This window comes from Schistocerca serialis, chromosome 11 (genome assembly GCF_023864345.2).
Source record: "Schistocerca serialis cubense isolate TAMUIC-IGC-003099 chromosome 11, iqSchSeri2.2, whole genome shotgun sequence".
NCBI lineage: Eukaryota > Metazoa > Arthropoda > Insecta > Orthoptera > Acrididae > Schistocerca > Schistocerca serialis.
Genome location: NC_064648.1, coordinates 47,824,657 through 47,958,009, shown reverse-complemented (window position 1 = coordinate 47,958,009; position 133,353 = coordinate 47,824,657). Strand labels below are relative to the sequence as shown.

Below are 133,353 nucleotides of genomic sequence, written 5' to 3'. Positions count from 1 at the left end.
TGCCGCAGGGAAGTGTCATAGGACCGTTACTATCCACAATATACATAAATGACCTTGTGGATGACATCGGAAGTTCACTGAGGCTTTTTGCAGATGATGCTGTGGTGTATCGAGAGGTTGTAACAATGGAAAATTGTACTGAAATGCAGGAGGATCTGCAACGAATTGACGCATGGTGCAGGGAATGGCAATTGAATCTCAATGTAGACAAGTGTAATGTGCTGCGAATACATAGAAAGATAGATCCCTTATCATTTAGCTACAAAATAGCAGGTCAGCAACTGGAAGCAGTTAATACCATAAATTGTCTGGGAGTACGCATTAGGAGTGATTTAAAATGGAATGATCATATAAAGTTAGGATGACACGGCGGTCGGATAGTCCCGATGGGCCACTTGTGGCCTACAGACGGAGTGCTTTATATAAAGTTGATCGTTGGTAAAGCAGATGCCAGACTGAGATTCATTGGAAGAATCCTAAGGAAATGCAATCCGAAAACAAAGGAAGTAGGTTACAGTACGCTTGTTCGCCCACTGCCTGAGCACTGCTCAGCAGTGTGGGATCCGTACCAGATAGGGTTGATAGAAGAGACAGAGAAGATCCAACGGAGAGCAGCGCGCTTCGTTACAGGATCATTTAGTAACCGCAAAAGCGTTACGGAGATGACAGATAAACTCCAGTTGAAGACTCTGCAGGGGAGACGCTCAGTAGCTCAGTACGGGCTTTTGTTAAAGTTTCGAGAACATACCTTCACTGAAGAGTCAAGCAGTATATTGCTCCCTCCTACGTATATCTCGCGAAGAGACCATGAGGATAAAATCAGAGAGATTAGAGCCCACACAGATGCATACCGACAATCCTTCTTTCCACGAGCAATACGAGACTGGAATAGAAGAGAGAACCGATAGAGGTACTCAAGGTACCCTCCGCCACACACCGTCAGGTGGCTTGCGGAGTATGGATGTAGATGTAGATCGTAAGACTGCTCACGACATTTTTACACATCCAAACGGTCGGCTTCTAGTGTTCTAGTATTCGCTGTCTGATATGTTATCCAGTCTCACCGTCAACTTCCTTTATTTCACACCCAGCTTCTGTGGTTTTTATATAACCAGTCACTTTACTCATTTGTTCTGCTTGAGATGTTTGCCATTATATGGATGATTTCATTTTGAATTGTCTTCGACAAATAGGATACTTGTCCTCTTTTAACGTGAATTAACTGGTAGTAGGATTGTATTTGGAGATCATAATTATCTAATTAAGACAAGTTCCTTGACCAGGTTGAGGAAAATTTTCAGCGAGATCACTCGGTGTTTCTTTAGAACCTCTAAAGCCAAGAGAGTTTGTAGCGAGATACACGACAGCGTCCATTGCTATGCCCAAAATATTTCTCCATTTTTCTTTCTCAGAGTGAATTAATCTCGCAATCTCGCGATCGGTGCCCTGACACGATTTCATTTACTGCAGACGGGTTTTCCATTTTATAAAATATTCTTTATTTGTTGTGTTGCTTCGTGCTCAGATAATCTTTCTGAAGATTTTTTTCCAATTAAGCAGACCCTCGCTGCACACGGCTGATGTAGAGGAGCTGTCGTATAGCTTGCGAGCAGCACACGTAAGCTGCATTTTTTGCTTTCGAACAAACAAACCAGGATATTTCGATATTTTCCTGATTACCCATTTTCAGAACTACGTGTGATATGTCAAATGCCTACGTTGCATTCAGTGGACCTAAACTTGGTTTTCTTGGTGTATATCATTTAGTAATACAGCTCGTTTGCTGAAGAATGACCTCTGTTGATGTGCAATGTTTCCACAGTCCGGCCATGTGCCTGGCTCCCATAGATCTATAATGTTGTCTCTGCCACGCATCTGCAGTTAGTCAGGAGGTGCTAGCTCAGCGTCATGCTCCTGCTGAGATAATACCGACGATGAAGTCTGTTTACCGTCATCTGAGACCTGAACCTTCGACTGTTCAGTCGAATTATCTTCCTGTCCAAATTACAAGAATTGTTCGAAATACCAGAAATCATAGTATCAGAAGTACCACTTCAGCTTAATGATACGCGTGCTCTGCAAAGCGATCTTCTCATCTTGGAAGCTGATTTATTTATTTCTTCAATTTTATCCTTATTTCTTTTTCTGTTATGAGCCCCAGAAAACTTGTTCCTTGGTGCACTCATCATTTGCTCTTTACTACCAAAAATATAAATTTATTTTGACACTGACACCTCGTTCTTACATACAAAATGATGATGACGTTTGTGAGTTGTTTTTACTTAAAACACCCTTTAGTAAACCAACATCTATAAACACTCAACAAAAATCAAATACTGTGTGCCATTACACCAACACTCTGCCACTGATCTCCGGCCCCGTTGCCGAGCAACCGGCTCCAGCCTCTCGCACACCCGACCTATACTCACAGACTCTGACACTCCACGACCGCTCACCCACTCGCACACTGCTTTAGTTTATGGTCGCTGCACGGAGCGTATGACCGATACTGTGTAAGGGTACAGCTATGTAAGGCTACTGTACCCTTACAACGCGTTCGTAAGCAGCCTGTCTCATCACCTGCATCCACTCATGTCCATTGTGCGTTCCGACGGACTTGGGCAATTCCAGCAGGACGTCTATAATTGCTACAGAGCGGCTCCAGGAGCAGTCTTCTCAGTTTACATACTTCCGCTGGCCGCCAAACTCTCCAGACATGAAAAATTGTTAAGCATATCTGGGATGTCTTGCAACGCGCTGTTCCGGAGAGATCACCACCCCTTTGAACTGTTACGGGTTTACGGACAGCTCTGCAGGATTGTTGGTGTCAGTTCCCTCCAGCAGTACTTCAGACATAAGTCGAGTCCATGCCACGTCGTGTTGCGGCACTTCTGCGTGCTCGCGGGGGCCCTACGCGATATTAGGCAGGTGTACCAGTTTCTTCGGCTTCAGTGTATATTAGTATCAATTAAATTGACAGTCGGGGAGGAGTAAGTGGTTCTCGGTACCCGAAACTGTCGAAAGACAAGGCAATAAAGAAAGAGGAAAGTGTGCGAAACAGTGCAAAAATAGATGTGCTAAGCAATTTTGAGTTGCTAAATAATTTTTCTGGACGAAACAACACTGAATTATTGAAATGTGGTAGAAACGCATTGCAAAGCCGACTCGTTAGAATTCAGTGATGAGGTTATTCATTTTAAAGCGTACGTGAAGAGCAACGAAATTAAAACCTCCTCCCTAAGTCCTCTATACAGAGTGTTGCGTGAAGACCCAGAGCACTCTTTCTCACACCTCGAAAGACTCGAGAGTTACTTGCAGTCGTTCAGGTCGCAGGGTTGAGTCAACAGTGTTGCCATCCTCTCAATGAGCCCCGCCATAACACAGCAACCTCACTGTGTGAAGATGTGATAGACGAATTTGCTATGAAGAAGGGACTCCATAAACAACTTTGCCTGACTTGAATGTGAGTAGTTCAGGAAGTATGTATTTATAATTATTATTGATATTATTAATAGCAGCAGCAGCAGCAGTTGTAGTATTAAATTCAGCACCAACTAACATACATCTGAACGTAACTTGTGTCGAAATGAGGGGCGAAAATATTTTTCGCTGCTTTTTCCGACGCGATGCAGCGCAGTATTCATTTTTAGGTTTCATTATTTTGTACTCAAGGTACATGATCAGCGAGACTTCGATTCATGCAACAGAATTATGATTTTTTGGGTCATAATTTGAAAGTATACGCATTACAGTGGATTTCATATGTTTCGTATCGTTTGAGAATAATGTTTCACAATAATAAGAAAAATATTGAGGCATAAATAACAAGGGTGTACGCTACCCAAACTCGTCAGATTGAGAATTTTTTTCTTTATCTTTGACAAATATTGGCTTACATTTTGGGATAGTTTGACATTACGAATTCTGTGAATTGTTGTTCGGGTATACTTTCATTAAAAGTAGTTCGTTGCCTGGTGAGGTGCGTTGCTTTCCTGTCCTGCGCCTCCTTACAGCCTCTCTCTCGCTCTGAAGATCGCGACACGTCCGCAAACGTCCCCCTGCTGTCTGGTCACCGCATGCACGTGTGCAGCCAGCACTGAGCGGGAGAGAATCTCAGCAGGTGGCTACGACAGGGCTAACCTACAGTTCACACGTCACTGTGCAAGCGTGACGTCGTTTTGACGTCACAGGGAACTAGAGAAGACCGCAGGAACTTAGGCTTCTCAGCGACCGTACTGTACTACTTATCCAAAATTGCGTATTATGAAAGTATGCCACTTCAGGGCAACGGCACATGGAAGATTTGTAAAAACACTTCATATTTGGTACGGTTTGTTATAACTGAACGTTATATAAAGACTTATCGGCTTCTAAAGCCTTCATTAAATGAAAATTTCGCTACGAAGGCTGAACTTCCATCAGTTCATTGTCAGGTAACGGTTATAAGCGTTGAGGTAATGAGGAGAGGCTAGCCAGGAAGGTGATTCGTACCCTGCCATATCCAAAAAATTTTTTTGTCACCTTCAGGTTTGTGGGACTTCTTTATTAAGCCAGTAGAAGTATGTTTTGTAATATTTTATTTTGTGTACGTATAGTAGTTCTCTCTCTCTCTCTCTCTTTCTCTCTCTCTCTCTCTCTCTCAGGTGTGAGTTGTTACTGTCAATAATTTACAAATTAAGCATGAAACTTGCAAATACGAATACATATTCACACGTTGATCATCCCGCAAAACAAATCACCATTCAAAATGAAAATCATAGAATTAGTTGGACAAAGCGGTTTCTACCCCACTCTCAGTTGTTGCCAGATGTATCCAAGATGGCGGTGATGACGTCATCTAAGATGGCGGGATGTAGACTTGAATTTTGGTGGGAAGATAGGTCCATTGGGCTACCTCCACTAACCTAAATCCCCCCCCCTCCCCCAAAAAAATGACGGGAAGTTCAAATTCCATCAGGATAATCCAACACACCACGGTTATCTCTGCTAACCTAAGAAACTGGCAGGAAAATAGTTCAATTGGTCTACGTCCATTAACCTAAGTCATCCGAACGCCACCTCATCCTAGGGATTGGCAGGAAGTTTTAATTTTGGAGGGAAGATAGATCAGTTGGGGTATCTCTACTAACCTAAGAAAATGGCGGGAAAATAGCTCAATTTGGCCACCTCCACTAACCTAACTTACATCCTCCTCCTAGGGATAGGCGGGAAGGGGACTCAGCCTGTGCTGCAACTGAGTTTTTATTTAGACAATTTTATGCAGTACAGCCATCCAGTTTGTTCACCACGAGGTCTGGACTCCTAGCGACCTAGTGCACATTAACACAAGCAGAGGGCACTGTCATCTAAGATGGCTGTGCTGATGTCAGCTGATCACACGAGTACGAAGATGGTGGCATACAGTGTGTTCACAACGTGGTCTGGCGTAGAACTGGTCTAGTACACACTACTGTCACCAGAAGGCACTGTCGTCCGAGATGGCTGCCTTGACATCAGCTGACCACGCAAGTACCATTATCCAATATGGCGGCATACAGTGTGTTCACCATGTGGTCTGGAGTTCAACTGATCTAGTACACGGTGCTGTCACCAGAGGCTGCTGTCCTCCATTCCGTGATGTATCCTAACATGGCTGTTTGGAGGAGAGAACGACTCAGCCTGCGCTGGGTTGCAGGAGAGAGTAAGGAAGGAGTGTACTTTGTTTATTCTGGAACAATTTATTTAGGAAGGGATTTTGAGAGGTACTATGTTTATCACACTGATACAAAACACACGCTCTGACACGCTGGCGGTCACGCCACACACCGACAGATCTGTAAACTACTCCTAAATAACGCACTACAAGCAACTCCTAAACTACCGAAATAATTGCAGTACAGACGTAGAAACTGCTAAATAATGCAGTACACTGATGCGCAGACTCGAAATGAACTCGTAAACTGTCTAAATAACGCATAGCACAGACTACAGACCTGCTAGCAAAATAATGCAAAACACACTCAAACAACGCGCGCCAGCACCGCCCACCGTCATGTCCACTGGACCGCACAGGAGGCCGCCTGCACCCCCACCCCCTCGCGATGTGACGTGGCTGTCAGCTGCCAAGTCATGCACAGCTGCACTCAAGCATGCGGCAGCGACGTCCCGTTCATAATTGGTCCCTGAGAAATCCCTCCCAAAATACGTGTTTATCTGGACACCATTGCTGACGCGACCGGACGAGAGTGAAGACCTATTTGCAGAGCGCGCTCGCACTGGCCCCATATGGGAGACGCCTCCGGACCACGCGCACGTGTGTTTAACGTTGCTGGCGCAATGGCGCATAGCTGCGGTAGGGGGCCAGTGGGAGCACCGACCGCCACTGCTTCACGCAGACGATACTTTCAGTGGTAAAAGTATTTTGCACAGGTCGCTAAATTGCACTGACAGTTAAACCTGCAAAAGTTGTCTACAGGTCATTAAATACATACGAGACTCACAAGAACATTGGAAGCCAGGTATATATTTACAAGTGTAACTACATTTAACTATTATGAGATTGAGACTACAGTCTGACACCAGTCGATGTACAGGTAATGTCTCCTTTCAACGGTTGTGGTTAGGGAACGAATATCAGTATCTATAGTGCACATAATTTTCCATGTAAAAAGTCTCTCTCATAGGCTCGCTGTTATCAATGTGCTGAATCTATACGTCACGCATGATCGGACACACACTCATCTTCTCTAGTCATGCCACAGTATAAGCCACAGTAACTTTACAATGCAACATATAAATATTATACACAGACAGTGCAGACACCTTTTGTATCTGTGCAGCAGCCGAAAAATTATGGTATGCCTACACTCACCCCAGCTATATGTCTCAATTCTCCTCAATCCCAGGAAATTCTCTGACAAAGTCTTACAATCAGCGCTTCTGGAAGATGCTACATCGTGCCAAGATTCTCTCTAACAAGTGGTATGAAGGACAGGCGTCAGGCACTGTGTGTGGTAATGAATACCGCATCCGCCGACTCAGTGCTTGGGTAGACACCACCGACGTGGGTTGCTGTACTGTAATCATCATCACTATCGACAGAACAACAAGGAAAATGCAAATTCGTTCTTCCTCGAGGTTCGAAGTTGGCAGTCAGTCCATCTTGCATTGCCCTTCATGCTTTCAAGATATGCAAACGTCCTCGCAACCGTCTAGAAACTCCTATATCCCAGCACAAAGCATGAATCGAGCATTATGATTGACTCTTATCAAATTTTCCCTCTGAATTACTGAAGCAGCTGGTGTGGAAGCACCGTCCACCATTTATTTCTTTCTGCAGACGTGACTTTCAACGGCAAACAAATATTTTACACTGATCGCCATATTGCACCGACAACTAAACCTCGCAAAGTGCAATACGAAGGTAATTCCAAAAGTAAGGTCTCCTATTTTTTTATAAGTACAGACCTCTGTTTGTGTGGCAGTTGGTCACACTGTTATGAAGAGTGCTTCACACGCTGTGTGTAATCAGGCGCACGCCACGCTGCGGCGCTCACTCTAGTCTTGGCAGCCGTTGAGAATGGAGCTCCCGTTGGATGTTGAAAGCAAAGAGCACTGTGCCGATTGAAATCCATCGCCAACTGACGGAAGTGTATGGTGAGTCGTGAGTGGATGTCAAAAACGTTCGTAAGTGGTGTAGAGAATTTGCAGGTGGTCGGACCGAAATTCACGACGAACAAAGGAGCGAGAGACCATCAGTTTCTGAGGTGTGCGCGAGATGGGTGCCACACATGCTGACTGAGGACCACATGCAGCAACGTGTTGATGCTTTCCGCGTGTTTCTTCACCGCCTTGCAGCCGAACAGGACAACATCCTCCAATCAATTGTGACGGGTGACGAAAGCTGGGCATACCACTTTACACCTGAGACCAAGCAACAATCGCGCCAGTTCATAATTTTCTTAACAGCATGGCAGGGAAGTGGTATGACATGGGCATACAAAAACTGCCACAGCGTCCACAAAAATGCATCGACGAGAATGGTGATTATGTCGAAAAATAGCTGAGTGTTCAAGCTGTAAACTGATGTAAACCAATGTAGAAATGAACAGGTCTATGTACTTGTAAAAAAATAGGATACCTTACGCTTGGGATTACCCTCATACATATTGTCAAATACAGAAAGACTCTTATTCAATTGCACTGCTCTCCCACTGAAGATAGGAGCTCGAATATTAGAGCATGAAACCGACCTCCAACCCAGCAATATATCACTGTGTACTATGTCAATGTATTAAATATGGAATCTGTATCCTCTGGCATACAAAATCATCCCTTTTACATCAGAAAGCCCTCAGTGGACCTAAGTCACTCTCAGAACTGTTGTGCAAAGACTGACTTGTTCCCCCCCCCCTCCCCCGCCCACCACAATACAAATGCGTTACTGTTTCTGGACCACAATACAAATGCGTTACTGTTTCTGGCTTGGACCTGCCTGCTCGCTTGCGTTTCTACACCCATGTCCAGACTCTGGGATTACAAGAACACATGTATTTTCGCATAGTTTGCGTAATATTACACAACTTTCATTGTACTTCTCGATATCAAGCACATATCAGTGTAGCTTGCAAAGCAGTATCGCTCGTGCAACATAATTCCGAAGATATACACTGGAAATTATTTCTCTACAAACCCAAAACTTTAGCACTGATTCCGCCTGCGAAGACCTTTATATGAGAACTCGAAACAAATAGACGAAAATGATATTTCCACTCACGAATACTGATGTCAGTGATGTGATTCGAAATCATCCCTATAATTTACGAAGTCAACTAAGGTGTTTCTCATGTCTAGAGAACCAGCAAACATGTCCTCCATCTGCTAGATGCACACATGACAATGAGTGTTCTCTCTCAACTAAATAAAGATGTGAGATGTGAAGAAGCAGTCAACCAGACAATTTACATGGGACGGAATAACGGACCAGCGCAATTACACGTCCCTATTCAATCTCCTCCAATTTCCACACGATCACGAAAGATGCCCAACGCATACTAGTTCGCTATTCAGCCGTCTAGAGGACGAGAAACTTAACTCAGCTACATTCCTGCATTCCAACAGGCCTTTGCATTCAGACAGCTCCTGTCGTTAACTGGAAATGTGAATCATTCCTGCACACGTCACTGGCATTGCAGGCCAAGCTCACATAGACAGAATCATACTACGAAATCGGCCTCATATATATTTGATCGCTATACTTACAACTAAATGTTATGACTGAGATCTCAGTTGAACGACATTCGACAATGAGCTAAGTATCGGAAATACACTCTGCCGACAGGTGTTGTTCTGGAAATAGAAATATCACTACCATTCTTATAAGGTGACATACTCTTCCTTTGCTATCACAGCACTCCAAGTCAAATCCATACTCTCCTATGACTGGAAATAATCATTTCCTTTCCACATGTCTGACCACAAGCACATACTTTATGAGCCTGATGCTCAATGTGTACCTATCATGCATCTTCTACTACTACTAAGTATAATACTTCACCAAGAAATGATTGCCTACGATACGAAATAATACTGAGACAAATTTAACGATGGGTGGATACGTGTCATAAGATTTTCTTGTGAGTGATACCACTGTGTCCTAGAAAGATACTCGCAATCGTCTCATAAAATAAAAAAAAAGACAGATCGCTACAACTACTCTATGTTACTGTCACAAGCGGTCTTGGTTCTACAGGTGCACACAATTATCCATGTTAAAAGTTGTATACTTGCTTTATAAATCGAGGTACAACATTACCTCTGAATCAGGTGGTTTTTTGTCCATACAAATACCGAGACGGCGATCGCTCGAATGTATATTATCAGACCAGCAGTGCATTTAAACGTTGCCCACGATGCAACCTTGTAATAAATGGCTGAATTTTGAAAGTGATTCAGCTAAGGAATGTGGTGTGACGCAGGTATTTGTGACTCCCTCACGCCACACCAGCTAGATATTTCTCGACCATATGTAACGTATTCTATCTCGATACCATTTCAGATGTTCTACAATATATCCACTGAGTTATAGGCTGTGACTGATTGAGAAGTAGTAGATGGTATGCAGATTGAGGTCGTAAGAAATGTATACTAGCTTTTCAGATATCTAACGCAACGCTATGCGCTAGAGAGGATGTCTATGATTTGGAATCAAGTCCCTCCGTTCAATATCTGAGTTCGATCCTATTGATAAGCTGTTTAATGATTACAACCACTAGTCATTCACATTTCTTGCACTCTCATATCTCTGAACGAGTCACCTTTCTCGAACCTGTGTGCTACAGTAAAATTCGCACCTTTGTCTTAGTCCGTCCCTACACATCTTGCAACTGCTACCATTTCTTGCAAATTATTTCATGCGACTGACTGCCGTCTGGAATGACTGCAGTAATTCTTGTTGCGGCTCCCTCTAACTGGATAGGCTGGTCAGTCGACAATCTGTGCCAGTCGCATACGTTATGAGACGCTTTTAATGCAGCAGAGGAACAAATGTGAATAGTAGAAAAAGACTTTCAGCTTTATTCTTAGTAATCTCGAATATATTTTTATAAATCAACGAAACCATTGATCCTCAGACAAGTGTTGCTGCACTGTAATTTTTCTTCAGTCACACGAAATTGTGAACACCCATTCGTTTTTTTATCTGGCACCTAAAAATTGTTACTGATAGCTTCCACGGCATGTATACTAACTTGTATTGGCGTTTTTTACTAGATTTCGAAGGTGTGTTGTCAAAATGCCGTGGCTAGAATTCGTGCTTCGAAGTCCACATCCTTTTGGGCTAGTTACTTTGATAAACGTACGCTGTCCAGGAGAAATTAGTTATTGAAGCGCATCTCTGTATTTCACTGTCTACCAAAATTTTCGTTTCTTACCGCTTCCACAGTATTCACTGAGATGTGATGGGACTTTCTTACGGGTTCCATTTGCTAACCTGCAGTGGATTACTTCCGGAACTGGCTCTTCTCGGTCTGCTTCGTAGTCGCACAACTTCTGGTTCCTCACACCTCAGTGTTGTTATTGATGAAACTATTGCTGCGTCCGGTACCAGTTCGTTACTCACCTTTCCTTGGACGGAATACACTTCAGCTCTGCCCGTCTTCTCTGCCGCAACTTCTCTTCTGCTAGGACAGCAAACTTTATGGAACGTAAATGCGGGACAATCTTGTGGATGTCTTTGGAGATTGAGGATAAGCGATTGAAGGTGTCGGATCCCCTGAAAGTACGCAGGGAATGTACGTTCGAAGGTAGTAATTTGTTTTAAATACACATTTCCGACATGAGTGACATTTTATTAACTCTGGCTTTTGGTTTAGAGTTTCATTGCATTTCTCACAGCTCCCCACATTCTATTTTCCATTAGGCATTGCGTTTCGGCTTCAAGTTGCTCATTCACTAATCGACGGAACCACTCGCCACGAGGCGCGTCCGTCGCTGGCAGACAGGGAGGGCGCTGGACGTGTTGTCGGGCCGGCTGCCTCTCTGTCTCCGGTGCCTGCCGCGCGTCAAGTTTTCGGAACGCCTCTGACCACTGGTGCTCTGTGGTCGCCTACGTCTCGGCCTCCCTCTCCAGAACACCGTGGTCCACGTGATTTGTGACGTAACTTACGTCGTCGAATAAGTCGCGCTCTGTGAGGGAACTATGGCGGGTACGTCTTACGTCGATATATAGCAGTTGCGGTTGTTTGCGCAACTGATTCCGGATTCCAGGAGTTTCATCTCCCAACAAGACAACCGTCCCTTATGGGATCATCGATGTCTGTCGCTACCCAAATGACGAGCTTTTGCATCGCTGGATTAGCTTTAGAGGTGGAAGATGATGTCGCTCTGTTCCTTTGGACCTCCAGGTCGCCTTGTGACTTTTGTCCTTAGAGGGTTCATTAGTGGACCGTGTTAACGTGTCCCCACTGCCGAGAACACTGGAACAGCTCAGAGAACCCGTCAATGTTTCTGTGCTGACCACTGGGAGGATGTCGCTGCATCAGTTACGGAACGATCTTGACCACCGCTTGGGCGTGTTTCGTGTCACCAGAGGGGCACTCACAGAACGTTCGTGGAGTCTTTTGGCCATTCAGGGTGTAGTATCAAGGAAGGCGCCGTGGATCCCACAATATGCTGCGGCATAAATACGGGTATTTTGCACCAAAAACATTCATTTCATTGTGTAAGATGCAGGTAAGTTTTTAGGTGAAAAGTTCATAAAATCTATACCACACAACAGTCAGGGAAGGAAATAGGAATAATGTGATGAATTACAGCTCCATATCACTGCAGTCTATTTGCGGTAGAATTTTGGAACATATACTCTATTCGAACGGAATGGCTGACTGAAATGACGAACCGCATTACTATCTCCAACTGCGAAATAATTTCGGGAGATGGAAGAAATTGCAGGGCTACTGTTAACGACTATTTCGTTTTCACAGACCCACGTTTTGCGAAGAATTCTGTGTACAAATTTGATCGATGCGTGAATAGAACTGTAAACTCACCTAGTTTACATTTTGCACTGCACAAATGTTTTATCAGTGTCTCTGGCGACGCGAAACACAGCCAAGCGGTAGTCAAGATCGTTTGGTATCTTATGTATCAATATCCCGTCAGTGGTCAGCACAGAGACATTGACGGGTTCTCTGAGGTGTTCCAGTGTTCTTGGCAGTGGGGACACGTGAACACGGCCCCTAATGACCCCCCTAAGGGGAAGGTCACAACGCGTTAGATCAGGAGACCTGGAGGTCCAAAGGAACAGAGCCACATTATCTTCCAGACCCATGGCCAATAAAGCGATGCGGAAGTTCGTCATTTAGGTTCAAATACTTCAAATGGCTCTGAGCACTATGGGACTTAACTCGTGAGGTCATCAGTCCACACCGGCCGGCCGTCATTTAGGTACCGACAGACATCGATGCTCCCAGAAGAGGAGAGGAGGGGGGGAGGGGTCTTGTTGGAACATGAAATTCGGGGAATCGGGTATCAGTTGTGGAAACAAGCACAACTGAAACACAGCGAAGTAAGAGGTACCCGCCATATTTCCTTCACAAAATAAAAACGGCCCATTCAGCTTCGTCTGTGACACTGCACAGAAAACATTAACCCTCCGCGGATGTCGTTCATGAGAGGCAATTTCATGAGGATTTTCAGTACACCACACTCACACTGCGGAGATAAACTTTTTCAGATAAGTGTTAGCGGCTTCGTCGCTGCATATCAGCATGGAGGCGGAATGTCCGTCCTACACTGGTCCCTGCTGAGCTGTGGCGTAAAGCGGAAGGCGCCGTCACTAACTTTCCCCTTTTAATTGTTGTACGGCCTGCATACGGTGTGCTTTGAAGAGTGAATGCCCGCGCATGGTCTTCCACACACTTTGCTGCAGTTTTTACAGTTCGCAGCTTGTGCATGCTGTTGACTTTGTTGTACTGCGTACAAAAATTTCGCCCTCCCCCCTCCCCCGCCCACCACGGCTGAACTGCCACATTTGATCAAATGTCTGGCATATTCCATCACCAAGACTCCTATTGCTCTTGCTTTGCTGGCATTTAGGTAACGAGTTCGAATTCGTAATGTGAGGTGGTTGGCACAGCTTAAACTCGCTGAGTTTGCGGTTATATTCATGTTCCTGTGATACTGTGCATGTGATATTCAGGACAATTTATAATTCAGAAAGCGAGTGAATCACTTATGGTAGCCCTGTATTTCGCCTTCTGTTTGTCGTCTTCCGTTTCTGCGGGAATGTGGTCACTGAGTGACTCAACTCGTGATCCCGATCCGCTTGCTGATTTTATATAATGCCAAAAATTCTTCAAATTCTTAGTAAGATCGATTTGCAATATTGTATTTACGAATTCTTTGAATAACGCACATAATATTTTTACTCGGAATCTTCCTCCAAGAATACCCCCTGACGCTGTTTGCCATCCAGGTACTTCTGCGCCCTTACAATTAACCACTGCAGCGCCTGATATTTAATTCACAGAATGTACTAGCACTTGGCTACTTACTGATCACACTGTGCTTACACTTAATGTACTGACTGTAATGTCAGTACATATAATGTGTACCTTACTGTTGGGAATCTTTCCGTAGGCAATCAACAAATACGTACGTACAGAGTGAGTATATGATTGCATTTATAGGACCCATATTACTCCTTCGTGGTACACAATTTAATTATGTACGTACATGCAACCAACGCAATTTCGCGTGTGACTGATGTATACATTGACAATGATCCAGGTAGCGTTAACACGTTGCGTGTAAGTGTTCGAATTCTAAAATTAGATCTCGAAGTACATTCTGTGCAGACTCAAGTACGAAAAACCACTGCAATAATGCTTCATTCTTCTTGCAAAATAATGCTAAGAAATTTATATATCAGTGATCGGTAACACGTGAATACCTAGCGTATGGTGAGCTATCAGTGTTTTTATTAATTAACTTGTGATTCACGTCTAATCGACCATTAGTCCACTTATAGCATCAATGAAGCGTGGTTCCTTTCCTTATGTAAAATTCTTATTACAACTTCGAAATGCCACAGCAAGCGATCTAATGTTCTTTAAAGCACAGTCGGCCCTCTACTTATCTCTGACTTGCACAGATAACATAATTAATTTTCGTTACCACTCACGAATGAATCCGTCTCTCGTTTATTTTCGGTTAAAATGCTGAATACTTAGGCAAATCTAGTTACAGCAAGTACTATTCTACTTACAGTTTATCAAAATATGCCCTCGACCTTCATGCCTTCTTTCTTTTGTCGTGTAAATTTTGCTAACTCCAGGCAAACAAGTAAACTGCCAAGTCAGAGACGTAATTTTAGTCTCCTTATTTATCAGTTTCTAATGGAAGTTTTTCTTTCTCTTTTCCTATTATGAAAATTAGTACTAAATATTTTTATACATATCGCCTGCGCAAATTAATTATTTCCTCTTTTTACTTTGTTACATCATTAAAATATGCAAATGATCATTACCAACTAGATAAACGTAAAACATGCCAACTGTATCCGTGGACGGTTACTCTCTAATGCGGCTAAAAGAGAATTAGTATCACCTTTGTAATCTCTATTTTCGTAGGTGTCTTTAAAAAAAAATTTAAAATTTTTTTCTATTAGACTCGAGATTAATTATGAAAAGTTGGTTTACTTAAAATGAGAATAAGAGACGTGATTTTTAATTTTTTATTGATCAAATCTTCATTTGAGGTTTATTATCTTTATAGCAGTTTATCGTCGGCTGAGTACCAACAAAGCTAAATACTCAAACCAACAACGATAGTGAATAACAATGAAAAATACAAAGAAATATCCTAGGCACGTCCTGTTTGGCCACGGCCTAACAGATACCGCCACATCCTCATACACCGCGGCGAGGCCCGGATTTCTGAGTGGAAGAGGAACTGCTGGGAGAGAACCCACGACCCCTTCCGTGGGTCCAGTAGTCAGGACTCAGCAGCCGACTCGTCGGTCAAACACTGCCCCAACATGTGCAGACACCGCCCAGGAGGTCTTGAAACAGGTGTGGCAGTGTCTGTTCTCACAGTACGAGATGCAATAGCCAGTCTTTACATGACGAATGGCGCAGTTTTCATAAGTTGATGCAAAACTTTATCAACAAAGTATTTCTCGAACGAAACTTTTCAGACAGGACTGAACAAAAGGATTCGACGTCAACAGTTTCGTGTGGTGATCAACAGCGTTAATCTTACTGTAGTTAGTTTGACGCGGCAGAAATTAAACTTGATTTTGAATTTATTGTTTTGGGGGAAGAGACCAAACAGCGAGGTCATTGGTCTCTTCGGATTAGGGAAGGAAGCCGGCCGTGCCCTTTCAAAGGAACCATTCCAGCATTTGCCTGGAGCGATTTAGGGAAATTACGGAAACCTAAATCAGGATGGCCAGACGCGGGATTGAACCGTCGTCCTCCCGAATGCGAGTCCAGTGTGCTAGCCACTGCACCACATCGCTCGTTAAACTTGTTATTCGACCCTAAAGTAACTGCAGCTTGCACGGATGACGTTATGGTATACCGATATTGTTGCGTTGTAAGTAATCACGCAGGTAACTTGAGTGTTTGGTGGATTTTTTTCCTTGGACGTAAGTTTCAATACAAAGTCAGCAAATGTGGCACCAAAGCGCCGGTAATGTAAAACCGAATACGGCGACTGCTCAGTGTGTTCTGCCTCAGCCAAACACAGCACAGATAACGCCCTCTTATTACAAAGTTTTATAAGTAACCAGTGTCAAAATGACGCTTACTGCAGATACTGCTGCCACAAAATAACCGTTCCGGCCATCTTACTTGGCGCAGCACAAGAAAGCAGACAGAAAAATTTAACCTCTACTAGTTAATTACTTTATGTACTTATGACCTATCAGATTCTCTGTAAGACTGAAATCAGAACAACTATGGAAAATAGAAGCGGCGACCATTTCGAGTTAAAAGGACTTGCAATGCTGGAAGTGCAGCTAAAGTGTTTAAGGATACGTTCTGAACCTATGATTCGTTGGAGGCTTGCGATCGTATGCTGTTTACACACGTGGCTCTGTGTAGATAATTTCTGTATCGACCAAAAAGAGAGGTGGACTGTGCAAAGCATCGTTTGAGTTAAAGTACAAAGCAGGGCCTCAGGCGCTTACGATCCGTCGTGTTGTTACTGAAGAATGTTGAGCGGACGTAGAGGCAAGCGGAGGACTGAAATTATGTATTCGGATTGCAGCGGTCTGTCCCAGGAAGCGTTGCGTGTGTTTGCTTCTTGGAAAAAAATAAAAAAACTACACGAAGCGAGAAAGTCAGGGCTTGCAGCGTTCGTTGCGTGGGGTAGTGGCGGGGGGAGGGGCGGGGTCGCATGACGTCAGAGCCGGGGGAGAGGGGAGGGTTCACGTGATGTCAGAGCCGCTGCCCCACCACTCGTGGAACAGTGGCTGGCGTGGCGGCCCCTATCTGCTTCCCCCGTAGCAGGGCACCGCACCGGCGCAGTTCTGACGGAGCAGCCAGTCGGGTGACAGCGTGCGAAGCAGTCCCGCACCTCGGCGAGGATACCAGAGAGAGGTAAGGCGGGCAGCTGGCCTCTGCTGGATTACTTGTGAGCTGCGGATCCTGTTCTGTACGCTTTACTGTGGTCTGCCGCGTAACTCGCGACAGAGCAACGCCAACGAACTACTCTTGTCTAATACATTGTCTTACTTCAAAAAATTAGGATCAATACGATCAAAGGGATGGCGAATAGTGTGATAAATTAGCGTGTCGAGTTTTTAATAATTTATTATTCGTTATTTATCGCCTTGTTACAGTCGTTTAACCACTGATAACTTGAGCGAGATTAACGTGGAACGAGCGGAACATAGCGCCACGTCCAGTCGGGCAGTGTTTCGATGTACCAGTATCGATTCCAACAGAATTCTCGTAGCACAGTTGCTCAAAGCGAAAGCCACGCGTTTCTGATCACGTAACTGCAACGAAATAACCAATGTTCGTATCATGCAAGTATGTGAAAACCATCAGAGTCAGCACTTGGGACCGAGTGAGTTTTAGTGCGACGCGGCGTCTTCCAGCACTGATTCCAGCAGCCGTGGTTGTCTGTAATGCTGGACCGCCAGCCCGCAAGCCGAGGGCGATTGCAGTTTGCCCATCTAGCTGACAGACATTTACTTTTCAATATTTCGCCTATTATCGCCGACTTTAAACTTCTACAATGCTGTCGTAATGTACTCATTCAGGGGTGTAATCTGACTTGAAGGGCTTCACACACTAAGAAAAGTATCACAGTTGGAAACTCGGCTTGTCGCGAGGTAACGTAACGCACGGCGCTGAAATACGCTGACGTCATTCAGCCAGTATTTCAGAACAAGGGCAGTCAGCGGCTCGCAACAAACTCCAGACGACATTTCAAATACTTGAGAAAATTTTCGCTAATCTCCCCCCGTCACACACACACACACACACACACACACACACACACACGTGAACTAGCACATTTTCATGCAGTCAGCTTAGGCATCAGACATAACGTTATAATGTATTAATACAAACTGTATTCGCAACACAGTTTGCAGACGGTATCCCCACACCCCATAGAAAGTATTTGCAAAATTATATGATCGTACGACACTCTCAAACATTTAGCCGCGAGAAAAACTTACTTTTGTTTAAAAAGGAGGGCAAGCTAGTCAGACTATTGAAACCTGTGTTTCAGAATGAGAGCACTTGGCGACTTAGAACACACGTTAAGAGTAATTCCAAGCCGTTCCTTAACTTCTCGCTTACATGCTCAACGTCGGATACTACACACGTTAACTCATCTGCGAAGAAACCCGTCGTCGGAAGCTGTTTGTGCGTGGGCGCTCCGAATCCAGTAGTCCACTCGCGAATCAGAACTCGTGGCGCCATGCCGACATGCTTCTGGCGATGAAACGCAGCTCTCGCGTTCATTTCCGTATTTTACAATTTTATGGAATTACCGTTGTGATGCACGATCGATCTGTTCCTTTCCCCAATATCCTGGTTAGACTGAGGCGAAGATTTGGTTAGTAGTTGGCGAATTCTTGAGAAGTTATCGTAATGATTGTCCTTCGATAGTAAAGCGAATACGAAAGGTTTTATTTCATGTTCTGTGACGTCACGTCTCGTCTTCTGAGATTTGCTGATGAAAGGGAAGCGATCACACACTACACTTTTCTTTTCTTTTATTTTATTTTTCTTCTTCTTCTGCTTTTACGGCCTCATTGGACCACTTCAGTCAATCATTTCTGGTCCTCTTCTTTGGTATTTTCCCCTTCCGAGTGGCCCAGTATCTCTTCATTCGTTCCGATGCTTTTCGTCGTTCCTCATCTGTAAATACCCTTTTCATTGTATGTCGTTTGTCAATTTTTGGTTTAAATCTTATTTCTGTGTCCCTCAGCTTCTTTAAATTTGGCGTTTTGTTCTGCAAATCATCCAGAGTTATTTCCAGTTCTTCCATATCCTCTCTTATTTCCTTAAGCCATCCTCCTTGTTGTTTCAAATTCCAGAGTTTCTCAATAATTTTCCTTGATAATCTGGTTTCTGGTGTCCTCAGAATGTGACCACAGAAAGAGATCCTTTTCTTTCGTATAGTATCAGTGATGGGCTCCAGTTCTCTGTATACCACTTCATTTGGAACTATCCGCCATTGCCCAGCTTCTTGATATTTCTTATTTATGCATGTTCTAGCAATTCTTCTCTCTACTTTTAAAATTTTGTCAATTCTGTTTTTCTGGGTGACTTTAAAAAGAGTTTCACTTCCGTATGTAACCTCTGGTTGAACCACCGTCTTGTAATGTTTTAATTTTGTTTTAATTGATAGACATTTTTTATTGTACGTAGACCATGTTAGTTTTTGAGCTTTTATCATTTTATTAGTTCTTGCTCACCATGCAGGTTTCTCGTCCAATTTATGTGTTATAATTTCACCCAGGTATTTAAATTGTTTCACTATTTTAATTTCCCTATTGTTCACTGTGATGTGATCTATTACAAGTGGATCCGTTACCATTATTTCAGTCTTTTCAAATGATATCTGGAGTCCTAATTTTTGTGCTATATTTTGTAAGCTTGTTATTTGTTTCGTGGCTTCCTGAATATTATTAGCTAGTAATGCTAGGTCATCAGCAAATCCCAAGTAATTTAGGTTTATTTTATCTTTCTTAGTTCCAATTTTAATATTCATAGGATTTTCCTTGTACCATTCTCTCATTACATATTCAAGAGCACCATTGAATAGCAATGGTGATAAACAATCTCCCTGTCTCAACCCTGTTTTAATCGTAAATGGTTCAGATATTTCTCCTCTAAATTTTACTTTGGATTTGGTGTTTGTTAAGGTTAACTGTATCATTTTTATTAATTTAGGATGAAGTCCAAAATTCCTTAATATTTTCATCATTGAAGATCTATGGATGCAATCATACGCCTTTTTTGCACTGTACAACACTTCATCGCTTTGTTTGGCTGGTCTCGTGTTAATATTCGTCAGATAAGAGAGCCTGGTTTGTCGACAAATATAGGCATCAGAGATCTTTGAGACGCGTCGTGTTCTGTGCGGCTTGTTGTGGAGAAAAATGGTTGGAATCGTGCTTGCGCGGTAGTCGTATCTTATGTGGCCAAAGAATGAATGCTAGTGTTTGTTTGACACATCATTTACTAACTTCTCTATTTCACGTTCAAATGACACGATGAAAGTGCAGTGTAAATTTTATGTGCAGCCTATGACGACGGCAGAATTTAGATTTAATTTGTGCCATTTCCAGTGCTATAATTGGGAGAATCGAGGTAGATATGTTATTAGTTTCCGACAGAGGACTGAATAACGATAGAATTACATTTGTGGAGGCATTTGCTAATTATATTTAAATGAAACCTGTAGTAAATACTTTGTTTAGCCACGTACTGTTACGGAAGCCTTACACGTAATTGATGGTAAGTCACTGACGTCACCCTTAGACACTGTAGCATGACAAACTACTGAAAATGTGTGTCAGTTACACTGCACATCGTCATATAACGCAAATTTGAGTTCAAAACTGTAAAATTTTCAATTTCAACTTTGCAGATGGGTAGATCAACACAGCGACTGCCCAGTTCTCTCCCCTCATCCAGTCGCAACACAGGACGCGTAACGTCACGGAAAACTGACTGTCTTCACACGAGAGAGACAGGATGATTTGATAAGTTGCACGAATTTTACTAATAATAAGTAACCAGAAATCGGAGCTCTAAATGTTTTTCACTTCTGTGACATTGAACTGTGTGCAGTGGTTGAAGTATTCATACTCGCCTATCGCGAAATATGCAACGCAATTGATGCTCCGTATTAAAGCCCCCTCCAAAAAGGTCTCGTGTGTAGCCTGATTAGTTGTGCAGAATTGTCGGGAAATGTGACGTTGACGCATGAACAGTAACTCCAGGCAAAAGTTTCATAAAAAAGTTTAACCGCGAATGTGTGGAATCCGCGGTTTCAGACACACATCGATTGCCCATAATAAGGGAGTAAGATCACTAGTGTGGCTTAGGAATGTGTACATTGTTTCTGGGTGCTTTTAATTCTTTCGGTGTTTTGTGCATCAGCAAAATATTTGATAGTGTGGTGGCTCACATGGTACTTGGGCTGGCAGTAAACGTGACTCACGTGGAGGCGGTGGCGGGGTATCGCCATGACGCGTTGCTGACGCCACCCCGCGTGGAAAGTAACGCTACTGTGCCACGGGGTGATCACAGTGTGAAGTTCAGATACTCGCAGAGGTCCAGTGTGGACTGCACCTTATGTATGGCAGCGAAACACGGTGTACTAGTGCGCCTATGCGGAACCGATTTACACTGGAAAGAAATTTTTTCCAGTGTTGCGAATAAGTAGTGCAATGGATGAAAGAAAGACGTACAGAAATTTTTCCATATGTAATGGACTGGGAACGGAACGTGGGCAGGAAGGGTCAAACAAGTGAGAAAGGCAGAATGTTGAGCTTGTTATTAACCGCCACTTGCTCAATTTGTTCAGTATGAGCACCAGAGACTTCGGCGAGATGTTGCACAGCGACAGATTCGCACCTGGTACCCAAAATTGGAACTAATTTTTTTCCGATGCGAACAGGTTTCGCATTAACGCATCAGCATATCTGCCAAGTTTCGTTGCCATGCGAAAACTACAGACCACACTGGACCTCGGTGAGTGGCTGCATTTTACTTACGGCCAACCAGTACGTTGAAGAAAAAAGCGATTAGTGAAAATTTCACTGTCACCTTTGTGGTCCATTTTGTCATAAACCATTTAGTAGTTAGTCGGTTACAAATCTGCAGTTGTCTGACTTCCGTCGTATGTTTCATTTTTCTTACAGTATCAACATTCGTTGGGTTCTGCAAATACCTGTATTTCCAGTACAGGCGTCTGTCAAAACTGGAGCAGGTTGAAGGTACCCATACCAGGCTTCGACGTTGCCCCGTGACGTAATGATGTGCTGTGTGACGACATGTATGTGCACACGGATACAGGAGAAAACATAACTGCTACATTATTTTTTGTTACGTAGGTTGTAATGGAAAAGTGATCTGTTGCATATTCCGAGGTCTAGGCTAGGTTGACAGGTTACAGTATTGTTGTCAGTTAGCGGAGCCAAAGAAATGGAATGTTCTAGTGACAAGAAGTCTTGCTGTGGCACGTATTTTAAGCATGTTAGATTTCGAAGAGTGTTTCATGTCCGTTTTGATGTCATGGATTGAAATATAGTAGCAATCGGCATGTTCAGTATTGGGCACCGTTCGTCCCTAGTGCAGAGGTACGTTTACACCTGCGTAACTTCCCGCGTGCACGAGACGCACGCAGCCTTTGCACGGAGAGGCATCGGTGCAGCCAGCCTCGCACGCCCCTGACACGTGAGCACGGGCCACCGCGGGAGTCTCCACACGTACCAGACGGATACAGACCGGGCTGCTCCGTCCACGGTTGTGTTTCGTTTGCTGTTTTGCTGCGTCTTACTATTAAGTTCCCGTTTTTCGTGTGCTTTCATATTTTCGTTAACTCATTGACCGAGTGGCCTGAAAAGTAACAAATAGATCTGAAGAATACTGTCGTCCATACTTACGACGCTAGTAGCTATTGGTAACATCCAGTATGGCTTCTGAATATCATGAATAATCAAGTTCAACTTTTTACTGCTAATGTTACAACGAAACGTGTTTTTCAATGCAGTAGCAACACACATCGATTACTAATGGCCATTTGAATAATATTGATGTAGATTCGACGCACACTATAGTGGAAATTATAGTGCACTGAAGCCCGCTATCTCTCGCTACAGTCTAGAAAACAAACATCATGAGAAACTAGGCTGTAGTAGAATTATAAACATTATAACTTAAGTACAGCAGTCATCCACGAGAATGATATGCACAGTTTATTTACACAAAACCATTGCCGGTTTCCGATTTTCAAAAATCCGTTGTCAGATGGCTTTCAAAAGCTCTTCAGTACTTGCGTTAACCGCCATTTAAAAGAATATTCCTTTCTGTACAAAATATCAAATCTTCACGATGGGTTTTTCTCTGGAGATGTGAAATTATCTAGTAAATTTTCCCATGCCCATTGCTACATCGCAGCTTTGTGTTCGGAGACCACACTACTAAATGAAAGGCAACAGTGAACTCAACTAGAGATTCAGTAAGCCTTCAATCAAAAATAAATAAACGAGAAGCAGAATCATTCGTGAGCGGTAACGAAAATTATGTACATTACGAGTACAGAAGTCCTAGTACATTATGTGAATGAAATATTAAGCTCTCCAGTGATTAATTGGAGAAGCACAGGAGTACTTTGATTGTTACCATTGTCAGGAGTATCCTTGGAGGCAGGTTGTGTGTGCAGATATTATCTATGTTATTCGAAGAATTTGTAAATACAGTATCGTCAACCTGTCTGGCTAATAATTAAAAGAACTTTTGGCCTTACATAATATCAGCAAGCTGAATCCTTAGGCAAATCTAGTGATAGCAAATACTGCACAACTTACACTTTAATCAGAATACGCCCTCGACCTTCACGCCCTCGGCCGTTGTGGCCGAGCGGTTCTAGGCGCTTCAGTCGGGAACCACGCGGCTGCCTCGGGCAAGGACGTGTGTGATGTCCCTAGGTTAGTTAGATTTAGGTAGCTCTAAAGTCTAGGGGACTCATGGCCTCAGATGTTAAGCCCCATAGTGCTTAGAGCCATTTGAACCATTTTCTTTAGTCGAGTAAATTTTTCCAACTCCAAGCATTAAAGTTAACTACCAAGTCAGAGTTATACTTTTAGTCTCCTAATTTATCAGTTTCAAACAGCTATTTCTGTATCTTTTCCTAGTATGTAAATTAGTATTGAACATTTCTTTATACCTATCGCCTGTACAAATTATTTCGTGTTTTTACTTGTTCACATAAAAAAATATGCAGATGATCATTAGCACGTAGATAGACGTAAAACATGCAAATTGTACCTGTGGTCGGCTACTCTTTAATGCTGCTGCAAGAGAATTACTTTAATCTTCGTAATCCCTTTCGTGTACGGATCTTTCGAAATATTTTTCTTTGAGACCCAAAATTAATTAGGAGAAATTCTTATTTGAAACGATAATGAGGGAGCCGATTTTCATATTTTTTTTGATGAGGTCTTTGTGTTTATTATCTTTTCAGCAGTTTATCGTCTGCTGTGAACGAGTGGCGGCAAAGCTAAAACAATGATAGTGAATAATAATTAAAAACGCGAAGAGAAATCCAGGCGCGTTCTGTGTGGCCGTGGCTGTGACAGATACATCTCCACATTCTCACACACCGCGGCGAGGCGCGGATTTCTGAACAGGAGAGGAACTGCTGGGAGAGAACCCACGACCCCTTACGTCGGTCCATTACAGTCAGGATAGAGGAGCCGACACGGCGGTCAAATACTGTCCCAACATCTGCAGGCACCACCTAGGAGATCTTGAAAGAAAGTGTAATAACAGGTGTAGCAGTGTTCATTCTCACAGTACGAAATGTAATAGCCAGTCTTCACATGAGGAATGGCGCAGTTTTTATAACTTCATGCAAAATTTGATTAACGTGGCTTTTCTCGAACGAAATATTTTCGACAGGACTGAAGAAAACTACTAGGGCGTCAACTCTTGACAGTTTTGTGTGGTGATCCACAGTGCTGACCTTGCTGTAGTTAGTTTCTTACTGTAGTTAGTTTCTTACTGTAGTTAGTTTCTTACTGTAGTTAGTTTCTTACTGTAGTTAGTTTCTTACTGTAGTTAGTTTCTTACTGTAGTTAGTTTCTTACTGTAGTTAGTTTCTTACTGTAGTTAGTTTCTTACTGTAGTTAGTTTCTTACTGTAGTTAGTTTCTTACTGTAGTTAGTTTCTTACTGTAGTTAGTTTCTTACTGTAGTTAGTTTCTTACTGTAGTTAGTTTCTTACTGTAGTTAGTTTCTTACTGTAGTTAGTTTCTTACTGTAGTTAGTTTCTTACTGTAGTTAGTTTCTTACTGTAGTTAGTTTCTTACTGTAGTTAGTTTCTTACTGTAGTTAGTTTCTTACTGTAGTTAGTTTCTTACTGTAGTTAGTTTCTTACTGTAGTTAGTTTCTTACTGTAGTTAGTTTCTTACTGTAGTTAGTTTCTTACTGTAGTTAGTTTCTTACTGTAGTTAGTTTCTTACTGTAGTTAGTTTCTTACTGTAGTTAGTTTCTTACTGTAGTTAGTTTCTTACTGTAGTTAGTTTCTTACTGTAGTTAGTTTCTTACTGTAGTTAGTTTCTTACTGTAGTTAGTTTCTTACTGTAGTTAGTTTCTTACTGTAGTTAGTTTCTTGCTGTAGTTAGTTTCTTGCTGTAGTTAGTTTCTTGCTGTAGTTAGTTTCTTACTGTAGTTAGTTTCTTACTGTAGTTAGTTTCTTGCTGTAGTTAGTTTCTTGCTGTAGTTAGTTTCTTGCTGTAGTTAGTTTCTTGCTGTAGTTAGTTTCTTGCTGTAGTTAGTTTCTTGCTGTAGTTAGTTTCTTGCTGTAGTTAGTTTCTTGCTGTAGTTAGTTTCTTGCTGTAGTTAGTTTCTTGCTGTAGTTAGTTTCTTGCTGTAGTTAGTTTCTTGCTGTAGTTAGTTTCTTGCTGTAGTTAGTTTCTTGCTGTAGTTAGTTTCTTGCTGTAGTTAGTTTCTTGCTGTAGTTAGTTTCTTGCTGTAGTTAGTTTCTTGCTGTAGTTAGTTTCTTGCTGTAGTTAGTTTCTTGCTGTAGTTAGTTTCTTGCTGTAGTTAGTTTCTTGCTGTAGTTAGTTTCTTGCTGTAGTTAGTTTCTTGCTGTAGTTAGTTTCTTGCTGTAGTTAGTTTCTTGCTGTAGTTAGTTTCTTGCTGTAGTTAGTTTCTTGCTGTAGTTAGTTTCTTGCTGTAGTTAGTTTCTTGCTGTAGTTAGTTTCTTGCTGTAGTTAGTTTCTTGCTGTAGTTAGTTTCTTGCTGTAGTTAGTTTCTTGCTGTAGTTAGTTTCTTGCTGTAGTTAGTTTCTTGCTGTAGTTAGTTTCTTGCTGTAGTTAGTTTCTTGCTGTAGTTAGTTTCTTGCTGTAGTTAGTTTCTTGCTGTAGTTAGTTTCTTGCTGTAGTTAGTTTCTTGCTGTAGTTAGTTTCTTGCTGTAGTTAGTTTCTTGCTGTAGTTAGTTTCTTGCTGTAGTTAGTTTCTTGCTGTAGTTAGTTTCTTGCTGTAGTTAGTTTCTTGCTGTAGTTAGTTTCTTGCTGTAGTTAGTTTCTTGCTGTAGTTAGTTTCTTGCTGTAGTTAGTTTCTTGCTGTAGTTAGTTTCTTGCTGTAGTTAGTTTCTTGCTGTAGTTAGTTTCTTGCTGTAGTTAGTTTCTTGCTGTAGTTAGTTTCTTGCTGTAGTTAGTTTCTTGCTGTAGTTAGTTTCTTGCTGTAGTTAGTTTCTTGCTGTAGTTAGTTTCTTGCTGTAGTTAGTTTCTTGCTGTAGTTAGTTTCTTGCTGTAGTTAGTTTCTTGCTGTAGTTAGTTTCTTGCTGTAGTTAGTTTCTTGCTGTAGTTAGTTTCTTGCTGTAGTTAGTTTCTTGCTGTAGTTAGTTTCTTGCTGTAGTTAGTTTCTTGCTGTAGTTAGTTTCTTGCTGTAGTTAGTTTCTTGCTGTAGTTAGTTTCTTGCTGTAGTTAGTTTCTTGCTGTAGTTAGTTTCTTGCTGTAGTTAGTTTCTTGCTGTAGTTAGTTTCTTGCTGTAGTTAGTTTCTTGCTGTAGTTAGTTTCTTGCTGTAGTTAGTTTCTTGCTGTAGTTAGTTTCTTGCTGTAGTTAGTTTCTTGCTGTAGTTAGTTTCTTGCTGTAGTTAGTTTCTTGCTGTAGTTAGTTTCTTGCTGTAGTTAGTTTCTTGCTGTAGTTAGTTTCTTGCTGTAGTTAGTTTCTTGCTGTAGTTAGTTTCTTGCTGTAGTTAGTTTCTTGCTGTAGTTAGTTTCTTGCTGTAGTTAGTTTCTTGCTGTAGTTAGTTTCTTGCTGTAGTTAGTTTCTTGCTGTAGTTAGTTTCTTGCTGTAGTTAGTTTCTTGCTGTAGTTAGTTTCTTGCTGTAGTTAGTTTCTTGCTGTAGTTAGTTTCTTGCTGTAGTTAGTTTCTTGCTGTAGTTAGTTTCTTGCTGTAGTTAGTTTCTTGCTGTAGTTAGTTTCTTGCTGTAGTTAGTTTCTTGCTGTAGTTAGTTTCTTGCTGTAGTTAGTTTCTTGCTGTAGTTAGTTTCTTGCTGTAGTTAGTTTCTTGCTGTAGTTAGTTTCTTGCTGTAGTTAGTTTCTTGCTGTAGTTAGTTTCTTGCTGTAGTTAGTTTCTTGCTGTAGTTAGTTTCTTGCTGTAGTTAGTTTCTTGCTGTAGTTAGTTTCTTGCTGTAGTTAGTTTCTTGCTGTAGTTAGTTTCTTGCTGTAGTTAGTTTCTTGCTGTAGTTAGTTTCTTGCTGTAGTTAGTTTCTTGCTGTAGTTAGTTTCTTGCTGTAGTTAGTTTCTTGCTGTAGTTAGTTTCTTGCTGTAGTTAGTTTCTTGCTGTAGTTAGTTTCTTGCTGTAGTTAGTTTCTTGCTGTAGTTAGTTTCTTGCTGTAGTTAGTTTCTTGCTGTAGTTAGTTTCTTGCTGTAGTTAGTTTCTTGCTGTAGTTAGTTTCTTGCTGTAGTTAGTTTCTTGCTGTAGTTAGTTTCTTGCTGTAGTTAGTTTCTTGCTGTAGTTAGTTTCTTGCTGTAGTTAGTTTCTTGCTGTAGTTAGTTTCTTGCTGTAGTTAGTTTCTTGCTGTAGTTAGTTTCTTGCTGTAGTTAGTTTCTTGCTGTAGTTAGTTTCTTGCTGTAGTTAGTTTCTTGCTGTAGTTAGTTTCTTGCTGTAGTTAGTTTCTTGCTGTAGTTAGTTTCTTGCTGTAGTTAGTTTCTTGCTGTAGTTAGTTTCTTGCTGTAGTTAGTTTCTTGCTGTAGTTAGTTTCTTGCTGTAGTTAGTTTCTTGCTGTAGTTAGTTTCTTGCTGTAGTTAGTTTCTTGCTGTAGTTAGTTTCTTGCTGTAGTTCGGTTGGCTTCTTATTGTAGTTCGGTTGGCTTCTTACTGTAGCTCGGTTGGCTTCTTACTGTAGCTCGGTTGGCTTCTTACTGTAGTTGATTTGAAGCAGCAGAAATTAAACTAAGTATTTGACCTTAAAGTAAGTGCAGTTTGCGGGCATGGCGTTGTCATATAGCGATATTTTGCGCTGTTATGTTGTAAGATTTCGTACCTATAACTAAGAGTTTTCGAGGGATTTTTTTCCCTTGCACTTATGTTCAGTACAAAGCCACTAAATGTGGCACCAGTGCTCTGGTAGTATAAAACTGAATACGGGACTGGTCAGCTTCTTCTGCGTCAACGGATCACAGCACAGATAACAGCCGCTTACTAGGAACTGTTAAAAATGACTGGCGCAGAAACGACGTTTACTGCAGATAACTGCTGCCACAAAATAACAATTCCGGCCGTTGTACTCGGCACAACACAAGGGAATAGACGGTAAAATGTAAGTTCCTGGCTGGATACAATTCAGCCAACAGAAACTGAATCGGTAAAATATTCTGAATGGCCAGCTGATACGAATTAATTATGTTGTATACTTACAACCTATCAGCTTCTCTGTAGTACTGAAATCAAAATAAAACTATGGAAACTTCAAGCGGCGACCATTTCGAGTTAAAGGTACTTGTAGTGCTCTAAGCGAAAATAGTCTTTAGGCATACGTTCTGAGCGTAAGATTTGCTTGAGACTAGGGTGACCATTTTTCTTCGGGCAACAGTGGGACTTTCATACATTTTCTTGGCCAAAAAGTGGGACAATTTTTATTTCTCGTTAAATATCACTTTTAATGCTACCATTTCTTCTTCCTCTGCAAATAGAGCCTTCACTGATATTTGTGTGTGTGTGTGTGTGTGTGTGTGTGTGTGTGTGTGTGTGTGTGTGTGTGTTTGTAGTTTTCAGAAATTTACTTACTAAGAAATGTAACATTTATAACACAGAGTGTAGAAAGACATACAGTAACAATCGCTACAAAAGGTTCTTAGTGAACACAAGGAATTTATGGTTTTGTGGATTCCACACTGCAATCATATTTCTTCGAAGATGAAATTTCATTCAGCAACTCAGGTTTGCCTAATAGGTATGAATAGAAGTCAGTGCAACTGTATTTACTGAAGTTTAAACAGGTCAGTAAAATACACTTAACGCTCCTCACCGTAAATCTATTCCTCCCATCTGTCCACTGTGATGCTAGTAAGCTGAAAACTCTTCCAACATTTGCATTGTGGGCAGGGAGTGAAAAGAAGTACTGCACTATATTATGCGATTCTCTGAACTGTTCATTACACTGGCAAGATCTGAAAAACCTACACCATTTTTCATGTGCCATCAACTGATTCCATTGTTCACTGTCAGTTTCCAATTGTTGTTTTACAAATGACCGTATATGAACTATTCCATCAAATAAGAGGCTGTCATTTACTAGAATGCCCTTTTCGTTTAGCCACATTAAAGTATTTTCAACTACTGACCATTCTGGTGGTTCTGTGAGCATCATCCATGAGAATACTATTCCCTGTAACCACGAGGATAAATAGTCTGCTGAAGCATCATAAAACGTTGATACTGCTATGTCAAATTTCTTAACAGACTGGTCATCACAATCATTCAGCTGTTTTTTTACACTTAGTGGTACAAAATGTTCATGTTTCCTTGAATTTAGACTTGTCAAAGCTTTATTTAAGACTGCTAATACGTCGCATATGGAATTATTCTGTTTCTCAATGCTCAGAATGGATTGTTGGAAAACACTCATTTGTGAATGTACAAAAAGTAAATAATTCATTTATAGGATTTATAGGGTACTTTGAGTTAGACTGTGACAAAAAGTAAGATTTCAAAGGTTCATACATTTTCAAGATCCTTTCTATGGCTGGCAACAATGAAAGCCACCTTGTTTTGGAAAAGGAAAGTAAATTTTTGCAAGTGACACCAACAAACTCACAGAATTCAGTGAGTTCTGCAACATGAATAGAAAAAATATGAAAATAATTGTACAACGTCATGACAATGCAGTCAATGTCAACAGGTAAAACATCACAAGCACTTTGAAGTGTGTTATGAACAACATGTGCTGGACAACCTATGCCAACAATGTTAGTTTTTTAATTTTTCTTTGAGATGTGTGAAAACATTATTACCCACTTTCTTCATTAACCCCCCAAAATTACAGTTAGTATTGTCTGCACCAAATGCAAACACTTTGAGACGATACTGAATGACTGTATAACATGAGAAAGATAATTGGAAATTGTTTCGGACTTTTCGTTCTGCACTTCAAGGTCAAGCAATTTCGTCTGCAGTCCACCCTCACTTACAGAAAAATACTGAACTATCACAGGGAAAATTTTCTGGTGCCCATGGTTGCTAGCATCAGTAGATATTGAAAAGTATTTTGCACTGTTTACGGCAGTTTCTGGGAATGCGGAGCTATAACATTGTTGATAATCGCTTCACACTTTGTTCTTGCACACGAAACATTTTCTTCAATCTTAGAATCAGGAAAATTTTTCTTGTTTAGTTGAACACTGCAGTCATTAGAACGATAGCTTTGGCGGTGTTTAACAACATGGAATGACAGGGTTCCCTCTGCTGCAGCTACGTTTTTCTGTTCCTGTGTATTTTAAGTTACAAAATATCTCGTCATTTTTTGCGAGGAACCTGCCGATCGAAGATTCTTCAAAAATGGCTCAAAGGGCTCTGAGCACTGTGGGACTTAACTTCTGAGGTCATCAGTTCCCTAGAACTTAGAACTACTTAAGCGTAACTAACCTAAGGACTTCACACACATCCATGCCCGAGGCAGGATTCGAACCTGCGACGGCAGCGGTCGCGCGGTTCCAGACTGTAGCGCCTAGAACCGCTCGGCGACTCCGGCAGGCCGAAGATTCTTCCTGTCTTTCTCTGATTCCATATGATGCTTGAGATCTGCAGCACCACCATGAGACACGGATAACAGCACAGTTACATACGTTACATTTTGCTGAACAGTCATTGTCTGTAGCAATGAAGCAAGGAAATTTCCTCTGAAGCTCTTCCGAAAACTTTGATTTTCGCTTCTGCATCGCCACGACGTGCTAGCACTTCACGAAACTGATACTGAGTGCTGACAACAATGGCAAGTAAAAGCAAAGAAAACAAGGAGTACGCAACAAGTATAGTGCTTAAGCTGTACATTATCAGGGGGTACCAACGCACGGAATGTCAGTTTCAATTGATTGTTTATAAAATCGACATTCAGAAAATATTTTAAGCACTTTGTAAATGTCTGCAAATAATCCTTGAAAATCGGGACAAATTGCTTGTTTGAAAAAAAAAGTCGGGACAAATTTTTGAGCTTCAAAAAAACGGGACAATACTTGAGACTGGAGGATCGTATCCGATTTGCACATGCTGCATTGTGTAGTAATTTCCGTATTCGTCAAAAGTGGTCTAATGTGCCAAGCATCGTTAGCGTTGCACTGCAAAGCAGGGATTCGTGTCAAAACGTCGGACTAGGGTCTTCCCTGTCGCTGGTGAAAGACACTGAGCGGACTTACTAGATAGAGGCAAGTAGAGGACGGAACGGCTTATTCGGGATGTCACAGGAGGCGTTCACAATGCTATAGTCTGTCTGTAAACCGAAGGACGAGCAGCGCTTTTGGTGGGGGAAGTGGCCCTTCCCGGAAGAACGCTGTCACTGGCCTACAGGGGCACCCAAAATCAGTTACCCGTTACCTGTTCAGCGGTGTAGATCGGCGTACAGTGATATACGTTGTTTCTGTCCGGGGATCGTAGTTTCCAGTGTCAGTCAGTTAACTCTGTATACTCACTGATATACTTAGGTGTCCGGAAGTGATGGATAATCGCCCTGCATTGCAAGAAAATGTGCAGAAAACGAAGAGGACGTATCTGCGGAGTAACGAGCGTTCAGTCGTCTCTAACGCTATAACAGCGTGTGTAAGGAGGCGACACAAAAAGAACTGTTTGCTAATTTTACCAGTCCCAATCAAAGGGCTGCAATTTATGGAAACGTCAGCCTTGCCATAATAGGATACATAAGGAAGGAACGCGAAGAATTGGTAAGTTTCAACGCAGCCCTTCTAAGGAAACTTCTAACTTTTAGTAGAAACACAAAGTAGGAACAAACCTTAAATTCTACAGATTGACTGCACTATATGGGATTCGTTATACGAATAGCATTAGAGGAACATACAATGACACGAACAGGCATTCGGTTCTATGTTTGTAGTAGAATTCTGACTTACATTATGTTAATATTATTTACACTACAATGTTGCATTTCGGAAGAAGCTATCGTCTTTTGTATTCCTTATAGTCTTAACACATTTGTCTAAAAATGAACGCAGCCGGAACGTATCTGTACACGGCGTTGCCACAGATTTAAAGTGCGCGCCGCGGCAGGACCGGTACGACGTTGTGAAACAGCCTGTAGTAGAGCCTTGTGACGTAGCTGGGTAGGCAGAGTGGGGACTGACTCGCTCGCTCTTCAGTTTACCGCTTCTTGGAAGAGAGAGAGAAAAAAAAGCCGGCCGAAGCGCGAAGGTCACGGCTTGCAGCGTTGTTGCTGGTGGCTGGGAGAGGGGAAGGGGGGGGGGGCATCAGGGATCACGTGAGGTCAGAGCCGCTGCCTCGCCACTCCTGGAACAGTCGCTCGTGAAGCGGCGCTCAGTTGCTTTCCTCCAGCCGGGAGCGCGCGCGCGCGCGCGCGTGTGTGTGTGTGTGTGTGTGTGTGTGTGTGTGTGTGTGTGTGTGTGTGTGTGTGTCGTCTGCAGAGGCGTAATTTCTTAAGTGATAAAAAATGTTATGCAGTGTGTCACAGTCCCGCTTTGCTATTTGACAATGACAGTTATTTTCCACTTATTTTTCTTAGTTGTTATGCTTGGAATTTACGTAATACATCCAATCTAATTCGTAGCATTTCGGTCGAAGAATGTAGACAGTCTGGTTTGCGACCCGAGGCCGTATAATGTTGCGTAATGTGTGGCCGACCTGTCGAAATCCTTTCTAAAGCTGAAGACAGCGTCGTGTTGTACTTCCAGTCTCGCCTGAACGCGCTCGTGGCTGCAGACACGGAACATCGCACATCCAGTGACGTACTTACTTACGTTTATTACACGTATCACGTCCTGCTCTCTGAAGTGTGGAACCTTTGCATACTAAAAATGTTGCAACTATTGCCGGTAGTACTATCTTGCATTCAGTATAAAGAGCGGCAGAATACAGACTGCTATTGTAACTGAATAGCCTCCCAAAACAAGGTTGTAACAGACAAAAGTAATTTTTTTCCAAGAAAAAGGAAAATATTATATTGCATAAATGTTTATATTTCTAAAGCCAAAATTGTAATGAAACAGTTGTACTGACTTCGTCATTTGACTGACAAGCACTTGTTAAGGCCACATGTAAATTAAAAAAGAAATAACGGAAAAAATAACATAAGGACAAGGTTGTAAACAACCATATATATAGGATTGTATTTAACCACAGTATTCAACAAAATCTTTTTTTTGCCACTATTACCTTCCCCCTCTTTGATACGTATAGTTTTCCAGCATCCCTGAGTGCCTTACGTTTCACATCACGCCGGTCACTCACAGGTTGTTTACGCTTTTCGGCCCTGACAGTGATCTCTGGTTTTTGAGCACTGACTGTAAGAGGTATACTTGATGTGACCGCCATCTTTCTTACAGATACAACCTTGCTCTGTGCAACGCAAACCTGTCAGTCTGTCGCCTACAACAGATTGTGTACAGCAGTTCCAGCATCGCTTCCTTGTGCCAAGTACTGCTAACCTTTCTCTGTGTAAAAGCCAGCTTTTCTAAAAATGAGCGTTACAAGCTTGTTCTGGGCGACTACTCAACTGTTAGTATGTGCTCAGTTTAATCTCGAAACAAACGAGATTTCTCATTGTTCTAGTGGTCTCAAAAGGCAGCAACATGCATCTTACGCTTTTCTTCAGGTCGTGTAGGTAGAATTGATTCAGATTGCTATTAAGTAGCAGAATATATGAATGGAAATTACGGGTTCCCTCAGAAATGCTTTCTTACGAAGCGGATGTTATTTTATGGTAAGAAGTGAAACTATGACAGAAAGTGTTCCCAAAGAATTAGGTAGTATACTTCGAAATACGTCTTGGCTTAATAAAATTCCCTCGTATTTCTGGTGCATCCGTGTCCTGGAATGCAAGCGATGTAATACAGTAAACTCCCGTTTATCCCAAATGATCCGGACGGCGACCTGTTCGGATAACGAAAATTTCAGAAAAACCAAAGTTCCACTGTTTTCACGCGTGAAACACCCCGAACTGCGTCAGTACCGAGAAATATGATCCTAAAACTATGTAGGAAATGTAGAATGTTATTGATACGTTTGTGAATAAGCCTGCATTTTTGACTGAAGAAATTGTGTTGGCGTAGTGAAAAGCCGCCAAAGTATGATTAAAAACTCAGTTTTTTAATGCTCAATAACGAAGCTCGTTTATTTTGCGTTCTTACAGGAAAAACCCGCCTTGTTTGGCAGCAGGAAAAAAACTGGAGTTTTAATTTTATTACCTACTGTTTTGAATAAAAAATAATCTACTTTACAAAATTATGAAACAAGTCTAGAGATTACTCAGAGAAACGAAAAATGAGTCTAGAGGATCTTATGGACGTTGAAGTTGTAAGTAGGCTGTTGGGGTTTTTATGTCGGTAACGCCACATAGCGCTCTGTAAGAAAATCACTGGATGTGCTGTGTGCAGTCTGTGGCTGGTTGGCATTGTTGTAATATTCGCTATTGTAGTGTTGGGCAGTTGTATGTGAACAGCGCGTAGCCTTGAGCAGTTGGAGGTGAGCCGCCAGCAGTGGTGGATATGGGGAGTCAGATGGCGGAGTTTTGAGAGCGGATTATATGGACGTGTGTCCATTAGAGAGAGAGTAAATTTGTAAGACTGGATGTCATCAACGGATGACTTCTGAACACTATTAATGTAAATACATTGTTCGTTCTCTATCAAAATCTTTCATTTGCTATCTATGCCTGTCAGTAGTTAGTGCCTTCAGTAGTTAGAATCTTTTATTTAGCTGGCAGTATTGGCGCTCGCTGTATTGCAGTAGTTTGAGTAACGAATATTTTTGTGAGGTAAATGATTCATGAAACGTATAGGTTATTGTTAGTCAGGGCCATTCTTTTGTAGGGATTTTTGAATGTCAGATTGCGTTGCACTAAAAATATTGTGTCAGTTTAAGCACAGTCATTTATAATTTTTCTAAGGGGACGTTTCAAAGCTCTACGATGCTCAATTAGAATTTATTTTTTGGTAAAAAGTCTAATGGTTTTTTGTTTTTTGCTTTGAGAAACTTTTGTTGCAGGAATATATCTCCAACGTTGGAAACAGACGACTTCGGGACAAGTCGCCTCCTGTTGTTGGCTGACGTACTCCAGGGCGGTTTGGATCACTTCGAAAGCGACTGTGTGAGGAATCTTTATCTCTGCTTAGTCATCAGATACATATTCTTCTGACGCTTTCGGATTGGTCGCAATTTGGGCGATTTCTTCCTCAGTCAAATTAAAAAAGTCGTTTTCCATCCACTCTTCAACGCGTTGGAAGTTCGCATCTTCACAACCCTGTAGCTTCTCCAGTAAATTCACAAAAATTACGTCATTTTCATCTGTTTCTGGCACGCCAGCTTGAGTTTTGGTGTTGCCTCCTCCTTCCCACCACTGATGAGTAGCCTTATGATCTAAGAGTGTTTTCCAAAACCTAACGAGAGAAATTGGAGAATTAGATCCAAGCTTCAGCAATCCGACGAATTAAACATCGATTTTTTATGAAGATTGCACAAAATATTCTTCAGCATCAATCGCACCGATTAAGTATTCCAGCAGCTTGCGTCTGTAATGTTGTTTCATCGCCTCATAAACACCTTGGTCCATCGGTTGACATAGAGACGTGACGTTTGATGGGAGAAACACAATTTGATATCCCCACCTTGTAGATCATCAGGGTGAGAAGGAGCGTGGTCCACAAGAAGTAGCGCTTTTCGAAGAAGTCCATTTTCCTCCATGTATTTTTCTTCAGGTCGAACAAACCCTGCGTGGAACGACTCTTTGAAGGTGGCACCGTTCATCCATGCCTTTGATTGATTCGTGTACCACAACGGCTAAAGCTTATCAGCTGGTTTCCGTCTAAATGCTCTTGGTTTTCTGGATTTGCCCATTAATATAAGGCTCAATTTATGGTTGCCAGTGGCATTACTGCAGGCAAGGGCAGTAACTCTTTCTTTGCTTTTTTATATCCGGATTCCGTTTTTCCATGTTTAGTGGCAAGGGTTTTTGTTGGCAGCATTTTCTAATTAAGCGAGTTTCATCACAGTTGTAAAGTTGATCGCTACTATAACCTCCTTTGTCGATGATTGTGTGCAATTTATTCTTAAAATCAGCAATAGCTGCTTTATCCCCGGATGGCAATTTCACGAATAGCATGCCGCTTCTCGAACCGATCCAGCCAGCCATCACTTCCGAGGAATTCTTGTTCCTTTCCTTCAATCAGCTCCTAAAATGTCATCGCTTCTTGGCGAAGTAGAGGACCTGAAACACGATCACACCTTTGGCTCTTATCTGCTCGTGCCACAAACATAAGGCCTCTCCTGAGGATGTGCGCCTTTTCTCATTGTTTCTCGGGATTTCACTGCGCTGCCTGACGCTTGGATGTAAAAAAAAATTTCATTTCCAGGTCGATTTGTCTTCCAATCAGTAACCGACGTTCAGATCCGCAGCAACTTTCGCGGGTGGCTCACCAGCATCAGTTCTCTGCAAAGCGCGAAGCTTTTGTTCCAATGAGATCACATCCTGTTGTCGTTTCGCGACCGTACTCACGTACAGCGTTTTCTTTCTTTTTCTTTCTTTTTTTTTTACCTACACTCGACTGTTGATTTTGTTTTTTGGCGCCTTTGATCCGGACATTTTAAACCATGCAGTGCGAGTACGAAACGTTGAAACTCAAGCAACCGACGCACGGCTTGACACTGGAGACCCACTAGACGAAGCTTTTGACTTTTAAAACCTTGCTGTGGCAGCGATCTCATGAAAACGTTCGATACACCTATCCCGTCTCTTACCTAGGCCCACGCGGCAACACATCAGTGTGTTGTAAGTTCACCGTTAAATGGTTAGACGCTCGGCTTAGTCTGATGTACCTACCAACAGGCGCAAAGTGTTTGGCGCCGCACGCTCACTGTCGGTTTCGACAGGGCTACTCCGCGCCTAACAGAGCAGTACTGTACGTACAGCACTTCCAAGAAGTTCCAATAGATGGCAGTGGCACGAAGCCACGCAATACGAACAAGAAACACGCTAAAACTTGAACCAGCATGTTGTGTCTAGACAAGACAGCCTAGACACGAGGTGAGGTAGCCGAAAGGCACGCGCTTTAAACTCACGCAGGCTGGCGTGAGGTCTGAAACAGGATACGTAATGAATGCTATAAAGAAAAGTACGTAGCTTCTGGAATACTTAACTTTAATCCACAATTGTAGAACATCGGTCTGTCGGTACAGGCATGACAAGATAAATAACCAGTGTTAATGGCGCCTTGCTAGGTCGTAGCAAATGACGTAGCTGAAGGCTATGCTAACTTTCGTCTCGGCAAATGAGAGCGTATTTGTCAGTGATTCCCTTCTGGCAAAGTCGTCTGTACAACTGGGGCGAGTGCCAGGACGTCTCTCTAGACCTGCCGTGTGGTGGCGCTCGGTCTGCTATCACTGACAGTGGCGACACGCGGGTCCGACGTATACTACCGGACCGCGGCCGATTTAAAGCTACCACCTAGCATGTGTGGTGTCTGGCGGTGACACCACACAGCACACACACACACGGATTGGCGACACTCGGGATTTTGACGCGCGCCAGTGCGCTGACTACCAGTAGACTGCCGAGAAACACCAGCGAATGCGTGGCTCCAGGCGCAGACAAGTTGAAACCTGGAATGAGATTTTCACTCTGCAGCGGAGTGTGCGCTGATACGAAACTGTCTGGCAGATTAAAACTGTGTGCCGGACCGAGACTCGAACTCGGGACCTTTGCCCTTCGCGGGTAAGTGCTCTACCAACTGAGCTACCCAAGCACGACTCACGCCCCGTCCTCACAGCTTTGGAAGGTAGGAGACGAGGTACTGGCAGAAGTAAAGCTGTGAGGACTGGACGTGAGTTGTGCTTGGGTAGCTCAGTTGGTAGAGCAATTTCCCGCGAAAGGCAAAGGTCCCGAGTTCGAGTCTCGGTAAGGGCACACAGTTTTAATCTGCCAGGAAGTTTCAAGTTGAAACCTGTCAAGTGTGAGTCTAGGTAGCCAAAAGCGTAGCTGCGCGATGCGTCAGACAGCGCCAATGAGAGCTGCGAAATTCGGAAAAAAATTGTTCGGATAAAGCGGATTTCGGATAAACGTGAGTCTATGGTACTATAATTGCCGACGGAGTTGGGATCTGTCCGTTTCGGATAGTACCGCAGAGGGCATTAGTAGCAACTAATACTGTTATCGACCAGATTTCTCTTCATATTATCCGTTTACTCCTGTTGCGCTAGGGAATGGCGCGTGGGTAGACAGGTCGTCGGTAAGGCCTCTTTATTGGCTGCAATTTCTCGATTTTTGCCGTCGGTGGTCATCTCGCTGCAAGCCTTAAAGCTGCGAGGAGACGCGTTGTCATTGCGAGAGAGTGGTTTGTGGGCGGGAAGCGGGCGTCCGCGCAGTGCAGGCAACTGCGTGTCGCCAGCTCAGGGTCAGCCGGTGACGTCACGCGGCCACGCTGGTCGGAGCCGACAGTTCGTAGCGGTATTGGGAGGGAGGGTGGGAAGTAAGTTGGCAGCAGCGACGCTGAGGTGACGGCGCAGCGTAGAATGGCCTCAGTGCACAAAGTATCCTCCTCCACATACCGTGAAGTGGTGTGAGGTGTGGAGATGTAGGTGGTACGTCATTTTTCCTACGTGCTCCATCAAAATATTAATTTTGTAGTAGTTCATCTTTAGATTGGATTGTTACATGAGACATGTATTGGAAAAGAGCAATATAACGAACTGCAATTATGGAGATAAGAGCATACAGTTACATTCATAACGGGGCATTTCGTATACATCATATCGTTTGAAAACGTGGCTTCAGACTGATGGAAAACACTGGGACTACAAAATGTTTCGACTGGACGAACGTTACCTTCAGCTTTTGTAAATGATATAATTGTTTATATGTTGGTATAGTTTGAAAACACAAATTGTACGATTTTTCGTTGCGGTATAGATAAAGTAAAAGTGGTTTGTCGATTGGCGTGTAGCCTCCACTTTCCTGTTCCACGCTTCTGTAAGTGCGTTTGAGAGAAACTGAGTTCACGGCACTCCCATAAGTCTCTGCTGCCTTCCCATTCCTGAGGAGAGGCCGTCTGAACGCTAGGCGCAAATTGAGACGCGTTTAGCGCGTGCGACGCCATGCAGCGCACTTTCTTGTAACTTCACAGGTTCAAATGGGACCACCGCGCAAATTGCGACGCGACGCGACTGGGACGCGACGCGCGCCTGCGCCAGGTCGCGCGGCGTTGTGGTTGCGGCACAGTTTCTCGCGCCGCGCGTCACGTGAGCACTGAGGGAGGGGTGAGGCGGGGAGTGGGAAGGCGGTCCTGCCGTACGCGCACTCCGGCATGGCGCATATGGGCAGCGGAAGTATTGCCCATACGAAAAATACGGCCCTACTGTATACGGAAATTTGTCTCTGACTAGGGTTTCGTTTTTTTGCCATCTAAGCGCTCCATCTCTTTTCGTTAGTACATAATAGTTTCCAGTTACATATATCTGTGCAGTTCTTTTGTTTTCTTTATCCTTTTTTCAAGAACAATAAACATTTCAGTAACTGATGAGCCATTCGCCACTGGGACTATATCTTCTGCCTCCACAATGTTTTGAGGACGTGAGAAGGGACAGATGATTCGTCGTGAGGGTACTGAATAAGGAAGTAAGGAATACTGATCTAGAAGCAAGGCGTGAAACTAAAATAATGTTATCTACTTGCTGCCTTTTATGACTATGTGTCCCTACGATCTGTTACAAAAAGTCGAAAGGGCTTAATTTCCACAGGTATGACCCCTTTCTGCTCCTGGCAAAAAGCGTCCAAAATACGAAGTACAGTTTCACTTTCGTTACTTGGATATGGAGCATAAGACACATTATACTACATACATGTGGTCGTCACATTTCCAACGCAAGCTAGAAGCAGTCTAGAAGCTTTCACGAATAACGATGTTTTAATCGTCTCGTCGTGACGAGAAAAAGTATTTCAGTGGTTGCAGACACACCATCAGCATTATCCAGCAGGCTGCACAAATGAAGTACTGATCGGTGTTATTCCGAATGTATGAGTATCTCAAAACAGTATGGTGATTTTATGTATTTAATGTGTTGAAATGTATTGCTGACAAAGGCAGATCTTCTTTCATTACACTGTTCTTCGAACGACGTGAACCCTTCCTTTCACAAACCACACTTGGCCAACTTCCCCATTCCTGTCGCGCACATTATTCTGAGCTGCTGACAATACACTGACCATTACGTTGTGCTAAGTATTAATTTTATACTATTTTTATACTATTTTTATACTATTTTTAGTATATTTCATACTATGACATCTATTTTATTCGCCGATTACACATTGCCAGTTTGGCAAGCTGTAGATGAGTAACCAGCATCTGGCATTTGCGTGTCATTCCGCCTGAACGAAACGCTAGTCAGTACATCAATACTGCTCAGAGGAAGAAAAGGAATTAAACCCTGTGGTAAGTCTCCATTCCAGTCATTTAGTGTTAAAAATACGATGGCTTATGGGATTCAACCAAAATTCCAACAGAATTGGTGATTTGTTTTTGTGTGAATTGCTAACCTTTTCTCATTCAAAGAAGCATCACCATTTGTGAGTAACGGCCACATTTCTCTTCTTGACAGGTTCAACTGTACTTCTTTTGGCATAACACAACATAATTTGCACAAACTCATTTTTGCAGCAGCTATTGTGACAGAATTCTGAAACGGAGTGGCTGATTAAACAGGTAATTGGCGACCAGAGATCTCAATAGTTTACGAAAATCCTCATTGTTCGGTTTGTGGTAACATAAGAGAAGAAATTTCATATTTATTTTCGTAATTGGAAAGTATTGTTTCACTAGCTCTCGATAACTCATAAAAAATTGGTCACTGGAGCAAAAAAAAATAAAACAGAAAGTAAATCTTCTGATATATCGCCGTAGAAAAGACAGTTGAGTGTGTTTACGAACTGGCAAAGTACCCGCCTCCTCGTGTGCCATCAGTCGCCAAAATCTCGTTTCGATGTCTCGTGCAGTTTCAGATGTGAGGGATGTTGCGAATATTTCATTCTCGTGGGCGTGAGGTCATGAGTAAACCCGCTACATAGAATCCATTTTCTCGAGATGGAAGTCAGATAGAGAACTCCTCCCAAGTCTAAAGAAAAATTCAATATGTTAGCTAAATTTCATACGCAGCAACATATGGTGCAATATGCACAAAACGCAAAATCATAGTGACCTCCATTTTTCATTGCAAACTTTTCGAATTTTCTGTAGTGTCTTAATAAAATGTGTATATCACAATACCTACGACCATTAGCAGGATTATGAGCACCTCGCCACGAAGCTGACATGTAACGCCACATGTAGGGCGAAAATCAAATATTTTTATGGAATAGTTTCGGTAAAATCGATTGAGAAGGATTCAGAGTGTGCGTGCTTCAGTATTGTCAGCGCAGAGCGCCGCCAGTCGGCGCCTGCGACGTACGGTGTACGCGTCTCAATTTGCGCCTAGCCTTAACAGTCGGGGGCGCACACACACACACACACACACACACACACACACACACACACACACACACACTCCAGACGGAGTGGCCCTACAAGGCCTGTTTTCACAGACAGAGCTGCGGAATCCTAAAAATGAACTGAAGTGATGGCGTGGCATTATTAGCCAGGATATAGCGTTAGGCGTCCCTCGGCCCGTAGGAGAAAGCTGTCCTGTTTCACGCAACGTGGGCGGTGAAGACAAGCTGAAGTGATGGGGGCGGCACAAACAGCCAGAAACCGAGAGAAGGAAACTACCTATTCGGCCGGGAATCGAACCTGGGACGCTAACCACAGACTGCGGACACTGCTGCACAGACCGTGAATGCGAGTCGCTGTATGAGACGCCCTGTCGCGTGATGCGTGTGGTTCACCTCGCCTCTTCTCTGCTAGACGTAGTCATGCTTTCGAAACTCTTCCGTCCATTACCGCTTTAACGATGTCGCACTTTGTGTGTGTGTGTGTGTGTGTGTGTGTGTGTGTGTGTGTGTGTGTGTTTGGAGGAGGGGCGGATGTTGCAGAAAACAGTGCATCAACTAACGTTGATACGTAACAACAAAACACATTATTCTGATTCTATTACCGGTGCAGCGTCCCACTCGACATGCGTTTCTGGTCTGGAACCTTTCCTGCATAGTAACTAATAATGAAATAAAAATAAAAGCTTTGTAGCCAACGTCGAATTTTCTTCGCAAATTGAAGATTACTAAAAGTGCTTCCATGTCCATAAAAAATTCTGTTCATGTCGTCTCTGACTGAAATAAATGCAGTTCGCAAGCGGTGCGAGTTGGGTGGCGGGGGGGGGGGGGGGGGGGGTTGTGTTGTGCAGCGCACGCTCTGCCCCCCACGACGGCCCAGCTGACCGGCGCTGCGGCACAGCCGGCCTGTCTGCCGCTCCTTCTGGGCTGACGCGATTCACGCCGTCTGAGACTACTGGAACACCACACCACAACACAGCACTGCAGCGACGTTTTCGAGGTCATTAATCTGTCACTTCCTGACTGTTCTTGGCAAAAAATGCTTGAAAGATATCTTATCTGCTCCAGATGTCATACATGTTTCGTGGACGGTTCTTTAACTGGTCGTAGAACTGTCGCATGTCACCAAAAATATACGCAGAACGACTAAATATATATTGTGGTGCAGCTTTTGATAAAATTTAGCGAACAGTTCAACATATTTCCCGACTGTGCAAGTTATAACGGACCTACTCTTCACGTTACATAGGATTTTTTAAATGTCATGTACGCCTAATGTTCCTTCTTTGGGAAATGCGTCTGTTCCGAAGAAGAATGAAAATCCGGGTATGTACAGAGACAGTTGCTATTGCGCGACAACGTTTGCACGGAAACGATCGAACGAAAGTTAACATTAAAAAACAGTTAGTGAAATTTGGAATAAATGAAGGTGGTATTTTCGATTGCAAATTACTTAAGAACGGCCGACGGCTCATCACCCAGCCCAAACTGCGAAGGATACAAGGATACAAAATTGAAATTTGGAAAAGGTGTGGATTGGATCTTATACTGTAGCAGTTGTTTAAGAAGGGATTGTCCGGAATATGAAGGGGGTGAAACGGGGATGACGGATTCTTTAAAAAGTCACTATTAAGGCAGTTCTGAAGCTAGAACTGCGAAAACTGTAATTTGGCTTCTGTCAGAAAATAAGAAAATACATGTTTAAGTGTTTCTGGAAATTCAGTCCCTAAAGGTGTCCATTACAGGATGAAAATTATTAAGAAAATATTTTGTTGCATTAAAGTTTTAAAGCTAAATTTATGAAAATTTGTATTTCACTTCTCGGTTAGATATAAACAAATATTTGTTGAGGGATGAAAACTGCTGTGTAAATATCTGCATAAGAACGCAAAAGGCGTGATTAAGAAAAACTCCGGACTTCAGGTATCAGGATCGCTGTTTGGTCAGATTTACATTCGGAAAAGTCCTTGCTTACACGGCCTTAACTAGAGTGAAAAGCGTAGATGGTGTTCCAGTGTGTGAACAACATAAAACTTCGATTAAATAAGAACAGAAAAAAGTCTGCGCAGGCCATACAGTAGGCGCGATCGAAGCGGCGATCGCTCGGCCAGTTGTTTCTGGACTGCAGTAACAATCATCGGACTGCAGTGAGGAGAGAACGGAACCAGAAGCAATTATTCTAGCTCAGACGTCGAAACACGGCTAATGTCGTGAGAGACGAAGTCGGCCAGAAAACCAGGAGAACACTTTGTACTGAACATATGGCATGTAAAAGCCGGCAGTTTGCAAAACAGTTCGCGCAATGAACAACTTTGCGTTACTCACTGTGATAAGTGGTACCGACTTTAGAAATGCAAATGTTCAGAAATAATAGTTCTCTATTATAGTAAGTTATTCGTGGGACCGGCCGGGGTGGCCAAGCGGTTCTAGGCGCTACAGTCTGGAGCCGCGCGACCGCTACGGTCGCAGGTTCGAATCCTGCCTCGGGCATGGATGTGTTTGATGTCCTCAGGTTAGTTAGGTTTAAGTAGTTTGTAACCTCCCAACAGAAAATTTAATAAATAGTATGAATAATATTCTCATTTAACCTCCCCACAAAATTTTCTGATTTAATCTAAGCTCAAAATTCATTCACATGTAGCGTAACCTCAAAACAGAAAATATTAACATAAATATTATTCACGTTTAGTGTAAGCTGAAAACAGAAAAATTCCTAAACCTCTCAACAGTAAAAATTATAATTATGTCGTTCACATTCAGTGTAACGTCCCAAAAAAAAAAAAATTCAGTAACCTGGTAATAAAACAATGTAACTAACCTCTCAAGTAAATTGTCGCTCACTTAAGACTTTTCAATAATTCACTGTGAATTTAACATGGTAAATTTTGGACGACAGCAGTGCTGCGTCATGGCCCTGAAAGATCATTCTGAATAAAAAAGGAAAAATTCTTACCTCAATGAAGTCGCGGGATATATCTGCTCTTACAATAAATTTTTCCGGCACAGCTCTGTGCAATGCTGGCCGACCTACCTGTCATTTATGAAAGGAATCAACTGATTTTTATATTGCAATAATCGGGATAATCATGGATCGGAGGAATTAGTAAATTCTTTAAATTGAAATGAATGGTTGTTAAAAGTTACTTTTTCTGAGGAAGATTATTATTACGAGAGTTTTAAAAACATTTACATGCGACTTGAGATAACATTACTACATATGGGCGAGGCTGCTTTTTACCTTACACAATAATACTCAGGCTGCGACATCGCCGCACCGCGACCGGGCCAGCCAACACGGTACACCATACCAGACCAGAGCAGACTCCAGACTAGACTTGGCCACTGTTTCTATGTTTCGATACAGTGTATCGATACGTGGAACTGTTTCAGTGTTTCGGAACGGCTGTGGTTCACTGTTTCGAAACAGTGGTGTTTCATTCCGCCCCTGTCTCGGATATCCGGACCAGATTCGATCTCGAGCCAGACACAGAAACTATATCGTTGTTTCAAAATAAGGCTGTTTCAGTCCACATGTGCTTGGAACGGACTGATTGTATCGAAACAGTGATGTTTCATTCAGCTCTGTGTCGGACGAGATTCGGGCTCGGCTCAGGTACTGAAACACAACATATCACTTCGTGAAACACTTTCAAGAGTGTCGAAATCGTTTTGACAAGCAATAGCATGAAGCTTAAGATATCCGAAAATAAAGCTCCCTTTCTAGATGACTGTCCTATTCCGAAATGGCGTAACATTTGCTTTATAAACATTAACCAAACAATAAAACAACGCATACTATTCACATTCAAAATAATAAATATGTGAAAATCATTCAGTTAAATTACACTTTTTTTTATAATATACGTTTCTCTGTTCAAGTACAGTAATCATGTTAAGAAACGCAAGTAAACCTAGAACATTTTGAATAAAAAAAGGCGTAGAGTGACAGTTATTATACATATACAAAAATTTAATGTAGGTATAATTGCAAGCAATCTGTTTGACATATCACTGATAGTGTAATGGTGAACAGGAAGGGCTGGGAAGCATGGTGAATTTATAGTAACGGTTCGACACACCTTGAAAGACAAAATTTTTTCTGTTATATTTTGTTATTTATTCGAATTATTTGGCATTATTTGAGAGTCTATAGTCACTGTGCCTATTATCGACAATGATTCCCTTTGTGTGCATGGGAATTAGCAGGATGGGTATATTACCCATACTAACGGAATGTGGGTAGCCCAGTAGCATACCCGTTGTTTCGTCAGTTTGCTCCCACCTCCAGTTCCGTTCGTGGTGGTTCTTCTGTCTTCAGCTATGGCTGTCCTCAGCCAATTGAAAAGTATGAAAGTCACACGACACGAAAGCAGCGCATTTGCTGCATGAAATACGAAACTGCCAAGACGCCTAAGTGATAGTTTCATACTTTCTGCGACATGATTAGCGCTCTCGCACCTCATTTGTGTTTATATGGACATACCTGTACAGTAGACATTCAAGATGATAAAATGTCTAGGTTTATTAGATTACAAAACACAAACTGTTTCACTGTTTCGAAACAGCGTATCGAAACATGACATTGTACTGTTTCATTTGTTTCGAAACAGTTACGTGTTTCAGTTTGCCCATCTCTACTCCAGACTAGCAACAACTTACTGCTACAGTTAAACAGTTCCTACTGCAGTCAACACTGCTCTCTGATCAGAGATTTTCTTATACCTTGCATATCGCAGGCACCGCATGGGTAATACACCTCTTACAAGTTCTAGGGGACTGATGACCTCAGAAGTTAAGTCCTATAGTGCTCAGAGCCATTTTTTTATTCGTGGGAAGCTCGTAATGTTTAATGCAGCGAAGAATCAGTAATTTTACCGGATCGGACTTCCTTCACTCTTGTACAATAAGGTGTGCAGTATATGGTACGCCTGTTTTCAATAAGCTAGCACAAGAATTAAAAAATCTTAGCAGTAATGCACGCGCTTTTAAATCGAAATTGATGAGATTCCTCATGGCTCAGTCTTCCTGCTCTGTCGAGGAGTTCCTTGAAATATTAAACTGGTTCCTGTGTTGTGTTATTGACTGTGTTTACATAAATTTATGGCTTGTCTCTTTTGCGTTCATAAACATTTTATTTCACTCTTATTACTTCTGTGTTGTACTTTTATGTACAGACACCTTGCATGACGTTGGAGATTAGCTTCTCAGTTTGGTCCTGCAGAACTAGACGTGTAAACACTCTGTTGACGTAATTTGGAAATGTGAGTAGAGTTTGCACCGCACACAAAAACATATCATTCTGTGGTAATATTTTGTGAAGAGGCATTTAATTTATCCTTTTAAACTTTGTCATTACTCTTTAACTAGTTGCTTTGAAAAGCAACAAAGTTCGCTGCAGTTAAATGGCGGTTTTGAATAGCAGTCTGTTTTCTAAATTGCACGTGTTTATCTTGGTTACCGAAATTAAATAAGGAATCACTTTCAATATTTTAGTATAGTTTCACTAGTGTTGTTCTCGGGGTCAGTAATGGTGAATGGATAGGACTGTTAGGTAAATGATTGAGGTAAAGTTAATTAGTCTATAACAGTTGCTGCACTGAACCCTCTTCATTCAGTTAAGAAAAACTCCTACGCTGGCCACCCTCGTACAGCCTAAAGATGAAACTGGTCGGATCTTACTTCTGTGAGTTGCTGCTGGTGGGACGTAAAGCCGACGGGACACGGACCGTGCTGTCGAACGTGAACGTTGAGCGTGCCAAGTTCAACGTGCTGCTGAACGCTCAGGAACGATGCGACTTGTGCACACGGTACGTGGGCCCCAACGTGGTATACGCGATAGCAACGCACTCCAGTGGCAGTTTCAGGGATGTTTTTACTTCGTAAATCACACTGTTTACTCAACGGGCGCGCGTAAAATTCGCACGTTAGCTCTATTAAAACACACATTTCCTCCATCGTCCACGAAAAGGAAAGTACCATGTCCAACCAATAAGGACACAGGCTTATGAAAGTTTCATTACAAACAGTGCGGTACAAATTTGGAATACTTCTCCGCATAAGATAAACATTATTTCATCATTCCCTCATTTTAGTAAAACCCCAAGGCCAGTCTTAATTGATCACTGTTCTTACCCAGTAACAGAATCTTTGCAACATGTGAATTACGAAGCGTAAAAGAAAAAGGAGCAAAATATCTTCATACAAGTAGCGCAAGCTGTCCTGTAATTAAGCCAATCGAACAAAGTTGCCCCTCAAAAAAAGGTGAACTTATATTTACCTAACATCAAATATTATAGCATATACTTATATTACACTAATAATATAGTATCAGAACTAAATAAAAACGCGAATGTTAGGAAAAATTTTTTTTGGGAGTGTTAACACGCGAACCATCGCCCCAAACAAAGCCTCATTACTGGACAGTGACGCTACTCATTACGCAAAACCAAAAACCGCTTCCTCTTCTTAAAAAATATTGTGTTACGCCTTGCTAAAAACCTTAATCGTATATAATTGTTATTAATTGAAATTTAATTATAACAAATTGTACAAAGAACAATGCGTTTTGGGTGGATCTTCAGTGTGTCGCTGCCTTCAAATAGCCTACTCTCATAAGACGCTCGTTACAATAATTCTTTTGCCATGAATAAGATGTTTGTCATTATTTTACTGGAAGGAATCACACAACTAACAACGGGTTTTCCAGTGATTCTCAATTTGATGGTGCTCAGAAACGGCATATATACATATAGGCTTGAAATGAATGCCAATATGGCGCCTCACATCTCTGTACTGAAGGGAGACGACGTGCGTGTGACGTAAGTGGCGTTGTGCCATCTCATTGGTCAACGCTCAGACGCACGCTCAGAATATCTGACATGCCAGATATTGCTCTGCACGTTCGGAAAGACTCCCGAACGTGCTATTCCACGCTATGACGTCAGAAACTGGGTATGCTCAACGTTCGGATGCACGGTCCCTGTGCCGACGGCTTAAAGGCATTGCTCGTCGGCAGCCTGTGGCAGCTGTCTGTTCCTAATGTCGCTCCACATAACAAGTTTGGGCCCACAGGACTGTCGTGGGATATCCGTGTCCGCCAGATGTCACCGCACTGTAGCCACTCACGACCACACAGTACTGTCCTGTAGAGGTGGCAAAAAATAACGTAACTGATAGAAATAACCGGTTACTGAGAAGTAACGGTTACTGCGATAACCGTTCCTCTGATTCTGGCAGTTATTTCAATAACTGTTTAGTGTCAACAGTGCCTCGCGCCATCTGTTGACCGAAGATCGTACTGCGCATTTGGAAGGCGTTCTATAGACCATGGGAATAACTGTGAGACTGCGCGCCATCTGTTGATAAGAACTGTGTACTATTTCGTGGGCCTTCGTTACTTTTAGCATAAACAATTAAATAAAGTTAATGTCCGAGCCGTGGCTGATAGGAGCTGCAGTACAGGCATTAACAAGTACGGTCGTTCCCTTAAGCCACCGCCTTACGTGTTAATTTAGCTTGGACGGGTAGTACAAGGAAAGTTACTAAGGAATTCGAGCGACTATGGAAATAACTGTCAGAGCCGGTATTCTCCTCTGGCAGTTATCGTTATTGGCTCGTAGTTCTAGTTCTCTGGTAGTTATCGGGCTACCACCACAGATAACCTGGAAGCTGGTAACGGAATAACTGTGTGTCTAGACGTTCCTGACTCGGTGACTCCAGTTAAAGGTCGTAGTTCCAGGTGATATTTCCAGAGAGGATAGTAACTGGAGCGAACAAATATTTTCGTACTGCTACGGAAATAGCCGCTGGCCATCGCGAATGACAAATAACATGTCAGAAAGTATAACATAATACAGTGGAATATAATAATTATCCTCATCATTTGTCAGGAGATTGTCAAAATACGTGAATATATCACAGCAACTGCTAATATTTACAGAATTGGTACACTGACAGAATAAAACACAGTTACGTACTTTTAATAAATTTATCGTACACAGAATACCCGATCTTGACTGTTGCAACCAAGTGCTGTCAAAACTGAAATATAGCAGAATTTTTACCTAAGCTGGTCTATCAGTCTCTGTTACGATATTCATCTACAGAGTAGGAGGGGTCACTGGAAGCGTCTGATTCCACCCGTCTGCTTCGACGTAAAGGTGTTGTGGTGTGTGAATGTCATTACGGCACGGTGTTTGAGTTGGTTTTTGTGTGTGTGTGTGTGTGTGTGTGTGGGGGGGGGGGGCTGTCGATCTAGGTTGCAGTGCCGGAATTTGCTGGTGGTAATTAATTTTTTTTTTTTTCTAGCTGTGATGTTTTGTGTATTTATGAAGTATTGAATGTGATTTAATTTATGTAGGGATGATTGATTTGTGGACTTCTGGGATTGTGGTTTTATTTTTCGCAGTTGTAGGTGTTGGTTTTTTGGCATCAGTAGCTGTGGTGGACCTATATAGGTCACCGGATAATGACCGATTCCCATTTTCATAATTGTGTGTGTTGATGTTTTAGTATCGTCATCTGAGGTTGACCTATGTAGGTCAAGGGAAATGTCTGATTCCAATTTTCGTACTTTTAGTTGTGGGTATTGGTGTTTTGGTATGGTCACCTATAGTTGACCTATATTGTTCAAGGGAAGTGTCCGATTCCTGCAGATTTTTGTTGGTGTAGCAGAATGCTGTATTTTTTTTCTTTTTGTTCTTCATTTTGTGTTTTGGGATCATGGTGTGTTTTTTTTACTAGCTTGTCCTCACCCTAAAACCCCCAACTTCCCGCAGTTGTCCCATTGGTTTGATTGTATTTTTGGTGGGAAATGTTATTGTATTATTTATATGTACCTTCGTGTTTGTTGCCATGTGTATGTAGTGACGTCATAGACACACTTAAAATAGACATTTCCGGCATATTGATGATGGGTGGAATCAGACACTTATGTATCAAATAGTCATTCAAACACACTGTAAACCGTGCCTTATCTGAAACCAAGTTTTTAATGGTTGCTGACTTGCTGGCAGCTTATTGAAAGTGCATGTTCCTGAATATTGGACCCCTTTTGGACCAAGGTAAGTAATTTTAGGTCTTTATGTAGATTGCTGTTCCCATTTCTAGTACTGATATTATGTATTAAGCTATTGGTTGGAAATACTTGTAACAAATTTCATTAAGGAATAAATATACTAGGAAGCAGTGGTTAGAATACAAAGTTCCTTGAACAGGTTCCTACATGATGTTCTTGAATTGATACCACAAACGATTTTTATTACACGCTTTTACATGCGAAAAACTTTTGCTACGTTTGATGAGTTACCACAGTATATGTTCCCTTATGAAATAATAGAATGAAAAAATGTGGTATGCCCTTCCCAACTGAATTTATTATCGAGTTGTAATCCCAGAAATGTAACACTGTCAACCTTTTCGATCTGCATGTCTTCATATGTTATAAACATGCTGTCGCTGGAGAAATCGAGCAGTTTGCAAATCTGACATAAAACTTGGATTAGCGTACTCACTTTCCCCAATAGGACTAGCTTTTACAGCACAGGAGTAAACGAATCTGTCACATTACGTATATTTTTTGTTGTATTACAAGGCTGTACACTTTATTCTATTATGTGAGCAGCACAAGAAATTAAGCTTCGAATTTAACCTACAGTACTCAGTTTACATATTACTTCATACTTAAAAACGCACGTTGTTAACATTTTACTTAAACAGTGCTTTGGCGAAGTTCCGCGTACTTTCTGTCGCAGCTGCGAAGATAATATTTCTAATAGCGACCGATAACCTACAAACATATAATCTGAAACACTAATAATCGTTCTAACATCAACTAAAATGTACCCGGAGTTAATAAGCTGAGGTTATGACACGATTCATACGACATTCCTGCTATTTCACACTACTCGCAGTTATACTGATAACTAAACTGATGGATTCCAACTATGTCGTTATTTAACTGTAGGAGTTATCGGTATTCGCTAGCGAAAAATAACTTGGCAGTTATTAATAACCGTTAACGATAACGGTTATCAAAGAATAACTGGAACTGTGATAACGGTTACTCCAGAATAACCGTTTGGCCCACCTCTACTGTCCTGGCCGTGTTCCGCAGACCTCGCCGCGCACCGCGCCTGCCCCCCACCACCTGTCGGCCGCCGGCAGCTCTCCCCTCCCTACCCCTCCCCCTACTTCTGCCCCCTCCTACGCGCCCACGGACAACACTTCTTGCTAGTGGTGGGCCAAACGGTTATTCTGGAGTAACCGTTATCACGGTTCCAGTTATTCTTGATAACCATTATTTTTAACGGTTATCAATAACTGTCAAGTTATTTTTCACTACCAAATACTGCGACGGGGTTAAGTTAAATAACGACATGGTTGTAATCCATCATTTTAGTTATGACTATAACTGCTAGTAGTGCGAAATGGCAGCAATGTCGTATGAATCGTGTCATAACCTTAGCAAATTAACTCTGGGTAGATTTCAGTTGATTTTAGAAGGATTATTAGTGTTTCATATAATATGTGTGTAGCTTATCGGTCGCTATTGGAAATATTATCCTCGCAGCTGCAACAGAAAGTAGGCGGAACTTCGCCACAGCTCTGTTTAAAAATGGTTCAAATGGCTCTGACCACTATGGGACTTCACATCTGAGGTCATCAGTCCCATAGAACTTAGAAATACTTAGACCTAACCAACCTAAGGACATCACACACATCTGCGCCCGAGGCAGGATTCGAACCCGCGACCGTAGCGGGCGTGCGGTTCCAGACTGAAGAGCCTAGAACCGCTCGGCCACAACAGCCGGCCTGCACTGTTGAAGTAAAATGTTAACAACGTGCGTTTATAAGTACGAAGTAACATGTAAACTGAATACTGTAGGTTAAATTCGAAGCTTAATTTCCTGTGCTGCTCACTTAATAGAATAAGTGTAAAGCCTTGTAATAGAACAAAAAACATATACGTAATGTGACAGATTCGTTTACTCCTGACTTGTACAAGATAGGTGTATTGGGGAAAGTGTGAGTACGCTAATCCAAGGTTAATGTGAGATTTGGAAAACTGCTCGATTTCAATTAGGAAGGGCATACCACAGAATTGATGAAGCGCCCAAAGAAGTCGGTCTTTGCAGTGAGAATGATGTCAGATGTAGGAGACATTACCGAATTCATACTTAATGTCACTTTCAGGATCTACATTACCTCCACTAGTTACATTAACTGATATAGTTAAAGTAGATTCTACTCCACTGTCCGTAAATAACAAACATCGTCAAAAACCTTCTCTTGTACTTTAGTTATCATTATAACTGCTAGTAGAGCGAAATGGCAGCAATGTCGTATGAATCGTGTCATAACCTTAGCAAATTAACTCTGGGTAGATTTCAGTTGATTTTAGGAGGATTATTAGTGTTTCATATAATATGTGTGTAGCTTATCGGTCGCTATTGTCTGTTGAAGCTTGCTAGTCTGCGAAGCACTTACACTGAATGAAAGTCCTTCCTCTTTTTTCGTATTTACAAAATCTTTCACTTTCCATGTTACTCAGTCTCTCAATACGCGCGCGCGCGCGCGCACACGCGCGCGCGCACACGCGCGCGCGCACACGCGCGCGCGCACACGCGCGCGCGCACACGCGCGCGCGCACACGCGCGCACATACGCGCGCACACACACACACACACACACACACACACACACACACACACACACACACACACACACACAACAAATGTAACAAACTTACCTTTCGTTGAATGATGCAGCCTCGGCGTGCTAAACCTGAGAGTCCGACCCCCTCCGTCTGCCGTACCAGTTTCAGGGTCCCCGCTCGTCGTGTAAGTTGGCATCGCGGCCCTGCCGTACCGCTGGTCGTTGATACCGCTGTGACGCCGTCTGCTGCTTCGATGTGCCCTCGTTGTTATTGTGACTGTTCAACATCTTTCTTCTAAGTATGTCTGGCAACTTGAAACGGTTTCCATTCAAACTTCTGCATGTAACAATTTACTAAATTTTTCATTATCATTCAATATTAGGTCTCTCACAAAGTTTCTCTTAACCACGGATTCAATGTACTACGGCTTTTTAACTGTTTTCCCGGCCTGTGCACCATGTGGGGCAGCGCGGTTCCTTCTGTCCTGCACCTGCCTGTGAACTCGTTGCAGCAGATCGCCGGTAGGAAAGCCGAGCAGAAACCTACCGTACTGCGACCCGCCCTAGGCTGCTGCATACAACGTAACTATTCTAAGAATTCGGAAAAGGTCTTAATTTTGAGTAAAAGGTAGAAGTACTCAAAACTTCGGTATAATCTGAAGTTAGAATCACAAGTTCGCTGCGAAGCCCGTGCTAATCCTAACACAGCCATGCACTAACCCTTTCATTCACGTTAGCAAGTCTATGGCAACGTGTGTCCCGAAATCTGAACAGCTACTAAGTAAGAATTGCTCTTATACGATAATGCTCGCCACACTATTAAGTTCATCGGTATCTAATACAATCAAGGTTTCGGTCACCGATCTGCTCTATATGCCAAGCGGAATTTGTCTTTTCTCATGCACAAAATTACTTACAAAATCCGTACTTTCTAAAAAAAAAAAACAGAATAAATTTGCCATCACTTTAAAGCACTTTTGAGTCGTGTACCACAGCTAAAACTGGCAAATTATAACTTCCTTTGGAGCTCATACTACACACAACCGTACCATTGAAAGGCTGGACTCCGACTCCTCTAGACTGGCGTAAGCATTCTGTATCCAAGACAAAAGACGCACGAAGAATACTCCTTTCTGATTGATCAGTTTTCTTTAAGGCCAATAGAAATACATTACCCGCCCGCGTTAGCCCGGGCTTTTCATGACTGACCAATCACCAAATTACACACTTTCGAATTGTACTTTTTTCGGAAATAAATATTTAACTTTGATATTTTATTTATACTTTACGTGATTAACTGTTTTGATTTGCACTCGAATTAACTTCCCTTTTAGCATAAACTTACTTAACATTATTTGATACTGTAAGGTGGCATCGGTCCTGCACCTTACAGGAGTCCATTTAACGTGACTATAATCACTTTGCGAGCACTTGACGTCAATAAAAACGACTGAGAGCGGCGCTGTCGCTTTGGAGATGAGTAGTTGGTAAATGATCTAAAATACGGTGTAGGAAATGTATGTGGAAACACATCGGCACGCAGGCTAGGTAATACAGTGAGAATTACGCGTTTTTCTAATCGTAAAACTTTGCAGAAATGCAGTATGCGAGACAGAGCTCGGCTACCTCCCCGCCTAGCCGCAGAAGGCCGCAGCCTGACGGCAGAAATGGTTAACTGGGGAAGTTCTGTAATCCGTTTAGAGAGGCCACAGCTACCGCCAGCCTCGGAGGCTGCAGATGCTCAGGTGTTTACCAAAACAGAGCAACGGGTAGCTGGACAGGCTTTCCTGCGCGTGCCCTCGCCTATGTCCCACTAATTTTACGCCTTCGAGTAACTCAAGTGGGGCAGGCCAGGAGTTCCGAATATCAAAACTTTCATTGCAGGAGTCTGTGTTCGCTACGACGGGGAATTTTGTCGGGAAAATCTCGAGTGGTCTCTTAGGAGAAAAATTCCAGTAAAACTATTCTTGCCTGCACGTGTGGCTCTAGCTTTGGAAAAAACTTAAGATTCCCAGGCCATACATTGGGCGGCACATGCAAAATGGGTATTTTGAGCCTGTCTCGCGGTGTGTTTGGCTCGGTAAAAGTTGAGGTGGGACAACAGAGGTGAAGGGCGATATTGCTCGACTGTCTGTCGAGGTCTTCCGTTCCGGGCTTTCGTACTGAGAGGGCGTTAGTCAAGTCGTCTCCCGTCTTGGTCTCTCGTTCTGAGACGACGTTAGCCGCGCCAGCTCTTTGGTGCGGGGAAGACTGTCGTAATTAGAGAAGTTTACGGACAGCGGTCTGTTGTCCGAGTATTGTAGGAGTGCACTTTCCGAGACGCCACACGCCGATCGGACGGCGGCGCCGTCGGCGTCGGAGACCGCCGCTGCAACAGGAATATTACGGTGAGATCGCTCCCGCTTCGGCCTGTGTTAGGAGTAACGTTAAATAGTTGGATCGCGTGCAGTTGCTGTTCCCACAGAGGCTTCACGATACTTTGGGGTGTAGAGGTTCTTCGTATTTTGCGTTTTGTGTCGATGTCAGTCGGTGAGCCAAGTTATGAGAGATCGCATTTGGACCGATTAACACAGTTCACTGCCAATGCTAGTGAGGAGGGTAATTTGTAAATTGTTCTTTGTGTTTTATTCAGCATTGATCTGAAGATTAGAATAAAATTATTGTGATTCAGTAGAGCCTTTACTTTCAGTAGTTGATCCTGAATTCACTCTTTCGCTTTATTTTATTTTTGTGTATGTGTCTGGTGTCATTGAACCCCCTAAGTGTCCGTGATCATTCATATTTGGAAGTAAAAATAGGTGTGATTTGTCGCCAATACTACCACCGCAGATTAATTAGGGGTGACAGGGCCACATTAAAATCTAGCGTTATCCATTTTTGCGTACAGTTCCACGCCCAATTTCTCTGTAAGTTGTTTGTCAGGGTCGAACACACATGAAAAATCCTGCCAGCAACGGGTGGCTGTTACAACAGAAAATTTTCCGTCGCCTGCATTCACAGTGTCTTAAAAATTTGTCACGCTAGTTCATATGGCGTTTGTCAGTATGACAATGATCTATATGAGATCTCGTGGAAATCGGGTTTTCTGCCGGATATCAGCGTCTTGCAAACGCGATATTTCGACGTCATCACTTGACGTCTTCATCAGGTGTTCCCTGAGACTGGCTGCTTGCTGTTTTTTTTTTTTTTTTTTTTTTTTGCACTTTTCATTCTCTGCCCAGAGGGGACAGAGCGGGCTGTTTTAGGGCTTGCTATTTGCCCTCTTCAGCCATGGGTTTGTACATTTTATTTTTATACAATTTTTACATTTGTCTTGCTACATAGTGCAAGTTTCCTTTTGGTCTTTAACAATTACAATGATCTTCACATATTTTAACATTTACTTTGGGATTTTAACAATTTCAATGATATTTTAGCAGTTTTAGTGATATTTTAACGAATATAATGAGATTTGGAAAACTACAATAGTGTTTTAGCAATTTCAGTGGTATTTTAATAATTAGGTTAATATTACATTACAGTTTCGTTTTTCATCTGTTTATTTTACAATTCATTTGTTCTTATTCGTTAATAGTTTATAATTACAGATATCTTATAATATGGGCAATTGCTTATTCTACTATACATATGCATTTGTTTTGTATTTCTTATTTAGTGTACAGAGCGAGGGAGGGGGAGTAGAGGGAGTTGGGTTAGGTGTATTTTGGTGGTTCTTTGTGGGCCATGTTCGTGTGTGTTTGTGTTTTATGCTTGAGTCCTTTCGTCTAGGTGTGGGGGGGATGGTGGTGTTTGCTGTTAGTGGTGCTAGGATTGGGGCGAGATCGGGGTACATCTTAGCTGTGTTGTGGGCGATTGTGTGGGTGGGTGTTGTGTATTTGTATTTGGGTTTCCTTTTTGTTCTGTGGTTGACTGTGATTAGGTCCTCCATGTCCAGTCTTTTGTTTAGGATATGATTTCTGTATCTGGCTCTCATTTTGGCTAATCTGGTTTGTAGTGGTTCCATTCTGGTTGTCTCATATACTTCATTGCTTGGTGTCAGATACGGCAGCCTTGCGATACTTCGTATTAGTCTGCGCTCTGTGCTGTACAGTCTTTTTGCAATCGGTGCATGTATGCCTCCCAGGGGGGCTGCCGCATACTCTAGAACTGGACGAATGAAGGTTTTGTAGGTATGTAGTGCCGTTTGAGTGTTACAGCCATGGAAGCGTCCTTGCACTTGTCGTATTAGGTTTTGTCTGAGTCGGGTTTTGTTAAGGAGGTACGTCAGGTGGGTTTTCCAGTTGAGATGTTTGTCTAGGTATACTCTGAGGTATCTAGCTGTGTCGTTTAGTTGTAGGGGGCTGTTCCAGAGGGTTAGTCGGATGTCCTGTTCGTTCTGTTGTTTCTTTTTTGTTAAGTGTCTGTGTCTGAAGAGGACTGTCTGTGTCTTGGTTGGGTTAGGTCGTATCCTCCATTTTGCCATCCAGGTTTCTAGGCGGTGGAGGTATGTGGTCGTTTTTCGTTGCAGTGTCGTTGTGCGTAGTTCCATACACCAGTAAGCCGTGTCGTCTGATTATAGTCCCATTTCTTCGTGGGGAGTCGTTACGGTAGGTATGTCAGCAGTGTAAAGTGTGTACAGTAGTGGGGACAAGATGCCACCTTGGGGGACGCCAGCTTGTGGGGTAAAGGCTTCTGATACCTGATTTGCGACGTGAACCCTGCAGGTCCGGTTGGTGATATAGGATTGGATAATCCTGACTACTTTGGTTGGGATGCCGATGCTGATTAGTTTGAACAGCAGGCCCTGGTGCCATAGTTTGTCGAAGGCCCGTTCTATGGCCAGGAACACTGCGAGTGTGCAGTGTCCCTGGTTGAACCCTTTGGTGATGCTGTCTGTCAGTTTAAGGAGGGGGTCATTGGTCGAGTGGTTGTGTCTGAATCCTGCTTGTGTGAGGGGGAGTAGGTTTTTCGTCTCGACGTAAGTCCTTATGTGGTCCGTTATTATCCGTTCGTATGTTTTCCCTATCACGTCCAGTAGGGATATCGGTCTGTATGATTTTGGGTCTGTCCTAGGTTTGTCAGATTTAGGTATCATTATAGTCTTGCTTGTCTTCCAGTTTGTTGGTATTGTCTCATTGTGTAGGCAGTAATTAAAGATAAGGGATAGGATGGGAATTATGACGTGGAGGAGGGCTTTTTGTAGGTGAATACGTCTAATTTCATTCTGTCCGGTGGCGGAGTTGCGTCCTGAGAAGATTGCGTTTTCTATTTCTATGTCTGTGATGTCTTTGGTGAGGGCCTGCTGTTCTTCGGTTTCGGTTGTTGGGGCGTTTATCAGGGTTCCTAGTTGTATGTCTACATGTCGTCTGAATGTGTCATCAAATCTGTTGTCGTTTGGGAATGAGTATACGTCTTGTAGTGTTTGTTTAAAGGCTGTTGCTTGCTCGAGGGGGTCTGTTGAAGGTTCATTGTTTACTGTCAGGGTGTTGGCGTGTGTCTGGCGTTGCCCTGTGAGTGTTTTGAAACTCTTCCAGAACTTGCCCCCACTCCTGTAGTCCAGTTTGCTGCATGTGTCGTCCCATTGTCGTTGTCTGTGTTGAGATATTAGTCTTTTAATTCTGGCGTTTATTCTGTTCCATTGTCTTTTTAGGTCTGGATTGTCGTCTCGTCTCATCTGTCTCTGTAGTCGTTTTTTCTGTCGTATTAGTTGTAGTGCTGCTTCTGGGATGGTGGGTTTCCAGTTTTCTACTACTTTGGTGGGGATTGCTTCCTGGACCGCTTTGGTGATAGCCGTTTCAAGTTTGTTGGTGACCAGATGTAAGTCGTCTTCGTCAGTGATTGTTATGGGAATGGATAGCTCACGGTTGATAGTGTCCTGGTATTTTTCCCAGTCTGCTCTATTATACTGGCTTATTGTTCTTCTGTGGGGATGGGGTGGAGGGGGGAGGTTGGCGGATGTGGAAAAGAGGATGGGTAGGTGGTCGCTGGTAATGGAGTCTCCGATTCGGGGTAGGTGGAGTGAGTTGTGTAAGTCGGGGCTGTGTAGGATGTGGTCTGGGGCTGAGATACCTTGGTGTCCTATGAAAGTAGGTTCATTTAGTGGAAGTCGAAGGGTCGGGTCTGTGGTCAGGAGGTCAAATAGTCTGCGTCCATTTCCATTGTCTACTCTGTCGCCAAGTCTGTGGTGTCTGGCATTAAAGTCTCCTACTAAGATAGATCGAGGAAGTGAAGTAAAGTACTGGATGAACTGGACCTGCAGCGCAGTCCCTGGGGGGTTATACATGCACGCTATTTTGAGTGTTCGCCTGTTGTTGTCTTTTATCTCAACCGCAATGGCTTCCGTGTTGTCAAAAGCAGCAGGGAGGGTGACCTCTTTCGCCGCAATAGTGTTGCTGACGTAGATAGCCACCCCTCCTCTGCCCTCCTGCCTGTCTTTCCTAAATGTATTATATTTTGGGACATCGCATTTGGTCCTGTCTTTGAGCCATGTTTCGGCGAAAGCAGCGACGTGTATGTTTTCTTGGTGGAGCATGTGCATTAGTATGGGGCGTTTGGATTTAATTCCTTTCGTGTTTGCGAAAAGGAGGTTCAGGTGATTTACTTCACTGGCTTCGCCCATGTTAAGGGAGGGGGGTAAGATGGGCGGGTGGGTGCGGTGTACTTTCCTACTTCATTGTGTGTGTTTGTGTTTCGCGCTGGTTGTGGTGTCGTGGGTCTTGCGGTGGGGTGGGGGAGGGTGAGTGGGGTCGTGGTCAATGAATCTTTTAACTTCTTCACGGCGGTCTTGAAATAAATCCAGCAAGACCGTTGTGAGGAGTCTGATGAGGTCGTCCTTCAGCACTACCTCTTCTGGAAAAATTTCTTCTGCTGGGAGGGGCGCTGGGCCATCAATTGTTTTGATGGGGGCCGTGGTTTCACTGCTAGAGGCCTTTTTTGGGCGCTGGGGGCACTTGCAGGACAGTGCCGAGTGTTCTCCGCCACAGTTGGAGCACTGTTGCCTCTCCATTTGTTTGCACTGGGAGAGGCTGTGGGCGCCTGCACATCGCGCGCATTTCACTTGTTCAGTGCATTTGGCTGTTGTGTGGCTGAATGTGAGGCACTTCCCGCACTGTGCCGGTTGTGGAGGGGGGTCGTGTGGGGGTTCTGCGGCTCTTCTTTTGTAGTCTATCACCGCGCCTTCCGCCAGCATTTTGTCCACCGTTTGCGGATCGTGCGTGATGACCCTGTATTTTTCAGTTGGGGCGTTATTTGCCTTTGAGGTGATTCTCCACGCAGTCTTTATTTTCAGGCCCTGATCGCGGAGCTGTTGGATGGCTGCTTGCTGGACCGGGTCGCACATTTATGTCTGCCCGGTGCCTGGTGTTCTGTTTGCCGTTCCCTAGTCGGTCCGCGCCCGCGAGTCGCGCTATCCTGCCGCTCTAGGTGTTCCCTATTCCGTCCACGCCCGCTCTGGCCGTCTCGAACTGCGGTGGTGGCCTCCTGGTGTTCCCTTCTCGGTCCGCGCCCGCGAGTGGCGCTCCCCTGCCGCTTATGGAGCTTGTTCTCCTAATAAAATGAACTGAAAAAAACCCTTGAAAACGGTAATATTAAAGAATTGCAGTTATTCACCAATGGCATCAGTCTGACAGAAAGTGTCGCTGTAGACAGGTGTGTCTGTTTCCGGTAGAAGTATCGACAGTCACCTGTAAGCTGAAAGGGCTGCTCGATGATGTCGTGTTTCAGAATCGTCAGCAATGGAAGCAGATAAGGACGTCACGGAGACGGTGGCCGTGGGCCTGGGTGCCCTCCTAGACGCCGGGGACGACGCCATGGTGACGCTCGTGGCAGGCGAGACGCGGCTGGTGGCGCACAGGGCCGTCCTGGTGGACAGGAGCCCCGTGTTCGCCGCCATGTTCGCCCACGACACCCTCGAGGCGAGCACTGGTGTGGTGAGCATCGCCGACGTGGGGGGCCCCGTGCTGAGGCAGCTGGTCTCCTACCTGTACACCCTGCGGGCCCCCCAGCTGCCCGCGATGGCCAGCCAGCTGCTGGCCGCAGCGGACAAGTACGGCGTGTCGGGGCTGAAGGCGGAGTGTGAGCGGCAGGTGGCCGCTCAATTGACTGTGGAGACCGCGGCGGCTGCAGCCGCCCTCGCAGTCCGCCACTCCTGCAGCGACCTCAGGCGGGCCGCCATCGAATTTATGAAGACACGAACCCGTGAGGTGATGGCCACTCAGGGGTGGGCGGATGCCATGTGGAAGCAGCCACAAGACTTGATCGAAGTGAGCCCGCTGCTGTACGATCCACCGCCAAAAATCAGGTTAGTGTGAGACAGCCCACTCACTTGTGTCTCTCAGTTCTGGATGTGTGTGTGCGTATTTCTAACTCTATAATTTTTGCCACTGAGTTTCTTTAGATGTGTCTATGCCATAAAATACGCCATCGTACAGTCGTTTCATGATAGCTCACAATGCTATCATTGCCCTTCTGTATCAGAGTCAGTGAATCCCTAAACTGAACCCAGTTCATTACCAGGAATGTTAGCGAACAAAAATCTTCAAAGAGCCAGTTTGTAGATATTATTCTGTTAAACTACATGTATACAAAAAGGGCTTGTTTAGGTTTTGGCATCAACTGTCAGTAGAAATGGTACACTCACTGTGCGAATAGAGCATGGCCCATTCTGCTGTGGGCACAAAGCTGTATTGCCCAGCAAGGGCTCAGACACTGTGATGTGTGTAGTTTGCAGCCGGCAGCCTGTACAGGTTGCTGTAAGCCTGTTCACATAAAGTAGCGTTTAAACATCTTCAGTGCCTCTGTGGCAGATGACAATGAGACACATTTGAATAGTGCCACGCTGCATAAAGATGAGACCGAGTAAGTCACTTACAACCAACACCTAGAGCAAGGTAGTGTACTGCAGAATGATTATAGGAGGGCGGCAACATATTTATAATTTTAGATTGCTGGTGTTGACCTGTGGAATTTTCTTCATGTAGTAAAGCAGACTATCAGAGTAATCACTATTCACACCTCAGTACTACAGCTTTGTCTGTTGCATAGTTATCTGTCACTTTTTTCTATGTTCCAGCCATATATCAGTAACCAACCCAACATAATTCTTCGTTCTCTCCTAATCCAAACTCTGCATGGAAGATTCTAATTGATCTAAAGGCACGTTACATAAAAATAATAATGGTCTGCTGTCAGAGCTTGTATGGAAGATGTTCAGAAGACCAGGTGAAGTAAGCATCGGTGCTCCAGTGTATGGCTGCTCACACCTCTTGCAGCGTGAGGCCACCTCATGAGACTAGAGCCAATCCTCATGGCGGTTCTGGCTGGTCTCATAAAATTGAGTCTTCCCATCTCATTTTGTTCTCCTCTCTATTCAGCCCTTACATAAAGTTCATGCGGTACTAGGATACATTCCCTTCTGTGGCACACAGAATACCATGTTATACTGTGTCTTCCATGAACAAGTATCCCTCCCCTGTCTGCCTGTCGATTGCTCTATGGCTTTACTATAGCCACCCAGTGAACACTACAGACTTTCATTCTACTGTGACACTCACTATGACATTATATATATATATATACATATATATATATATATATATATATATATATATATATATATATTCCATCTATTGTTGTTGCTTTCCACCTCTGATAGTTGGTGAGCATTAATGAGGCTCTGCAACCAGAGTTTTCTTTCTTTTTGCACTATCTTACAATAACATATGTCCATACAAGTCTAATAGCTATTAACACTGATAAATTATCATTTATTTTTCAGCTAGATTTTAATACTTATGTAGTATTTTATGTGCAATTTGCATATTGGAAATCTTGTTTGACATGACACTACGTGCATTCCGTGAACCAGTTTTAATGAGCTTGTAGCCAGTATTGTAAATCATTCAGTGTGTTTCTTTTATTCAATAAAGACAAACATGAAAATTCATGTTTGAAACAATGAACATATTAGAATTGTTATTTATGTTCTTGAAAAAACTTAAAACATCACTCCAAACTCGTTCTGCACCCTGTGGGAAATGACACAGGCTCTTAAGTTTGAAAAAGTTTTTATTAACGGTAATATTTTTACTAACAGTAATTTTTAATTATTTCTTTATTTACATGTCAAGTTCCGTAGGACCAAATTGAGGAGCAAATCTCCAAGATCATGGAACGTATCAGTACATGAACATACAACATAAAAGTAATAATGGATAAAAATAAATGTTCATGAACCTGAAAGAAAATCAGTCCATAAGTTTAAGCAAACGCTATCAGCAATACAATGAGAATCATAATTTTTCAAGGAACTCCGCAACAGAATAGGAGTGACCCATGAGGAAACTCTTCAGTTTATATTTGAAAGCGCGTGGATTACTGCTAAGATTTTTGAATTCGAGTGGCAGCTTATTGAAAATGGATGCAGCAGTATACTGCACACCTTTTTGCACAAGAGTTAAGGAAGTCCGATCCAAATGGAGGTTTGATTTCTGCCAAGTATCAACCGAGTGAAAGCTGCTTATTGTTGGAAATAAACTAATATTGGTAACAAGAAACGACAATAAAAAATATACATATTGAGAGGCCAGTGTCAAAATACCCAGACTCGTGAACAGAGGTCGACAACAGGTTCGTGAAATCACACCACATATTGCCCGAACCGCCCGTTTTTGAGCCAAAAATATCCTTCTAGAATGGGAAGAGTTACCTCAAAACATAATACCATACAACATAAGTGAATGAAAATAAGCAAAGTAGAAGCCCGCGTCCTGGCGAAACAGCCTCTCACTTTCAAAAGAAAGATTAGAGAGGCGATAGAAATAGCCAAAAGACCCGCCAACATGAATAGAGAGGACGGGTACAAGCTTCCGAGGTCTTGGCTGCCTGCAATAGCAGGGCTACGGAGCAGCGGCAGAGCCGTGGCGGCCCATGCAGACATGCGGAGAGCCGCAGTAGTGGTCGCGAGCATACAAAGCAATGGCACGCCGCAGCTGGCTTCTGGACAGCATGGAAACAGTGTGACGTCACAGCCATCACCTGTTCGCTATTCGTCCGTGTCCTCCAATGGGGTGGATTAATATAAAGACCAATAGAAAACAGCTATTTCAGCCAATGACAGATAATAAAGGAAACACCAATAAAGCATACCTTTCACCCCTCCTCCTCCTCCTTTTACAGCCAATCAAGTAACAACACGGTATTCTCGTGCAGCTATTTAAGGAACCAAGTGTGTTCATTTAGCAGTTAACGTAAGGCCCTGATGAAGGCTAGCTGCAACGCTGGCCGAAACGTTGGCGCATTTTAAATTATGACGATGCGGTCTGATACCCTGAAGAATTTTATTGAAGAAGACAATGGCCGCGGAAGCCTACGCGTACACAAAGTAGACTAATTTACGTGTCGAAGTATCACTCACTTTCTATACCGTTCGAATAGTGAAAATAACAGTATTAAGTCTTTGAACGAGATCCTGAACGTGGGCTTTCCACGACAGCTTACTATCTGAAAACCTAGGAATTTGAACTGTTCAGTTTCACTAATCATATGCCCATTCTGTGAGATTAAAACGTCAGGTTTTGTTGAATTGTGCGTTAGAAACTGTAAAAACTGAGTCTTACTGTGATTCAATGTTAGTTTATTTCTACAAGCCATGAACTGAGGTCATGTACTGCACTACTTGAAACTGAGTCAATGTTGCACACAACATCCTTTACTACCAAGCTAGTGTCATCAGCAAACAGAAATATTTTAGAGTTACCCATAATAGTAGAGGGCATATCATTTATATAAATAAGGAACAGGAGTGGCCCCAACACTGATCCCTGTGGCACCCCCCACTTGACAGCACCCCACTCAGATCCCACATCATGGCCATTATAAACATCGTGAAAAATGACCTTTTGCTGCCTGTTGCTAGAGTAAGAGGTGAACCAATTGTGAGCTACTCCCCTTATTCCGTAATGGTCTGGAGCAATATTGTGAGATCAACGCAGTCAAATGCCTTTGTTAAATCAAAAAATACGCCAAGTGTTCGAAACTTTTTGTTTAGCCCATCCAGCACCCCACGGAGAAAAGAGAATATAGCATTTTCAGTTGTCAAACGACTTCTAAAGCCGAACTGTACATTTAATAGCAAATCGTGTGATATAAAATGATCAATTAACCTTACATACACAGCCTTTTCAATAACTTTTGCAAACACTGATGGCATAGAAATAGGTCTAAAATTATCTACATTATCCCTTTCTCCCATTTTATAAAGCGGCTTTATTACTGAGTACTTTAATTACTCAGGAAACTAACCATTCCTAAAGGAAAACTTACAAATATGGCTAAATGCAGGGCTAACATGTGCAGCACAGTACTTTAATAGTCTGCTAGACACTCCATCATAACCATGAGAGTCTTTAGTCTTCAGTGATTTAATTATTGACTCAATCTGCCTCTTGTCTGTATCACAGAGGAGTATTTCAGACGTCAATCTCGGAAAGGCATTTGCTAAGAAATTTATATGATTTCCTGTACAAACTAAATTCTTATTTAATTCACCACCAATGCTCGGAAAACGGTTGTTAAATACTGTACATATATCTGATTTACCAGTAACAGAAATATTATTACTGCGAATTGACTTTATATCATCAACCTTGTGCTGCTGACCAGACACTTCCTTCACAACTGACCATATGGCTTTAATTTTATCCTGTGAATTAGATATTCTATTTGCATACCACATACTTTTTGCCTTGCTAATAACATTTTTAAGCACCTTACAATACTGTTTGAAGTGGGCTACTGTAGCTTGATTGTGACTACTTCTAACATTTTGATATAATTCCCGCTTTGTTCTACATGATATCCTTATCCCACTAGTCAGCCAACCAGACTGTCCATTACTGCTAGTACCCCGTTCAGAATGTTGTAATGCAAAGCAACTCTCAAAGAGCATGAGAAATGTGTTATGGAAAGCATTCTGTTTATCATCTATATTATCGGCACTATAAACATCTTACCACTCTTGTTCCTTGACAAGTTTTGCAAAACTCTCTACTGCTGTTGGATTAACTTTCCTACGTAGTTTGTAATTAAATACGACATTGGTTTGAGTACAAAAACCTTTTAGTGTTAAAATGTGTGCATTATGGTCTGTGTTTCGGTTGGCAGGAGAGCCAACACCGTGTTACTAGGAGGCCGAAAGGCACGTGTTTTAGCTCACGCAGGCTGGCGTGAGGTCTGGAACAGGACAAGGAAATTACAATTTAGAAAAAAGGATGTAGCTGGTGGAATACTTAACTTTAATCCGTTAATGGTGAACGTCGGTCTTGACAGTACATGATTCAATATCAATAGTAACTGATAATGGCGCCTTGCTAGGTCGTAGCAAATGACGTAGCTGAAGGCTATGCTAAACTATCGCCTCGGCAAATGAGAGCGTATTTTGTCAGTGAACCATCGCTAGCAAAGTCGGTTGTACAACTGGGGCGAGTGCTAGGAAGTTTCTCTAGACCTGCCGTGTGGCGGCGCTCTGTCTGCAATCACTGATAGTGGCGACACGCGTGTCCGACGTATACTAACGGACCGTGGCCGATTTAAAGGCTACCACCTAGCAAGTGTGGCGGTGACACCACAGTCTGAAAGGCCATTCACCCTTTTACTAAAAGAATGCTCACCTAGTAATGAAGAATGAATAAAAATATTGTCTATGACTGTGCTACTGTTCCCCTGCACCCTAGTTGGAAAAAACACAGTCTGCATCAGATCATATGAATTTAGATCTACCAACATCCTTTTTCTTGCACAATCATGTACAAAATTAATACTGAAGTCACCACATTTAACTACTTTCTGGTACTTTCGACAAAGTGAATCAAAAACCCTCTCTAGCTTAAGCAAAAATGCTTTGAAGTTGGAGTTAGGGGACCTATAAACAACAGCAATTAGAAGTTTAGTTTCACTAAATTCAACTAATGCTGCACAACTTTCAAATATCTGTTCAGTGCAGTCTCGTGATACGTCTATGGACTCAAATGAAATACTGTTTTTTACGTACAGAGCCACTCCTCCACCCCGCAAGGAACTCCTTGAGAAACAGCTAGCTAATCTGTAGCCTGGTAAAGGAAGCCTCTGAATTATCAAATTATTTAAGTGGTGCTCTGATATACCAATAATTACAGAGTTAACATCTATTAGCAGTTCACAAACTTTATCTCTAATACCTCTTATATTTTGATGAAATATGCTAATTCCTTCTCTACTTGGAAACATTACATCCTCTGGAGGTGAGCCCTTAGTTACAGGCACTTCCTTTAAGCAGGTATACCTATCAGCTGACTTCAGTCTAAAAAAGGTGCAGCTCTAACACCAACTACTACAGGTATTTTTCCATGAGTGATACCACTACCACCACCACCACCACCCACTACACTGTCACCTATAAGCTTAGCCAGCCTCCCCTTCCCATACCTGTTGAGGTGCAGGCCATGCCTAGTGAAACCCCATCTACTGATAGACCCAACTGGCACCACTGAGATGTGATCCATGCCCTCCACCATCAGTGACCCTCCCCAGCCCCACATTAACGCACCTAACAGCTGCATTATGGTGAGGCCGAGCATGACGCTGAAACAGTTGCACGAAATGCACATTAGTGCCACCAGATTGAGTAGCTGTCTTAACCAAGTCACCACTGACATCATATTCCCCGTCCCTATCGAGACTGTTCCCTGCTCCACCCACTATCACTACCTGATCCTCTTTCGTAAAATTCTTACATAACTCCCCTGTGCTTTCAGTCACCTGAGCCAACCCTGCACTACTGCACTAGGCTTCACAATGCTGGTGACCTGGTACTCACTCCCCAACACTTCCTGCAACTGCTGGCCCACACCTTTACCGTGGGAACTACCTAGCAGCAGAACCTTCTTTCTGCTAGACTTTGCAACTAACCTAGGCCTCCTAATTGCTGAGGACTGCTGCAAGTTACCTACATTTACGGCTACACGAGGCTCCTCTCCTCTCCACTCAACTCTGACAGTTGGTTGTATCTATTGCATGTATGCAAAGTGAAACTGTCTGAATACCTCCTCTTCCTAGCTACCTTCTTGCCAACTGCCAGTTCCCATTCCCCACCACCCTTCACCCTCCTCAACCTATCTAGTTCCTCCTTTGCGCATTGTAACTGGACCTGAAGGGCACAGATCTTACGGTCCTGCTCCTCTATTAACTTGTTTCTACTACAGATTCTACATTCCCAGGAGAAAATCACGCTAAAATGACCACTAGCTTCCCCACTGCATTCCCCCCAATGAAAATACTTTGAACAAATCTCACACCGTAATCCACTACTCACAAACCTACGACAGACCTTTCACTCATGGTAAAATTTTACAGCTACTGAAAAAAACTATACGTCTACATTACCAAAGTTCAGTTACACCAGTAGAACCATTTGTGCATATTTTACAAGTTCTCTTGTTGGTGTGTATTAGATCCATGCTGTAATTAGTGATCTTAACCAAAGCCACTGCCTCATACTTCTCACACTAATGGGTGTCAGTTGCAGACACATATACAATGTTTGGTTCTGGAGCTGCCGCGGTCTTTCTCTGATTTCACTCCCCCTCCCCCTCAAAAATTATACTTAGTTTCACACTAAAATTCTTAGAATTTTAATAATAATTAAAATAAGATGGATACAACGGCATGCAAGCAGAATTATTTTTTACTTCATACAGTGAAGTGATACAGTGCTTTCCTATTTTTCAGGGAGGATGTCTCATGATCCCATGTTCATCCTCCTCCCCTTGTATCCATGCCAGGCCTTCTAGACATCAGTTCTCATAGAATTTACCATTCACATCTACTGTATATGGAGGACAAACTTAATTTTATTCCAGTAGCAAGTTCACAGCACAACTTACATCATCAATCACAAACATTGCTCATAACCCCTCCCCTCTACACACACACACACACACACACACACACACACACACACACACACACACACACACATCAGTACATCAGTGTTTGTTTTTCCGTGACTGGGCTATGACATAGCTTACTTTAACTGCCTCATGGTTTCATGTGTGCCTACAAAGGGAGGACCCTCGTTCGAAAAATACTTAAATTTCTGTCAACCATATTATTTAGATTCATGTTGTAATACTTTCATTACGAGTAACTGTTGCACTGCCACAGCCTCTTTCTGTTGTCAAGTCACTAGTTCCACCTTGCTGCACTGCCTGCTGTACTGAAATTCTCCTCCTTTGAAACACACTGTCAACCATTTCGTTATCTGTACCTTTCAAAGGCCAGGTTTTAAAACACGCTGTGAATGCTGTCTGATGATCGAAGTATCACATTAATAACATTAAAATTTTTTTCACAACCAGATGAGTGTCGTGCCTGTACAATTTATATGCATGTGTTATCATGCTCAGAAGAAGCCAAATGACCTGAACTGTGTTCCACCTGGTTTCTATGCAGCCACATAACCTAACGGTCTTGCAGTTTGTCTGCTCTCTTTCTGATACAGTCGTTTCACTACACAATATTATTACTACAACAGACCACTAGAGAAAACTGCCCTTTACGGTTATAGTCCATATGAAAACCAATTCCACAATAACGTAAATATCAGAAGATCTGTTACCAGAGGTGACAGTCGTCAGTGCTTGTAAGCTCAAGTTCATTAAAATAAATGACATTTCCAAAGTCAAAATTCTACTTCAGACTACATTGTTTTGTATTGGACTGGGACCCAGGACTCCAATCCACTCACTACTGTCTCGGCTAACAAAGCACGAGAGATCTTAACTATCATTTTAACCACATGTAACAGCATTAAAACTTGATATGATGGGGCATAAAGTTTTGTTTTGGGCAGAGATTGTGAATGAAGCAAAATAAAATTTGATGTATCGAAATTTTTCACCAGTAGAGGGATGATGAAACTGAAATGATTTTACAACAAAGTATTCACCTGCTGCGTTCCGAACTCAGCACATATCACGCTGTTTTCTAGCCACATATAGAAGCACAATGTCAGTTTATTTCACCACTAGCAAGATATGCTCGTATCTGAACTAGAAATTATGCGAGAAATAGTTAATCCTTCAAAGTGTTGCAAACTGCAATGCATACACCCACAACAACGTATAAAATGGTGGTCTGTGCTATTATGTGACTAAAAGCCAGACACTTAAATCATTCCCCAGTCGCCAGGAAACGTAATGTTACAACCAGGCTGGAACATAACAGGGCATGTACTGCTATTTTATAAGTGATCTAGGTTGGTATGATCACAAAACATACAAATATATGATTTAATTCTTACTTTCGAGAAGGTGAGATAGGCTCCCTCATGACTGTATTGCACTTGCTAGTTCCATCTTCTGTTGTAGACAGCAGATTCTCGAAACAGACCATGTCCATCCTCACAAGACTTCTATTGAACCACAGTTGTGCAGAGTCCCAAAAGGAAACTGCCGGGGCCCGAGGGCCTCCCGGAAGACTTATAGCAGGTTGTGGAGGCCAAAAACTGCTTGTAGTGTGTAATGAAATAATGAATTCTGACGGAAAAATTTCAAAGGAATTTTTTGAAGGAATCGTGGTGCTAGTTCCGAAACAGCCACACAGTGCACAGTAAAAAACTTAAGACCAGTTACCCTCCTGAATAGTGATTACAAAATTGTAGTGCACGTTCTTGACTGCAGAGTCAAAATGTCAATGCATGAGATAACTGGCCCATATGAATCTAGTGCAGGTAGACACAGATCAGTCATTCAAACTGTCTGTGAATATAGACACGTTCTAGCTACGACACATGTTCCCAGGCATCAGTGCGCTGTACCCGGCCGGAGTGGCCGAGCGGTTCTAGGCGCTACACTCTGGAGGAACCGCGTGACCGCTACGGTCGCAGGTTCGACCCTGCCTCGGACATGGATGTGTGTGATATCCTTAGGTTCGTTAGGTTTAAGTAGTTCTAAGTTCTAGGGCACTGATGATCTCAGAAGTTAAGTCCCATAGTGCTCAGAGCCATTTTTTCAGTGCGCTGTACATCGCTCGACTTTGAGAATGCTTTCGATAGGTGAGCCATCAGTGCCTTCTTGAAACAATGACTGGATTTTCCCAAGTGTTTTGCCGACATCGCTGGTAGAATTTTGAAGAACAGCAACTCGAAAAACAGCACCTCAAAAATCACGATTAATGGTCAGCTAACCAGACAACTTGGGTTCACAAGTTGGGTGCGACACGGTTGTCCTATGTCGACGGCCTTGTTTGCCATTGCCACTGGACCTCTGCTAGCCACTCTGCAGAAAGAGCTACGAGGGCTGCACATACATGGCCAGAGTATCAAAAAAATGGTTCAAATGGCTCTGAGCACTATTCGACTCAACATCTGAGGTCATCAGTCCCCTAGAACTTAGAACTACTTAAACCTAACTAACCTAAGGACACCACACACATCCATGCCCGAGGCAGGATTCGAACCTGCGACCGTAGCAGTCACGCGGTTCCCGACTTTAGCGCCTAGAACCGCACGGCTACCGCGGCCGGCGCCAGAGTATCGTTTGTGGGTCTCGTGATCACCGGCGAAAGTGACTGGGAGAAGGCATTGCAGGTAATCAGCAAACACGAACTTGCATGAGTGTGAAGCTGAGCAACACTAAATCACTCGTGGAATATCTTTGCAAAACACGGGAGACCTCAGTGTGGTCATCCAAATGCAAATCTTTGCTATCGGCTACAGGTATAACATAAATCGTACTACATCTGCGAACTAGGAAAATCCTTGCCAGCGTGCCAGCTAGCGTCAAAGAACATAGCGCGAGAAGACTTGACGATATCCAAAAGGCCAGCTTTGCAAGTATGTATGTGGTTTCTAAAGTCAACAGCGTGGCATAGGTTGTACCCATTCCACGTGAAACAGCAGCAGGATTTCTCTCAGCTTCGAGTCATTTTGTAACTCGTGGTAACATTTTGAAGGTAAAGTTTGACACGTTAACTCCACAGCTGAAAATGTGGAGGGGGGGGGGGGGGGGACTAAATCTCACATACGTATGGAGAAAGTCACAAACTCTCTTCCTGCGTTCAACATATGAGCTATGGAAGAAGACACCCATGAACCTCACGTCCCACTTACCAGACGAAATTACTTCCACTGTCTTGCGCCCACCGATAGAAGTAGGGCACGTCCCCAATCGTTTTTATAATTTTGAACAACTTTAATTCGAACTCAGTTATACCCAAACCAGAGTTCGCCCGTCAAATATGGTAAAAGTTAGGGACATATACGTGGAATTAACGGAAAACGAAAGCAGAAATGTGACTGCACAAAAAGTAGTCGCACTACAGCTGGGAGATCATTTGGATAAACAGCAGCACTCCTCACCTACCAACAATTTTTTGAATCATATAGACGTGCCATGTCCATCTACGATGAAGAAATGGTGTAAACTGGCCACAAGGACGAACAACGTGTTACCTGGTAACAGAGGGAAACAAATCGAGCAGACGTTGGGTGAGGCGCCGCACGCGCGCCGTGCACAAGCGGACGTGGCGCGGACCACGGGGTGGCGCGTCTCCCCCGCGTGTGCTTCGCTGAGGCGAAAAACTACAAGAGAAACTTCGCAATTCTTTTTAGTTAATATAGTTACGTGAAACAGTCTGCAAAGTGAATAGGAAAAGACGTAAATACGAGAACAACATAACGAATCGCCCTAAAGCTCTTTTTTTCTTAAACGGTATTTTTTTTTATTTATGTTTAAGGAAACAGAAATCTACTCTAAAATACGTAGCTCAGGAGTACCTTATTTTATGTTGAAGGAATCTCATAGGACAATTTTGTCCTCAAGAGAGATTTCGTACATTATAATAAATGTTATTTACCTAATTCTGTACGCCAAAACTTGTTTTAACCAGAAGAAGGGACTGTCCTGATTTCTACTATTATGCATTACATTCAGAAATCGCAGCATGGAGCTTCCAGCGAGTGAAAGATAACAGAAGACCAACTTGGCAAACATATCTCAGGAACTGACGCACTGGGCGACTTACAAGATACTGCGAAATAAATCGAAAACAAACAACCGTGAACATGTAACTTCCAAGTCGTCGCTCACAGCTGAGATAGTTTCTTTGCAGACATGGTCTTCTGGATGAAGTATTAAAAATAAAAAAAATAAAAAATCATCCACGAAAATATTGGATCGCCTCGGTGACAGACACGGGGGATGCATCGCGGGCAGGCCTCGGAGTCCTCAACTGCTGGCCTCCTTGGCCCCGCCTGCCTGGTGCTGAGCAGCGACTCCCGGAAAAAGAATGTCGGTACATCACAGAGAGAGCGGACAGCTGAGACAGGTATAAGGGCGGCACGGCAGACAAGTCTGTGGATTCTAGGCCCCTGCCCTCTTTGTCGCCACCTTCCTGACACTGACACCCTAAAAAAATAAAAAAGTAAAGCTTTGTAATGGAAGATATCGTGTAGAGAAAAGGATGCTGTAGTGGTTAAAAAATAAAATTGAAAAAAGTTGTTAAGGCGGCCAGTTTCTAGTATGCACGTAGTGGCTTTGAATCCCATCACTTCCATGAGGGTATCAGTTAAAGAAGCTGAAATGATTCGGGCTACCTAGGCTGAACATCTGGGTTCGTTTCTGACACCAGGCAATCATTTTTAACAAGCAGAAGCAGCATCTCTTCCACCTCTGGTAACCTGGAGGAGAGTCAGTACAGAGGCGAAAGTCATGCCAGGTCGAAACTCTGTCACCAATTGCGTTTCTTAAACGATATTTTCTTTTCTTTAATTAATGAGCCAATCGACGTGCAATGTCACGGTACTTGACTCTTATTGCATTTGAGCTTGAGATGTGGAAAATGTTGGTGCTGCACTCAAATCTCCCTTTTCGTCACGTTTGATCCCTTGGAGATGATACACTTCCACCCTTTCATTGTTTCTGCATGACTGCAAAGTCCTCAAGACCTTCACAAAAGACACGCGTCTGGGTTCGAATCCTGGCCTGTCATTTCAAGTTCATACGCACACACAAAATAACATATGACAAATTACTATGGTTTTTAACAATTCTCCGGACTTTGTCAACAATAATTATGGGTACTGGTTTCGACTCGCAAGTCAAACATCGAACTTTTCGTCATATCATGTGTTTCAGGTAGGAGCTCCCGGTTAAAAGGAATTCGATAATCAACGTCTCTTTGTATGTAGCCAACAACGATGTGTGCAATGTTCGATTCATAGTCGGCACAGATATTTTCGTCATATGCACATTTCGCTGCTGTGTAAGTAAACCGATATGTGACGTCTACACTTGACTAGAAGTGAACGTTGTGGGGTGCAGGGTTCGAACCCTGGTAAGGTAAAACATTTTCATCTCGTCATTTCAGTTTATCATCGCGCTACTGGTTAAAAGTGACGATTTCTAATGTTTGATTGTGCTTACTTAAGTGTCAGATTAAGTCCGGGGTTGGAATCTCCGGTCAACAGAAAACTTTGTCATGACATTTCAAGTTTACACATGGGCAGTCTTCCTCACTTGTGACTGAAACGATATTTATCATATTTCATGTTACTGCTAACAGGAGTAATAGCTGCTGGATTGTATTCAGAGAGTGTAATTCAGAAACAAAATTTTTGTTGTACAATTTTAAGGTGAAAGTTGCTTTTTGAAACGTTGGTTATGTAATGAATTCGCGTGTACAATCGTAATGGCTGTGTAATCTCTAATACCATGTTTTCTGATATTTGCATTATCGTAGTACTAATTTGCATCTAAACTGGTAGTCACACAGAGCAGTTGTCTCTTGTGGTCCCTTGGAGTAACCATTTTGTATAGTGAAACGACTTTACTGCAAAGAGAGCAGAGGACGTGTATTATGTGGATTGCATACAAATCAGGTAAAACAAAATTCTGATGATTCAGGTAGTTTTGTGCATGATAGTACATGTTAAATACGTTTGCACATGCTATCAGGCGCACAAAATCTCTCTCTCTCTCTCTCTCTCTCTCTCACACACACACACACACACACACACACACACACACACACACACACACACACACACACACACACATTTTTATGGGTGTAGAGTTGCCAGTTTGGTGCTGTTTATATCTGAGATGTATTAAGCCATTCGAAGTGTCTGTTTGTCAGAAACTTTCAGTATCTCTGAGCCTGTGTCAAGAAATGGACCGATAATTGGATTGAATTTTTTTGGCTTTGTATGACGGAAGTGCCTCGTTGAAAATCTTGAGATGGAGTGTGATGCGTGGTAGTTAAGCTGCAGACAGAGTAGTAGTATTACCTGTAACAAGCCTGTTTTGCAGTTGAGGTGAGTCACTCATTAGCTACAGCGTAGTCAGATCAAAGGAGCTGGCTTCCAGGAATGAGTGAGACAAAACGTGACAACTTAATTCATTCATAGGTTGTATAATTCAACTTTTAATGGACAATGAATGAAAATTTTTTATAAGGGGGATTGAACAAATCTGCTGTAGCTTAATATATGCAGAGTTGAACACTGTTTTGTATTGTGGGAGGAGGAATCTGTAGGTTTGTTTCAGGACAGACTTGCATTCACAACAGTTATTTCCTCGTGTGGCAGTTTACCTCGCCGGCCGGTGTGGCTGTGCGGTTCTAGGCACTTCATTCTGGAACTGCGTGACCGCTATGGTCGCAGGTTCGAATCCTGCCTCGGGCATGGATGTGTGTGATGTCGTTAGGTTAGTTAGGTTTAAGTAGTTCTAAGTTCTAGGGGACTGATGACCACAGATGTTAAGTCCCATAGTGAGTGCTCTGAGCCATTTGAACCATTTTGAACCTTTTTTTTTCGCAGTTTTCTTCATTGTATTGTGTGTGTGTGTGTTGTGTGTGTGTGTGTGTTTGTGTGTGTTTGTAGCAAAGTGTGGCAGTTTCTGTGTTCTGTGCAGGAGGCTCTCTGCAAAGGAGAGATGCAGCATGCTGATCCAGGTGGCCGAGCAGGGGGCAGTGGGGGAGCTGAGGGCGCTGCTCGCCGAGGGGGCCGACGTGGAGGCGAGGGGCGGTGTGTGGGGGTGGACTGCCCTGCACTGTGCAGCGCACAGGGGAGACGTCGAGGTGGCGTGGCTGCTGGTGGAGGCGGGGGCGGGGGTGGACGCCAGAGACAGCTGGTGGCAGAGGACGCCTCTGCACGTGGCTGCAATGTGGGGCGGCACTGCTGTGGCGAGGCTGCTTCTGAGGGCGACTGCCGATCCCAACGCCAGGGATGGCAGAGGGTGGACGCCGCTGCACTGGGCGGCAGCCAATGGCCACGCAGAAGTTGCGGCTGTGCTGCTCGAGGCGGGAGCTGACAAGGGGGCCACAGCTAGTGATGGTCGGACAGCACTGGACCTCGCCAGTGATGAAAACGAGAGGAGGCTGATGGAGTTGCTGTCATGAGGCAGCCACTCCAACGGACTTTCTGCAAAAAAGAACTGAAACAACTTCTCCAGTAATAATTAGCATTCTTCTTCAATAAAAAATTCAAAAATTAAATCCTACGGTCACTAATTTTACTCCTCCTCGAGTAGCATAGTGCAGACAAATAGTCTAAGCAACTCTGTGGCAAAACTGACACAGCACTAGGTAACAGTAAAGTAATTCAGGTAACAGACAACCTTTCTCTCAAGGAAAATTCCTCGAGTACAGTTCTACACTAAACTTTGCAAAAGTCAATAGTTCAATGTGAATTAACACTGTTACTCTATAATATCTGATCGCTGAATACTATTTCACAGCGGTCAGCAAGGTGCTATATCAGACTATTGCAATTTGCAACATATCGAAATCACTGCTATATGAGTTCTATCACCAGAATTTTCGCTTCTGATATCACACTCAATTTACTTCTGCATATTCAACAAACATTGTAAAGTACTGTACTCCCCATGTCTAATAACAATGAGATATTAGTAGTGATATTCACACTATATTATGCTCCTATCATATGGAACTATATGGTCAGTCCACATCTAACTAAACACAATCGGAGTACAACCTCCCACCTCACAGTTCCCACACAGCTGTTACGCTGCTCTTGCAAAACGCGCCACAACCTACCGGACGACGTGCACCTTTATTCCCAAATTACAGGATAAAACAATAAACTTCCCCGCTCTCTTTCACATTACCCTCCCATCAGTCTACACTACACTTCCCTCAGCCAGACGCCGCTGCCGGCAGCTACCTCACTGCCCCCAGGTGGCGGTCTGCGGAATTACAGCTCTCACCAACCCTGCAACTGGCACAGGAATGTCACACCTGTTCCACTACCAAAGCACCAAAACCAATGATGCTACTAATATTCTGTGAAACAACTATGCACACAGAGAGAACTTTGCAGTTTTCGAAAATAAATTAGAAAACAGTATCAGCAGTGCCAATAGTTAAACATTGAATTACAGCTCAGAACCAAACAGCACCTACATTGTACCTCACTCTCTCATATAGCGGCAATTAAATATAAACCTGCTATAAACTTGGGGAACTTAGCTGTAATATATATGGATGGTTCATCGTAGACCACTTGGTTTATCAAGACACAAAATATCCGTTTTGATTCTAATGAAAAGCAGTCACCAGTCGCAGTAAAATAGTTGTAAAGTAACGATACCACATACAAAATGTAAAAGAAATCCTGTCCTTCTAGTATTGTTGTCTGTAATTGATGTAAAGGATCGCAACAACCAAAGTAATTACAGTTCTATTTGATACAGAACGCTGAGGCTCAAATTTCAGCACATGCAAGCAAAACAAATTTCACAACGATACACACGAATCTCGACACTCATCAGTCACAATGGCACAGCTGAGACGGTTGTAAGTAGGCTGTTTATGTTTTCTCTATGTAAGTAGGCTGTTTATGTTTTCTCTATGTAAGTAGGCTGTTTATGTTTTCTTATTGGCAACGTTACGTAGCGCTCAATATGAAAATCACTGGCTGTGCTGTGTGCAGTCTGTGGCTGCTTTGCATTGTTGTAAGACTCGCCATTGTAGTGTTAGGCAGCTGGCTGTGAACAGCGTAGCGTTGCGCAGTTGGAGGTGAGCCGCCAGCAGTGGTGGATGTGGGGAGAGAGATGGCGGAGGTTTGTAATTTGTCATGAACTGATATATATATTATGACTTGTGATGATATCAAGGTAAATACATTGTTCGTTCTCTATTAATATCTTTCATTTGCTAACTATCCCTATCAGTAGTTAGTGCCTTCCATAGTTTGAATCTTTTATTTAGCTGGCAGTAGTGGCGCTCGCTGTATTGCAGTAGCTTGAGCAGCGAAGATTTTTGTGAGGTAAGTGATTTGTGAAAGGTATAGTTTAATGTTAGTCAGGGCCATTCTTTTGTAGGGAATTTTGAAAGTCAGATTGCGTTGTGCTAAAAATATTGTATGTCAGTTTAAGCACAGTCGTGTAAAATTGTTCTAAGGGGAAGTTTCATATGGCGACCCTGCCAGGATACCTCACTGGAATCTTCTGATTTTTCTTGTAGTTTGTGTATTTAGTGTAGCTTTTGTTTATTGCTAGCGCGTAATTGTAGAGAGAATCTCCTTTGTAGTTGTAGCCTTTCATTGTTGTACAGTAAAACAGTTGTGGCATGTATATAGATTTGCACCAAGTATTTCGCAGCTGTAATTAACTAGATATTTTCAGTGTTATGTTAATGTGTTCTCTTATTTTTGATCTTCAAATTGTGTTTTTCTGTGTTGTCGTGTGAAATACTGTGACAATAATGGCGTGTGAAAAACGTAATACTAGGCTCCAAAGTAAACTGAGAAATGACAGTGAAAATGAAAGCAGTGTGTTAGCGCCACCGAGTAATGAATTAACTGATGTTCAAAGTAGTAATTTGATAATTGTGCATAGGGAAATGGAGCGGGCGGCAAACAATGGCGTGGACAGTGAAACAATTAGTGAAGAGGGAAGCATTATCGATCGATCGGTCGGCAACAGCTCGCCTCAGGAATCCGAAATGACAGGACACAATTTCGCAAATACTGTAGATTCAGGTTTTGGGTCATCACCGTTTTCTCAAATAAGTCAAGACACATTTTCTGCTTGTCAAAATGTGAATGTTGTCGGTGCAAATGCACTGCCGAAAAGCGTAGAGAAACAGATTCCAGACACTAATACATTATTATTGCAATTAATGCAACAAATGGAACAAAATCAGAGACAAACACAGCAAAAGCTTGAAAAGTTAGACACAATGGAACAACACCAGAGACAAACACAGCAACAGTTAGACACAGTGGAACAAAATCTCAAAAAGTTAGACACAATGGAACAAAATCTTCAAAAGTTAGACACCACACTTGAACAAACACGTGAAGATTTAACTAGTGAGTTACATAACATTGAATCGAAATGTCAAAAAGTCTGTAATGACGTAAAATCACAAATTTGTGAGCATTTCCAACCTATTTTTTCGCGGCATGAAAATGCATTACAGAATCATGAAGCAGCCATAAAAGAACTGCAAACTATTTTTCATGAAAATCACAACACCTTGCAAGCTAAAATTGACTCAGTTGCATCTACCGATTCGGTTACGCAACTTGCAAAAACTCAGGAAAACTTAAAGGTCACAGTAGACACGATTGCAACACAAATGGACACTCTGAAACTTGGTTCAGAAAAACATACAGAGGAAATGATTTCACTATCGGATAAAGTAGCCGAACTTTCAGATCAGTTCACTAACTTATCTACAAAGGTAGATGATGATCTGAATGACACAACACCTGTAGCCTTCACTGACACAGAAGAGTATGAACAAATTAGAAAATTCAAACAAAATCAGAATCAAATCAATACACAGTACAAAAGAGAAATCCGGGAAGTGCAAGATCAGTTGGCACAAGTAGTACAAGAATTACGTATTTCAGAGAACACTCGCGCCCCAATACGGGAAGAGGGACATACAAATACGGAACAGACACAAAATAACAACACAGGGCACTTCGGAAATTGTGAAAGAAGTTGGCAAGGTACGCCGAATTTTGAGATGGAACCGCCGAAACGACGTAACTATGACCGAGATGCTACTCGCCGACACGATGATTTTGACTATAAGCTGTTCATTACTACACGTAAATTCAAAACGTTTAAGAATTCTGCCAACGACATTCATCCACAAGCATGGCTCCATCAATTCTCTCATTGTTTTCCTCCCAACTGGTCGTTGGAACACAGATTAGAATTTATGTGTGGCTACTTAGAGAATGAACCAGCTGTAAGAATGCGATCGGTAATTCACGATTGCCACAGTGAAGGAGAGTTTTACCATGCCTTCCTCTCAGCATATTGGTCTCAAGCCACACAAGACCGTGTAAAACATAGCATCATAATGATGAAACGTTTCGAACAATCTGAATTTTCCAGTCTTATGAAATATTTTGAAGACATGTTGCATAAGAATCAGTATCTTTCAAACCCATACAGCCCCTCAGAACTCATCCGCATTTGCTTAATCAAACTGCCTGAATATTTACGACATATTATTTTGGCAGGACGTTGCAAAGACGACATTGAAGCATTTCAGGGACTCTTACAAGAATTAGAAATTGACACTGACAATCGCGGAACGCGAAACCAGGAACACAGCAATTACAGGTCACATCCGTCGCAATTCCGCGATGAAAGAAGTAATAACTGGACACGACAAGGCTATTCTCACAACACAAATCGTGACCAAAATAGACACCACCCGTATGACAACCGTTGGCAGAGTAGTAATAACTACAGGGAAAGATCACCTCTCCGTGGTAATGACTATCACAGAGACAATCAGAGAAACAGACAATATGGGAACCAAAATAAATATTATCAAGGGAGACAGAATAACTTTAGACGCAACGGACCAGCGCGCAGTTACGATTCAGGGAGAAATTCTCCACCATGTGACCGACAAGAAAGAAACTATGGAATCTACCGACATGACGACAGACGATATGATCGTAACGACAGACCTGAATTGCATCAGAACTGGCGGGATTTAAACAGGGCAGGGCCCTCTCGTCACCGTGAATTTGTAGAAGCTAGGTCTCCTAATCCCAATAACGACGCGCGCCAACAAAGGAACAGACAATGACTCGCACCGCAGGCAGCCGCGTGCGCCAGGTGGCTCAGAGAAAAATAACAAAGACGCTAGCCTTGAGAAAAACTCCAGTATTCTTTACCGACGTATACCGCCTGACAATTGCATTCAAGTTCAAACTCTGAGTACTATGAAGAGTAAAGGTTTACACCACATTTCACATGTAAAACCGTTTATTGAGAGATAATCTGCTTTTTAACTTTGTCTTTGCCATATAACTTTTCACTTTACGTTGCTAGTATGCTTTGTCAGACTTAGAATCTGTTAACATACAACAATGTTTGAAGTAAAATATCCAGTCTAGAACCTAGGGAACATTTTTAAACAGAAATTACGAATGCATTGTTATAGTGAACAGACGACACAGTGCTGTATTTGTACATTCTTGCTTGTTAGTTGCACGATTACGTAACGACTATCAGGCTCACATACTTGGAACATATACCGGCACTGCTAATGAAATTTTCATGCAACATTTTGGTTTGCTTGAGAGTGGATTCTGGATTTAAGGTACTTTCAGTGAGATAGCAGATGAGACAGTGGTTAGTTTATGTGACAGCTACACGATTTTATCATGAGGTAAGTACAATGGCTTCTGCAGAACTTAGCTTTCGGAGGAAAATAACTACGACACTTCCACAGAGATTATCTTACAACAAGATGCACATTTAGCGCTACAGGACACGCATTTCAGTGATCAATTTTATACTTAAAACATTTATTTTTAAACATTTTTGAATTACAAAGAAAGTTTTCCGTGATATATTTCATTTCATTGCTGTAATCTGTAACACCTGAGGGTATAATTACATAAATCCTCAGGGGGGTACACACTTACTTTGTGTACCATGTGTGTGGCAACCACAAGGAACCCTAGCTAATATGGTATTTGCTTATACAACTTTACACATCGGTACCTTATTTCTCTAACACACAAATTACACAGCTATCTGATTATTTAACTGAGAGAGACAAACATTTATTTTACTGCATCAGTGACACATGTTTACGCAATTACACGGTTGGATAACTTCACACTTATGAAACTGTATTTTGTCTGTACTTTGTAAACTGTTCATATTTTTTCGGAACCATTGTGATACTATGAGAGATTTGAATGATATATTTGGTAAGGGAGCATGATTTTAAAGTACGTTTGAGGTAGATGACACTATTGAAATGAGCAGAGAATTTTTTTTACGTTTTGAAATTATTGGAGGAAGTTACGACGATTTTAAGATTTGACTGAAGTGTTATGATGTTATTATTACGACGACGATGTGTACTATGCTGTTGAGGTATGTTTATGATAAATAAGCTGATGCTATATGAGGAATCTGATTATGCTATGTAGCTATTATGATGAAATATTGAAGACGTGTTGATGAATATGAATATGTATATGTGTAATAAGGTAAGGAATAAGGAGTAGGGGTTAGGGACTCTGATTTATGAAAAGGTTGTTGGAAACCAAGAATCGTACTTTAAGAGTTATGAAATGTGTGTGTATGTGCATGAATGTATCACAATGCCACTGAAAATTTTTTTGGACACTGTTATATTTATAGGGTTTTGTTTCTACAGATTTGCAACGCTAATTCTTGACCTGTGAAATATTTTTATATGAGACTACCACGGTAGCAGAATCTCCTGTCGTAAATATTTCCGTACGAAAGTTAAGTGACCACCTGCACGTAATGCGTCGCGGGCACCCAGCTGTGTCAGACGCCTGGAGAAAAAGCCATTATTGCGAGCCCTTTTCAGCGGCACAGGTAGCACAAAAAAAAGGGGAGGCCATTATCCTTGGAAATATTCTTACATCTGCAAACCTGATAATGACAAGTGTCTTTCTACGAGAATTGAGAGCTACTGACTTACGAAATGCCACATAGCTATTGAATGATGTTTTTATGCTTTGGTTTGCGTAATTGCTTATTTCATTTGACATCTGTTTTCCAGCTGTGTTGCAGCATTGGTTTCATAAAATAAAATTAAATGCATTTGCTAATGTGAACACTTTCTGTCAACAGATCTATTAAATAATTATTTTATGATCCACATTCTTTAAAAAAGGAGCACTTGGAAAGGAAAGAACAATAAGAAGGAACTAGTAACTGCATTCATAATTTTCTTTTCAAGTAATTGGTAACTTTTTGGTAGAATAACTTCTTGTGGTGCACCACTTTAATTACATAGACATTAAGATGTGATTATACATTTCCCTTATCTGCATTGTTATCTTTAGTGTACTATTTTTTCTGCTTGAGCTATGTCATGTTTTGATATAAGTTATTACATTTGCTGCTGCTAGCTTTGCCAATCTGTATTTTTTGTCATTGCTGCTTGTGTTAATTGTTTTGTGCTGCTGCATTGCCTCGTTCCTTAGTTTAGCATCTGAGCTCAGTAGATTTAAGTTAGCTTAAGAGGGGGTAGCCTCTAAGAGAATGAGTTGCGATGAATTGGAAGAAATGCATTGAGAAAACAGGTTTAGGTAGGATTTTCTTGGAAATAAATGATGAGGTAAGATAATGGAAAATAAAAATGAGGTAAGAAATGTGTGAACATATAAACACAGAAAGCATGCTTAGTTAGAATTTTTTTTGGTGGAAACAAAGGATGAAATAAGAGGAAAGATATATGAAGTTTTGGGTTGGACTGCAGTACCACATGTTACACTGAAAACGAACCCTGTCCTTTCCTATTGGTGTTATCCCACTATGTGTTTGTGTACCCTTGTGTATTTGTTTTCTTCCTGTCTCTGTGTAGTTTCATAGAATTTTTTCTTCTATTAATATTAAGCTACATTCACTATGATGAGGAATACTGTTATCCTCAAATATAATTGGCATTAATAATATGTTATTTACTTTGTAAAGATGTTAGACATTATTCATTCTGTTTAAATGCTCATGTGTGAAGTTGATGTTTCAATAATTATTCTGATCTTCTATGTATGTACTCATGTCATAATTCCTGTAACACTGACGTATATGTCTATTTCTATTCTTTTGTAAAGCCCCTATTACTACAAATGTTATCTATATTGTTATGTTTTTAATGATGTATTGTGTACCTTTGTTATTGTATTCTCATGTTATAAAATTGTAATTGTTACCAGTTCTTCAAATTAAGTAACATTTCACTGCACACGTTTCTGTTGGTCATAGTACATGGACAATATGTGAGAAGTAGGGACTGATAGTGTTTGCACGTGTGTTAATAATTCAGCAAGGGACTGGATAACAGCATTGCTGGTTCTAAGGACAATTCCAAAAACGTTGTGAGTGCACAAGTGGTGGTTTATGGACTTGCTATATTCTCCGCAAGACTCTTCGAGGGTGATTGTGCACCTGCACAGTCGCAACAGATGGCTGCTGGCCATCTCTACAAGGACTGCAGTGGGTCTGCACCTCTGGTGGCCCACCAATACCATTATCTCTACAAGGACTGCAGTGGGTCTGCACCTCTGGTGGCCCACCAATACCATTATCTCTACAAGGACTGCAGTGGGTCTGCACCTCTGGTGGCCCACCAATATCGTAATCTCTACCAGGACTACGGTGGGTCTGCTCTGTGATGACCTACCTACCAATATTCATCAAAACTTCGACTGACTCTGCTGTGGGTTTGCTCTGTTGTGGACCAATACTTGTCTGCATGTCGAGAGTCAGCACTGTCTTTCCGTTGGAAGGACAACACTACTTCTTAAAGACTGCATGGAAATCCACTACTTCTGTGTGCATTTTCTTTTACTGCTCAGACTTTGAGAAAAACACTGCTATTCTCCTGTTATGTACGATTAGGACTGTCTTTATGGACTGTGCGAAAATTTGAGCTTTTGACCAACATAATATCAAAAAGTGTGTGCATTTGATTTCTTTGTTATTGTAATTATGAAAAATTTTATCAAATCATTATTGGCCACTGCCCAAAAAAAAAAAAATTTGTAAAATTTTTTGTGGGGAGCATGGGGGCTATGTAAGTAGGCTGTTTATGTTTTCTCTATGTAAGTAGGCTGTTTATGTTTTCTCTATGTAAGTAGGCTGTTCATGTTTTCTTATTGGCAACGTTACGTAGCGCTCAATATGAAAATCACTGGCTGTGCTGTGTGCAGTCTGTGGCTGCTTCGCATTGTTGTAATACTCGCCATTGTAGTGTTAGGCAGCTGGCTGTGAACAGCGCGTAGCGTTGCGCAGTTGGAGGTGAGCCGCCAGCAGTGGTGGATGTGGGGAGAGAGATGGCGGAGGTTTGTAATTTGTCATGAACTGATATATATATTATGACTTGTGATGATATCAAGGTAAATACATTGTTCGTTCTCTATTAATATCTTTCATTTGCTAACTATCCCTATCAGTAGTTAGTGCCTTCCATAGTTTGAATCTTTTATTTAGCTGGCAGTAGTGGCGCTCGCTGTATTGCAGTAGCTTGAGCAGCGAAGATTTTTGTGAGGTAAGTGATTTGTGAAAGGTATAGTTTAATGTTAGTCAGGGCCATTCTTTTGTAGGGAATTTTGAAAGTCAGATTGCGTTGCGCTAAAAATATTGTATGTCAGTTTAAGCACAGTCGTGTAAAATTGTTCTAAGGGGACGTTTCACGGTAACACAAGTCGTGGAACTACAGGTAATAAAATTATATTTACTTTGACTCATACATCACGTTTATAAGTGTAATGAATGTCAATTACTATTATGTTACTTAATTCCCTTATTTCTGATCGCACATTTTCTCTCACTTTAAATAGAATTGAAGTCGGAGTAATTCGTTTGTATTGTTATGAAAGAGCAGCTATTCCATATCGATACAGATATCAACAGGCAAGGCTGGCACTAGACTCTCCGGGCCCCCGCTAAATGTTTTTGGGCATCCTCCAAATTTTCCTATTTTAAACTATGTTAATTCGGATAACGCCAGATAACGATAATAACAATAATCAGTCAATGGCTTTTTTAAAGAAACTTTGATTCTCGCAGTTTGCCTAAATTCGACACTTTACTAAACTGCAGTTTAGCTTTTTTTTTTTTCCTTGGTAACTTGTCGTTGTGGTCTTCAGTCCTGAGACTGGTTTGATGCAGCTCTCCATGCTACTCTATACTGTGCAAGCTTCTTCATCTCCCAGTGCATACTGCAGCCCACATGCTTCTGAATCTGTTTACTGTATTCATCTCTTGGTCTCCCTCTACGATTTTTACCCTCCACCCTGCTCTCCAATACTAAATTGGTGATCCCTTGATGCCTCAGAACATGTCCTACAAACCGATCCCTTCTTCTAGTCAAGTTGTGCCACAAACTCCTCTTCTCCCCAATTCTATTCAATACCCCCTCATTAGTTATGTGATCTACCCATCTAATCTTCGGCATTCTCCTGTAGCATCACATATCGAAAGCTGCTATTCTCTTCTTGTCCGAACTATTTATCGCCCATGTTTTACTTCCATACATGGCTACACTCCATACAAATACTCTCAGAAACGACTTCCTGACACTTAAATCCATACTCGATGTTAACAAATTTCTCTTCTTCAGAAACGCTTTCCTTGCCTTTGCCAGTCAATGTTTTATATCCTCTCTACTTCGACCGTCATCAGTTATTTTGCACCCCAAATAGCAAAACTCCGTTACTACTTTAAGTGTCTCATTCCCTAATCTAATTCCCTCAGCATCACCCGAGTTGACTACGTTCCATTATCCTCGCATTGCTTTTGTTGATGTCATCTTATATCCTCCTTTGAAGACACTGTCCATTCTGTTCAACTGCTCTTCCAGGTCCTTTGTTGTGTCTGACAGAATTACAATGTCATCGGTCAACCTTGAAGTTTTTATTTCTTCTCCATGGATTCGAATACCTACTCCAAATTTTTCTTTTCTTTCCTTTATTGCTTGCTTAATATACAAATTGAATAGCATCGGGTAGAGGCTACAACCCTGTCTCACTGCCTTCCCAACCACTGCTTCCCTTTCATGTCCTTCGACTCTAATAACTGCCATATGGTTTCTGTACAAATTGTAAATGACCTTTCGCTCCCTGTGTTTTACCCCTACCACCTTCAGAATTTGAAAGAGAGTATTCCAGTTAACATTGTCAAAAGGTTTCTGTAAGTCTACAAATGCTAGAAACGTAGGATTGCCTTTTCTTAATCTAGCTTCTAAGATAAGTTGTAGGGCCAGTATTGCCTCACGTGTTTCAATATTTCTATGGAATCCAAACTGATCTTCTGCTTCTACCAGTTTTTCCACTTGTCTGTAAGGAATTCGCGTTAGTGTTTTGCAGCCGTGACTTATTAAACTGATAGTTCGGTAATTTTTACACCTGTCAACACCTGCTTTCTTTATGAATGGAATTATTATATTCCTCTTGAAGTCTGAGGGTATTTCGCCTGTCTCATACATCTTACTCACCAGATGGTAGAGTTTTGTCAAGACTGGCTCTCCCAAGGCCATCAGTAGTTCTAATGGAATGTTGTCTACTCCCGGGGCCTTGTTTCGACTCAGGTCTTTCAGTGCTCTGTCAAACTCTTCACGCAATATCATATACCCCATTTCATCTTCATCTACATCCTCTTCCATTTCCATAATATTGCCGTCAAGTACCTCGTCCTTGTTTAGATCCTCTATATACTCCTTCCACCTTTCTGCTTTCTCTTCTTTGTTTAGAACTGGGTTTCCATCTGAGCTCTTGATATTCATACAAGTGGTTCTCTAAGATAAGTTGTAGAGTCAGTACTTCCTCCCGTGTTCCAATATTTCTACAGAATCCAAACTGATCTACTGCTTCTACCAGTTCCTGTAGGCAGTATCCATCTTACCCCTAGTGAGATAATCCTCTACATCCTTATATTTGTCCTCTAGCCATCCCTGCTTAGCCATTTTGCACTTCCTGTCGATTTCATTTTTGAGACATTTGTATTCCTTTCTGCCTGCTTCATTTATTGCGTTTTTTGTTTTCTCCTTTCATCAATTAAATTCAATATTTTTTCTGTCACCCAATGATTTCAACTAGCCCTCCTCTTTTTACCTACTTGATCCTCTGCTGCCTTCACTATTTCATCCCTCAAAGCTGCCCATTCTTCTTCTACTGTATTTCTTTCCCTCATTTTTGTCAATTGTTCCCTTATACTCTCCCTGAAACTCTGTACAACCACTGGTTCTTTCAGTTTATCCAGGTCCCATCTCCTTAAATTCCCACCTTTTTGCAGTTTCTTCAGTTTTAATTTACAGTTCATAACCAATACATTGTGGTCAGAGTCCACATCTGCCCCTGGAAATGTCTTACAATTTAAAACCTGGTTCCTAAATCTTTGTCTTACCTTTATTTAATCTATCTGAAACCTGTCAGTATCTCCAGGCTTCTTCCATGTATACAGCCTTCTTTTATGATTCTTGAACCAAGTGTTAGCTGTGCAAAATCCTACCAGGCGGCTTCCTCTTTCATTTCTTACCCCCAATCCATATTCACCTACTACGTTTCCTTCTCTTTCTTTTCCTACTATCGAATTCCAGTCACCCATGACTATTAAATTTTCGTCTCCCTTCACTATCTGAATAATTTCTTTTATCTCATCATACATTTCTTCAATTTCTTCGTCATCTGCAGAGCTAGTTGGCATTTCAACTACTGTAGTAGGTGTGGGCTTCATGTCTATATTGGCCACAATAATGCATTCACTATGCTGTTTGTAGAAGCTTACCTGCACTTTTATTTTTTTTATTCATTATTAGACCTACACCTGCATTACCCATATTTGATTTTGTATTTATAACCCTGTAATCACCTGACCAAAAGTCTTGTTCCTCCTGCCAACGAACTTCGCTAATTTCCACTATATCTAACTTTAATCTATCCATTTCCCTTTTTAAATTTTCTAACCAACCTGGCTGATTAAGGGATCTGACATTCTACGCTCCGATCCGTAGAACGCCTCTTGAGTAGTCCCTGTCCAGAGATCTGAATGGGGGACTATTTTACCTCCAGAATATTTTACTCAAGAGGACGCCATCATCATTTAACCATACAGTAAAGCTGCATGCCCTCAGGAAAAATTACGGCTGTAGTTTCCTCTTGCATTCAGCCGTTCGCAGTACCATCACAACAAGACCGTTTTGGTTAGTGTTACAAGGCCAGGTCAGTGAATCATCCAGACTGTTGCCCCTGCAACTACTGAAAGGCTGTTGCCCCTCTCCAGGAACCACACGTGAAGCTTAATATTTTATTATCCCAATATAGTGTAACGACTGGATAAACAGTGACCCAATTGCTATCGAAGCTGATCAGCATGTCGCTCTTGCCCCATTGCTGTTCTGTAACAGTTCGTAACTCTTGCAAGAACACTCAGTGGCCATTCTGCTTGCGCGATGCTAACAGGCAAAGTAAAGTGCAGAACAATCAATGAGGCCATCATTGTTTCTGCAGTACCTCATTAAAATTGGACATATGAAGAGCTTTGAGAAGGCACAGAAGAAGTGGCTCAGACCCAAAATTGGCTTCATGGATCTTTTTAACAGCAAAATTTCTTCTCTCAGGCCCTGTTTATTATCGTCGACACTGCTGAAAGATTCGAAGTTTTCCGCATGCTCTGCTACTGGAGAATCTTAATCGCTTGTGCAGTTCCACAAGAAACGGAATGTGTCCGTGTTGTCTATGGCAGCCCACTTTACACTTAAGTTTCCCACAGCTGTGTAATAACGTGGTAAACATTTAGTTAAAAACTGTCCTTCATGCTCTGTTGTAAATCGTCTTCTGATGCTTCACCAACAAAGCGTTTTCTTCTGTCTTTCTGTTTCTCTCTGTCATGAATCATTACATTCAGTTCAGGTGATATTCCAATATTTTCTGCTACTTCCCAACTTCCTGCGTAAATAGTATCCCAACATTTGTCAGTTGATTTAATTCTTTCTCGAGACTCTTAATAGTACTACTTAAAACATCTGTCATTGTTTCTGTGGTTGGAAGTATAACTTTACGTATGTTTATTGCAGGTAATAATTTTTAAAACATTTGTAAGACATACTGGAATACTTTCAAATACTTGTGAAAGCCCTTCAGTTCAGCGTGTGGCCCCGCAGTCCCAGTTATTTGCAAGTTCTACCACCCTTTGTAATTCTGGCAAATACTCTGCAAATGGAGGCATGGGACCTACCCACACAGACCATCTCGTTGCCGACATTTTTTTTAAAAACTTTCTATTGGTGTCACATTCCTTTTAGATAAATTTCTTAAAAACATCAGCTGTCCTGAAAACAGAGGATAAACGTCATCAGGAAATATCGTAGTTAACATGACTGCTTCTTTCTTCCAGATCTTCCCCAGAGGTGGCACATATACACTGAGGTTCATTGCTCTGTGGTCATCTATAACTTCCATGTCACACACAATCTTACACACCTCCGCCGTGATATTAAACACTATTTGTGTAGCTAACACAGTGCAATGTTATGCCCCTCACCGAAAATGCGGAATGCGCCTGGCGCCCTTCATCTGGTGTTGTCTATTACTGCACACTGGAGCGGTGCAGCGCGCTTCAGCGGAGGGGAAACAGCCCAGAACTCCATCTCCTTTCGCTGTATCGTCAAACACACCCGTGTTCACCGCTGGTATCTGCTCAGTAAGGGAACGTCATATATTCTGAAACGTGTTCCTGTTTATTTAAACTCGTATTTGTAAATGTCTGGTTGGTATCTGAGAAACTAGTAAAATGTATTTTGATATATAAACACGTAAATCTCAGTGCAGGGCAGCAGTACTGTGTTAAAATTGAATTTTGAGTGGGAGTGTGTGCAGCAGACGCTACACGATGCGGAATCCAAGCTATCCAGTATATCAAACAATACACCTGCGAGAGAGCAGTGTTTTTTAAAAATGCTATTTGACTGCAAAACAAATGACTCAGGTTGAAATGATTGCCCTGAATATTGTTAATCTTTATCTTTAGAGTTGCGAACAATCACAATATCAGAACTGTTACTCTAATTATAGAGGAAATGATCATAAAATTTTATGCATTTGACCTTGTGCTAAAAGTGCATGAAAATTCACAACATAACATCTTTCTGAATTCATTTACCTATTTGAAACCTGTAAAATGATATATTTTTTGCAGATACATTCTGACAGTCACTGTACCTTACAGTGGACATGAACTTTGCTGGCAATTACATTTGTTGGCCTACCTGTGCGAACGGAAGGCTCATCTGTTCTGCAACCTGTTACTATTAAGATAATGATGCAACTGTCAGAAACCAAATTTCATTTACCGTACTTGCGAGCGGTATGCAATGCAAGCGGTATCTTATCAGTTTCCATAAAAATGTTTCTGCAGTACGTAACTCGTGATGTGCGCTTCGAACATGCAAACACACTCATAAAGTTAAAGAATGAAAAATAAGGAACTAAAGTGAACGACTGATAAACGAGAACAAAGATTCCAAGTATAGCTATCCTTCATTAACCCTTAAGAACAAAACACCCTTTCATGCAGTTCTCACAACTATGGAGGTTGGCAAAGTAATTCTTAATGAATTTCCTATGTACAATCACTTCCATTAACACATGTTTTAGTTATAAGACAAAACCATTCAATGCAAAACAGTGCGTAAGAACATTTTAGAAGCCGTTTGTGCGTACAGACGAGTGATACCACACACAGCAAGATCACATGTGCTGCCGGCAATTCTTTCGCCCGACTCACACATGTTTTTCGGTTGTCAGCCACTGCTGCACAAATGGGTAATTGGCATTCGTTTTCCAAACTTACTGCAAAATCTACTGAGCAGTGCAAGTTCGGCAATATACATCAATGGTCGAGAAACTGGTGCCGTGACAATTTGTCGGTCTGTCAGGCAAGGCTGTCCACTTTCAGTGCTTCTGTATGTGTCAGGCTTGTGTCGTTTCCTACAGAGTGGTCCACAAATCAATAAATAGCAATAGGGAGCTTTAATATGTTTTAGCTCAAAGTATCGGTTCACATTACGGCCAGGAGAAGTGCCGAGAGCGTCTTTTAAACACTGATTGCACTCTCCTTTACCAAAAATCTGCCTCACGGCTGGACTTACTGTAACTCAGCCACCAATTAAGAACTGAGCGGATATTTTGCCTTGTGTATTGACATGCTTCCCAGATATCAATTATTTCGGAACGGAGGACTTTAGAAAATTTAGTAAGTAAAAGGCTGTCTCAGGTTAGCCCTCACTGATCGTGTAGAAATATCTTTGGACTACTCGCCGAGTAAGACCTCTGATTGGTTTTCCATCCTTTGGCAACAGCCTGACTGTGGGCAGCCATTGCTCCCAGAATCCGCGCAACTCGTGACGCGTTTATTACCACAGGTCCAGCGCCGTCACACACGCAGCACGCTATAATCCAGAGAACTTGGCCTTAAACTGTTCTCTCTAAGCCCACATGGTATTAGTTGACTGCAGGAGCGTCTACGGAAAGGTCGCAGAGCTAATCTCGGTTGTAAACAATTACAATTGCCACATAGCACTAGGGACAGAAAGCTGGGCGAAACCCGAAAACAGTGGCAATGAGATTCTAAATTCCAGTCAGAATGTATATTATAAAGAGAGGTTGAACGCTGGTGTTTAAAGCAGTAAAAAAATACGATCACATTAGTGAGATTAGTGCACATCCCGAATGTAAAATAATTTGTGTCAAGACAAGCGTTAAAGGTGAATCAAACACGGTAATGGGATGCTTCTATAGACCCCCGCTTCAGCAGCAACAGTGGGCGGAACAGTCTTAGGGGAAACCTGAATAATGGCCACGTTATAGTTTTAGGTGGAAACTTTAACCTGCCGTCTATACAGCAGGAGATTTAGGTGGCTAAGACTGGTGTTAGGGTCAAAGAATCATGAGAAACTGGCCCAAGAGCTTCACTCAAAAACTACCCCGAGCCATTAATCTGAGAAGCGACTCGTGAAGATAACATCTTAGGCCTGCCCGTAACAAACAGACCCGAACATATGGAATCTGTTAGACCAGAACAGTCTCACTGAATAAGATCGCAAGCATTAATACAAAGAAAGTTAGGAATATTGTTCTGCTTAGCAAGAGCTCAGGCTACCTGAGCGGTCAGCACAAAAATATAACCTCTGCAGCACTAACAATGTAGGTGTCAGTGGAAGAAGTTCAAGAGTATTGTACACTACACTTTAGACAGGTGTGTACCCAGCAAATGCGTTTGAGGCCTGTATATACAGCGTTCACTTTGCGGGACTGATTTTCATTTAACAGAGCGTCGGCGCACGCCAGAACACGAGAAAACAAAAAAAAAAAAATCCCCGAGATCCGAATGTCATCAATGAAACTGAAGCCAGAGAAAGAGCTCTTCCTGGAAAGAACAGTACACCTGTAACGTGTTACGTTACTCTCTAAGCAACGAAATCCTGTGTAAACATTCGGTCTTGTGTTTTAGGCAAAAACGTATTCAGCGCTTTTACTCACGTATGGATAGCAACAGCGGGTGACGTTCACGCTTCACATTTCCTGTCATCAGACTGTCCACGCAAACGTCCAGTGCAGTCGCCAAGGGGAAACTCGTAGGAGGGGGCGCGACGCCGAATGTGGACAACGAACCCTGCTGAGGGCCGCGCATGCGCAGAAGCAGTGGGCGGGGCGGGAACAGGCTGTAGGGGCGCTGCGAGCAGAGTGGCGGTCCGACCACGGCGGCGGAACACACCAGCTGAGAGAGAGAGAGAGAGAGAGAGAGAGAGAAGACCGACCGCACGACGAGGCGGCAGAAACTAAGTCACGAGGATCTCTTCTCATATAAAACTTGCAACACTGTTTAGCGATTCGAGCTCCTGTTCTACTCAACAATTTAAAATCCAGCCTTGATTGCAGACTCCAGCATCCAGCTGTCAGCTAATGTCACAATATTACAAATATTTTTCTCCTGCTCTACCAGTAATTTCGCAGGTGCATCACAGCACGTTACATCTATCTAATGGCAGTCCACAGTGTACTGACACTAAATACTATTTTGATAACAACCTCTGTCACAATTAGTGCACTAGATGATTCAATACATGTCATGTTTGATGTAATATTTTAGCAACAAGTCTCAACGTCAGCTATGGGAACCTCCCCTGGCTTTCAAACTGTCATTACTATCGATCGGGAAATCATTTGCGGAACGGTAGTTCTTTTAAGGGAGCGATATGATTGTTACGAGTCCGGGCATGATGGCCATTGAGAATAAACATTGCTGTGTCTTCAGGTTTGAGTTTCCCGTTGTTTACAAAGTGTTAGCCAGTCAAAAGTGAAAGCTGCCTGCGACCAGACTGCTGACACTTTATCGCAGAGCCGACAGGAGTTGCACATAGACGTTTGAGTTCTCTCCTGCTGCGCCGAAATGGAGTGGATGGAGGCAGAAAACGGCATGTTGGATTCATACTGGTGACAAAAGTAATGAGAGCAATTCTCCCTGCCGAAGACTTGTTTGAGACACACTTTTTGCCTTTGAAACTTCCAACCCTAGTAGACCAGTCCTGGACAAGAGATTCCAGTCTCATTACAATAGAAAATTAAGTAAGCGCCAGATTGCAGGGCTTTTGCATCATCTTTCAATAGTTGAAAGGTTTGCGAAGCTTTTCGTTCTGGCTACAGAAAGCTTTTCACGTGTCTGAAATCTGAGTTCAAGTTCTGGTTTTGGAAACCCTCTCAGTCGTTTTTACCCACAGAAGACATCACTTGCCGAAAATATTTGGTAATTCTTTTGTGCTCTCCAAGTCGAAATGCTGGAGACCTGAAATCTCAAGGTCCATACTACCTGTGGTCCATATTGCTGCAATGCCACTGTAACATCATATTCTGTTCATGCTGGAAGTATGAGTTTTCTGCCAATGCTCCAAGTACTAGATTCATTTCTTGTTGTGAATACCTCATGCAGTGTTCTAAAGTTGAAAGAGGTTAACTGAATCTTTCGGCTGCTTTGAAGTGGCCTAGTTCCTTCTTCTGGACAACTTCTACAGCTTCCTGTGTAGCTTCCAGCTGCACAGGCATGGGAATAAAATTCAGAAGATCTGTCTCTATAAACCGGTGCCAAATTTCGCCTGCCATAAGTAGAGCAGCCCATTACTACCCGCTGCTGTGAACCACGCCTTAGTTTCATTTCGGCATGGCCTGACCCTAGAGTGAGTGGTGGTCGATTGGTTTTATCACTTAGTTAAGTAAGAGGATACTTGAGACTATTCAAATGTATGAAATACTTTGAAGATGCGTCTTGATTGTCTTGACGAATGACTTAACAACTGACATGCACAGAAAATTTTAATCTTGATCTCAATACAAAATTAGCTGTGCAGAATGAAACGTTACTAAACTCACAGTGGCTCAGAATGAATGTCTTTCGGTACTGCAACCAGTCACCTTTTGTGAATCTTCGATTTTTTTTTTTACCGTGATAGATTTCGATTCGCCTAGCGATTCATCATCAGATGATCGTAGATGCCTGTTGCCCAGCACGGATGGTGTAACTGTCGCAAGACATAAAAATGAAACGTGTAAACGCTGAGATTGGCGTGAATTATTTCCGACATGAGATCGACCTAGTGTCATTACTTACACTTATCAGTAAGCGGTGGTTTATTCCAGCTTTACGTAATATACTGGAAAATGCGATGTAATTCTTCCAGTAACGTTAATTCTACCGCTCTTCACAACCTTTGTTACAGGTAGCAACATGCATGTACTTCACAGAGTGTTAATAAACCAAAGAGTGATTAAAGTTGGGTTTTTTACTCAGGTGTCGCATTCCACATTGGTGACACTAAGAATACACCTATTGATATTACATGCAGTATAACAGAAGTAACATGTATTATCACTGTAAAATACACTCCTGGAAATTGAAATAAGAACACCGTGAATTCATTGTCCCAGGAAGGGGAAACTTTATTGACACATTCCTGGGGTCAGATACATCACATGATCACACTGACAGAACCACAGGCACATAGACACAGGCAACAGAGCATGCACAATGTCGGCACTAGTACAGTGTATATCCACCTTTCGCAGCAATGCAGGCTGCTATTCTCCCATGGAGACGATCGTAGAGATGCTGGATGTAGTCCTGTGGAACGGCTTGCCATGCCATTTCCACCTGGCGCCTCAGTTGGACCAGCGTTCGTGCTGGACGTGCAGACCGCGTGAGACGACGCTTCATCCAGTCCCAAACATGCTCAATGGGGGACAGATCCGGAGATCCTGCTGGCCAGGGTAGTTGACTTACACCTTATAGAGCACGTTGGGTGGCACGGGATACATGCGGACGTGCATTGTCCTGTTGGAACAGCAAGTTCCCTTGCCGGTCTAGGAATGGTAGTGCGATGGGTTCGATGACGGTTTGGATGTACCGTGCACTATTCAGTGTCCCCTCGACGATCACCAGTGGTGTACGGCCAGTGTAGGAGATCGCTCCCCACACCATGATGCCGGGTGTTGGCCCTGTGTGCCTCTGTCGTACGCAGTCCTGATTGTGGCGCTCACCTGCACGGCGCCAAACACGCATAAGACCATCATTGGCACCAAGGCAGAAGCGACTCTCATCGCTGAAGACGACACGTCTCCATTCGTCCCTCCATTCACGCCTGTCGCGACACCACTGGAGGCGGGCTGCACGATGTTGGGGCGTGAGCGGAAGACGGCCTAACGGTGTGCGGGACCGTAGCCCAGCTTCATGGAGACGGTTGCGAATGGTCCTCGCCGATACCCCAGGAGCAACAGTGTCCCTAATTTGCTGGGAAGTGGCGGTGCGGTCCCCTACGGCACTGCGTAGGATCCTACGGTCTTGGCGTGCATCCGTGCGTCGCTGCGGTCCGGTCCCAGGTCGACGGGCACGTGCACCTTCCGCCGACCACTGGCGACAACATCGATGTACTGTGGAGACCTCACGCCCCACGTGTTGAGCAATTCGGCGGTACGTCCACCCGGCCTCCCGCATGCCCACTATACGCCCTCGCTCAAAGTCCGTCAACTGCACATACGGTTCACGTCCACGCAGTCGCGGCATGCTACCAGTGTTAAAGACTGCGATGGAGCTCCGTATGCCACGGCAAACTGGCTGACACTGACGGCGGCGGTGCACAAATGCTGTGCAGCTAGCGCCATTCGACGGCCAACACCGCGGTTCCTGGTGTGTCCGCTGTGCCGTGCGTGTGATCATTGCTTTTACAGCCCTCTCGCAGTGTCCGGAGCAAGTATGGTGGGTCTGACACACCGGTGTCAATGTGTTCTTTTTTCCATTTCCAGGAGTGTAGATATGCACTATTTACAAAGTTCCAAGGCAAAGATGATATTTCATGAATAGTTTTCATATTATTTATTTATTTATTTATTTATTTATTGATTTGTTTAACCTGGCAAGATTAGGGCCATCAGGCCCTCTCTTACATCTAACCAGGCATTCTACTTATTTTACATTCATATGTTTTAGTAGGCATGTTAAACTACATCTAGTACAAAAAGTGAAATAAACAATTTGAAAGGTACACCTGGAAAAATACATACATATAGAGTTTATATTCTTAGGTCACAAGTACTGTTATAATTAGACATTATTGAAGAGACAGATTTTAGATAGGAGTGCCGGCAGCACGGAGTATGAGGGAGACTCATGGTGAAGGGAGGAGAAGAATAGAGATATGATGAAACATAATTAAGGAAATATAAAGGAAAAGAAGATTGCGTGGCTAATAGAGAAAGATGAAGAGGGAGGCATCTCAGGAGCAAGATAGGAGACGCTAGCTTTGCTATTTGACAGATGAGGGGATTGTCCTTGTACATTAATTACGATTACGTTCGAAATGTTACGTTTGGTTAGGCTACGGCCTTGCCGCAGTGGATACACTGGTTCCCGTAAGATCACCGTAGTTAAGCGCTGTCGGGCGGGCCGGAACTTGGATGGGTGACCATCCGGGCCACCATGCGTTGTTGCCATTTTTCGGGGTGCACTCAGCCTTGTGATGCCAATTGAGGAGCTACTCGACCGAATAGTAGCGGCTATGGTCAAGAATACCATCACAACGACTGGGATGACATGGTGGTAGGATGGTCCCGGTAGGACACTCGTGGCCTGAAGATGGAGTGCTTTTTTTATGTTACTTTTGGTTAATAAACAATGCTTACAGATTAAAGATTAGATCTTAGCTTTTGGGTTCTTTTAACGAAATGTTAAGGTATTTAGGCATTAGGGTGGGTGGTATACAGGGTAGGAGGGAGACGTTTTGTGTGTGTGTGTGTGTGTGTGTGTGTGTGTGTGTGTGTGTGTGTGTCCTGGGTCTCTTTCTGAAAGATGAATCTGACTTTCATCTAGTATGGCCCTTACTGTGTCTATTGCAGCGTTTAACAGGCACAACGTTAAACTGGAGCAGAAAGTTTCTACTGCCCACTGGGTCCTGTAATCCATACCACCAGTTATCTTGCAGCTGCGCCGCCAGGACATTCAAAGTGGTCGTTGTGCAGATAATATCTAGCCCCAAAAAGATGATAATATTAAACTGGCCTAAGATACTGATTACTGTCAGGACTCTAAAGACCAGACACGGTAAAAATATCCTGAAGGGCAGCAGAAAGCTGAGCCATTCTACATCTTCCTGCTATCAAGGCCTGGTATGTGGAGCAGATTACAAACGTACCCACTCAAATGGACAAGGCGGTCAACCTGGCTGTAAAGAGGCTTTTGTGGGGGGCAGCATTTCGGTGCTTTTCGCCATTTTACTTCATTCAGTTCACATCCCGCCAAGATCTGCCCAGGTTCGACACCACGGCTGTCTTCCAACGCCGTAAAATGCACAAATTATACGATTTTAGTACTAAAATACTGCCTGCTACTCATGCATCGTAAATAAAAACTTGCTTGCTAACGTTTCCCAGGATACTAATCATTCACGAATATGAATCAGGCGTCATTAAGTATAGTGATGTGAAGCACCGTTTTCTTTACGGTTTCTACGAGGACTGTCCAGAAAGTAAGTTACGATTGATCGCGAAATGAAAATCACTGTGAATATCAGAAATGTTTCATTTGTAACAGTTAACTACACCTTTCAGCTACTTCTCTACGTAGTCGCCGTTCTGACTCAGACATTCGTCGTAGCGTTGTACCAACTTTCCAATACCCTCATCATAGAAGGCAGCCACCAGTGCTTTCCGCCAATTCTCTACGCTGGCCAAAATCTCGTTGTCTGTTCATAGCCAGCGGTTCGTTTGAGCAGAGATGAAACTCAGTGTGAGACAATTACGGGCTGTATTGTGGGTAACCAAACATTTCCAATTGAAACGATGCAGGAACGTCTTCATTGCCCCTGCAGAATGAGGATGAGAATTGTCTTGAAGAAGAAACCGCACAACAGTTATGTAATGTTGGTTGCATAGCTTCAGGGGAAAATTCTCACCAGGCCCTCGTACTTGGCGGGAGACACTATTTTCTATAACATCTTTACGCCCTCACTAAGAGCTCAGGAACGAAAAGAGCGACATAATTCTACCTAGAGTCATACTAGAGACACTGCCCAACACATCTTTGCAAAGCTTTATCGGATTTTCATAGTCGTTTCCATTTCGCAACCGCTCGTAACTTACTTTCTGGACAGCCCTCGTATATACACGTACGTCATAAGGCAACGCCATGTGTATGGCGCGAGGTGGATGTGGAGCGTGTGCTGAACACAGTCCGTCGCAACAAAAGGGTGCTATCAGTTTCTTCTCACTAGAACGTAACTTATTTTCATGTGTTACCAGTATCGCCTAAGAGTAAAGACGCTAAATAATGTCTCCAGAACCGTACAAGGATAATGTCCAAAACTTTAATCTTGGCTGGACGTTTAGATGTTTATGTCGAAGCACCGGTGTGGGCAAAACAAAAGGTCATTCCTTAGTATGTGTCACTCATAGAAATGGTCGTAGTGACAGATGCGATTCCTTATAAAAATTTAGTGTATTAATGAGAAAGCACACAGTAATTCCGCCGTAGCAAATGTGTTTGCGCTAGGTGGGACATGTTTTTGTAAGATTAAATATGTTTACGACTCGCGCCCATTCCTAATACACTCTGGTATTATGTTGTGCAGGGTGTCCCAAAAGGTACGGTACAGAATCAAAGTGCTGTAAGTCGACTTGCAGTTAATTTGGAGAGAAAAAGTAAAGTTTGTCTGACGAGCCAATTGTTTCGTCGTTAAAATTTGTTTCTCGTGGTTTCGCCAGTGTGAGCGACATTTAAGTCAGGAATTTGTCCTGTAGTTTGTGGAAATGTTCTGCTTAAAAGAGGGCCAGTGTCGACAAGAACTGCAGACAGAGGCTGACGTCGGGTGGGGGGTGGGGGAGGGGGCGTCAGACTGGAGTCTCGTCACGTACCGTCAGATTCTGGAGCGGTACTGATGTCGTATAATGTGACCCAGGTGAAGTTCAAATTTTGTTCATTTTTGGAACTTAAAACACCTACGTTTATGGCTGTTTATGAGGAGAGTAGTTACTGTATTCGAAAGGATCCGACAGAGCACACTGTTCGCACGGATATTTATCGCACTTTCCTGCAAGATTCTGCATAAACAGACAACTCTCTGAACAGTTGGGCAGAGCAACAAGAGCCCCGCGTTACGACCACTTCCTTCTGAAGTTTGTTATCAACAATCAGTCACAGTTTAAAAACAGGAGTTCTGACTGGCGTCCGAGGATAGAGCTAACACTAACTGCTGAGGTGCCGTCATTTCCCACAGCAGACGCTGATGAAAACTCCACACAGCAGACGATTAAAATTAAAACTGTGCCAGCCACTTTCACTTAATTTTAGTCCTGCTTGTTATAGTTTTGCTAATAACAAGTGAGGAGAGTTGTTCTTTGGGGGAAACCACAGGCCCTGCCGCTCTACCTCTGCATCTCAAGTACATTCCTCAAGCCACGTAGCGGTGCGTGGTAGAGGGTGGTTTGTAAACCGGTGTCGCTTCCCCCTTTTCCTGTTCAAGTCGCGTGTGGTTCGCGGGAAGAGCGATTGCTGGTGAGCCTCCATAACTTTATCTTCTTGGACTTTTCGTGAGATATAGCCCAGGAGGAGGTGATGTACTGGTCGACTCTTTCTAGCGGTGTACGCTGTCGGAACTTTTAACAGCAGACCACGACGTGACGCAGAACGCCTCTCTTCCAGCGTCTGCCACACGAGTTGGCAGTGCACCTCCGAGACGCTTTCGCGCTTACTAAACGAACCTGTGACGAAACGCGCTGCTCCTCTCTGGATCTTACCCGTTTCCTCCATCAGTTCTGCCTGGTACTGATCTCGTACTGACGAGCAGTTTTTAATTGCTGGTCGAACGAGTGTTTTGTAAGCTACTGCCTTTTTTGATGGACTCCATTTCCTGAGGACGTCCAATGAACCTGTCTGGCATCTGCCTTGCCCCCTTTCTACCAGCAGGTTATCGTAGATCGCTGGAGAAATGTAGGGTATGTAGTGACTGGAGAAAAGCGCAAGCCATTCCCGTTTCTCGAGAAGGGTCGTAGGACACACGCACTTAATTATAGACTTCTATCCTTGATGTCAGTCTGTATTGAATTATGGGAAACATTTTTGCTCAGGAATTATGACATTATTGGGTAACGATAATCGCGTCTACAAAAATGAACGTGGATTCCGCAGACAGGGGCCTTGCGAGACTCAGCCCGCTCTGTTCCTGCATGAGACACCGGCTCTCAGCTTCGCGCCGTGTTGGTTGACTGCAGGAAGGCATTTGGCAGCGTCCCGCTCTGCCGTGTAGTGAAGAGATCCGAGCTTAGCGAGTATCGCACTAGGTCTGCAGCAGGATACAAAACTTCCTTACAGACTGAACTCAACACGTCGCTCTTAACCGAACACAACAGACAGATACAAAGGTAATTGCCGCAGTATCCCAAGTACATATCATAGGCCAATGCTGTTGAAGAAGTACGTAAGTGGTGTAGCAGAAAGCTTTGTGTGTCGTGTACGTTACATCCCTGCCGACGTTTGCGTATTACACTTCGTTGCCATGTTTTAGTGCACAGTATGTGAAGATTTTGCTACGGGAGGCTGGCGAGCAGGTGGGAGCACAGGGCGGGCTCATCCGACGGCGTGCCAGGTGGTCGCACAGCTTGAGCGAGAGCCGTGTCGTGCTGGAGCAGAGAGAGAGAGAGAGAGAGAGAGAGAGAGAGAGAGGGGGGGGGGGCACACAGCTTCAATCGGGCTGGTCACGTTTCTTGGAACGAACATAGTTAATAATAACATCAGTACCGCTCAGCTCTTCAGGAAATGCTAAATAGATTTTTTAGTAACTGTCAGGCTTATTGATAGGAAGGATGGACCAAAGTGTAGGTGCCAAACTGTGAAGCTAGATCGCGGTTTGTCGACGATCAGTGGCAACACGCCAGAAGCTCTGTGAAGCGTAACTACACATAGAGGTAGAGGTAATTGTTGCATATATTTGTGCGATCTCAAGTTGATTCTAAGGTCGTGTGAAGCATTTTTAGAGACGTCAGCAGTGCTCGGGAACTAATGAATAATGACCTGGTATCTCGTTACGAATATTAACGATAGACTGGCTCCAGAAATCGACTTACTAATTTTGTAATTGGTGAAATAAAACAAAAGTAGTTGCAACCTAACATTTTACGATTTTTATTATGCTTACCATTTAAATCTACTCACTGGTTACATTAGTATGGACTGTGTGTGGCTCAAGCGTTAGAGCTCGCGACCGGCGGAGGAGAAACCTTTTGGGGCAACGTATACGGGACGCGAGGTAAGCAACTTGATTACGAATCAGTTACGAGAAGTGTGGCGTGGACGCACTGGTCTTTCATATGTAAACCTCACGTAGCATCACTGTGTGTACCAGTGCACGTATTGTGGCAGACGGTATTTCGGACATTCATTGTCCTATCTGCTGTGGTAGAGTTACACTTTGCATCCGCGTGAGTGAATCTGTGACTAAAGTGGCAGACTACATTTCGGACATGTGCGTTTGTATCCCTCATGTGACAGTGTTACAGCTGGAAGGTTTTCAACACTTGTTCGCGGACGGTGCGGTTGTCTATGAGGAAGTAACGATGCCAGGAGACAGTATCGATTTGCTCAATCACCTGCAGAGGGTTGATGAACGGTGCAGGCCCTGCCGGCTGATCCTCAACGTAGATAAATGTAACATACTGAGCTTGCATAGGAAAGGAAATTCACTAGTCTACAACTACACTACTGATGACAAGTTGCTGGAAACTATCTACCGTAAAACATCTAGGCCTGCCTATCCAGAGCTGTCCCGTGTAGAATGACCACATAACCCAATTAGTAGGAGAAGCGGACACCAGAGAGTTTGATAGGGAGAATCTTAAGGAAAAGTAACCCAATCACGAAACGTGTGCCTTACGGATATGGGACCTTTACCGGGTACGAGCGACAAGGAGACACAGTGAAGATCCAACGAAGAGCGGCGCTTTTCGTTACTGGACCGTCTGCTCGGCGGGAGAGCGTTGCAGAGACGATCAACAAACTCCGGAGGCAGGCGCTACAAGAGAGGCGCTGTGCGTCACGGAGGGGTTTGCTACTGAGGTAGCGGGAGGGCGCTTTCCGGGAAGAGTCGGACGACATGCTGCTTCCTCCGCCATACGTCTCGCGAAATGACCACGACGAGAAAATTCGGAAAGTGGGAGGTAATACTGCCGACAATCATTTTTCCCAAGCGCCGTTCGCGACAGGAAAGGGGAGATTGTTGTCAGTCAGCGGTACCAGAGGTGCCCTCCGCTTGAGGAGTGTGGAGTAGGCGCAGGTTAATTTCATGTGGTCGTCCCACTTCAACTCGCTTTATATGCCTACTCCAAGATATTTTAGGTGAGTAACCGTTTACAGTGACTGTTCTGTAATTTAGTAATCACACACTAAAGGGTCTCCCAGGGTACATACTGGCAGTACGTTGCGTTTGTTCGTGTTGAGGGCCCGTCGCGACTCCCTGCACAAAGCGTCGGTCCTCCGCACGCCTTCCTGCGCCTCGCTGCAGTTTTCTACAGTCGCGACTCGTCTGCATACAACACCACCGACCGCGGAGTGCCTCCTTCAACTTCCGACGTCGTATGTTAGGTTCTTGATATCTACTGTGGAAAAATAACGGTCCTATAACGCTGCACTGGGGCACTCCCGAAGTTACTTGTACGTCTGAAGACTTCTCTCCCTGCAGAATGACACGTTGTGTTTCGCTTGCTAGACACTCTTCAGTCCACTCATACAGCTGGTCTGATATTCCGTACGTTCGTTACTTTGTTCATTAGGCGGCCGTGCAAAACTGTATCGAAAACCTTTCGCAAGACAAGGAAGAATTTTGAATGAAAATCAGGTGCCTTTGTCCCATAGTGGTCAACGATCTTGAAAGAAGAAGTAGACATACCAATCGCGCCGATTTGTGAAACAATTTTGTGATGTCCACTATTTAAGCACGACGGATGGCAGAGTTTATGAGAGTAGAATTTGTTTCACATACTCGTAAAGAAAACTACACAACTGTTTTAATGTACGTTCGGAATATGGAGCAGACTTGAGCAGAATTTCAAGACGGAAGATGCTACAGCAATGCTGACATGTAGCACAGGTCACGTGGTCCGATTGTCGAAGCAAGAATAAAGCAGCAAAAAAGTATACATTCGGCGCTTTTAACCCGGTGCGTAAGAAACTGTCGGACAGATTTCCATCGTTTGTTTTCAATGCGTAGCAGAACTATATTATAACAGAATGTAGACACATTCAAGTCGAAAGACGGTTTCGTCATGAAAGCATTAATCTTTCAGAGAGCTAAATGTGTTACCTTGGTGAGAGGAATAGAAAGGCAAGCTCACTAGAGTATACGTCACACTGCAGAATTGCTCGTGATAAATACTTCGTGGTGTCGATATTATGACGTCATCGTAGGTCTGTCACAGAGAGAGGACTTCCGCGATCAGTAGCTACTGATATAGTGTCACAAAACAAAGTTGCAGAAATACTCAATAAGGTCGTGAAAAGATTACGAAGCTGTACAAAGATTGTCACTTCACTTACAATGTACAGGAATGTGAAACTGCGCACTTAGCAAGTATCGTGTGAATGCCGGATCTATGATCAACAGTTGGAATGGGCCGACTAGCGCAAATATCCGGGAGCAGCTGTTTGTAGGTACGTGGAATGTGACGACCACAGAGGGCCAGTAGCAGGCGAGACACGAGCCAGACTTGGGACCGTAGGCTGGACACTGGGGAGGCGCGGTCAGCCCAGGGAGAGCGACCGCTCTCAAGTCGCTCGCGCCTCCCGTCCTGGAATATGGTCCAGGCGTGTGGGAGCCGCACCAAAGAGGACAAGCAAGGGGCTCTGGAAGGCCGCAAGGACCGTTTCTGTCACTCGTGGGAGATCGCGTCAGAAACGTCGAGAACCCCGAACTCGCAGACTCTTGAAGACATACGCAAACTGTCCCACGACAGCCCGCTTACAACGTTTCACAGACGACCGTCAAGTGATGATTACAGACACGTTATTCATCTGTGACGTGTCACTACCGACCTCATCCGTCTTATGCGACTGGAACGGGAAAAAATTCTGACAGGTGTCATGGTACCTTGTACCCTCTGCCATGCACTTCGCAATGGTTTTGCAGGGTTCCATCGTCGATACGGTGAATACTCTGTTTCTACGTACAACCGGAATGTGCAAGACACCACAGTACCATTTTGGCAAAGATGTCCCAGAAATGTAAATATGTCGTCTACAGGGCTCGCGTGATGCTTTTGCTGAGTCGCAACGTAAAATGATTAATTATTATGTAGTTGGCAGCTGTATCCAGCTGAGTTAAAACCGATCGGAAAGCTGTCCGCCGTTTGCGTTTTCAAGTTGTATTAGGTGTATACTACAGCAAAAACGACGCGCATTAAAATGGAAAATAATTGTTTCTTCAGAAAAATCTTTTAAAGTACTCAATGCATTACTTTAGTAAGAAGAATGTCATGCCAGACACACTCGATTGCTGGGGCAGCATAGGCGGCAGTGCAGGACCGCTCGTAATGAATGAGTCACCCCAGTGTCGATGTTATGACGTCACCACAGTGTATCAGCAACAAACGCCCCCCGAGACCTGAGTACATGTAACGCAACTGAAGCGAAGGGAACAGTTAATTCTGGTAAGGATGCCATATTTCTAACATTCTTCGTCATTTTCTACTTGACTTAACTAATTACAACAGTACACACCACTGTTTTAGACAGAATCACCTACAGTACTGTTATCAACGCAATATCGAGGGATGCAGATATTGTTTTACGTAATAAAAGGGCTTTGCATTTTCTGTCATCAGAGAGGCCTCAGAGAACAGATTTAGCAACAGTAGTTCCAACCTGGAACTGTCTTAGCGTCAGAGCAATTGGACGAATATACTGTCTCATTGTGGGGAAACAGCGTCGCAGACATCGACACCTTCTCCAGCAGCACGGCGGCAGTGATACGGTCCCCAAAAGAAAAGACGACGGACGTTTTCAAAGAAATCTAGAATTGTTATTCAAGTTTAACTCGCCAAGAATACGTGGGCGTCTGACGCAAGTATGCCGTCGCGAGCAGCTCCGTTCTCAGCTGTTCACGCGGAAACTGATAAACGTCGCATCATTTTAATTGTTCGTTTATCTCATACTCACGAATTACAGAGCTGTGATGCGGAGAGAAATGTGATTACGACGATGAGAGATGAAGGATTCTAGTTAGCTGTAGATTATTCACAAGCACGTAACATTTCTTATTGTGTTTTCTGTCAGTTAAGGGAGACAACACTATGTACTTTCAGTCGATTCCTCTAACCAATGGAAGTAAAAAGTAGAACATTTAAACGAGTTTGTCAAATTACATCTTCACCTCATTATATAGGGGGACCCGATTTGATAGCGTGTCTGGTTTGCAAACAGAGATTCAGCCGTGGGCAAAAGTTTGCCACCGTTACTAACTAGAGACGCGTCCTTACTTCCCAAATAACACAGTGCACACAGCGAGAGCTGAATAACATGCACAAAAATAAATAAGACGAAGTTACAATATCGATTTCGTCGGTTTTTTTCTGGTTTCAATATACAGGGTGATTCAAAAAGAATACCACAACTTTAGGAATTTAAAACTCTGCAACGACAAAAGGCAGAGCTAAGCACTATCTGTCGGCGAATTAAGGGAGCTATAAAGTTTCATTTAGTTGTACATTTGTTCGCTTGAGGCGCTGTTGACTAGGCGTCAGCGTCAGTTGATGCTAAGATGGCGACCGCTCAACAGAAAGCTTTTTGTGTTATTGAGTACGGCAGAAGTGAATCGACAACAGTTGTTCAGCGTGCATTTCGAACGAAGTATGGTGTTAAACCTCCTGATAGGTGGTGTATTAAACGTTGGTATAAACAGTTTACAGAGAATGGGTGTTTGTGCAAAGGGAAAAGTTCTGGACGGCCGAGAACGAGTGATGAAAATGTAGCACGCATCCAGCAAGCATTTGTTCGCAGCCCAGGAAAATCGACTCGCAGAGCTAGCAGAGAGCTGCAAATTCCACAGCGCCACCACATTGGTACTTATCTGTCAGTAACTACCTGAACGTTAACTACCCGAGGCGATGGATCGGCCACCAGGCAGCCCATGACAGAGCACTTCATCACTGGCCTCCAAGAAGCCCTGATCTTACCCCCTGCGATTTTTTCTTATGGGAGTATGTTAAGGATATGGTGTTTCGGCCACCTCTCCCAGCCACCATTGATGATTTGAAACGAGAAATAACAGCAGCTATCCAAACTGTTACTCCTGATATGCTACAGAGAGTGTGGAATGAGTTGGAGTATCGGGTTGATATTGCTCGAGTGTCTGGAGGGGGCCATATTGAACATCTCTGAACTTGTTTTTGATTGAAAAAAAACCTTTTTAAATACTCTTTGTAATGATGTATAACAGAAGGTTATATTATGTTTCTTTCATTAAATACACATTTTTAAAGTTGTGCTATTCTTTTTGAATCACCCTGTATGTCAGTGGCACAAGACTAACTTAACGTGTGTGACGTTATGGTGTACGCTGAGGAACGGTTAAGCATAATATGTCTGCACAAATGGGTGCTATCGGTTCCTTACGACCTGACAACGACATAGCTTCATTTGTTGCCAATATTGACTAAGCTGAAAGCTGCTAAATATTCCCTCCAGAACCGTAAGTGGATAATCTCCAAAACAGCAGCTGCAAGTTTCAATATTTACATCAAAGCATCGAAACACAAGTAGTATGCAACATTCACAGAAATGTTCTGTGTATGAGAGAAAATTTACTACATAAAGCCAGTGTATTAAAGAGAAATTAAAGATGCCAATAGTACATAGTAGTTTAAGCTTAGCAACTCTGCCCTAATTGGGATGTGGTTTCAAAGATCAGGTACATGTGACAGCAAAAAAAGTGGGTCACTGCTGAATACAACCAACATAACGTAGCTGTGTTGCAGGTCCTCTAAACACCAAAACCCCGTGGGTACAGTCGTTTGACTACACACAATGGGTACCGCAAGAGACTACTAGAGTCCAAAGGTCTTTATGGCAGTCAGTCGAAGCATCAACTAATATCGTCATACAAAAGATATTAGAAAACATATTCTTAGCGATGAGACACCTCATAACACTCATAAACTAACCTTAATTACAACAAGTGACATTCCAAAAGTTCTGAGAAACGGATTATTTTAAATATATCGTACAGCAATCCTTAGTCAAAATTAAATACTTGAGACAATATATGGAGTTACAAAGCTGTACAGCAATTGGAAAAAAGTCTTTCGCTCTCCTAAAGGTTTTCCATTCACGTGCCGAACGTCGCTCAGTGGCGAGTTGCTCTGGAAACTGGGTATTGGACGAACCAGTAAAAAAATGCGATTAACGGCAACAAGCACTCTACGGAAATCTCAACATTAACAGCGAATCACCATTAATATCATTGTTCTTCATGACACACCAACAGCTACGTGAACACATATTTGAACTTTAAATGACATGACCAACGTCGTAGTTCTGGACCTGGATTCAACCCCAGCACCTATAGCCATTGCTAACTAAGCTAAGCTTTGTTTGTACCTTATTGAGACCCGATTACTAGGCATAAAGAGACGTGAAGTATAGACGTTTGCACCAGTATCAGTTATCAAATCAGATCCTGAAAATAAATGACGAAAAGTTGTGTACTGAACTGCGAATCCTGTCATAACAGTTACCTTCCTGGGAACTACCTCCAACGACGTTTCATTTGGTGTCATTCACAAGGAACAAGGTATGCTCATGTTTAAAATTGAAATGCCATAACGTAAAGCTTGTGACATGGATGTGAACCCAGCACCTAATCGGTTTGTTAACGAAGTATGTAAAATCAGAAGTTAAATATCAAATGCTTTCACTAACACCGAGATGGTGGAACCTTAAATGACGATATACTTGTTTTTGCCTGACTGGGATTCGGACCCAGCATCTAGGGCCGTCTTTTTCTAGCCAGGAACAGACGATAAATAGCTATTGTTGGTTCACCAGTAGCGAGATGTGCGCATGTTTAGCTAGACATCAGGCGACGAAAAGTTCTGTGGTGAATGGTTCAAATGGCTCTGAGCACTATGAGACTTAACATCTGTGGTCATCAGTCCCCTAGCACTTAGAACTACTTAAACCTAACTAACCTAAGGACATCACACACATCCATGCCCGAGGCAATATTCGAACCTGCGACCGTAGCAGTCGCGCGGTTCCGGACTGAATGCTGAATGGAATTCAAACCCCGCATACGTGGTCATGAAGGCATTTTAACTATCAAATTCTTTTCGAATAATAGCTAGGAGTGGCATGTTCGCACTTTCAATGATGTGATGGAAAATACTCTGCTGGCTAGAAGTTGAATCAACAACATATCGCCAGCTGGGGTGGATGAGCGGTTCTAGGCGCTACAGTCTGGAACTGGGCGACCGCTGCGGTCGTAGGTTCGAATCCTGCCTCGGGCATGGATGTGTGTGATGTCCTTAGGTTAGTTAGGTTTAAGTAGTTCTAAGTTCTAGGGGACTGATGAAGTCAGAAGTTAAGTCCTATAGTGCTCAGAGCCAGCCACAACATATCGTCGTTGGTGATCACAACGAACACAACGTCAAACCCACATCCGTTTTTGCCAGTAGGATGAAGGGGGATGTTTGAATTTGAAAAGATGTAAGGAAACGTTTGATCTTGTGATGATATAAACGCTCATCATGTGGCTGTGAGTTGAAACGAAGACGTTACAGCTGACAACGTACGAAGAGACTTTGAAAATGCAACTATTTTTCACTAGTAGTTCGGAGTGCACATGAAAGGGCTTGAAATGAAATAATGAATATTTTGTGCTGATTAGGATTCGAAACCAGATAGGTGCCTTTCGAGGAGGCCTAGAAGAGTTTGCAATCTAGGGGAACATAGTGAAATCGAATTCGAATCCCAGTCCAGCACCACAATTTTCAACGTCTCAGTTTAAAATAAAGTAAGAGCCTTGTAAACTTCCATGGTCATTGGTTCCCTAAATGAAATACGTTTTCTAGTTTACGACGGCTTGCTGGTGACAGAGTCTCTGCCTTCCGGGGTTTCTCCATCTGTCACAGGTCAAACGAATGCGGCTCTGCCCCAGTCGACAGGGAAGGGATGTTACCTTTACTGAGGATATTGAACTACGGTACTTACTGGCGTTCTGCACTTGGCGTTACTAGGGGTGAAGGAGAGTTACTTGTGTGTGTTAAAAATCTACGCCTGACGTGAGATGTGAACCTACACGTTTTACACATCATTAGAAGATTAATCCAACAGGCCACAGAACCCCCTGCCTAGCACATAATTATGAATTGCACAGTATTCATTTAAATGTAGATGCAGATGTCAAGTGACGAGTAACAGGAAGGAGAGCGGGATCTGGGAATGGATAGAAGTGCAGAAGTGCAAAATATAAGCGTGAAATGCTTGCAGAGTATTGCTTACTTAGATGTGCGCCACAGTTCGTTTTATCTCAGGACCGAGACATAAGGAGGGACTGTTTTCAGAACGAAGAATGGGTTATAGGGAAGGAGAGATCAAAGAATACGGTTTCATAAGTGTTGAGAGGAATGATGGAGAGTAAAGACAGCAGCAATTAAAAGAGAAAATGTAGCGTCAATGGAAACCGCTAGATTTGTTTATAAAGTTTTGGGGGAATGAAATAAAAGGGCACTTGCGGCGGTAGTGTCAGAGAGAGAGAGAGAGAGAGAGAGAGAGAGAGAGAGAGAGAGTGTGTGTGTGTGTGTGAGAGAGAGAGAGAGAGAGAGAGAGAGAGAGAGAGAGAGAGAATAGAGGAGACATTAACAACGAGTAAACATAATATTAAATCGTTTGCGTGTTGTGTGGAGGATGGAGGGTGTATTCATGGATGGAAGGGAAGAGAGAGATGTATTTGAAATAATAAAAACTACTTTGACAGAGTCCAACTACGCTGATTAGTTTGTAAGTATCTAGACAGGGTGTAAATGAAATCAAAAATAGATAATTTAACAAACTGTATATTCAAAGAAACCCACTTGAATTAAAAAGGCAGCTCAAAGGAAAACTAACCCATATTGTATCTTTTCTGTAGCCACGCGCTCTTCCACTAGCTCCCAATGAGGAAAAATGACGAAAAAGAAGACATAACAAAACATTTTAAGGACTCTAATATTTTATCCAGAATCCTTCATTATTTTGTACTTCTATCATGCGTCTTGGCATAGAATGTATAAGGCGTCGGATGTAACAGCCTGAAGAAGGAACTTTCTCCGAGGATTCCAGGACGCAGTCTCAAAGAGCGTCCGCAGTAGTTGGTTGGTTTCGTGGCCAGTTCTCTGTCAATGTTCTGGCGGCCTCAGCCCACATGTTTTCCGTGGGGTTCATATCAGCCGCCCGTGGCGGCCAGTCCATGACGTTGACGCCAATCGTGGAGAGCCGCTGCTGAACAAATGCTGACTTGTGAATGGGACAATGGTCCTCTTTCAATGTGACGTCCCCTTCTGCGTGCAGCATTCGCACTGACGGAATCATCACATTTTCCAATATGTGGACATACTGCACGCTGTCCAGAGTTCCTTCTGTCATGTGAAGAATTTCCGTCCCTCTCGCAGAAATCCAACCCCAGCAGGTAACAGATAGCCGGCCACTTCTTCTCGTCGTGGTTACATATTCGCGTCGATGGCGAGTCCCGTGCGGCCTGTAAACGATTCGTGGACCGTCGTTACTGGTGGAAAACACCTTCTCATCAGTGAAAATGACGTTGTCCCACGACGCCCTCATATGGAGCTCCGCCAATGCTAGCCGGTATAAAACGTTGTCTTCACTGATCTCTTGTTTCACGGCAGATCGTCGTGCATGCAGTCCAGCGTCTCTCAGCCTTCGGCGAATCGTCTCACTGGAGCTGGGGAAGTTGGTATCACGCCACAACTGCTTCGCGTTCAGGAAGGGATTTTCTCTGCTCCTAGACACTAGATCCCTGTCTTCCTGCTGTGAGATCACTCTCTTCCTGCCTGAGCCAGGAGCCCTGTTGGTGGTGCCTCCTTCAAGGCAGATCCTCCACCATCTCGTTGCAGTGGTATGTGGTACGCCATACCGTCTGCCAGCTTCTCTGATGGAACATCCTCCTTCTTCAGTGAGAGCGACGACTCTATCTCGAATAGACCTCTCCCAGTGAGTCATTATGGCAGACAGCCTGATGTGTATTTCTGATTGCCGCTCTTATACTGATTCCAGGAGAGGAGGTAAACATACACTGCTGGCCACCGTAAATGCAACACCAAGAAAGACAAGAGGTAGCACAACAAAATTTATTTTGTAGATAACATGTTGACCAAGTATCAAATGATTACGTTTACAGACGTCTGTGACATGTGGTTCCTGCCAGAATCAGTAGCCAGAGTAGCCGCCATTGTTGGAGATCACCGCTGCCACACGTCTCGGCATTGAGTCAAAGAGACGTTGGATGTGTTCCTGGGGTACAGCAGGCCAAGCAGCTTCCACACGTTGCCAAAGATCATCTGGTGTGGCAGCTGGGGATGTAATCTGGGTCACTCATTGAGCAACCATGGACCACATGTTTTCTATCGGCGAAAGATCCGGAGAGCGAGCCGGCCAGGGAAGCAATTCAATCTGGTTATTGACGAAGAACCTTTGGACAAGGCGTGCCACGTGTGGTCGCGCATTATCCTGTTGAAATATGGCTGTGGCCGAGCCTTGAAGGTAAGGAAGGACAACTAACTGGCACCTCGGATATGTCGCGCCGGCTATTTAAAGTACCGGCAATGTGTACTAGAGGCGTGCGAGAGTAATATCCAATACCGCCCCATACCATAATACCCGGTGCAAGACCAGTGTGGTGGTGCATAATGCAGCTGTCCAGCATGCTCTCTCCACGGTGTCTCCACACTCGAATCCGACCATCGTGGTGCTGCAGACAGAAGCGTGCCTCGTCAGTAAAGACAACGTCATTCCATTCTGCCGTCCACATCCGTCTGTCATCACACCATTGGCGACGGAGACGTCTGTGGTTTTGCGTCAATTGTAGACGAAGCAATGGACGTCTTGCGGACAGACCACTCTGCTGTAAACGATGTCGAATGGTACGCGCAGACACTGGATGATGCGTTACAGACGCAATGTGCTGTGCTATGGTTCGGGATGTCACTGAGCGATCCGTCACTGTGTAAGGGGTCCGTAGGCCCTTACTATAACTTTTGCGACAGCACAGGTCGACAGGACAAACAATCGATAGTGTATGTCGGGTTGCGAGAGCGAGAGCTGAGCAGAAGCCAGCAATTGATAGAAATTACCGACAAAGGGAGTGGCCATCGCCGCGGATCAACCCCTTTGTGTTAGTATTATACGGGAAAGTGAGAAAGTATAATTAACAGAGTGCTTCAGTGATATTTATGTGCCGTTATTGAGATTCCGCGTCTACCGCGCCGGCATTATTTGGATTACAGTGTTGGTTACAGTGATTGTATGTTGCGTGTGACGATTATGAGTAGCGAGGAAGCCTGTGCTGAGATTAGCCGTTATTAACAGTGTATTGACGAAGGCAGTGGCTGTCTGCTTATCTTTGTGGTTTTTGATAAGAATATAGGTTTTGTTTAGTGAAGCTGTGTTTGTTGTTCTTCTTGCCACCAAACAGTACATTATTACAGCATTCGAGAAGGACAAAATGGAATGTAACAACTCCGTAGCAGTCCAATCCGATTGCCAGCCCCATTAGGCACACGGTCACAATTAATTAATATCTATGTGGGCTGCTATCAGATCTCGATCGAGCGGGATAAGTCAGAAGATCAAACCGGAGTGTTACACCCTTGGCTTACCATGAAAGGACTAGTGCAATTTTCGGACGAGTAGTAAAGAACAATAGATAATTTACCTTGCTTAACGCAAGAAAGTGCTTTTTTTTTTCAATTTGGATCGAGACAGAGTAGGAACTGTAAAATCGCGACAAGCAACAGTGCATTTTTGAACAATACGAAGTAATAATATCTTATGATTGTGACTAAACTGTTTTTTCTTGCCATATTAAATAGAACAATAGTGTCAATAAACTGTGTTATAATGTGCAAATGCATAAATCCGCGCGAAAAAGTGTGAAAAGTGAACGCCAAAGAAAGACACGTGTGAACAGTAAAATAGCAAAACGAGCCAAGAATTCGTCACGAAAGTTTTTAAAGAAGTGTTTAGCGGTAGTATTTTGACTGAAATTGCTTTTTGAATAGTGAAAATCGGACAGCTTCGTGTGGACCCATAAACTGCTATGCGGACGACAATGTATTGTGGCGACGCAATTATTGAGTGACGTCACGCAGACCCGTGTAGCAGTTGCACCAAAGAGCTTTGATAAGCGAGGTGATTTCACACGACATCCCACCACGGAGCGGCCGGCTGAGCGACGCGACTTCGAGACACCGAGCGCAGTCCCGGCACCTAGCGGCCAAACTACAAACTACGCCCGCCTGCAGCGCCACGGAGCGGCCGACGGAGAACTACGACGACTTCCAACAGCAGCGCAACCTCACACAGCTCCAGCGGCAGTACAGCGCCACGCCCACCTCAAACGTCAAAACATCGCGACTCGCGGTAACGTCAGTTGGTGAGTGAAGACGACTGTTTGACATAACATTAAATTGCGGTGTGCAGTCTTCGCGATAAATAAACGATTTTTAACTGATATTTACATTAGGACAAGTGCCCAATTGTAGTAATTTCCGAAAAATTTGCGAAGCATACTCTGAAATATAGCATACTTATTTATGCACACTGCACTGTCTAAATGGTAATTATACAGATATGCTCATTGTTTTTGGGGATTTTACGTTTATAGATTTTATGAGTGTTGTGATTTATCTTATTTAAAACATTTTCTGTGTGTGTGAAAATTGATATTTGGAGTGATTAGGTTTTGAGAGTTGTTATGTTCGATGCTCCTGCATATTGTATCAATTTAGGGATTAATTGAAAAATACTTCAGGTACTGTTTGATTAGTTTTATGGTAATTAGGAGTGTTTTGGGTTACTGGAGGTTATTTTGTATTACTTGCCTGTGCATTAAAAACAAATCAAACATGTCTACTGAAGATAAGCAGGTTTGTGAGGCAGTAGTTGAAAGGAAAGGGATAGGACAGGAGGACAGAGATGATTCAGGAATCAGTGATTGTGAATTGTCATTAGATAGCCCATTAGCACATTCAACTAGTTATCCCGAGACACCGGGACAAACGACGAGAAATAAGCCAGTTTCAGAGGATGCCGATAGATGGTCGATGTTGGTAGACTTGATAAAGAAGACTAGCGCATCGTTAAAGGAAGATTTATGAGAAACTAGAGAAGAGGGAAGAATATTCCGAGAAGCGTTAGAGAAGAATTCACAAGAAACAAGAGAATCGTTAGAGAAGCGTTTACAAGAAACTAACGCATCGTTAGAGAAGTATTCACAAGAAACAAGATAATCGTTAGAGAAGCGTTTACAAGAAAGTAACACATCGTTAGAGAAGAGTGCACAAGAAGCTAGAGAAAGGGAAGAAATATTTCGCAAATCATTAAAGGAAGATTTGCAAGAAACTATAACACAAGAGATCAAAACATCGCAGATGAAGATGGAATGTAATCTGAAGAAGGAAATACAGGAGCTACAAGAACAGTTGAAAATGGATATCAATGAGAGAGAGAATAAGCTGCAGAAGAGTATAGACCAAGTCCAGGGAGACGTGGGGAAGGTGGAAGGAAAGTTAACAAAAAAGATAGAATACGATATTGAAGAAACGAAAGCCGAACTGGGAGAAAGAATCAACGAAGTGGAAACAAATTGCAATCATCGAATCGCCGAGGAGGCGCAGATGCAGAAACAATGCAATGATGCGGTTAAGGGGATAGGAGATAGGCAAAACCAACTAGCTGTCAATCTGAGGAATGCCATAGCCGTGCAACGAGAAGAGGATAACAAGAGGGTTGAAATGGAGGTCAGGCAGTTACAACAGGGAGTGCAGCAATTGGAGAGCAAGACAGAAGAAATTGATAAACGAATTAGCAACGCCACCTTAGCCACTGGGGGAGGTAAGGTCGTTACCTTGATGAGCAGTGATAATCGGTATGTCCAAAATAATACAGGGCAGAAATTTAGACCGAAAGGAGGGTTGCACCCAATGATATTTATGAAGTGGTTAAAAGGAGTTTTCCCAGCACATCTTAAAGACTCAGACAAGATTCAATTTGCAATAGATAGAATGGAAGGTGAGGCCTTCACTTGGGGAGTCAGGAAGAAGGAAGGGACTACTAGTTATGATCAGTTTGAAGAGGAATTCTTGAAGAAATACTGGTCCAAAAGTCATCAGTGTGCAGCAATTGAGGACTTACTCCACCGCAAGTCACTTAATACATGGAGAGGAACGTTGAGAGAGTTTGCCGAACATTTGTGGGAATTGAACGAAACATTGGAACAGCCATTGAATGACGACATAATGATATCAGCAATTAAAAGGAGGTTAAGTCATAGGATGCAAGAAAACTTATCTGGAAGCCTGATTAAAGATAAAGATACCTTAATGGAAGTATTGGAGCAATTAGAAACTATTTGTGCACAGGAAAACAATCAGGTGTTTGATCAGAACCAGGGTGGAAATAATTACCATCAAAGTCAGTTTAATGGCCCACCAAAATACACAGGTAGAGGTGGGGGTAATGGACATAGGAACCGTGGCAATGGTCAACAGTTTTACCACAATCATAGGAGAGATGATGATGACAGGAATTATGAGAGGGGAGAAGATAGACGAAGGGATCATGAGGTGCGAATTGAAGATATAAGAAAGGTGTAGGGAGCTAGCAACTCTTTTGCTGGTATACCAAGTGGCGACTGGTACACTCCCAGCTGGGTGAGACTTTATTTCTAATTTCAAGTATCACTCCTCTACCATCTTTCTCTATTCTTAGGTTAAGAAAGTTAGTGAGTAGTAGTTAGGATTTGTAGTGGTCATCCAAGTAATTCAGTCAGGAACCATGTAGTAAATTTATAGTTGACTTAAAATAAGGATAAGTAGTTACTGTTGATTTAGTGTGTGAGGTGTCAAAGAATCAATAAGTTGAAAGCTCAGTTTAGTGTGAGTACATTACAAAATGAATAGTCCCAAAAGTAATAAAATGAGAACCAGATAAGAAGGCTAATGTATACAAAATGTCGTGGGAAGCTAATTGGTCAAACAAGATTTTGTGTAATCTTATAGAGTTGTTTTATGAGACATGAAAAGGTCAACTGTGGTAAGAAAATTGAAGTAGTGTATCAGCTTGTAAGTAGATGAACATGTGAAGAAACAAATACATGAGGAGATAGTTGTTCGAATAAATGATGTGAAATAATGATGTATATTGAGTATGAGATGTTTGAAGTATTGAAGTATATGGAGGATTGATATAGGTTGAAGATATATATGTATTTGCAGTTGAAGTTGGTGTTAAGTTATGTGTAATGAAGAGTGTGGAGTATGAGATGTTTGAAATATTGAAGTATGTCATTTAGTACATGAGCAACATCTGTTTGCAAGTTATTTGTAGGTATACATGTTTATCTGAAGTATGCTGATAAAACAAAGTCTAACTAATGAATAATTAGTAATTCATGTATCCAATTAGCTATCAGAGTCAGTTATGGTTATACGTAGGTCAAGCTTTAGAAGCAGGATTCTGGCACTGAGTAATGAATGACAAATATCCATATAGTGGATTTGAATTGATGTGAATATAACAGGAAATATTGTACCTCTCATCTAAGCTTTCTTGATAACAATTCACATATGGCAGTAATGTTTAGCAAAATGAAATGATCAGTAGTTTAAAATTTTTCATTGGGTGACCACATTAGTTGTAGTGTTGCAAATAATTATGTAAGACATGCTTAGCGGTACAATGTAGCATTTAAATTTATGGAATCTGTAATGAACAAGTTGTGAATTTCTTCCTTAACTTTTATAAGTGTTGGCCAAGTGAGTTATAAATTAGAGTGATAGTAGTATGGACGGCACAAACCCCGCTGAAAGGACGGCATACCAAAGGGGTAGCTGGCATTCACCTAGTTTGTTTTCTTGTCTTTGCTGTAGCAATAAGTTGTGAATTTCTTCCTTAATTTTTATAAGTGTTGGCCAAGCGAGTTATAAATTAGAGTTATAGTAGTATGGACGGCACAAACCCCGCTGAAAGGACGGCATACCAAAGGGGTAGCTGGCATTCACCTAGTTTGTTTTCTTGTCTTTGCTGTAGCAACAAGTTGTGAATTTCTTCCTTAAATTTTATAAGCGTTGGCCAAGTGAATTATGAATTAGAGTGATAGTAGTATGGACAGCACGAACCCCGCTGAAAGGACGGCATACCAAAGGGGTGGCTGGCATTCAACTAGTTTCTTTTCTTGTCTTTGCTATAGCAAGTTATAACAGATATGTAGTTAATGACTCGTACTAACCTTTGAAAGTGAAAAATTTTTGGAAATTTTTGGTAAGATAAGTTTATAAAAAATATTTACCATGCTATGTTAAGTAAGTAGGATTGATGTTGTGTGTTATTTGGACAATGCCATATTTTTGAGATGTAATAACTTTTTGTAGAATATTATTGTAGAGGCAGCCCACTACCGGAGTCAAGGATTTTCTTGGTGATTGTAATTACATTACTTATTTGCACTGTGTGTTTTGTTCATATGTAGTGATGTCTAATTCCCTAGCCGATTCTTTTACGCCTGTGGCTTCAAAGAAGTTTTCGAGGGCGGGGATGTAAGGGGTCCGTAGGCCCTTACTATAAGTTTTGCGACAGCACAGGTCGACAGGACAAACAATCGATAGTGTATGTCGGGTTGCGAGAGCGAGAGCTGAGCAGAAGCCAGCAATTGATAGAAATTATCGACAAAGGGAGTGGCCATCGCCGCGGTTCAACCCCTTTGTGTTAGTATTATACGGGAAAGTGAGAAAGTATAATTAACAGAGTGCTTCAGTGATATTGAAAGGGTACAGTACCGCCCAACATTGAAAATAGGTACGAAATTCTTGTCAGAACAACACATTTTTTGTGTAAAAGTAACTCAATTTCAATTAATACAGCGTAGCCGGACACCAGTGTGGGAAAGAATGACAATTTATTTATTTAATTGATCACATGTGCACTCCCTCAAAATAAATCCCTACATCCAGTTTGGTGAGATCTGTGAAAGGAATGAATGTATGGTCGTCTGCTAACCACAGATAGTGAATCGGAATATATTTTTTTTTTTGTCGATCCTTTGGCTACCTTTGGTGAGACCAAAGAGATGGAAGTTACCAGAGCTTTGAGCGTCTGAAATGTGGCTGACCAATAAGGTAGCAAGGTGCTTCTCCCACTTCGAGAGAGGTGCGAGAGAATCAGAATACGGCCATGTTTCAGCACTCTGCCGCTGAACCTTCTGCTGTAAAGACCTGTTTTTTTTGTTGTGCTACGTAATGAAAGAGTGGAGGCATGGTATGGATGTGGAATATTTAAGAGTAGTTAGAATTAATACTTTCTCTTTCACAGGACCTTTTGTGGGGAAAATTACAAAGTGAGGCAGGTAATTTTAAGGGGATTGTAGTAAACCAACGGTCACAAAGAGCCCACGTGTAGTTATAAGTTGAGATACTTCCGTGAGCTCAAGCTGAAATATTTAAGAATTAATAGCGTGTGTACAATAAGCTGAAATATTTAAGAAATAGCGTGTATATCATAAGTTGAAGTATTTAAGAAATATCATTCCGTGTGACGCTAAATTTAAACTCTGAGAGAGAACCAAGGTGAGTCGGCCGTTTTTCCAGCAACGCCACTTGGCTTTCATTGCACAGGAAGACGTGCGTTTATCTCCAGAGTTCACAGTAGGAAAGTAGAATTACAAAGTGAGGCAGTGTCGTGTGAAACTGGGATAAATATTGATTGAAGTGGGAAAGCGGAAAGTGATGAAGTTGTAACCGTTCTTTGTGTAATATTTCATATTGTTGTGTTGTGTATGTCTTGTAATTTGGGTATGTGTGTTTTGCATGGGAGTAGCAAGGTAGTTTCGAAAGATTTGTGGGTATGCCTGTTCCTTCTGTATCGCTCGATCTGGAGGAAAGTTTCGTGAGGATTATTGTGAGAGGCGAAGTGTGAGGTATAATAAAAGATCCACCATCCGATCCAGGGAGTGCACTGTTGCGGTAAATAGATTACGAGACCATAGTATAGCCCACTGGGCGGAATTTCTCATGTGATTTTGTTGTAGGTTGTAAAATTTGTGTGTTTAGGAATAAATCAAATAGTGAAAAGAAAGAGATTGGTGGCCATTTTCATTAAATTGTATGTTATCGTAATGTCCCGAATTTATATAAAAGCCGTTAAATCAAAGACAAAAGGTAAATGTGGTATTGCCAGTGCGTAGTGTACAGTCAGAGTTCTATAAATCACTGATAGTCAGATGCGTGTTTCCGTTGCGTATTATTCATACAGGAGGATAATTTGTAACTAAATAGTAAGATACGTGAATTCATGTTGCTCGATAAATTAAGGAAGATTCCACTCGCTTGGCAAACCACACATCTTGCAGGCCTGACTGCTTGATGCCACAGTATGAGAAAGGCAAGTGGGTGCCTCTCATAATTTCGACCCTGCCAGGATTCCGTTTTTTGCCACGATAATTTTGTTACCAGGATATTTAATTTGTTGCCAGGATTCCTTTGCCAGGATCGTTTTGTTAGGATATTTTGTTGTTAGGGTTTGCTGTTAAGATTTTTTTTTATGGAATGTATTGTGATAGCGCTAAGAAGTAAAATTTTTTCTGTTTGCAAATTCTTTCTGGATTGGTGAGGATCTTTTATTTTATTTTATGTAATTAATTGCTATATCGCACAAGGCTGGAAGATCGTTTCATAATTTTTTTTGCGTAATGTCCGTAGTAACTAGGTCGCAGTCGAAAAGTGTAGCCACCATGGAGAATAGCGATTCTGGGGTGGACGTAGCAGTGCAGCAGGAAGTAACTGTTGACCATGGGTTAATGAGCGAGAAAGACAAACACTCCGAAGGGGCTGTATTGTTCAGTGGACCGCTGCAAGGGGATCCTTTATGCGGCGGGCTTTGTCCACAAACGCGGGCTTTTCCCGACGACGCGGGCGAGCCGAGACTAGGCCAGGTGTGCGGTGAAAGTGCAGCTACCCTTAGCGAAGCTACGGTTTCTCAGGCGAACGAGGTGAGCGCGTCGAAAGTAGGAAATAACGATGTGATACTGCAGTTTTTACAAGCGATGAGTAGGGAGACTAAGGAAAGATTTGAAGCAACTAACGAAAGATTAGAAGCAATCAATAGAGATAATAAGGAGAGAGATAGGGAGAATAAGGAGAGAGATAGGGAGGCTAAGGAGAGATTGGAAGCAATGGATAGGGAGACTAAGGAGAGATTGGAAGCAAATAAGGAAAGATTGGAGGCAATTGATAAGGGAAATAAAGAGGCAATGAGGAAGCTACACACAGTTATCGATGAGCGTCTGTCCGCAGTTAATAATCGGTTAGATGAGGGGGAGAAGAATCTGGATGCGGTGCAGCAAGAATGTGATGCTGTGAAAGAAAAACCCAATAATTTGGAGGTACGAATAAGTGCAATAGAAAGCGATATTACAGAACATAGGGGCGTGTTGCCGGATGAGCGAATCAAAGAAGTAGTGGTCAGAATGAATACGATTAGTGTAGAGGTAGAAAAGATCAGTATAAGAGGCGAAACAGGCTCTGACAGTACGCAGCGTGAGGTTTATGCCGATCAGGAGGAGATACGATCACCATTACAGTTTAAAGAGGCAAAATTAGAAATAAGTAGGAAACATACTGAAGAACTAGCACAGTTGCAATTAGCGTGCAGTAGCGAAGGTGACACACCACCAGGTGGATTGCAGAGGGAGAGTGAGATAAACTCAAAAAGCGAAAATAGGCAGAAAGAGCAAGACGAATTCAAAGAGTCAAAAGAACGGTTGTGTCGGATAAAGCAGGTGGTAGACTCAACTGGGTATAGTCCAAGGCTGTTTCAATTTCAAGATTCATTACCTTCATCGTGGGGACAGCTCCTCAAAACGAAGTTTGTGTATAACCATTTGAGGGACGAGGCTAGAGCGAAAATGCAGGAAGACATTAAAGACTGTAGTAGCTATTTAAATGAATTCTGGCCGAAAAGTAAGCAGGACCAGGTTACGCTAAGCATATTGATGATGCCAAATCAAAACGAAGGTGGTATAAGGGATTCAGTGTCGTGCTATCAGGAAATGTTCAGACGAGACAGGTATTTGGAGGTGACATACGAACCTGGGGAGTTCATTAGAATCTGTATAAATAAGTTGCCAGTGAGATTGCGCAGAGGTATAGTGATGGGAGGCAGAGGCTTAGACAATTCTGCGTCATTTCAGCACTTCTTACAGGAACTGGGTAATGAAAGCAATATTGTGAACGGAAACGCGACTCATAGGTCAGTTAGTGTCGAGGATAGGAACGGCAGAAACTATCATAATGACAGGAGAGCGTGGAATCCTGGTATTTCTTTCTTGTCGTAATAGATTGAAGAATAGGAGAAACTAATCCAACACATCAGCCCTTAGCATCTTGCCTTAAAACACATGCAGCTGGCACTGAAAATTGTCTATGTAGCAGACAAACTCTACTGATATGTAGGAATGCAAATACCATACTTCTGATCGGAGAATAAAACACCAGTAATGGAATCTGTTAGGCTGGTCTCTCAGAGCAAAATTTGCAAATTTTTATTTCGAACTGTAAAGTAAAAGAACTGTTTCTTCAAAGAAACCAGTTGCTAAAATGTTATGTAATAATGCCAAGGAGTCCAGTATAATTAGTGCGATTTGACTATTGCAGGTACTTAACACGTAATGTAAAAAGTAAACATTGTGATGTGTATGGAATAGGGTACGTTTATACTGCTGTTACAGGTCACATCAGTAATGTGATCGAAGTTTTTAAATTAGATGCCACCTGATCTATAGTATGTCATAGTCGTGGTGACAGTTATAATGAGGTGCTGTGTATGGTTGTTCGGAATCTGGTGTTAGTGAAAGAGGCCACTGGCACCAAAGTTTCTAACACTTGGGCTGTCCCATTTCTCCCAGCTTGTATATTCTCTGCATACATTTAATTTTCATGTAAGCTTAGATTCCTAACTAGCAAATTCTTTATAGTGGACCATTCAGAGCGAGGCGGATTGTCCATGAAAATGCTGTACTGATTGAGACGATCAAGGGAAAAACAATCGCGTGGGCTTCATCACATTTCAAACATCAAATTGTGGAAAAGTTAAGGATAGATCCAAAGTAGGCAATTTATGGTAGATAGTCAGTGTATTTATTTGTGGTGTGTAACGTTGTGCAGAGTCAAATCGAACATAAGAATTTTCAGGCGGGATGTCAGGAAGTATGACGGAATAGACTGGTCGAATGAGTCATGAACAGGAGTCCACAGAGTGGTGTATGTACGTATTTTTTTTGTCATATGAATAAGGATCAAGCAGAAACGACGTGATGATTAATGAGTGGATAAAGATGGTAGATAGAGAAGCGACGTGATAAATAGTAGTGGATAAAGGTGATATTTAAGGAGAGAAACGACGTGAAGCAGTGTGATTGATAAATAGAGATTCGACGTGATGACACAGTGGTAAATAAAGGTGAGTGGAATTGAATAATGTGGAGATGTCTTAGATGTATGTTACAGAGAGGCCTGTGTATGCTGCAATAGAGATTGATGCCAATGATGAAGGAAGACCAGGAAATGATGGAGTAATGGACGGACGGAGAGCCGAAATACGAATGAAGAGATGAGGACAACTGCACAATGTGAAAGGACGTAAAGGGAGTATGAGACCCAGATGGTGAACGTTGTGGAATACTGACGTAAGATGTGATATAAGTGTAGATCTAATTCTTAGCATAAAATTTGCGATTGGGCAAAAATAATATTTTTTGTTGTTGTTGAAGCCTGGTACCAGTATAACCAATCAAAACGGTACCAAGAATGTGTACAGTTATTTTGCAGGTTGATTAATTTGTGTATTTATTGTTCTTAGATGAAATGTCGCAATTCTAAGTTGGTGTTTAGCAGAATGATTAAGGGGTAAAGCGAATGCGGAGGTAAGCCGATGGAGAGAGGTGCCAGAGTGAAAGGACGAATTCGGAGACTGGAATGCTATCTCTGAAACAGCTTCATGTGTTATGTGGTTGAGTATAAGGGAGCTAAGGTATGGTATGTTGTCGTGAGTGTGGTGGTGTTAAGGTTAGCCGACTTCTAGACCTATTCTGTTAGTGTATCCATGGATTGAATGAGAGGGAAAATGTGATGTCTGGTGAGTGAGAGTCGTAGAGTAGTGTGATCAATGCGCACACTCCTGTAAAGGGGATGCTACCGTTCTGTAACTACAACATTATTATGTATTGTTTGATTGGGATGAACCTCGATGGCAGGTCAGGATCTGACATCATGTGGATGGTTCATACATGTCCTAGAAATGTTGTTATATATAATAAAAAGGTAAAATATATAGAAAGATACTAATTTCAGTCTGTCACAAGCACAAAGGTGCATTGTATGTTGTAGATTTAGAGTCATCAGTTTCTAAAATGTTTGTTGTGTTAGGATGTTAAAGTAGTTTACTATTTAATAACATGTGGTAGGTAATTGTGAGCTATGTAGATTATTCTTATTTTTTTGTTAGAACACTTTCAAGGGGTATGAATTTCAGTGTGTCACAAGCACAAAAGTTCATTGTATATTGTAGTTTTAGGATAAAGTTTCTAATATTTTCACTGTGATAGGATGTTAGAGTAGCCTACTATTTGATATTGTAATTATGAGCTGTATAGATTGTTTATTATTCCTTTTGTTTTTTTTTTTTTTACACTTTCATGTTTTGTATGAGGGACGACAGGTACAATGAATAGAACGAGTGTGGGCTGTCTATAGAAAAGAGATAAATGTTGATGTTGTATGTGTAGAAAACTAGGGTGTATAATTTTAATGTAAGAATTTCCTTTTGTCTGTAATGTTACGAGATGCACGGAAGGCTAACTGATTGGGTGTCGTAACGCCCATACCGCTAGCGGGCCGAGCTGACGATGCCATGGCGACAGGCGACAGAGCCGCGGCACTCCCCACTCCACTGTCGGACGGGGTACACTCCACGCGCCCGCTACAGCAGGTCAACGGCCTGGGGCGACACGCACGTACCACTGGCCATTCATGAGTTCCGCCACCCTTACGACAGGGGAAGGCATCCCGCGGAGGCAACAGCGGGTGGTTTCTTCTGCTCAACGGCGCGTGCAGCGGCGCTACTGCAGAATGGACGAGGCGCGGCAGAGCCCGGCGAGCATTTTTTTTACCAGCAGCTAATAACTAGTACTGGACTGTGGAGCCGTGAAACAAGATGACTGCGACTTTCCATAATGTGGAAAGTGAAGGACTGGTGTTTCCACGTTGTGAGTGGTGGAAAAGATTTTGTCTTTAGCAGACAGGACGATCGTTTTGTTTTGTCTTGACCACTGAATGGTGGGATCCATAAACTTTTGGCAGTGACTTGTTAAGTGTGCTTTGTGAATTGCATGTGGGACACTTGGTATACTTAGAGGACAGTTGTCGTTTGGTGAACAATTATTGTATGAAGGCAAGAAACTAGAGTGGGACATTGACATTTGCGTCTGTAGTAGGAGACATTTCTTGAACTGGTGCGGGAATAAGTGCTGTTTGTTGAAACTTACGACTTTTAATTACACCATGAACTGAAAGGACAGAGCCGGGGGTAATAGTAGTTGTAGGGCCATTTTTTTGGACGAACAGATTCGTGTGGATGGTACTCTGACAGTGACTGACATTTGTCTTTAATGTGAGATACAGTTTACTGTTCAGTGCGTGTTCAAAATGCCGATTTGAGTGACTCAAAGACTTTCGTCCGGGTAACCATGGGAGAGCTTTGACACCGAGACAGTGGTTCTAGGAAAACTATCAGCAACTTTTTGACCCCAAGAAAATCACAGAATGAAAGGTTTCCGTGTGACTCGCAAGATAGGGAATAATGTATTTGTAATTGTGTAAATGTTTTTTTTATGTGTTTCATTCCTGAAGGGACAGCAAGTGTAATTGTATTTCATCAACATTTGTGTTCAGAATAGTTAGTGTTTGTTTTTTGTCTGTTCTGGGTTATCAAGTTCACGTAGCATGTTTATTAGAATATTTAGTACAATGATGCTCTAATTATAAGCCAGTGGCGTAATACTAACGTAGCGGTTCATGTAGCATTGATCAGTAAGATTGTCACAGGGGACAAGAGTTTGCATTGCACAACAAATATCGGAATTAACTGATGTATTTTGATGTCGTCCATAGTAATAATCTTGTTGGTGTTTTGACTGAAGCCACTTATTTTTATTATCACAGTGGTGACATTTCACATTAAAGTGTAACGAAGGCTAGTCGAAATGCAAGTTCTTGTCGTCCATATGTGTGACAACAGAGAAAGTATTTTTTATTTGTATTAGAACTATTGAAATTTGGATTACTCATAAAAATAACGAAGATCCCAGTAACTAAAGCAAAATTTTATCTCAAGATTATTTTTTCATTTCTATGATGTGATGTTTTATTTGTCATGTAGATTGTTGTAAATTAGTATGTGTACGTTACTCCGGATTGTGGAGAGTACAATAATGCAACAACTGCCAATTTGGTAAAGTAACAACATTTGGTCGTCAATTTGAGGTCACCAGGGGCTAAGGTCTCCTCCTGGTTACTTTGATGATTTGCTACGTTTGTTCTAATACAGTTTTCTTAAAAAAATGTTCGGAACTACCCTCGCATTGCAAGGATAGTACCGTGCCATTTTTTTCTGCATGGGTAGCCGGTGGTGAAAGGGTACAGTACCGCCCAACATTGAAAATAGGTACGAAATTCTTGTCAGAACAACACATTTTTTGTGTAAAAGTAACTCAATTTCAATTAATACAGCGTAGCCGGACACCAGTGTGGGAAAGAATGACAATTTATTTATTTAATTGATCACATGTGCACTCCCTCAAAATAAATCCCTACATCCAGTTTGGTGAGATCTGTGAAAGGAATGAATGTATGGTCGTCTGCTAACCACAGATAGTGAATCGGAATATATTTTTTTTTTTGTCGATCCTTTGGCTACCTTTGGTGAGACCAAAGAGATGGAAGTTACCAGAGCTTTGAGCGTCTGAAATGTGGCTGACCAATAAGGTAGCAAGGTGCTTCTCCCACTTCGAGAGAGGTGCGAGAGAATCAGAATACGGCCATGTTTCAGCACTCTGCCGCTGAACCTTCTGCTGTAAAGACCTGTTTTTTTTGTTGTGCTACGTAATGAAAGAGTGGAGGCATGGTATGGATGTGGAATATTTAAGAGTAGTTAGAATTAATACTTTCTCTTTCACAGGACCTTTTGTGGGGAAAATTACAAAGTGAGGCAGGTAATTTTAAGGGGATTGTAGTAAACCAACGGTCACAAAGAGCCCACGTGTAGTTATAAGTTGAGATACTTCCGTGAGCTCAAGCTGAAATATTTAAGAATTAATAGCGTGTGTACAATAAGCTGAAATATTTAAGAATTAATAGCGTGTGTACAATAAGCTGAAATATTTAAGAAATAGCGTGTATATCATAAGTTGAAGTATTTAAGAAATATCATTCCGTGTGACGCTAAATTTAAACTCTGAGAGAGAACCAAGGTGAGTCGGCCGTTTTTCCAGCAACGCCACTTGGCTTTCATTGCACAGGAAGACGTGCGTTTATCTCCAGAGTTCACAGTAGGAAAGTAGAATTACAAAGTGAGGCAGTGTCGTGTGAAACTGGGATAAATATTGATTGAAGTGGGAAAGCGGAAAGTGATGAAGTTGTAACCGTTCTTTGTGTAATATTTCATATTGTTGTGTTGTGTATGTCTTGTAATTTGGGTATGTGTGTTTTGCATGGGAGTAGCAAGGTAGTTTCGAAAGATTTGTGGGTATGCCTGTTCCTTCTGTATCGCTCGATCTGGAGGAAAGTTTCGTGAGGATTATTGTGAGAGGCGAAGTGTGAGGTATAATAAAAGATCCACCATCCGATCCAGGGAGTGCACTGTTGCGGTAAATAGATTACGAGACCATAGTATAGCCCACTGGGCGGAATTTCTCATGTGATTTTGTTGTAGGTTGTAAAATTTGTGTGTTTAGGAATAAATCAAATAGTGAAAAGAAAGAGATTGGTGGCCATTTTCATTAAATTGTATGTTATCGTAATGTCCCGAATTTATATAAAAGCCGTTAAATCAAAGACAAAAGGTAAATGTGGTATTGCCAGTGCGTAGTGTACAGTCAGAGTTCTATAAATCACTGATAGTCAGATGCGTGTTTCCGTTGCGTATTATTCATACAGGAGGATAATTTGTAACTAAATAGTAAGATACGTGAATTCATGTTGCTCGATAAATTAAGGAAGATTCCACTCGCTTGGCAAACCACACATCTTGCAGGCCTGACTGCTTGATGCCACAGTATGAGAAAGGCAAGTGGGTGCCTCTCAATATTTATGTGCCGTTATTGAGATTCCGCGTCTACCGCACCGGCATTATTTGGATTACAGTGTTGGTTACAGTGATTGTATGTTGCGTGTGACGATTATGAATGCGAGGAAGCCTGTGCTGAGATTAGCCGTTATTAACAGTGTATTGACGAAGGCAGTGGCTGTCTCCTTATCTTTGTGGTTTTTGATAAGAATATAGGTTTTGTTTAGTGAAGCTGTGTTTGTTGTTCTTCTTGCCACCAAACAGTACATTATTACAGCATTCGAGAAGGACAAAATGGAATGTAACAACTCCGTAGCAGTCCAATCCGATTGCCAGCCCATTAGGCACACGGTCACAATTAATTAATATCTATGTGGGCTGCTATCAGATCTCGATCGAGCGGGATAAGTCAGAATATTAAACCGGAGTGTTACAACTGCCATGCGCACAATTTGCCTATCAGCACGTGCAGTGGTGCACCGAGGTGAATGCGATCGACCACGTCGGTCCGTCGTACCCTCCTGCATCCAACGGTCACATATCCGCATTACAGTTGTTTGGTTTCGTCCAACACGACTAGCGATTTCTCTGTATGATAATCCACAATCTCGGTAAGCCACTATCCTTCCTCTGTCGAACCCGGATACTTGATCAAAAGATGTTCGCTGTTGTCTACGAGGCATAACTGATCGTCTTGTGAAACAACCACAAGGTAAACACACGTGCCGAACGTACACTCGTCGAAATCGCCAAGCGTTAAATGGCGCTATGAGGTGGCGCCACAGGCGCGCGTGATGTGCGTCTGCGCTGAAATTCTAATCAGTTGCATATCTCATCGCTGCAAACCCATGGTGTAAATTTCACTTGATTCGGATGCTTCCTTCAGGGTGTTGCATTTACGGTGGCCAGCAGTGTATTTACGTCAAACGGAGCGGCAGAGGCAGAGGCTCGTTCCGGGCTGTTGGCCCACCAACGCCACCGCCAGCTCGCTCACTTGCGTCTCGCCTCGGCCAGCCTGGCTGGCCCGTAGCTCGCGAGCTGCGGCTAGTACAGACCAGGGCCGCAAGGCCACGATCACCCGTTGAAGGACCAAAAGTGACACCTAACCTACCCAAGTCTGTAGTACAAACTAACGCAGCTACAGCTATTATGATATAACATGTGCAGGCACACATAGAGTTGACGATTCATTCAAATATTTGACGAACAATACGTTCAAAAATACATTTATTTTAAACGTAGCTACCACAAAATATTTCACCTAGCTAGCAGCAGCACGACGCAGGAAACTATTCTTTCTTGTAAGCGCTCGGCATTAGATGTAGCCTTAAGAAAACGTGTATTCAACCACGACAACTAAGCGGAATGTAAAAGTAACCGGTTTGGCGGCAGCTTCTCCAAATGATAGTATATACGTAGTATATAATACACGTTTTGTGCACTTATAACATGTACTCAGCTTCTCTGAAACAATACGCGCTTAGGTTAGTTGGGTTTAAGTAGTTATAAGTTCTAGGGGACTGATGACCTTCCAAGTTAAGTCCCATAGTCCTCAGAGCCATTTGCACCATTTTTTTCTTTTTTTTTGAGAAAGGCCTTAAGGTTTTCAACTAAACATGCTACTCCTAGCTACTACTGAATACGAATTTGATTATTAACGTGTCTTCATAACCATGTGTGCGGCGTTCGACTCTCAGTCAGCATGGACGTTTTCGTCGCTTTGTTTCTAGTTAAACGTGCGCACATCTCGCTGATGGTGGACCAACAGTGGACATTTCTCGTCTGTTATTGGTTAGACAACGACGGCGGTAGGCGCCGGGTTTGAATCCTGGTCAGGTAATACAACTTCAGTCGTCATTTAAGGTTCCAACCTCGCTACTGGTGACAAACTGTGATGTCAACATTCTGATTTTACGTACTTATTCAACAATCCGATTAGGTGCTGGGTTCGCATTCTTTTCACCAGCATTACATGATGTCGTTTCAATTTTAAACATGTGCATCCTTTGTTCCTTGACTATGCAACACTGTACAACGTCTTTCGAGGTTAATTACCAAGAAGGTAATTGTCATGTTAGGGGTCCTGGTTTCGTACAAACATTATCCTCATTGACGTTCAACTGATAACTGATACTGGTGCAAACGTCAATATTTGACGTCTCTTTCTGCCTAGTGCTCGAGTCTCGATAAGGCAGAAAGCTTTGCTTGGTTAACAATGGCTTTATGTTCTGGGTTTGCATACGGATCCAGAACGTAGACGTTGGTCATGTCATTCAAAGTACAACTTTGTGTACAAGTGACTGTTGATGAGTAATGTGAACAATGATATTACTTGTGATTCGCTGTTAATGTTGGGATTTCCGTAGAGTGCTTGCCGCCGTTAATCACGTTTTCTTTTAACTGCTCAGTATTACATAAAGTTGATGCGAAACCACTCCCCATTAAACGTTGAACGACGTTCAGCATGTGTTGGGTAAACCTTTTGGACAGCAAAGAACTTGTTTCCAAGTGCCATACAACTTCATAAATCCATATACTGTCTCAAATATTTAATTGTGCCTAAGGATTACTGAACGATTTATGTGACAAAATTAGTTGTCCCATAACGTTTGAAATGTGACTTATTGTAATTAAGTTTAGTTTACGAACGTTAAGGACTGCCTGTTCTCTTCTGTACTATCACGGTGTTACTTTACATCTGGACGGACTGTCATAAAGACCGGTGTTCTCCAGTAGTCTCTCGCGGTATCCATTGTGTATCTTACAATGTCTACTGTGTACGGTTGCGACAATGTGCAACACAGATATGCTATGTTGGTTGCATACATTCAGGTGCAACCTACACGTTGGAATTCAGGGGAGACCCACTTTTTCTGCTGTCTAGTGTACATGTACTCTCAGATGTAGTGATAAGAGTATAGTGATTCGATTTATGAGGACCAAAGTTAAGTTGTCCAGCCAATAACATAAAATAAAGCTCCGCAAGCTCATGTCTCGACAACAGTATTTCAATTATTTAGACGAGTCAGGAGACGCGGATGAAGACTTTGACTTATTACCAACACATGAAGAATTACTGACGAAGGCTAATGAATCTGATGGATTAGGTGACCGACAAAGAAAGGAACTATACGACCTGTTGACACAGTTTATCAATGTCTTTTCTAAGAAACCGGGAATCATAGCCAACTATGTATTCGACATGAAAGTTAAGCCTCACAGCACCTACTGTAAAACCACCTATGCAGTTCCGCAATCCCGCAAGGAAGCAGTACGACAGGAAATCCCCAAAATGTTAAACTGGAGAATAGTTGAGCCGTCTGACTCTCTATATTCGAGCCCATTATTGTCTATATTTAAACAGGACGGAAGTGTTAGGATTGTTCTAGACGCTAGGAACATCATCAAAATTATTGTTACTGTGTGTACCCGACCGGAAGCATTGGAGGAGCAACTAAAAAGGTTTTATGGTATCAAATTTCTAACCTCCATCGAACTTCGAAGTAGCTATTGGTAGGTGAAGTTATCGCCATCTTCAAGGAAGTACACAGCCTTTATCTTTGCGGGTCGGTCATATCAATTTTGTGTTGTACCCTTTGGTTTG

At 42.6% G+C, this 133,353-nt stretch overlaps 1 protein-coding gene across 1 annotated transcript; it reads left to right on the top strand.

Moving 5' to 3' along the window:
• The first annotated feature begins 17,021 nt into the window (after nucleotides 1-17,021).
• LOC126426421 (ankyrin repeat domain-containing protein 65-like) lies at nucleotides 17,022-76,968 on the top strand. The gene is made up of 3 exons (XM_050088339.1): nucleotides 17,022-17,084; nucleotides 61,258-61,834; nucleotides 76,482-76,968. Exons 2-3 carry the CDS (start codon nucleotides 61,269-61,271, stop codon nucleotides 76,966-76,968), a joined length of 1,053 nt encoding a protein of 350 aa, XP_049944296.1. The 5' UTR covers nucleotides 17,022-17,084; nucleotides 61,258-61,268.
• Nucleotides 76,969-133,353: the final 56,385 nt, after the last annotated feature.

Excerpts from the sequence above, each read along its gene's own strand:
- LOC126426421 (XM_050088339.1), top strand. The coding sequence starts at position 61,269 with ATGGAAGCAGATAAGGACGTCACGGAGACGGTGGCCGTGGGCCTGGGT. Across the intron at positions 61,835-76,481 it reads GATCCACCGCCAAAAATCAG|GAGGCTCTCTGCAAAGGAGA; the intron begins GTTAGTGTGAGA and ends TGTTCTGTGCAG.